Raw genomic sequence first — 142914 nt, 5'->3', positions numbered from 1 at the left:
CTCCCTGTGTAATGCCAGCTTGAATTTTCTATGTTAATAGTTCCCATAAGGGAAAATAGGACTTCTGAATGTCTGCTTATAGGATCAAGCGTTTATTATTTGTACTGTATGGGTTTATCTATGGTTTCTGCTAATGAGATATCCTATACTCCTGGTGTTTCCAATGTTTTTACAGAATGCCAATTTCTCAGGAAATCGTTAAGGAAATAATTAGGGGCCTGCATCCATTTCCCATCCTTCCTTGCATTTTAGATTCTCAGACCCAACTGTGTTATTTTCAGGACTTGTTGTGAAGACTAAGCACTGGGTTTTGACATCCTGGTCCTTCTTCACAGCCTTTGAGGCTTATTCCATCTCATCTACTCTCTGAAATGCTTCTTTTCTCAATAATACCACATGATGAACCAGATAATAGGATTATCAGACCCCAGTCATACGCTTTAAAATATCTTGTTGAGTCAAAATTTCATTACTTTAATATTCCATTGACCATGATATGAACTTTCCTTTCACTGTGGCTTTTCCACAAAATGACATTATGTACCAGTGGCTTGTATGAAATCTTTTTTAATGTCCTTGATTAGTTAATAGGTTTACAATGCAAGCTTTGGTTCTAAAAGTCCTTATCCATGTAGTAAACTTTATTTCTTGGCACTTGTCTGTTCATGTTGCGGTGCCATTTACCTTTGCTTTTTACTGAATGTTAAACTCAGGTTAATCACCATTCAGCTTTAATCTGCCACCATTCAGCTTTAAATCTGTGTAGATACATTTTATAGAACTTCCACCTATTTGCCTAGTTTGGATTCACAGCAGCCTCCTAATGCAGGATGGCTGTAGCAGTCTGACCACCACCTGAGAGCTTCCAGTTCCAGTTCATGAGATGCCAATCCACAGCATCATTTTTGTTGCTCTGAAATGGGCAATCTTTGTAAAAACAAACTTTTGAAGCAGACAGGACAGAACTGGGGAATTATTTGAACACGGAGGACAAACGCTGCTTTCAGAGATTGTTTCAGTTTTAAAAGCCTTGTAAGATTATAGGATTTTTTCCAAGTGTCCTGCAGTGAAATGAACGTTCATGGGGAAGCAGCCTTGCATGAAATCACGAAGGCTCTGTGCCATCAGTGCCCGTGTTTGGTTCTGTTTTCAGCACACTGTGAGTGAAGTTGTCCTAGTATATGACTGAACAGTTCTTTGTAATGAAGTACAGCACGAATCACAGTAGATAAATGGCATGTTTTAACTGAGCTGAGTCCTTGGAGAATTAATCTGGTGATTATAGGAAGGCTGCAGCTGAGTGTCTTTTAAAATCAAGTAATTTGAAATTAACTCTTATTTTCTTTACCTGGTTAGTACAGTCCATTGTTCTGAGCTTAAGCCTCAGGTTGCTATCTGATGTCTCAACTGCAGCATTTCCCAGAGTGTTTCCTGAACATTTTAATGTGATTTGAGACCCTTTCATTCTTGAGTACTGCAATTGCAATGAAATTAGAAAGCACAGTGGTTAAAATGAGTTTCCATTGCTAAAATAAATTATATTGGTAGACAATTCAGGATAAGATCTCAAAAAATTAAAAGGCTAGAGAATAATTCATACTGAGAGCAAATGTGGACTCCAGCATCTTCAGGCTGCAGTTTTCTTCTCTTTCTGATAATGTGCCAGGTGTAACATGAATGTCTCCCAGATCAAGTGTTGCTTGATTAAAATGGGTTAGAGAAAAGAGAATCAGTCGGAGCTTGCCACATTTTCTCTGCAAGACTCACCTTGCTTGCCAGGAAAACAGGCAGCAGAGCTATTATCATTCAAATAGCAATGAGATGTGTGATTTAGGTTTTTCAGGTCTCTGCCTTTCATACTCTCATAATAGAAATCATTAGGGATCTGCTGGAAAATTCCATTTATCACAGTAAATTTAGATGACTGGTGACATTAAGTGCTGTTATGGGGCTGGGTCATGATTACTACCAAGCTGAGTCCTGTTCTGGCTGGCTGGGCGTGCACTAACTCACGTAGCTGGATTATTGTCCATCATGGCTGATGATAAGGCCCAGTTTTTCTAGAGAAGTCTCTGCCTCTTGCATCTGAAGGTGAATTCAGGATCAAGTTTTCATAATTTCAGTTGGGTAAATCAAAAGTCTTTGAGCTTTCCAAATTATAATTCTCTGCTTCTGCATGCTAACTGAGGCCAACTCCTATGTGTGCACTGCAGGAGTGTTACTGCCTACATGCCTGAGAAGAGGAAGGGAACAGCCAAGGTTTTCTAGACTGTGATGAGGTTACAAGCCAATTAATGCTGCCAACCCCAAACAAACAGAATTATCACACACCATTAAGTGGTTTTCTCTTCTCTCACACAGTTTGTGTGTAATCTGTAGCAGCCATCTTGCTTTGGACTTTGGGTAAATCTCAGTCTTTGAATTCCATTCTCTCCAGACAGGTTTTTAGCTTGACAGCCTAAAATTGTCAGTTTACAACATAGTTCAGTTCCAAACACTGCCTTTACAAATTGCACTTTCATTATGTAAAATAAAGCAATTTATATCCATTGTCAGTAGATACAGTGCTTCAGTGAGCACTGTTGAGCTTGATCTGTTTGAGAGCTTGGAATTAGCTGCCTTCCAAACGTACAAATGCTTGTGCTGCTGCATGGTCCTTGTGTCTGTAAGCAATAGCTCGCTCATCTTCTAGGATGGTGTACATCCAGTTTAAATTCTGACTTTAGCTACTTTAACCTGGGTAGAATGGGACATTTTTTTCTAATTAAGAAAGCAGGTGGTGGCTAATAGAGAAGTCAAGTGACTGTTATAGACAAAAATGAGATATCATCTCATCTTTAAATAAACAATGTGAAAGCACGGATAAAAGAAGATAATTTGTTTTCTCTTGCTAGTAAACCTCAGGGCTCTATTATTTCAAGACAGAAATATTAATGCATGCTCTTCTTTTCCTTTGAAATTCTGGCAAGTTTTAATTATATTATGACTTATTTTACAACCTCGAGACTTACAGCTTTTACTCAGGCAAAATTAGAAGCAAAGAAAGGTAATCAGTCATTCACAAATCTAATTCCTTCTTTATCCATTTTGTAAACTGAGTATAGAATAACTGTTGTTAGGATTGCTAACAAATACAGAGTTAAGAATAAAATTCAGGTTTCCTGATTTCTGCTACCTGGTTTGTGATTTCTAGTGAACTCTATTTATGCATCTCACCCTCAGTAAGAATCCTAACTGGTAATGAAGTCTTTATAACACTGTAGATACAAGGCATTAGTGGAAGTCGTAATGATTTGGGAGCACTGGACATGGGATTCTCCAGCTTTCCCATTTTCTTCCACAGAGATGAGACCCACTGATGGGATTTCTGTTGCCAGGCAGATCTGCTCTGAAAGCTGCCAGCTGTGTAAGATTGATCTTGGCAATAGGAATGTGTTTCTCTTTGCCCATGGTGTTGTCCCCTCCCACCTGCTATGCTAGGCCTTTTGGATGGATTGCTGTCCTTCTTTGTTTTTCATGATTCCAACCAGTCCCTACAGCTTTGAATGTAATCAGAAAACCTACATCCTAGAATAATAATAAAATATGATGGAATCTGTGTCAACAAGAAATGACTATTTAATGAAAACACAAGCAAGGTGTGTGACCGCACCTGAATCGCAGAATGAGGCCAGCTATTGAGATGTGAATCATCACTGCTTGTGTATTTAAAAGCTTCTTACGGTTCATTGTGTGCCAGATATAAACAAAGGACACCATTGTGTTGTCATTGTCATCCCTTAGGAATGAACTGCAGAGAGGTAAATTCATAGAGTTCATTTAAGAAATCATTACCTAAATATGGAACTGTTAGAGGTTGGCTCTATTTATTTATTCAGTGGATGTGTGCTGGCTGAAATTAGAATTATGCATGTAAAGTTTTGAGCAGATCTTCTGCCATCTGATTTTGGGCCTGTTAGGAAAGTTATTTTCCAGTGGAGAAAGTAAAACAAAACAAATTTCTGCCATTGTACTGAGGCTACATGAGCTGTTTCTGCTCCAAAATGGCTGTTGGCAAACAATAATGCCTTCTAAATTCTTCCTTACAGCTTGTTTCAGCTGACCTGCACAGAATGCTCATCCGTTACTCTTTTACAGATGCTATTCTGGCATGTATCATTGCAACAGTGTCCATCAAAAATGTCAGTCAAGACAAACATTTGCCAGATCTGCCTGCCAGCATGAACTAAATCATCTCAGTGTGGGTTGGATGTAGTTTATCCTTGCCTCTCTCTCTAAGAAAATCATTAAGGAGCCATAGAGGAGCTGATGACTAGCAGTGAATGACACACAGCAGATGCTAAGTATTCTAACACTGATAACAATTAATTTTTTACTGTGAGATCTGAAACTCTAGAAATTTTATTTGTTGTTAGGAGTCCTTATTCTAATTTTAAGGGATTGGAGATAGAGCAACCTGTGGGAGCAGAACAAGATGGTGAGTATATAATTTGACTAATAAACACCCCCTGCAAACCATTAGCCCAGAGTATCATAAGTTTCAGGTCAGTGATAATAGCACATGGGCAGCCATAGGGAACCTCATGGAACTACAGGTGGGCACGAGGCCATCTGATCTTGTTGAGGTGGATGATTTGCATACTTCATTTCTGTTAAGAAGTCTGAACATTTTTCTCCTGCAGTTTACCAGTACCTGTGTGTTGCCAAACCCACACTGAGTTTCAGTCTGAAGCTATAGACAGTGATGTACTGTGAGGTTGACAAGAAATACTAAATTCTTTCAGGAAATCAGAGTTGGTCCTTACACTTTCCTGCATAGCACAGCTGAAGGGAACTTTGCCAAACCAAGGCCTCAATTCTACAGCTGACAGTTCCTTAACAGATCACTGCATCCCTGGCAGAACTTTCCTGAGAACAGAAAGTGCCCACTGTCAGCTGCTGGGTCAGACCTTGCCATGGGAAAGATCTGACCTGTGGGCAGATGAGCAGGAACTTCTTGGGTGACCTTTCCAGCTGTGCCACTGCCATGCCTGTGGTCCCAAGGAAAGGCATGTCCATGTACGTCATGGTTGAGGTAGCTAATTTTAGCACCTGCAGCTGTTTGATTGGGACTCAGCAGAACATGACAGCAGAGGGAGCCTGGAGGAAGGTGAGAGATCACTCGGTATGAATTCCATATGTTTCAAAGTTCAACTGTCCTGGGATAAATCCTCCCAGGAGCTGTGAGCTTTGTGCTGCTGCCATTGCTGACCACTGTCCTGCACTTGGCTGGGAGGTTTCTCCAGCGCTGTAGGGTATTCAGTAGAAGTATACAAGAAGTCTACTTAATATCTGACACTTAATATATGATTAATATATGATTCTGTGAGCAACACTAGCCCTTCTTGATTCCTAATGACACTGGATGTTTTGCTCCTCTGAAAGAGGTGGAGGAGTAAGTACTACAGTTGAGGAAAGCTTTTTGTCTTCCCAAAATCAGCTTTTGGAACCTGCAAGCTGTAAAGTCTTTTTCCTGAAAAAGAAGCAAAGGATTTTGTCCTACTTTTCTAGAGATTAGCTTTTGTTTAATCTTCCAATCTTCTAGCATACTGAATCACTGACTACTCTAATAACAACATACTAGTTAATCCTTATGAAACATGTAGGGATAATTCAGCCTAAGAAACAATTCATGTTTTACTGGCTGTCAGTTCATGTCATAATTTCTGCTGTTAAACAACAGAAAAAAAAAAAAGAAATGTGTGTTTTTGCCCTCAATTTATTTGTTTTCAGTGAACTCTATGTTGGCAGTCTTCTCAGCTATTTTGGGCATCTGCATCATAGATGGCTTTTTTTTTTTTTTTTTTTCCATTTTCATTTTATGTTCCCTTAGAGCAGACCAGAGGCAGGAAAATAAAGCCTACCAACTTGTGACCGTGGTCACTTTTTTGTTGTGCATGCCACACAAAATGAAGACTTGACTGCAGTTCGCAGACAAGTCAGCAGTACAGGGAAAATCAAAGAGAGCTGCTGATGAGCTGTAGGACAACCATTAAAGCCATGTTTCACAATGTGCTTTTATGGCAGTGAGACAATTCTCCTACCTTAGTACATCTTTCGGGCCAGTTCCCTGTGCAAGGATTTGCCTTCTGAACCTTGTCCTGCGTGCCTCTATCTTTCTCTTTTTGATTTGTCTCCTTCAGATCTTCCCCCTGACTCACTTATCCCACATCCTTCTGAGATTTTAAAAATAGATGTCTGAAAATAAGAACATTACATAAAAGCGTGGAATCACTGAGACACACGGAAAATGGTCGTAATAAATCATCCTTCCTCCTTTGCCCTTTGCATCATCTGTGAACTCCTTCAAACGGATAATTTAATTTTCTCTACAAGTAATACACTCAGTAAACAGCATCGCTGGATCTACAGATAGCAAGTAGTAACTCTGAGTCAGGATTATTTCAGGCATTTGGGTGGCTTTATGTGGGGAAAATGTCTATCAGCCAGATTGGATGAACTAAACTGTGTCTTTCATAGGGTCACAGTTGTTGGTGCTTTATTAATGTAGCATCGTACAACAATGACCACTGTATTCAAGAATAGTTATTGTAAAAATCACATGCTGTACTTTGACTACCATTGGATATCACTACTTGGTGTAAAAGCAAGCCATTTTCAAATATATACCAGTTATATACCAGTATATGATACATTAAAAAAAGAAGCACTGCATTTTACCAGGAGCTTGCAGATAGCTCTCGAGACATGCATTGGACTTTCCATTCTCAAAAGGCACACATCACTAACCATGACTGTGTACTTGTTTCAGCATGAATTCCCTGGGAAGAAGGGCTGATCCTGAGATGGGTCTGTGGTTGATGCCTCTCAACTGTGCAAGGAATTATAAGGGCCTTGGACAAAACTGCCTGCCTTTTTATAGTAAGAGCAAACAAAGCTGCCTGTGAATTTCACAGAGTCATAGAGTGGTTTAGGTTGGAAGGGGTCTTAATGATCATCCAGTTCTACCCCTGCTGCGGGCAGGTCAACCACCAACCACCTCAGGCTGCCCTCGGCCCCATCCAACCAGGCTTTGATCACCTCCAGGGATGGATGGGGCACTCACAGCTTCTTTAGGCAGCTGTGCCCAGCTGTGGATTGAAGAGCTCAACATCCTTTTGCTACACTGTGTCCTGGGAAACACCATGTCATCTTCCTCTCTAGGAATACTATATTCTACATAAAGATGTAGGCTTACAGGAGAGCCAGCTAAAGCTCTTCATTTTGATTGCTTGTGGGATTTTTAAAGGAGAGTGGAGCCAGCACAAGCACAGAAAAATTTCTGTGTTAATGAACCAGGGTGGGAGATGAAAGCCAGCTGGGGATTGTTACAGGTTGCCATGAAGAGCAGTGGTTTGGACCTCTTGGAAAGTTCAGGTACCTGGGTCTGGGACAGGAGGCCAGCATGGTGGCAGACAGAAGGAAAGGTATCTCCTTGTCTGCAAAGAATTTGAGCCAGAGGAAGTGAGTGTGGTGTTCTCTGTCAGTCCTCAGAGTTGGAACTGGTTGTTTCTGCATTATTTATCAGCGCTGAGGTTTCATACGTCTCTTCTGAATACTGGAAGAAAACATTGCATGCGAGATCTCTACAGAGTATTTCTGTGGAGACAAGGCTGAAGGATTTAATTGAGAAAGGGCTTGAATGTATTGGAAGCAGAACAAAATGAAAACTGAAGTTCAGGAGGCTGACAGCTGCTGCTGTCCTCATCTTTGTAGCTGACCAGAACTCAGGTTTCCAGAAATGCAGTTTGCAGCATTTCTTTCTAGCAGGATCTCTGGGCTCAGTAATTCACCTGATACCCCTCAGGTGGGATGAGGAGGAGTAGTTTGACTGTCTGCTTATCTTGGGACCAAGTTGTGCTTTTCACAATGAAAATTTCCCTTGAACCATGTCAGTTTTTCTTTCATCTCTTGTGTACTGCTGAGGTAAAACAGCGGAGGCAGTTGATTTCCCTTTGCACTTCTTTTAATATATGAAGTAACACTATCTGACTCTGAAAACTCACACTGACTCTTCATTTTCTTTTTTTTTTTTAGCCTTTCTTTCTTCCCTTAACACTGGAGTACATTCTTGCCCTCTAGGTAAACCTGAATCAAACTTAATTTGCAATCTTCTTGCCTTCATGCTAAGCTAGCCAAGATACTTTACTGCTAATTTCACAGTTCTCAATACCTCAGGGCAGTGCAGCTTCTGTAATGTTTCAAGCCCAGTGAATGATGTCTGTAGTTAGAAATGAGTGCAGTGGTCTTGCAAGCTTGGAAATGTGCCCATAGATCTGAGCTGCACCTTTACCTTGCATGGCAGAGCGGGTGCCACTAGGTGGCTGTCGGGCAAAAGGAGTGGGTGCCTCTGGGTGATGCAGGGCAGATCAAGGGTCAAGGAAGGTCCTCTGTGGAGTGGTTTTGTGGCAGGGTCTTAACTCTCAAGAAGTTTAGGAGGTGGAGTGAGATTTAATCATGATGAATTGTGTTTCTATGACTTGAAACATCGTTGCTCATTAAAAGAACATCTTGATGTGAATGAACCTCAGTGTGTGTGAAGTCTGATTTAGTAATTAATATGTTGAAGAGGGAGGATTCCCAAAGGCAAAATGGGCTGCATCACTGGATTATCTTGCTTTTTTTTCAACTCACTTTTATAATTTGTTTTACACCATTAGAAGTGCATCTTAAAACTGCTTTGCAATGATATAATGCCTTCATCTTGGAAGTCAGTAACAAAATAGGTAAGATGCTGAACAAGAAGGGGTCCAGCACGGTGACCCAACACAGTGGGCAGTGGGTTCCTGCTTGGCCTTTGGCTCAGACCTGGATGGAACAGAGCTGGAACACAGTCCTTAAAGACTGAGCACATCATCTGTCCGTTTGTGCATCTCTTCCTCGATAGACTGGAAGAGTTGGAGAAGATCCTGAATGCTGATATCTGAATATTGGCTCCACACCAAAGCAGTGTCCCTGCAGATTCAATTACTCTCATCTGGACTTTTGGCACGTACTTTGATGTTTCTTCAGTAATTTTCTTCAGTCAGTAAAAGTGCACACAGTGACTGTATTGGGAGGGAGACCAATGCAGTGTTACAAAGATGCTCTTAAATCCTCAGCTGTGAAACTGCAGGCTGTAACTGGGGAGGTGTTAGCTTAAAAACTATCTGTAACAGCACAGCCTATTTACTGATCCTCCTAAAGCCTATGAATAAAACGTGGATTGCAGCTGGGCAGCACAAAAGGCATGAAAAGGAAGAGGAAACTAGACCTGTGGCAGCCAATGAGTTGTCGGAACTGGAGTAATTTCCTACAGGTACATCCCCCAAGTTTCCTGAGGAAAAACTCTCCATTAATACTTGTTCTTCTAGATGTGTTTTGCTTCTGTCTCATGAGACCAAGTCAGACAAATGCAGGCCACTGGGACAATTCCCAGGCAGAACTTCTGACAGGGTTAAACTCTGTGCATTGTTCAGCTTAGAAGCCACTTGACTTTACCTGCCACTTTAGAGAAAAGGAAAACCTCCAAAACTAATAAGCTCAGTTATTCAATGGAAAAGCAGTTGGAAGAAATGAGTGCTATTGCTGCTTTGTTATGTGGTGCTCCAAGACTTGTTGGCTGGTTGCTCTTACTCTAAACAAAATGAGAAGATCGTGTAAACATTGGCAGTCCTGAGTGCTGCTTTTTAGCCAAAGATGAGCAAGCAAACAGCTGTGGTTATTCCAGCTCTTCTCAAATAAGCGTGCCCTTATGAGGAGCAGGTTCAGCACCTCCCTGTGGTTCTATTTAGTGTATTCTCTCCCAGGTACAGGAACGCAATGATCATCTAGTAGTGATTTGCAGGTTGGAATATTCCCTCCTCCTAGAGAGCATTTAATAGCCCCTCTTCTTTCTGTTGGAGATTGGATGGATCCAGACTTTCTGGTTTCCCTCCCGGAATCTGGAAATCTGGCATTGGCTTTGAAGGTCTTAAGGAGCTTCCTTTTGGAAGGGTGGGCGGTTGGGTGGAGTTGGTGTGGCAGTTTTGGACTGCATAGGCTGTCTGCATCTATCTGAAATGACAACATGCAGCAGTATATAGATAAAACTGGAAATACAGAGGTTTATCTTTGTGTCTGATATTGCAGTTCTTGTCAACAGGGAAGTTGCAGGTCTCACAGTGCAGCTGAACTTCTAAAAGCTGAAGTGTTGGTCATGGTTAGTGGTAAAAAGATGGTTAATCTTTCTCTTCAGCTTTCTGATAGTCTCTTCTGCATTTCAGAACCTCTTCATGAAGCAGGATGATGGAAGTGAACATGTTACTGCAGCAGTGCAGAAGTCTTTACTGCCCTGTTCTCAACTGTGGTAAGTTGGCTGAAGTCTATGAATTTTAGGAGTGACAGTGATTCACAGCACATCTAGGCTACCTTCCTTTATTTTTTTCCCTTTGGAAAGCAATACTTAAGCAGGCAATGAAAAAACTGGAAATTTGGGAGATAATTTGAAACTGATTTATCTTTTGTTCTGGGCAGTGTGCCCTCCAAAAATCTTTCTCTTGAAATGCAATATTTTTTAGAAGTGCTACTCAAAGGAAAGTTCTGTTGGTCACAAATTACGTAGAACTGCAAAATTCTGTAGGAAAATGCAATTTTAGATTTAATCTCTTAGAACATTTCATAGTCTGTGAATCACTGATGAAACAAATCTGTTTGACCTTTAATTTCCCTGAGGTGTCTTTGTGTTGGTGTGAAATCAGCTTCATTTGCTCTTGCATGCATACTTACACCTGAATGAACTGACAGCATCATCTTTATCGACTCTGTAAATGATTGTTCTGAAAACACCCACTTAGTGTTACGTGCAGGCACCATCCCAGTTAGGATCTTCTGTATCAGTGCTGGAATTACAAATAAAGCTGTGTTAATAGTAGAAGTGGAACCAGAAATTTACTGGCACTGGGAAAGGCAGAGAAAGATTCCAAGTGAACTGTGTTACACCTTATTGGTATTGATCTCCCTGGCAAGGCTGGATGGGGTTGGCTTTGGTTATAATGGAAGAAGTACACATTTGTGATTTGAGATGGAGTAACAGAGCAGTAACAGAGTAGATTTCTTGCTATTATCCATGTTCAGAGAGATTCTGTGATCTGACACAGACTTCCCCAGACTTAGAATTGTGTGAAACCTTTCCTCCTCAGACTGTGATCAGAACATCAGCCTTTCTGGTTTTACCCTCTGTTTCCCAAAAGTATCTTGAAAAACCCATAGCAATTGTGCTGTACAAGTCTATTCCTGTGTCTTTGCTGAACTGTGAATTTTCCTTTAATCATCCATAGCTTTTCTCTTTGAAGCTTTGAAGTTTCCAGGAGTTTGTGTCTGAGCTCAGGTGACTTATGGAATTCTCATCTAGAAGTCTCTCAGAGGTAGAACAGCTGTAATTTGGTATGGAACTGCAGAGTTAGAAAAGTTCCAGGATGTGTAGCTAAAATATCTGACTAATGAATGTTTTGTGATTTGGAGGAAAAATAGATCAGCAAGGCAAAAAGGTTTATTGTTGTCACCTGCTTTGTTGTTCTGCTGTAGGTATTTCAAGAAAATGATTTCCATGTTAAATTTTAATTAGAAAACGTTGACTGATTATTCTTAAAAGGCAGCATATGTGTCTGGCACCTACAGGATGATACAAGATCTGTTGGTTGAAGGAAATAAAAGCACTTCAGATTTGTTTTAAAAGCATTCTCTGCTTGTGAATGTAATTCAATTATCTTTAGAATTTTCTACACTGTAGCTGTAAGGTTATAAACTCTAATAGCAAAATTCTTTCATGAGATGCCATTGGTGTAACAAACGAACAGTTTGTGATGTGGGGTTCAAACAGTGAGCAGGCAAAAAGGAAAAAAAAGCTGTGGAATGAGGAGAGTATTCAGTCAGAGCCCTGTCTATGTAGAGAGTGAAGTGAGCCATGATGCAGAGTTAAAGGCAAGTGGTGGAACACTGGCAAATGGTCGTGCAACTTGACTGAAATTAACTGAAAAAAGTCATTGCATGCTCACAAAAGCATTGCAAGAGCTTCACTGCTGTGCAAGGTCAATGTAAACCACACCTCATCTACTTTGACTTCAGGTAGGAGAATTCTGCATCACCCCATTTGCTCTTAGTGAGAATAGTCACAGTTTCCTGAAAGGTGATTAAAAAGGAATTATTTGGAAGAGGTGGAGATGAAACCTGTTGACTCGTGCTTAGAGTCCAGCTGACGAATACTTGGCTGAGCACTGGAACTGGCAAGCACTTGAGAAGTTATTATGGCTCTGCCATCTGCAAGCACGGTGCTGTGCTGACACGTTAAATACTAAAGGAATTTTTTAAAAACAAAATTGCCAGGTGTGAAGCAGTAAAAGTTTTCATTTACGATTTAAAATGTTAAATGCTATTAGCTGTAGTATCTGGAAGATTGCATTTTATTACTGGTTATGGTACTTCTTACTCATGTCATTACAAACTGTAGCTTTCAGCAGAGAAATACCCAAAGGGTTTTCTACATCCCGTCTCCTTCAGATGCATTCTTCATTTGTACAACCAGACAGGAATCCAGTATGATGAAATCTGTATGAATTTTTACCGTTCCCTCTTGCTGAACCTACTTTAATGGTCTGTTGAGGTGCTCCTTGAGCTCTCCTAATTGTGCTGTTGGTCCAAGCCTGCAGTCTGTACTTAAATGATTTCCTTGGTCCTTGCTAGGATGTGTCTCTCTTGTAATGGAGTAACTTTGGGATACATTTGTTCCCTGTCGTGGAGACCCGATCCTGGCACGAGGGAACTACTGGGCACTGAAACTTTGGAGGCAAGATTTTTGAGACTTAGTTTCTATTGCAAGTAAGATGATAAAGACAGAGACAAGCAAAACACCTCAGTTCTTCCTCTTTTCCTTGACATTACAATTTTAGTTATCCAGGAAAGAAGCAGAGAACCCTGGAGTGTTAGGATTCCGTGTAACATTGTAAACTAAGAACTGAAAGTTCTTACTGAGGTTTCACTTTACCATGAGACTGACAATTCATCATTCACAGGAATGAAAACTTTCTGATGTTCTTGCAGGGAATGTGCTGTGCATTTCATTGACCTTCTAGATTTTCACTGTTATTTATAGATAACAAAAGTCCTAGGGGGGATGGGAGAAAGGCTACAATCTTTGATTTGGAATAAAACCAGAGGGAATATAGTCAATATAATTTTTATTGACAGATATGCTTAATGGTTTATAACTACCAAAGAAATTAAGTAATTAGCTGTACTGTTTGGGTATGTTTGAAATCAAGAATATATATATATTGACAAAAAACCCACCCACCTTAGCTCAGCTCTAATTTATGCATAGGATATGCAGTGTAGGAGTAAATTATAGAATAATTCACTTAAATAATGTATTATTCTCTCCAATTAATTTGTGACTTAAATAATAAACCTGATATCTGAAATATGTATGAATACTAGTGACTGGCTGCAAACTGCACATTGCTCAGGACAGTTAGAAATCAGCCTGCAGCAGACCCAAGAGTAGGCCGAGAAATACTGAACCTATGAAAGTAATGGGACTTCCCTGCCAAAATAACATTTCCATTTTTGTATAATCCCTTGCTACCAGAGAAACTGATGAAAGTCAAACCCAGCTGGAAAGTAGCTGGGAGGTAGAAATGCCGCAGTGAACGTTTGGAACAATTTGCAGAATCCCTTAAGGCAGAGCGAGGTCAAAGCAGAGGTCTTATTCCCTCAGTACTGCTTCAACATCATAGAACACTTGCAATTATTTTGTGATCAAACCCCATTGATTGTGTTTTGGTCTCAAGCCAGACTGCAAATTGGAAGGGTCCTGTACTGCATTTTCATGTGATCCTGTCCCTCTGCTTGCTGATTTGCAGAAGAGGATATCTACTGATTTCCCCAAAGAAAACCTTATCACTGGGAGTTTTGTGGGTCCTTCACTGCACAGCAGAGATGTTGATGTATCAGAGTACCAACGAGAATGTTAACGAGGGCTGTAATGCATTGGGGAGAACTGAAGAATGTGGCTCACATTGGATAACAAGTGCTGGTCCTCTGCATCTGCTGGGATTTGGATTCGGGGAAGAGGCTCTGAACTAAGAGAGGCTGGATGCCAGGCACCTAAACTGCTCTTTTAATTAAGTCTAGTTATGAAATGATATGTACTTGGCAACAACAATATCTGCTAATTGTAACTACTTGTTCTGAATTTGTTTCTCAGTTGAATTACACAGGAACTAAATGTTCCCCTCGACATATTTTTTCCCTCCCTAATAACACAATGAATCACGAAGGATATTTTCTATGAAAGCTGCTTCTGGCCTGGCCCAGCTATCAGGAGAAATTCAGTTACATGTGGGCATGTATGGCATGGTGCTGATTGTGGCAAAAATACCAGCACTTGCTTCACTGTTAAATATTGGTGATATTCTTCTCTTTTGTTTCTTTTCTTTGAAGGTTGGAGTGCTGTGGTCTTGGGGGCAGAATTCTGCCCATAAACACTCACAGAACCTGTTGGACATTTGGGTGGTAGGGCATTTGTGCAGTAAAAGCCCCTGTATTTTTCCAGCTATCTGTGTGCTAAGAGAAATGTGCCTGGGTTAACTCTCTGTGGGACCGTGTTGAACTGACTCCTGAACTAGCAAGAAAACTGTTAATTAAGAAAAGTAAATCAATTCTATTACCTAACTGCTTGTATTTCCGAAGAGCGGGTCGGTGCTTCAGGGGATAAATGTCTTTCAGGGCTGTTCTGCAGCAGGGTATGTAACTCTCACAGGAATCACTGAGCAGCAGCAAGCACTGCCTCAGACATGGGGTGTGATGGGCATTGTGGCAGTGTGCAGTGGCTGTTCATAAGGAGCTGGAATGGTGGTAAGGAAATACAGAGTCAAATGCAGGTGGCATTGCAGACCCTGGAGGTCTGGGTCGTGGTACACATCAGGGAGGAGTTGGTCTGATTTCCTGTCTGAGTAGTCCTGCTACAGAGAATTGCTGGCAAAATTAAAAGTTAAGCAAGAAAATAAAATGTAAAAATCAGGTGGATTTATGCATGAAACAGAGGGAATTCCCCGCTGTGTGGCAAATATAAATTCCTGCCATCTAGTATTAACTTGCTCCAGTTGTACTGGAACATCCCATCCATAATGCACTAGAGTTTCTCTGCTTTAGATCAGAGTCAATAGCAGGATAAACCCAGGAGATTAATGAGTCACATGATCCAAACTGTGCCAACAACTGTGTTTTTCTGCACTTAAGCTATAAAGCACATTGAGGGGAGCCTCTGAAAACTGAAGCTCCCTAATGCCTCCATGGAGTTGCATAACTGCTGCTGTCTGTGTGTGCGTCCGTGTGGGGCACTGCAGGATCCCCTGGGATGTGAGCTGCTCTGCCTGAGAATGGCACGGGCTGAGAATGGAGCCCAAGGGTCACTTCATGAAGCCTTGCTCCATGACAATGTCATGGCACTGTGGTAGGATTTAAGAAATGGAAAAATAAAAGCCGAAAATCAGATTGAAAAATTAATTTAGGCCTTGATTCATCTCGGTACTTAAATACGTGCCTGATGTCCAGTGAGTCAAGGCTCTGCACATCTGCTTACAAACCAAGGACTCGTGAGCTGATGTTTGTGCAGACTTGACCTTGTCTTGGTGGAAGTTTCCACTAACTGCATTCACAGCTTCTAAAAGGTTGAATAATAGAAGATCATCTGGAATATCCCATGAAGTAGTATTTTTGACTTCTGTATAGTCCTGCTGTTTTCTTCTGGCTAAACCTGGATCTGCCAAGAGGGACATCTCCCATTTACATTAGGAAATCACTCCCACTGCCTTTAGCAATCATTCCTCTCATTTTTTGCCATTTATACCTTTGAATACTTCTAAGCTCTTGTTATTTTCAACAACATTTTTTTCTGGGAAAGCCATCAGCATTCAACAACAACAAAACACCATCTCACATGTTCAATAAGTTTTTTTATTATTTTTTTTAAATAAGTATACGAAAAAAGTTCGAAAAGTTCTCCTGTCTAGTATGAAATGTTTACAGTTCTCAGACTGCAATTGCATTTCAAGCAAATTCTCTTGCAAACACGATGTATCTTACAACAGCAGTGCAATTTGTTGTTTAGAGACAGATCATCTGACTACAGGCAAACTTGGAAAGCTTTCACATGTAGAGCTTTTATTTTAGCTTATTAGTGGTCTTAGATAGAGAACTCTGATTTATTGAGGCTTCTAAAGTATGCCTGGATGATGAGCATTGTATAAATAACACGGGTGTGTAGCCCTGAAAAAATCCTTCCTAATGCTTGGCTCAAGGTGTTGCAAAGAACATCAGAAACTCAAAGGCAAATAAAATAACAAATGTCTTTGTGCCAACAGAAGCTGTTTAGTTTGCTCTGCATTCAATATTAGGTATTCAGCAAGATACGTAACTGGCAGAGACAAAGCTGAATCTTATCATTAGTCCTATTGAATGAATATTTGTTAATGAATAAGCTTTTGACTTTTGACATTCTCAAAACCTCCACCTCTGCCGTGATGTGCTGGAGCCAGCTGCATTGGCTTGTGCTGCGTTGTTATACATCTCCTGGCAGAGAAAAATAGCGGCGTAACGTATTTTGTTGCTTTGCTTTGTGTGTTATGTTGACATACACGTGTATCCTATTCTTGGGAAAGCTTTCGAGCTAGGCTTACTTCCCTGTGTAAATGTATTTGATGGGTGATACTGGCTCCTCCAGGATCAAGCTGTCTGTCTCATTGAAGGTGTCACTTTCACCAGAATGATTGGCATTTTTAACTCGGTTCATCCGAGACTGCAGGCGTTCATGTTCCTTCCTCAGCTCCGAGTAGGAATGGGAGAAAGTGTGGAATATTGATGTTGCAGGAAAGGACATGATGAGAATGCCACTGAGGATGCTGCTCAGAGCCACCATCTGACCTGGGACGCTCCGTGGCACCATGTCTCCGTACCCCACGGTGGTCATGGAGATGATGGCCCACCAGTAGGAGGCAGGTATGCTCGTGAATTCCAATACCTTGCCGGATTCGTTCTCGGCAAGATAAACCAAAGGAGAAAACAGAGTGACAGCCACGCATAGGAAGAGTAGGAGCAGGCCGAATTCTCGTGTGCACCTGCGAACGGTGAGGCCCAAGGTCTGCAGGCCCAAGGAGTGCCGGGCAAGGCGCATGACATACAAGATCCTCAAGGCACGTAAAACACGTAGCACCAACCCAACCTTCTCCAAATAAGTGTTGCTGCTTGGCCTGTCATCCGTTTCACTTGAGTCATCCTCTGCCAAGATGAGGGAAACATAATAGGGTGAAATAGCCAAGAAATCAATGATGTTTAGGGGCCCTTTGAAGAACTGACACTTGCTCCTTGCTTGAATGAATCGGAGGCAGAACTCCAGAGAAAACCAAGCCACGCAGATGGTCTCTATGACGAAGATGTAATAGCACTTCTGGGAACACTCACCCTGACACACACAAAGAAAGGAGAATTAAATAAAAGAACAGTTTGCAAACCAGCATATAAAACATTAGAGGAGCAGAAATGTTTATCAATTCAAGTCACCAGTATCAGAAATAACCAAATCCCAGCTAGCAGGTAGCTGTTTTTCAATGGCATTTGGGGGGTACTAAGCACATGAAATGTCCAGGTGAGCAGACGTACTGCGTGCTTGTTTTATTTGCTTCTTCGAAATGAATGAAGCTCTTCTGTGAGTCTGAGAAAGGCTCAACTTTCCCTAAAGTCTGCACACACAGCCGTAAGTTCCACATCAGTCCAACTTCCAGCTCTCAAAAAACGTATATTTGAACTTGACTGATTTATAAGTCTGCACAAAAATTAGTGTGTCTTCAAAAGAAAGATTAATGCTTGAATGTCTGCAAACTTCTGGTACTGTTTAATGCGTGGTGCTTTTGCAAATGTTATATACTCTGGTGCAATTAAAAGTGGCTCAGTTATTCATTAAGTCATCTGGATCCTTGGCTCAGTTACATCATATACAAATCATGTTTCTTTCTATATGAACAAATACTGTATAGCTCCAATCTGGAAGAAAATAAATACCCCTCCAGTAGGCAAAACGTGCCTTGAAGACTCCTCTCCCTGTATTAAGACCCCATGCTGTGAGCAGTGCTTTCCCTGGTTTTGTTATCAGAGGAATTGCTTTTTACTTCCTCGCAATCACTTTTTTTTGTTTTTAATTTTCCTGAGCTTAAAAAATGAAATTGCTTTTGGTTGGTTGCAGTGAAATGAGGAGGAAAATGTAAATTAATTCCTGATTATTTTGGTAAACAAGAGAATACAGGAGCAGTTCCTGAGACAGTATTATCCATTCTCAGCCACATTTCACAAGCAGTATTGATTACAAGCTCTGCGGGAAACACATACCCCTATTACTAATTAAACTTGTCCCAGTGTTCAGTTACACTCTGCATTACAATGTGATGTTTTTGGAGAGCATCCCTTTGCGTTGAATTACAGCTTGGGAGAGAGCAGCTCTCTTTGTTCAGGAATTGTTTATATCCTGTAGCTCTGGCATTCTCACATGTTACGATCATAGGCTGAGACTCCTCAAAGAAAACTGTGATGCACCCTGTATGTTATTGTTATTACTGTTGTTATTTTACCTGGCTTAGCCTTAGAACAGCGTAGCTCTGTAGCACTCCTTGGGGATTTCCATCTTTCTGCACAGTAGAATGTCAAAATCATAATTTTTCACTTAAAAATAATCTCAGAGACTCAGTCCTGCTACAGTTATGTGTGGGTGATGAGGTTTAGCCCTGTTTGAAGCCATTGCCCTGACAGAGCCCGGAGTGCTGAGCTGTTCGCGTTGTTGCTGACTTGGCTTGATAAGATTGCCTGTGATCAGCAGTTGTGCTATGAGGTGCTCACTTTGGCTCAGCTCTGAGTTGCTCGTACAGTGCAGCCTGCACTCTGCACACACCCACCTCTGGTCACACTACTGAATTATTCATCGTTACCATCAAGATTTATTGTACCTTTTGTTAACTGGGCTGAATTTCCACTACATCTGCTACTTATCCACCTTTACACATCTACAGAGACACTGCTTTCAGATCATTGTGTAGCTTTCCCTATTCCTTCCTTTGAAAATGCAAGAAAAAAATTGTTTGCTGGGAATTTTAACTGTTAAGATCTAGGACTAAATCTAGATCTGAACTAAACATGCACTGTCACAGTGCGGCATGGTAAGAGCTGGTTAGGAGCTTTATTCTCTCCATCCTCAGTTATTTATGTACAGAGAAGGCAATTTGTGCAATCAGCTTCCCAAAGGCATGTTTGTTTTTCAGCAGAACATCCTTCAAAGCAAATTTTTCATGAACATTGATGTGCATTTTATTTTCCTTTTGTGCACAGTTGTGGATGTAAAGGATGATGAGTTCTCCCCTGTTAGCATGCTTTGTCTTTTTTATATGCTTTGCAAAAGACACTTGAGAAGTATATATGTAGAAGTATATGATTCAAATCATCTGTTGGTCTCTTTTTCTGCTGAGGAAACCAGGAGTTACAGTACAGTATCACAGTCTCTGACACTAATGCTGTGAATTCTTGGCTTCGTGGTTTTTTGGTTGCTTTTTTGTGTGGTTTTTTTTTTGGAAGATGGAAGAAGAAACATATGTTTGCTTCAGAAATGCCTACATGGTATGAAGGCACGCTGCAAAACCAGCCCTGTTTATTTCAGAGGGAACTGATTTATCCATGCAGTACAGTAGTTCTATATGGAAGTAACTCATTCAAGCACTGTAAATAACACAGCTGGGCTATCATCTCCCACCAGCACTATTTCACTCCATTACACAATGTAGCCATACCATTAGTTAATCTCTATACAACATCTGACACAAACGTTTCATACCTCGGCCTCTCTATTGTCAAAGTCTGGAAAGAGAGTGGAAGACCCAGGGTCTGTAGGATTTGATGAGAACAGGCTCACCGATGTCACACTGAGAGATAAATTTTATCCAGTATACTTGTATGAGAATACCTGCATTTATTACGTGTTACGTGTGAGATGGTTTATATGGAATATCCCTAACACGAGTCATTTTGAAGATTCTTGATCCTTTTGAATATCCCATTCAGAAGTAGCAAATATTGGGACAGTAAGACGGGGAGATATACTAAATACCAAGGCCAATTTCTGTTTCTCTGGTATTTTGGATAATTTCAGACCTCAGAGTGCTCTATGTTCCATTTTATTGTCCAAAAAGCTGGTGGAATAACACAGTGATTTCAGCTACCATATTCTTTCCAAAATACTTGTACTTGTGTGTCAGTGGTAGATCTCACGTTTGCAGTTGTTGCCAGCTTCCCTTCGGATGTCAACTCCTTCCAGTGAACTGTCAACTTGCAGGCCGAATATTCTGATCCATGAGGGGTGTTTTGCATAAATGGCCAATAAGGGAGTTTCTGTGGCACAACAGTTTCTATATCTCACCTCCCACTGAACAAAGCAAACGTATTTGGGAAATTCTCGTATCAGTGACTGCAAAGCAGAACAAGAACATTCCTCTGTTTCTCTAAGCATTAACCAGAGCAGAATTGTGGGCTATTATTTTCATATCAAATTTATCACCGACTTCTTTCTTCTTCTGTATCATGGTGTAGTAGAACTTACAAAAGCTCCAGACTAATGCAGCGCTGACCATGAGTGTGAGGGAAAGATGAGCTTTTATTTATAACTGGACACAAATTGTTTTGGGGTAGGATTTTTCAACACAACCTGAGATGCTTTGCACTATTGTAGCATCAGCCAGCACTGACTGTCACGGACTCTGATGGGAGATCAGTTAGAACAAAGCTAGCAGTCTGAGTATCCAACGCTTTATACATCCTGCAGATTTACTTCTGAACAATGCAAGAATTTATCAGGATTTATGGAACATGTCTCCAGCTGAAATTCTACAACGTATGGCATAAATGTAATAAAAAGAGTGCCTGGTATTGATCATTCGTATGAAAAGAACATTAGGTTCAGCAATGAAGGACACAATGATTTGTATGTAACAAGCTATATATCGAGCCTGATGGCTGAAATATTGAATGATTTCTTAGATTTATAAACCACCTCAAAGAGGTAAAGTGGCCATTTCAAAGTTCTTTAGCACCCAAGATAATAAGCAATTCATGGTTCCTTTTCATTATTGCTTTCTGCTGTATAAGGTAATGGTTCATTTTTTTTGGGCTCTATTATGTACTGGGATGTTTATAATAATACAGTGAAAATGCTCATTTTAGGATGCTTTTACTAAAGCCTCTTTAGATATGAAAGAAAAAAAAAGGCTGATAATAAAAAGTAAGAATAGTTGTGCTGAGTCTCATCAGCCCAGTGCCCATCCTGACAGCCTGAGAAACAAAAGCTTAAGCAAAATGGATCTTTGTAGAAACAGTGAGAGAAAGTACTATTACTAACGGTGGAGAACATCGGGGTTCCAGAAAGCTTTACTGCAGCCTTCATGCAGTGCCTTCTTTTGATAGGATCAGAGGTTCAGGAATTCAGCACCCTCTGATGCCAGGGTGGTGCGTGGCATTTAAATCTCAATTGCACAGGTGACTTTACAGGAGTGAAATTTATTCCCCAACTGTGAATTCAAGTTAAATAAGCTTGAGATATGTGCCACTCACTAGATAAGATAAATAATATAAATTTCCAGCCAATTGCCCTCTTAGTTGACCAGGAAACATTAGTTACAGCATAATGACATCTAGGACAGTAAATAAAACCAGATCTCAAAATTATGCAGCACTATCATATTTTACAACAGACATAAATCTCGTCTTGTGAAAATAATGTCTGTACATGCACCAATAATGGTAGCAGTGCCCAGACAGAGTGGCATTGCTCCCTTGTGGAATAAATGCCTCGTCCATCCACCTTGGTTTTCAGATGCATTGTACTTGGTTGCACTTTATAGACAAGAAAAAAGAGTTATTACTATAAACTCATTTATATATAACTAGATGAGAGCTGTTCTCATGCCCTCAGGACCTGCTCTGCACTGGCCATTTGTGACCCACTTGGTTGCAATCTGAAGCATCTTATAATTAAAATATGCTAGGGAAAACCTGTTCTGAATCATGACCTGATCACCAATTAATTTCCTACCACTGAAGATATACCTCAGTACCTTCTGAAGTGGATGTTTACCCTTTAATCCACTGCAAGGTATTTTTAAATAAATGCTGAAGCAAATACAAAGCAGTGAGAATGTATATTGTGGACACTGCACCTCACCAGTATTGGTTGGAACAGATCCATTCTTTGTAGTCCTCTGTAGAGCACCATGGAAATGAATGGCGTGATGTAGATTGTGAGGTAATGGCTGCCAGCTTACCAGCAAGCAGTATTTGGTAGGTTTCTGAACAGCAGTGTTGTGCACCCAACTGCTTATGTTGTGGCCGTGGTACCAACTTTCTGCCCTTCCCGTGGATGACTCCCAGTGGAAGTCCATTGGCAACATTCTGAACCTGTTTTCCATAGTGTGTAATTTGGGATTTTCCACAGCATATAAAAGAGTGCTGCCTGAGATAAAGAAAAGGCAAACCTGCAGCATTGCTCGTGATCTCCCTTCTATGCTTGCCAGTTAATGCAGTTAATGATGATGTTAGTGATTTTATGTGTTTCTTGTCTCACACTGTCCATTTCCTAGTTAAGTGCCCCAAGTTGCACCAGTGCTTGTAGAGCACTTGGCCAATAAGCACTGCTAGGTCAATATATGGATTATTTCAGAATCACATCATCCCTGCAGAGAGTAATGCTTTCAAACTTCATATAGGAAATCAACGTCTACATCAGCAATGTGTGCATGTGTTGGTTATCCAGCATACTTCTGAGAAAGGCAAGTAACATTACTTATGAAGCTGGGCTGATAAAAGTCCTTGAGCTGAATTAGGAGTCATGGTTGAATCACTGTGTGCAAATGTTGTTCTTTGTGGGATGCCTTTATGGAAAGCAGCTGGCTTACCATCATAAAGCAAATAAGCAATGGACAGAAAGGGTCTGAACCTCTTCCCAGTTGGATCTACCCTAATGTAGTGATTGCTTCAGAGTGAAGGCAGTTTTGGTGTTCAGTCACCCAGAAAACATTAAACAGTCACTCAAAATGGAGCAGGGAAGGAGCTCAGTAAAGCAATATACATGACTCTTCTAATTCAGACTTCTAGTGGAGCCTGAAAGGAGTGTCCTTAAATACTGGTTGGCAGGACCTGGTCCTGCTTAGCACTCTGCATTTGCAGGACAAGCTGCCAGAACGTCATCTTTCACACCAGGAATGCCTGGCAGCATTACTGATGCAAGGTCACAATCCACATCTGCTGAACTTAGCCTGGTGTGTCCAAATGTTATTTCCCACATTCAGATAAGCCAGTTACCACTCAGATCTTTCTGTCTGATCCACACGCCGTATGGCAGACAGTGGCCAGTGTCCATTGAAATGGCAGCAGATGGATCCAGGCTACCAGCCTGCCTTCTGCTGACGTGTGCAGCTGACAGCTACCCAGTGCTTAGCAGGGAGGCTGATCCCAGCCAGACTGCTCCTGGGGCTGCCCACACAGCCCATGCAGAGCAAAACACAGCCCTGGATGTGGAGGATTTAGAAGTAAAACTTGCAGGAACTTTCCTCTCTAAGCCCAAGGTTGACTTATTTCCTGGGCACGGTGCTGTCTTCCAGCCTTCTGCACTTCTCAAGGTTACAGATGGGCACTGCATCCTGATCTGGATCTTGTCCCCAGAGAATGCCCTCTGCATGAAAAAAATGCAAGCTAATGTGATAGTGAAAAAGCAAGCTTCAGTTCTTGCTATTGCCTGCCCACGGACTCAGGAGTGAGTCTACAAGTCTGGAGAGTGGTTAAGGTGGAGCAAAACACCTTTGTGTAGCTCTTTGTGCAGCTGAGACACTGAACCATCTCCCAGGTGTTCTTATCCCTCTCTGCAGCATTTTTACCATTTCTTTTGGCAGTAAAGTGATAATTCAGTCAGGAAGTCTTGTACCAGTCTGTGTTCCCTGCCTACCTGGAGCCGTGGGATCCAGCTGCAGTGCTGCAGGTACTGCTGAATCACTGCGACCGCATTGCTGCTATTATTTGAATAATTAAACTCCGTGCTGCTGAATCAAATGATGGTCAGGGAAAACTTGAAAAGCCCGTGTGATGGATCGCTCCAGTACTGGGATTTATAGTTAGAGACAGATGCAATAAAATCAAAAGGTTTACTGCCTGCTGAGAGAGAGACTGTAACCTGATTTACAGGATGATAAGCTGGTTAAAGGAGTGCTGTGTATTCTGATCACAGAACAATTTTCCACTTACTTTGCTTTATGAGTAAGAAACTTGGACTTATGAAAACAATTACTAAACCTGGTACATTTGAGGAAACTAAACTAATAGTGGGATTATATGAATGTGGACATTACAAGAACGTAGGGAAGGGGAAATCATCTCTATACCCAGCACAGGTTATCTCATCTGGGGAGTAAATGTAACTAAAATAAAATATTTCAATTAACTTTTATGCTTGGGTTCTTTATTCTGCAAACATTGTAAGAATCAATCTGAAGCATTTCAATCTGATTGGTGAGCCCAGACCATTTTATTAGGAGGGAGATGTGGAGGCATTATCTTTTATTTTTTTTCTCTAGTAGAAAATTTAGCAGACTTCGTTTTGTAACTGTGAGGAACAGTACAGTCAGAATGACAAGGTGTCTATATGGGACTTAGGAGAAAGACTCAATTTCCAGTTTTACTTCTGATGATAGCTTTAGCCCTATTACTATTCCTTCTCACTTCTTCCCTCGCTGCATTGCAAGTTCTTTGCAGCAGTCTGTCTGTCTCTGTACCTGTGTACAGGCATTGAACTTGTTATAAATACTCATGCTAACAGGAGGAGCTGACACTGCAGGAATAAGTACAACATATGCAGTTCACAGCTCTGGTGCTGTGAAATTAATGATTAGATCTGCTCAAACATCTCCAGAACTAAAATACCCGATTCTAATTTGACTGCAGCAGTAAGAGAAACTTCTAAAGAATGTGCAAATTTGGGTGGTTGTTTGTTTTTAATATTTGCTGCGTTACTCCTATGAACTTGGAGGATGCATTGATTTCAGATAGCATGTTCCAATGGCAGAGGTCCTTGGCTGCAGAAGGAAATATCCAGTTCCCCAAAGAAGGCATTTATTAAATAGTCATCTGTGCTGAACCTCCCGAGATGACTTTAGTGGAGAAAGCAAACAGGTTTTTTCCCATTGTAGCTATCGCAAACTTGAAAGCAGGAAAAGGAATTGTGATCCCCAGTGAGAAGCACATGTGCTGTCCCACATTGCATTTGGGTGACAGCCCACTGCAGAGCAGCTGGAGCTGCTGGGTGTCCCCCCAGGATAGCGTGCAAGCTGGGAGTCCCATGGCTGTTGAGATACAGCCAAAGCTGGACGAAATTAAGGCGAACTAATAATGTCAGATTGTGCCTTCCAAACATTGGACCTTGAACTGGCAGAGCCAGCTTTTAAAAACCACTCACTGAAATGGAGTGTCCAGAGTTTCCAAAGAAAATCATTCTGTGTGGCAGTGATGGTATACTGACACAGGTGTTCAGTAGCATCCACCCCACAGGTGCCCATTGGTTGTGTAGAGCAGGGCTTCAGCAAGGTAAACTTCACTAATGGGGGACGTATTAGATTTAATGCTCTATTTTGTCCCAGGTGATACCGAGTCATTTCCATATACTGATAAATTTACAGATAGACATGGACATGTACTTTTCTGATTTTACACTTTTAAATGAGTATTTTAAGTGTTTCTGAAAGCCAGAACTTTATTAATTTTTTGGCTACAGAGCAAGTCATTCCGGGCCATGCTTTGTGTGATTTATGCCTTGCATTAGAAGATGCATTTGACCATAGAGTTACTGACAAATACCCTTCTTTGCACATATTCTCTGAATAGTGCCCAGCTTTATTAATAGTACTCTGAACTGCTACTCATTGAAAAAGATATTACTCAGCAAAAATCCTTTTACCCTGGCTAATCAGCTAGAAAATTCTTTTTTGATCAATGCTTAGCCCCTGTTATTTAAAAGCTATGCAATTGGTAGCCAGGGGTATCTGTCAAAACGCAGCTGTCTCATCCAATTTACCACAGGTGATTGTTTTTACCAGTTGGCCAAATTACACTTTGACAGAGAGTCTTGTCTCTGCAGACTGTGAGCAGTAGGACTGGGTTTGTACACCTCTATGTGACATTCTCCATAAGGATTATTATCTTCTCCAGTCACTCCCAAGTCCTTCAAGTTTTCCTTTAATAAATGCACTGAGGAGATTTAATTTTATTTGCAGGTTATGGGCAGGGCTGGAGCATTTTGCTCTAATGTCTTCACAGTGGATTTAATAGCTTGAACACTGAGGCTCTGTCTCATACGTGTCTATCTTCACACTGAGCATATCTTCACACTGACAGAAATTTGCATGCTTTAACCAGTTAACTAAAGTTTGTGTTTAACCAAACTCAGTGTGATTTTTTATAATTACCCCATTTAGCCCAGGTGATAGTAACCCTCATGAAGCAAATATCTTGTCTGGTTTCCTTTGTCTCCCCGGGAAGTCCTTGCCTTTTCTCCTATAAAGTTCTGAAACTCTACTTTTACAGAAAATGTGTTTCTCAACAGTTTCCTCTGGGGTCTGAGCCAGGTAGGTACAGTGATACAGACAGCGATGTCAGACACTGAAAAACATACAACGGGGCCTCCAGAAACATGGCACAGAATGAAGAACAAATAATAAAATATGGTTCCATTTATTATATAGCTGCTCTTTGTTGCTTGCCTGTTCCCCCCCCCCCCTTTTTTTTTTTTCATGTTTTCTGGATTCTCAGTGTAATCAGTGACTAAAAGCATGTCGTTTAAAATGAATTAGAGTTCTACATAATCAAATGATCGCAGGAACTGGAACTTCAGAAAATGAATATACTTAGGTCCAAGATAAAATCATGAGGTCTGACGATGCTGGTTGCATCGCATGTCGGTTCTGTTTCATTAGGTTATCTGTGCAGTACAGAAAGCACTTACAAGCTTCTCAAGATCAGTTATGGGCAAACACAAAAATTAGTAGTAATGATGTCTGACCCCTCATTTATCACTGGAGAACAGAGGATAGATGTTTTCTTCTCTCTCAGCTGGGGCCATAGGACATCACGTCAGTGTGACCCATTGGGAGCTTCTGCACCAGGAGAAAAGCTGTGGTTGTACCGTGCTGAGGTACAGCTAATGGGAATGTCTGGGGGTTCTTCTTTCCTTTCTTTCACTGACCCTAATTTGCTTATCTTTCCTGAGGAAAAGACCTTGCTGCACCTTTTCTGCTGAGTCATTTCTCCAGAGAAAGCTGATTTCTGCGACTCATTAAAAGAAATCTCCTCCAAAAGAAAATCCCAAGGGTGCTTCAAAGCACAGTCCTGTCTGAGCCCTTCTGTGCTGGTTTTGTTCCATATTTCACAGGTGTAATGATGTTTTTTTTCCCTTTGGATTATCTGTGCTGAGCAATGCCTACTTCATTTGCACCTCCTGGATCCTGGCTGTACCTCTTGCATGGGACTGACTTTTGGGGAGACTTTAGCCGTGACTCTGATGAGCTCATCTTAATTCCTTCATTGGAAGAGAATTTCAGCTCTCATCCTAAATACAGTCTGTGATTCAGCTCAGTGCTTCTCTCATGCTGCCAGCAATACCTGTTTGGATCAATAACAGTGACAGTTCCTCACTCCCAAGTATGATTTCTTGTCTACCCCCACACTCACATCTGCCTTGATTACTACATTTTGGTGATGCCGTATTTGCTTCCTTACTGAAGACAGTTTGCTTTCCCTTAAGAATGGACACAAATACATAGATAAAGCTGTGTGGCATCCGTTTCATGGTCAGACTCAGACCTGAGATAGAGCCTCACAGATTTACCCTTGGACTTTTCCCAAACTTTTGGCCTCCTTCGCTTGGGGCCGTTCCCTCTGGGCTGGGATTCACATCGGGCACTCACACGATACGGAACTGTTTGCTCTTCTATCTGCTTTTTCTTCCTGTTCCTAATGCCGTTTGAATATTCTGGCAGATGTGCACGGTGTCAGTTCCAGTGCCTCGTTCTTTATTTGACTTTGGGCTGCGCTCTGATCTGTCAGCCAGCCCCCGCCCTGCGCTCCCCATGCGGATGGCTCCATCCCTCCCTCTGGTTGCCAGGGTGATGGGCTTCCCCGGTGCAGATGCTCCTGCCTTGGCTCCTTGCCATCCCTCTCCCAGAGACCGGAGTTCTCACTTTCCCTCGGATGGTGAGGATTCCTGTTTGCTCTCCTGCCTGCCGAGGCAGCTTTTCTTCCTTCTGAACAAGCCCTGGCTTTGCACCTGCTAAAAGAACGAGTGATTTCATGTGCCTGCGTCAGCCTCTGAGTGAAATGGAAGTCACCTTGTATTATTTTTTCCTTTTCTTTTTCTTTTTTTTTTCATTTGAATCTGATCCTCCTTGTGCTGGAACCCAGGCAGTTCTCATCCTCTTAGTGTGACAACTGTGATGATTGGAAAAAGGAACCCCGAGTGGTACAAACGCACCAGAGGTAAAGCCTTTCTTGCTTGTATTTCAGAATGGATACATTCCATTTCCAGTGTTGGTGACATTGGAATACAGATCCTTACAATACCTCTAAGCACCTTTATGCATAGAGCTTTAGTCAAACTTCAGCTCAGAAATGAATAAACCTCAGAATGGGACATCTTTAGATTCAGGGGTGAAATTACACGTTGTTCAGAAACTTTTTTGGAGGAGTTTGACTGTTTCTGTTGCTAGGCAAAAGGGAATCATGGGATTTTTAAATTCAGCCCACAGAACCAAAATTTGAGGTGTTGCATGCCTGCCCCAGGTTGCTGGTGCACGTCCTCATGCTGGAGTCGCTTTCAGAGGTCGGTCAGTGACCAGGTTTAAGTAACAAACCTCCATGCAGATGTGCAGTTTCCCTGGGAGTCACAACTGGGAAGTGGGCTTTTTCATCAGTTAAGCTCTGCGAGTGGTTTGCATTCCTGTTGCTAAAATGCTGTTCTGAAATCCCAGTAGGAAAATGCAGGCTAAGAATTTGGAGATAGAAAATATTTGGTAGTTCATATTCTGCTTTTCCACAGGGTGTGAGCAGTATGTCTCACATACTCCCCTGTGCTTCCTCTGGCATAATTTTAAATGGTTCAAATAACCAGGCTTTCAATACTGTGCTCTGTGCTTCTGCGGCTCCACAAAGAGGTGCACTGTTCTAATGCCTTCAGTGTAAACTGTGAGATGTTTGCAACTATTGGGATAAATCTATGCCTTGGACCAAGCTCAGCCTTTGTGCTCTGCCCTGCACTTCAAGCACTCTCACTTTACAGCTTGTTTCAGTCCAGTCTGTTTGTTTTTAAAGTAGTGATACGGATGCAGGTCTCTGGGAAGTAAAGTTATCTGTGCTTTATAGAGGGTCCATGGAAAGCAGCAATACTTCAGTGACCAGATACCCTTACAAACCTGAAAATCCTTCCCTTTCTAAAACACAGAGAATTAGCTTTAAAAGCACACAACTTGTTACTTGGTGCTGAGATCTGAAATAACATGTGCTTCTTTTTCATGGCAAGTATTCACAAAAGCTTTTTCTGCAGCGGTTGGAAAACGACAACAAAATCCATCAGGCAACTTCCATTAACAAAGTTAGCACAAAGCACTTCCCAGAGCAGGGCTTGTAATGTTTTTACATCTAACTCTAAGAAGGATGTGCTCTCTTTAAAGTGTTTCCTTGGAAGAAGCACTGGAGCAGGGTATCAGTTTTCTCTGCCAAGAGTAATAGCTGTGGAGAGCTGCGAGAGCACCAGACTTACTGCTGAAAGTTAGTAGTCTTCTTATGCAAATACAGGTTAATCAGTCCTCAGTTTCATTGAAAGACATCACATATCATAACATATCCTTGCTGTGGCTGTGCTGCCTTGAATTACTGCTTGAGCAATAAAGTAGGCACATATTTTTGCGTGGTGCATACCGTAATGTGCTATAAATGTGAAAATGTCTTTATTCATCAGTGCAGAATACTTTTGGGATGTCTTATCTTGCTGGGCAGGGAGTTTATTTTCTCACCACTTTCAGAAGGACAGTTTGCTAATGAAGTGAAGGATTAATTAAACGGATTAGTCAAAGCTATCTGATAAATTTGGGCGTTACTGCATCTGAAATAACTTTAGATTTTACTTTCCTCCATGTTATAATTGGAATAACAGATCTTTGCAGTGCTGAAATACAACAGTATTATAGAAAAGATCCTTCATGTATGATACAGGCTTGGACAGTTTGCCCTGAATTACTGCAGCTGACCCTTCTAAAAGGGTCTGTATGTGGTTAGAAGTTCAGCTGGTATTTGATATTAGTGCTGCATGTTATAGAAAGTATTTCTTTTGCTGTTGTGGACTGATTGCTTATAACCAAAGAGTAAAGTGTGCTGAAAACTCCTCAGTGTGAGCCGGAGAGTCTCAGTGTAACAAGTTTATGACTTATGCTAGCAACTGCTTTTTGAGAAGGGAACCCAATGCTATGTGAGAGTTCTGTCCAGAAATACGTTCTTGTAGTTTAGCTCACAGTTAGTAAATTATTTTGTTGAAATTATTGTTAATTGAACATCCTTTTGAAACTGACAGAAGTACTTTCAGCTATTACTGCACTTTCTGTTGTAGAAAATTCCATTTCAGAGCAGTTTCAGACCTCATCACTATGGATTTTCTGTATCTGTTTTGTCTTTTTAAGGATGCATACCTAGCAAAGCAGACACACTTTAAATTCTACATTCAGATCAGTTAAAGAGGACTTACTTACCCTGTCTTCTTCAGCTCTTAAATCCGGCATTGTGCTAACGCAAAGGCTTACAGCTGTGGTGGCCACAAAGAGGATGGACAGACAAGCAAAGACTTTGCCTGGGAGTCCCGACTGAGGATTTTCTACCATATCTCTGAGTCTGTTCATAAACTGCCCAAATTTGGTCTTCTCATCCAGGACACATGCAGCTTCTTTGCTCCTCCGGAGCTCCTCTTCTTTCCGTACCTCAGCCAGCTCCTGCAGTTTCTGAAATAATTTTCGAAAGCAGCAGTTCTCCAGGTTGGATTCCTCAATCCCCCAGTATCTCAGCTCCTCCTGGAAAGACAAGGCACACATGTCTCTTAAGAGCATCAGCTTCCCTGCTGCTAGAAAGCTGACAATCATCCCAAAAGCATTGGGGTTCCTGTCAAAGAAGAACTCACGGGTGTCTTCATCGTAATCATCACACAGCTGAATAATTTCTTCGTAGCTGCTGCAAAACTTAAGTTTGCTCAGTCTGGTCAGGGGAAATTCATCTAAAGTGCTCCAGGGTAGCAGGTATTTGATGCCTCCAACATTTATCATAATTTCTGTCTTTAGATCGACTGCAGAGGCTTGATCAGGGCGGTAAATCCTCCTGGCTCTTTGGTAATGGACCCCTTTGACAGAAGGAGTTTCAACGGAGACAGGAAAGAAATGGCTCAAGGAATTACAAGAAGCGTAGCTAATGTTACTATAGTCTTGGTCGCTGCCTCCAGAGAGAATAGGCATCTCTAAGAGTTCTCACTGGGACATCCGAAATGGCATCAGACCGGGGTTATCTGCCAGCCAAAAGATGCGTGAGGAAGGAGAAAACATAGTAGAGGTTACTGCAAGAGAAAGGGTGCTTTGGGTACTTCCCTAAACCACCAATTTAATGAGTGTTTGTAAGTAAAAGTCACCCCTGTGCCTCCTCCTGAAATCTGCAGCCTGTGAATGCAATTTGCTTTGCAGCCTCATTGGTTGTCTGGCAACACACAGGCACAGAGGAGAGCTAAAGCCTCGTTCATAATTATCACAAAGGGTCGGACGCCTGCAAATCCAAGCCAGAGCAGATCAGCCTCTGCTCTAAAATATCTCAGTCGTTGCTGGATTGTTCATTTTCCAGCAGCTGCCTCATGGCTCTCTAATTTCTGTAAACCCTTGAATACACACTAACTTAACTAAGCTGCTTAATAGTTACTAGAGTGGTCAATTACCTGCCATCAGCTGGATGCAAAGTTCTTAATTGCTTTAACTCGAATGCTCAGATTCTAATTCCTGTTTTCTTCACTGCTCGCCTGTTTTGCCTGCCTTGCAGAGCCATGGCAAGGATTAACTAGTACATGTTTGTTCAATGCTCTACGAGTAAACTGCTTTCTAAATGACAAGTATTCTTATCAGCTCGGTCTCACGTCACTGCAAATTACTGAGAAAATACAGGGAGCATTCACCCATCCTGTAGAAAACTTTGTTACAAGGACAGAAAGAAAACTACCAGCTCAGAGAGAAAAGCAATTGAAAGACACCCCCCTTCCCTTCCTTCTCTCAGGAACAAATCCCTGTTTTTGTTCATATTCTCCAAAGATTCACAGGAATTCATTACTCCAAGGCAGCAAACTACAAAAATCGCAAGGAAACTTCCCCCAAGTTACTTACCACCGTGCCTCGGGCTGCAGCCCGCTGCCTGGCTTCCCCGCAGGTGAAGTATGCATGCTGCAAACTGGTCAGCTGAGTTACGATCCAGCAGAAAGACCTGGGGATGTTTAATGGTATTGATTACCAAAAAAAAAAAAAATAGAATTGCTGTAGCACTCTGGAGATCCAAGTCTCTTTCCTCTTTTATGTCCTCTAGAAGGGGAAAATATTCATACGTGTTCATATATTGTATGTTGTACTGATAGATCCTTTGCTCAAGAGTCAGTGTCCTGAGTGGCAGCTCCTCTTCCTGGGCTCATGGGGCTTTCTGGTGAAATGTGCTGAGCGAGAGCTGCAGGATCCTACCCCCTCTGTCTCTCCTGTTTCCCTTGGGACTGTCAGTGTGGTCCTGGAAGAGGAGGGGAGAGGGAAGGGGGAAGGGCTTAGCAATAATCTCTCCAGCATCCCTCTGTCTGTTCAGCAGGCAGCAGGCAGCAGCTGAGTAGGAACATGGAGACAGTCTCCGACTAATCAGGTTTGCTAATAAGTAAATTCTGATGAACCTACTTAATAAAACAATTTTAATCCCTATTAACTTCTGCCATTGTTGTGGTCATCTTGGCAACACCAGCCAAATTCCTCAGGAGCAGTTTCAATGTGCTATATTCCTCTTGAGACTGGGATTTGCTCTTAAACATTATTAGAGGGAATTGTTATGCCCATAGATGCTGGGCCTCTGCACGTCACTGGCTGCCAGGAAAGTGCTTTCCTCCTATAAAGGAAAGGTTCTCTGTCTTGCAGAGAGCAGGTGCTGAGCACTCTGCAAATCTTCATTGCTTTTCCAACAACCAGGAACTTTCTTCTCTCTCCTGTATAGATGAAAGGGAACAGCACATAACATGTTTCTCACCTTCTCATACGTGGCTGTGGGGGCTGAGCTTGCTGTAAGGCTTTTGGGTTCTGTGTTGCCAGTAGGTCTTGGGCTGCCTCTGTCTAAAGTTGAGATGACATGAGTTTGACCCGTATTCTGCTTGCTTAGCTTCAGTCAGAGGGTTCAAGTGGTCTGTGATCAGATCTTAATGACAAGTACCCTTGATGAAGTTCCTAAATTCAGTAAGAAATGCCAGTTTATACCCAGTGTGGCTGCAGCTCCTGGACTTGAATCCTATTGCCCCTGGATTGGGTCTATGGGATTTACGTGCCCACTGGGCATATGAATGCTCCATGGAAAGGCCTTTAGGAGTTTGTACCCCAGAGCTGTGTTTGCCCTGCTTGCAGCTGGTAGTACAAGGTGCAGCTGGAGCCCTTTGCTTGCCCTGGGCTACTTCCCATTGCGCTGCTGAGGTAAGGCACCTCAGAAGCAGATCCTGCAGCTGTTTATCCGTGCTGAGAAATGCTATGGCACAGTCTGGAACAGGAAGCCTTTGCTAATTGGACCTGTTGGCACATCTCTTTTGGCCCACGTGGTGCCCGAAAGATTAACTTCTTATCAGCTGGCACCACTGGGGTTTACACTCAGGTCCTAATTATGCCATCCACTGAGAAAGGCCAGATAGATGCCTGAAGGCAACTGAGTTCTGGGAGCATAGCTCAAAATCACTTAAATCCTACCACCTTTGTGCGAGATGCAGTTTGCTCTGCCTATCAGCTTTTCTTATGGATTATTTCTTTTTGAAGAAAAAGCAAACCTATTCTAATTAAGTTTGGATGGATTGTTTCACTAAAGGATAAAACCAATTAGCATTTCCTTCTCACCTTGAGAAGCCCTTTAGCAACCGATAAAGGTTGCATTTCTGAAACCAGCTGACAAAAAGGTGAATAAATCCAAATCAGTGAGTAAATATTATACATAATTCAGTAATTTGAGTCTTATTCTTATTTAGTAGGAAATGCATGTTTTTGAAGTTTACAATTTCACATTCAGTACTGGGCACCCTGATATTTGTTTTACGGGGACTTGGAGCTCTGGCTGTGGATACATCATGGCCTCATTGCCAAAGTATCTGTGCAGAAGATCCAGTACAGATCCTCCTTAATAGTTCAGCATCTAAAGCTGTTAATGCTGAGACCACAAAACTGAAGTCTCCCTCCAGGTGGGAAAGACTTATTTCTGCATCAGTTCAAACCTCTGCTGACTTGCTTTTGTATATCTTTTTTTTCTTTTCTGTAATTACAGCTGTAGTTTTCCTGTTAATTTCCCTTTGAATTTGCCCTATTCAGAATTAACATCAAAATCTTTGTTTTTTTTTTCCATTCTCTAGTTCCCCTTTGCTTTCTGGAACTGCTCTCTCCTTGCTCCTTAGCCATCTGGTCAGATCAGCTTCTTTTACATGCCCTTCATGCAGTTTCCATATGCTTTATTTATTTGTTGATGTGAACAACTTTCCTGTCTCCTCCCTGTTGTTTCCCCCCTTTTATTATTTTTGCCACTCTATTACAATGTCTTAGACCTGCCTCTCATCCCCTTTTACAACGAGGCCGACATACTGCAGCTGAGAAGCAAGCTGAGCAGAGGTGGTTGTTCTCTAGAGAGCTCCAGGGACAAGGCAATTGCATGCTGTTGTGTAACTCTCTCAGATAGGTTAAGCCTAGCCCTGCATAAATCAGGGGTAAAGCCTCAATCTTGGCTATATATTATTTGACAGAATCCAAATTTAAGTACTCACAGCAGAGATCTACTAGGATGGAACTTTGTGTGTATGATGGTGCAGCTATTGCTATGTCCCTTTGAAATGCAGAGAAGAATCTGCTAAAAGGCATCCATCACAGTGAACAGGTTTTTCCCAGGTAGTTGGATAATGAGGTCATTTAGGGCATTAGTATTTAGGTGTTGTAATGGTTAATTGCTATAGAAAATGGGAAGTCCAGCAAAAATCACTGGCTGTAATACCTTGCTGAGTGCTGTATCAAGCAGTAGATGTATACAAATTATGTATATATATAGTGGGTTTTTTTTCACCAACCACACAATAAAACTCTGGAACTCATTGTGGTGAGCAGGATTTGGAAAAGGCCTCAGCAAGTTCATGTGGATCCAACCTCTGACACAGAAAATCGGTAGCCTAAGTTAGGTATTGTGGTGGAAGTACTGCAGTGGGCACAGATGCCCTTTTCTGCTCTTTCCAAGGTTTCTGGTGTTGCACTGGGGGGCAGCACAGACACTGGCTGGACCCTATGGAGGTGCCTTTATGCTGAGAAACCAGAGGAGGTTGGCCTGGACTCTGCTAGGTTGGCTGTGCTTTTCTGAATCGATCGTGCACTCATTGTTTGACAGTATTTTTCCATTAGAACAGCAAAAAACTGCTGGAGACAAAACTGTGTGTATATGTATGTATATCCCAGACTATATATATTCCAGAGTAATTATGTCTGCTTATAACACGCAACCTTAGCAAGAGGTAGAATGTATGCTTGGAAATTGTATATACTTCCAAGTCTTCCAATCATTCTGCAGGTAGCAGGTATGTAATTTAATAAAGAGAGTGTTGTTAATCTTCTCTTTTTGCTTCCCAACTGGGCTTTTTGTAATACTTAAATATAGTACGAAGATAATTACTTTCCTTGGCACTTGTAACTGATGATGAATTTCAGGCTTTTAAAGTCAGAAAACAAAGGTGTACATCAAAATGATTATTTAAGGAAATACGAATGCACTGAAAAAAATAAGCATATAAAGGGGAAAAAAAGAAAGAATGGAATAAATTCACTTAAAAAACCTATACTGTTTTCATTCTTTGGCTTAGAAATTAGCCCAGCACTGAATGTTCAGTTGGTGCAATTTCATCACTAAATGGTTGCATGCTTTTTTTTCTGTCAGTTGAGGCCTTTTGTGCTCATGTGGGGATTTGTTCTCTAGCACTCAGCCTTTGTGTACACCTGTCCTTTCCCAGATTCTTTTTGTTTGTGCCTTATGAATTCTTCTGTTCAATAAAATACGTATTTTTTTCATTTATTTGCAAAATAGTCGGCGTGAAATTGAAAGGAGCATTTTAAAATTCATTACTCAGTGGTTAGCATGTGTGGCTGTAATTGGATTTAGATAGCCTCGTTACATGGAAATTCAACATCTTTTCATATCCTCATGTTATTCAGTGGACGTAAAGAAGAGCTTAGCCTTCTTTTCTTAGTTCAATTATCGCATCACGTATTGCAAGGTAAACTTTCAGGATTTACGCCAATATTTTACTCAGTCCAGCAATGTTAGCCTCATGTTCCTGTTTATTCCTTCATAATTTGTCTTTATGGAGCAATAGAAATGGCCTTTCTTGCCAAATGCCTAGTTTGTATGGATAATTAAACTGACAGTAAAGGGCTAGATTCACCTCTTCGTTATTCAAGCCTTAGCGACTTGCAGTGTTATTGATTCCAGTGGAATAATGATAGCGTTCGCACAGGAGCGTGTGGTAAATCAGGCTGTGATACCCTTGATTTGTTAAGCACTTGTGTAACATATTGCTTGCTCATCCCAGCATTCATAAACGCCAGTTATGATCCAAGCTCCTGATGCACCACAAACTGTCTCGGAAGACTGAGTCACACATACTGGGGCAGCGCTTTCTCCTTTCTCTCCATCACTGTCTTTATAAGTTGGTTTTCCTTTGCCGAGTTTGATGAAAGCCAGAAAGTGCCAAAAGAGCCAAAAAGAGCAAAATACTACTAAAGCCAAAGAAATATTCAGAGCTTGTATCAGATATATAAAAGTATAGTGAGGTTAATGATATAGAACGCACAAATTTCCATGTCGTTTCACTTGTCTCCTTGCACAAAGGCTGCACCTAGAAATTAACTTCAGTTTTATTACCCTAAGTTTTCTATGCTCATCTCCTCTGGACTCCAGAAAATCATACCTGTTATGTATGGTACACAAGGAAACTGATTTCAAATGGATGATCCTTCCTATGTCAATCCATGTTGTATTAAGGCTGAATCACCTAGGTTTAAAGGATTGGAGTGTGATGTGGCATGGGCAGAGGAAACAAAATTAAAATGCCATGGCTTAGAGCTGAGTGCTGTTATCTGTTCACATAGCAAGAGATGCTGAGTCGCACCCAGGTAATCAGAGAGCTTGAGGGAGAGACAATCTGAAGCCTTTCATAACCTGATCTTGAGAATAATTCCCTCCTGCTGTCAGTTTTGGTGCTCATTCTCACCCTGAGCGCCACGCACAAGTAGCACATTTCAGAAAGAAGCATTTCCACCATCTCTGAGCACCAGTCCATTAGGAGGTGCCAAAATGTTTTATGGGAAACGTGTGCAACCTTCCCTTGCTTGAGTTCAAGCGAAAGGGCACATCTGTCTGGCTGCATGCACATCAAGGAAAAGACTGATGGGCTGCATGTTTTTCCTCCCTGAGAGCCTGGAAGCTGGAGGAATTAAAAAAAGTCCCTGGTGATAATAATCAGCACGAGTTTGCTGCTAATAAATAGGAGGTTGCTTCATTTTCCCTCTAACTGCAGGTAGATTTACATTGTGTGTGTTGATGCATCTGTAAAATAGAGAACATTCAACATCGTAAAACCTTTGGTAAAATTAAAATTGGAAATCATATAAACATTTCTTTTTTCACCTAGTACTTACCATTTCAAAATCCCAAAGCATTTATGAATCACACCATTTTCATGACTGGTATTAAAACAGTCATTGCAATGATCAACCTGAGGATCTTCGAAATACCACAAATGCCCAAAAGAGCATACAGATTTTGAGATGCCTCCTGCTACAGCCAAAGAACCTCCACAAGCCTGATATTTGACTGCCATTGGAGTACCTGGACGGTTATCTTTATCATTTTCATGCATTTCTATAGTCAGTAAGAAGAGATGTGACTAAGATAACCTTTGTTTCATTATCTACACAGGGGGAGGTTCAAAAGAATAGCATTTGTGCCGCCGTATGACTTAGGGAAAAATAACACCTGTTGAAGGATTAAAAGAGGAAAATGGGCAAAATAAGGTGTTGCAGATCTGCTCTGAAGAAACCTAACGAGATGTTTCAAATGTCTTGAACACCGTTCTCTGCTTACAGGAGGGCTCACTTGGCAGTGTATGTATGTCTGTGAGTACCACTGATATTGGAGATCACAGGGTCATGGGTGTTTTTCTGTGTCCAAAACACAAACCTGACTTAGTGTGTACAATAAGATGTCTGCCATCAGGCGATGCAGTACTGAAAGAGAAAAGGCAGCACTGTGGTTACAAAACAGAAGTTCTCTCCTTCTTACCTTTGTTAAAATCATCGTATGTCATCCCAGACACATCACTGAATGCCTCTAAGCCTTCATTTCCTAGTCATAAATCAAATGCATATAACCCCTGTGGTCGTGTAAGGAGAGCTCTGTTATTGAGACAGAACAGCAAGCTCCAATTACGGGGGAAGGACAGGAGCTATTAAAAAGTTGGTCTTCAACTAACTATGCTCAAGAGGACCGTTTTTAATAGGTAGATTAGTTACTGGTAACAGTGATCATCTGTAGGTACGCAGCTCAAGAATCAGGTACAGCAGTGCTTTTTGTTTTCAGTCAGAAAACAGAAACATTAACTGCTGTGATGAGCTGCCAGATTAAAACGTGAATCACTAAGCAGGTGAGGTGGGTTTGAATACTGAATATCACCTGTTTTCTTCCCTTCTTCTGTTAGGATTTATATCTCAAATCATTTAAAAGTTGCAAAGGAAAGTCTGAAAATATGTTTATAGTTGTTACTGGTGATTGATTACTTCATCTACTCTTTTTCTAATATCATACTGTTCAAATGAATTACCATACAAATCCAGTTCTGCATTTATGATGCATTAAATGTAAAAAAAAAAAAAAAATCATTTTAATCATGGTTTCTCCCAAGGCTTGAGACCTTGCATTAAAACACAATATACATAAAAGGCACTGCTGTGCATACTGTACCACCCAGTTGTTGAAAGTGCCCTTAAGCTCTTTTTAATAATTTAGCCAGTTCCTTATTGATATCTGTATCTGTTTTCACCAATGAAATGTTAGCTTCATTCAGGCTAAATACAAAGATATTATGATTTGATCATATGAATATAAAACTGATAGAAAAAGATTTTGTGCTTGCATTTTGGTCTCTGTAAACCCATGAGATCTCCATCCAGTGGGCTCTGAGTAGCTGTTTAACTTTTCTGTGCTGGTTTTGGGTTTTCTTTCACTTGCTTTGCTGAGAACATTGTTAGTGAACCGCTCACCATTGGGTGCGAGCCCAAGCCCTTCCCTCCAGCCTCCTTTTCAGACCCATCTTTCAATCGGTCTGAAAACTGCCACCCAAGGACGCAACTCTCTCAGCCTGCAGGACTACAGGGTTTCGGTAGTAAAAAGATTCAGTAGTGCATAACCTGTATCATGGCTGCTGTCAGTAGATGGGAGCTTTGTCAGCCCTTCCTGAAGAGGAACTTTTGAATTACTGTAAGGTACGTGAGCGAGTTGCCTTAGCATGCGAGGATTGTGCGAGGATTGGGAAGGTTCAGGTGCCCCCTGTGAGCTTCCCCAGCCATTGCTGACATCCTGGCCATTCTGTTTTGCTTACTGGTCTCTCTGTTCTCAAATCTGTATTCCCTACCTCCTGCAGTCTTCCAAAGTCACAAGGATTTGCTATCTGCAAGTGCTGAAACACTGAGGGGAAAAATAATCAGAAAGTATTTCATTTGTTGTAATCTTAAAATTATCAACACGGTGATTTGGAAAAGGTCTGACTGCCAGCGACTGGGCAACGAATGGTGTGTGAGTCACATCTCTAAACGAGATTCTGTTGTAAACCTTACAAATATGCGTTAATTAATGATAAAATCAAAGGAAATGTCTGGAAGGATAGATAGAGAGACAGTGATGGAGCTCGAGAGATTAGAGAAAATGGTAAGCATTAATAAAATTAGACTGAACATGGGGGAAAACAGACTAATATGTCCAGTTTGGGGGATAATCTAAAGGAAAAAAGAAATAAAGTAGGAAGAAAGGTTAATGCAGTGCTTTCCAGACACTTCCCAAGCAAGTGTCTGGAGAGCAGAAATGCAGCTTGGTTGTATAATATGATGGGATAGCATAAAGCAAACATCATTCCATTCATGTAGTCTATCCAACTGGTCAAAAGATGCTTGCAGAGTTATTTAACAAGATGATGACGGATCATGGATTAAATTGAAGTAGTGTTTTCAGTTTCTGTGGCTTTGAATTTTACTGTTTGAAAAGGACACGTAGAATGGGAAAGGGAGAGTGTTTGCAGAGCTAAATCATACATGAAATTCTGGTCTTTTGGGCAAAAGAATGGCACACACCAAACAAAGAGAAAGAACATAAGACATTATCAGTAACATGGTAACCACCTGTAGTTGTTGAAAGGGTGTTAACATGAAGTGAAATGAATGGTTAAAATAAAGACACAAAATGTCAGTCTTGATGTTTTGGCTGGACAAGAGAAAATGCCCTAAGGTTACTTAGGCTCCTGAAGAGAGGGGGACTTCTCTGAGGAAATCTCTCTGATACATCCTGGTGGCCCTTCTGCAGAGCTTAAATGACAGCTGCTCCTGTTTCTGCAATGCTTTCCTCCTAGTCCCTTTCAATAATTCATATTCATCTACACCTCGGTCCTGTTCTCCTTTTCATTGCTCCTTTGATAATAAAACAATGGGACAGGAAAGGTATGTGAGATGCTGAAATATTCCTGTGACTCAAAATACATCTGACATTCAAGTGAGGTAACTTAATTACCAGGTGGGTTCTTATTGCCTGCCTGGGAAATAACTGGGCAGTTGTGTTATGTATAACTGTATGGCAGCAAGCAAGAGGGAAAAGGGAATTTGAAGGCTCATTGCAGCAGAGATATTTCTTCATGTACTCAAGTCAGAATTGCTGTAGTTCATTTTAACCAATTTCACATAGAACAAATGCAATATACATGGCTCTGTGCATCCCTTTTCTTGGAGGAAGCAAATATTATCATCAGATTTAGTTGAAATGTTTTTAGCCTTGGTAAAAAAATTTTGGTTCAGACATGGGCTGCAGAAACTTTCTTTCCCTGCTCATTCTACATCAGAGCAGACAGTTTATTTACAGACTGTGCACTGATGAATTCTGTCTCCAAGATGTTGCTATTTAGAGCTTTTCTTTCTAAAAATGTTATAGAAAGACTTAAATATAGGGTATTACTTCATAAAGATCTGCCTCAGTTAACAGGGGAGGCTGATTTGAAAAGTAGTCAGTCCATCAGTCCAACCTATTTATTTAGATAGAGGAAAACATTTTGGTTAGAATAAAATGCCCCAAATTGCCGTAAGGTCATAGGCAGCTCATCGGCAGCAGAAATATCAGTAAAGTTGCTCAACTACCATTTCTGATGGCCTGCTTCAACTCCCTGGTTCCTAATCACACACCTAATGAGTTTTTGTAGCCCTCCACCCCTCTGATTGTTGCTGTTGTTTGTTGGTGCTGCCATTTTGCACTACTTTTGCAGTTTCCTTTTCACAAGAACTTCCACCAGCCTGTTTTCCTGCCAGGCCTCACCTGGGTGTATCAGTCCATGCTGATGAATCTATGCATTACAACACAACTTTTCATTCGTTAGCTGACAGGATGGTGCATTATTGTTTGTGTTCTCCTCTGAGCTCTGCATCACACGCTACTGCAAAAGCTTGAAAAATCAATGCAGGTGCTAACTTCCCTTATCTGTAAATGCATCAGAAGATAAAAACAGGGAGAATACTTGAGATGCTGCAATCTCAATGAAAGATTAGCAGAGGGCATCAATTGAAAGCAGTCTACTCTGAACAGTGACTAAGGTAAAAATTGTGCCACTTTACCCAGCACCTCTGATTCCTCACATGAACTCAGAACTGCTGCTGTTACTGACAGTGCTGCTCTCCCTCAGCTTTGCAGAAGCAATCCTGCAAGGAGAAAAGCAGCTCAATCATCTTCCTTTTTGTGCATCGTCAACAGAATTGGTCACACAGTTCAGGCAGAGCTCTGCGATGAGCTAAAAAGGACCCAAGGACGTGGAGGGCACAGCTTGGACTGCAAGTCCTTCATTATTCGTGGCATGAGAAGGAAGGAACTAAACGTGATTGGGAAAAGGAAAAGTGGTATAATATCTTCCTCATTTTAGAATGGGTTCTTAATTTTATGAAATAGCTTTGTGAAGCTTCATAGCCCAGCATACCTTGACAGCAGGACTTTGGAAGGACTCTGTTTCCAGGTCCACATTTGGGTCAGGCAGGTAATTATTTTACTGTTACAGAAGTGTTATCTCTTAATGCATGTATCATTCATGTATCTCATAATCTAAATTCCAACTCAAAGGACGAAATATTTCAGGGTGCTGGAATACAACCACCTCCGCAACACGTCTATCTTACCATCTTCTTCCTCTGATGTTTTTGCTCTATTATGGTTCAGCAATTTCCAGCAAAAACCAATATTTTGTTACACAAGTATCGTCTAGAAATCAATGCTGTCTCTCTTGCCAGCAAAGACAAGATTGTTTTTGCTATTATGTGGTCATTAGTGGTGTTGCAGCGGAGATTAAGAATCCAAGGAATAGACTTGGACACCCTCTTGTCTGGTAAAAACATGGGACAAACAGATGGTGCTGTGTCAGAAAGCTCACCCTTGAAATAGATGCAAGAGACTATGCCAGGAGCTGCGGTTTGTTTGGCCTTTGGTACTGTTTGAAAACATTTTCTCTTTTCAAGGCAAAATTGGGTCTCTGGTTTCGCTGAGAGACTCCCATTGAATTCCCATATCATTAGTTGGCCAATTTGCCAATATATACATACAATATAAGGAGTAAGCATGCTCACCTCTGTCCCTGGATTACTCTGTTCATTCAGTCGTACAAGATGCTGTCCTGTTAACTGTTAGAAACTGTTACAGGGGCAGGACAAGCAAAGTGTGTCAGCTCTTGTTTCAGAAAGAGACCTTATCTTTTCAGGCCAAGGCCAAAGCTGAATGTTTTACACTACAGTAAAGTAATACTGAGCTTTAGATTGTGTGCAGAAAGGTCTGTAGGGAGGGAATGTTAATATCATTCATATCTTCAACTTTAAATTCACTGCAGGCAGTAAAAGACTCTGGCTGATTTTAGCATATCTTAAGCTGATGAGTCCTTTGAATTGTGGGCCCTTCCAGAATCTATTTACTATGGACTTAATTTGCTAATGGTTTTACATTTTAACTTCATCCTTTAATAATAAATTTCACTGACAATTCTTTGCTGTTCTAAAGCTTTGTCCTATCAAATTCACAACATGGCTCCCTCCTAGGGTGTCCTCACAGTTCAAGCAGCTGTAGCTATGCAGTCAGAAGCTACTCTCCTTAATAGCAGATTCCAAAGTTTTCAGAATATTTTATTAACATTTTCATTTCATGAGATTTCTAATTCTAATGATAAGTTATGCACAAAATTGGTTGTATGAGTGTTTTGATTTCATATGCCTGATATGTGGAAGTTGGAGTGGATTTGCTGTAAAAGGAGAACTTCCAGCTGAAGATGCATTATGGAGATAGGGATATTCCCATATCCCCGTATTCCCATTACATTCAGGTTCTTAAAAATCAATTTTTAATTATTGATCCCAGGCATGCGCACAATACAGACTGCTGGTTTACTAATGGCTGGTTTAGAGTTATTTTCAGCATAGTGAAGCAACTGTGACCATCTCACCCAACCTCAGCACTCTGCCTGCTGCTGTATTCAAGGCTGTCCTTCGCCATGCCCTTCACAAGGCAAGGCCCTGGGGGACATGTTACAATGCCAGCAGATGTTTTCCTTCTTTTCTCCAGGTGCTCTTGGCTGCACTGTAGTTTGTTTAGTCTGTCTTGAAGACAAAAATAGAATCTATTCATCATTCTTATTTTATTAAGAGTTGTATTATTATGAATGAGGACTCTGAAAGTACTAGCTCATTACTGTCTCATTTAAGATACTGTATTCATGGAAAAAACCTCAACATTCCAACTGTCTTATTATTTTCAAGACATTAGTCATTAAAAATCCCAAAGTAGGTTACTGTTATTATTATGTTTCATTCTTTGTATATGTATAGAGCTGCATGACAGATGGACAGTTTTGTGTTGGCAAGTCTTGGTTTTGCTTGCTTACTGGAATGGTTTTCCTTTGACACTAAATGCAGGAAAACCTCTCTCTTCCCAAAGGCTGTTTTTCCTCCTTTTAGTATACAGTCCTGCTCGTGTCACATGTCTTATTAATGGTGTAATCAAACAGCAGTGGTTTGATTGAGCTAATTTCTCTCATAAGCAGTGAAAGTTCATCATTAAAACTAGTGACTAAGTCAAGGAGATAACTATTACAGGAGAAGGAGGTTACGGCTGTCATCAGAGAGCCCATCTCTTCTTTGGTATCATGTTTGGTTTGAAATCAGCCTGTTAGGTGTGGTTTGCCAACAGCTACCTTGCCATCCTGCCTTGGATCCCTGCTGCCCGTCCTTGCCTGCTAAGAACACCGAAACCCGAGGCTGGGCTTCCTTACGCCTTGTCAGCACCACATCAAAAGGTGTCGGTCACGTCCATTTGGTTTGCAGGACAGTAGCACTGGTTTTTGGTTGCAGTCACAAAATATATCCAAAGAAAACACGTGAAGAAGCAATTAGTTAAGAAGAAAAGTGTTTTTCCTGAATTGGCAAGGACACACCTTCAATGAAGCGCTTGAAGTTCCGTACAAAATTATACCTGAACTTGACTAATTTAAACACACCATGGCTTGCTGTGCTAATATTAATTTCTCATTCAGTAATTATCTTATGAAACAGGCAGATTAAGCAGTCATATGGCCACACAGATGCTGAGCACTGTCGTGTGGGTGACATTGGCAGATTGTGCTCATATTAAACATTTTGTCTTAGGGGAGGTGAGGAAAGAGAGTGGTGTAATAAGGTTTCTCACCCCATATGTTTTCCTGTGTTAAGTATCTGCAGGGCAAAGTATAGAAAGGTTTTGGAAACTGTTTAGAAAGCTCTGGTGGCTGAACTGGCTGTGTAAAAGCAGATTATCTCTGATAGCAAAGGAAGGAAAGATAGGTTGCTGTCTAGGAATGATATTTTTCCAACCTCAAGTGCTTGGTCATGGGTTCAAGACCAGAATTACAGTCCTAAAAACCCACACTGAGTTTCCATCCCCATTTGGAAGTAGCTGCTTTCTGTGATTGCTTGAACTCTTAAAGCTTCTGGGGAGTCCAGTGAGTCTCTGCACATTTTATATCTTTCGTAATGTTGTACAAATTTTTACACCAAACATTTCATAAAATACATGATTAAAAAAAAAAGTAAATATTTATATTTAAAAGCTTGACATGAAAATTTGAAGAACTTCAAATTCTGAAAATGAAATTGTCTGAAGTTTCACAGCTTGGGGCATTTTACTCCCTCTGACTTCCAGTTCTGAGAATATTTCAAAATGATTCTAGAAAATGTTGAACTCTTGACTCTTCCCTAAGAACTCTGCATTCCTGATGCTGATCACTGTGTAATGCATAATAATACATTTTGGTACTGCAGTAAAGTGAGTTGTTGCAGCTGTTCCAACGTGAACAAAACCCTGAAGATCTAAAGAACTAGAAGTACCTCACGTGTGCCAGGATTACAGAATAAAAAGTAGGAGAAAGAACTAGAGAACAAAATATTATAATCAAAGGCCGAGTGTTGGAGCAAGGCCTTTCAAACTATGTAGTAATTCAGCATCATTCACACATATGGAAATGAAAGAAATGCTTCATTCAGGCTGCCAAGGTTAAACTTGTTTGGCTTTTTTGTTGGCTTCTGTCTTTGTGTTTTTAGAGTTGGATAAATGGAATTAGTCTCACTTTAGTCATATATCTGGAAGGTGTTTCCTCGTGGGTTTTTTTCATACTTAACATGCTTATGTCAACTTTTTTTCATTGATTTGTGAGCTATTCTGTTTTTTTGGAAATCATAAAGGCTACCCAGTAAAAATCATGTGTGAGAGGAGATCCGGGTGCCTCAGTTAGTGAGTATCTAACGAGAGGAGATCATTTGGGTCTCAATCAAGATTCCAAAAGAACCTCCCCAGGCCTGGTGGGAGAGGAGCAGCTCCTTTTGCAGAGCTTCTCACCGGTTGGAACCCTGCAAGTACTATGAAGCCTGCTCTGCAGCCTGCTATGGGGACACGCCAGCTACAAGTGCTTGGCTTGAAAACTGCCATCATGGAGAGCTTACTATAGCTGGGTTCTCCAGTATTATCTGCTTTTGCCTTATACTTCTGTCTCCCATTTCTACTTTCCATGAATAAGATGTTTAAAGAAAAGGGAAAGTGGTCTGACTTGAGGATCTGTGGCTTTATATTTCCATTATATCTGCCCTGCAGTAACACTGAAATGTGACTGTGAGTTTTACTAATGCCTTCCACCCCCAGCTTGGTTATTCCAAGAAGGAAAAGCATGTGCTGCTGATAAAGTGTGGCAGCCCTGTGGCAAATGGCTTTGAAGCATGAAGAGCTCTAGAATCAAACTGGGTCTAGAATTTATATCTAACCCTCAAGGTCTGTAAAATGAGCTGACCCTGACCTGCAGTTCTCTGTGAGCCACTTCACAGTGAGAAAGTCATTTATCATTGCCATGCCTTTGTAATATATTCATCTCTATTTCGTATGGAATGTTTTATCACCATTGTTATTCCTTGAAAACTCACCCTTGTTTTCTGAATGCACAGGTTTTTTTGTTTAGCTTTTTACATACGTTACAACTCTTTTTTTGTCCTTTTTTTTTTTTTTGGTGAATGTGGAAGTATCCAGGCCAGCAGGGTGGAAAAATTTAAATATTTAGTATCATGAATATTTATTATCTTCAGGATTATATTTGAGTCTGAAAAGAATGAGAAGGAACATGTTCTTCTGCCCATCTCTCAGGCTGTCATGAGCCTGAGTCCAACAGCTACAGCAAAATGATCACAATATTTTAGTGATTTTATTATTAGGTGGTATTTGCAGGGAATTCTAGCCAGTGTCTAACTTTATGTGACAGTGTACAAGTCCCATAGGTCAGATTGTTAAGAAAATGTTATTTTTAAAGCATAATCTCAGTAAAGCCAATGAGAAACTTTGACTGCAGGACCTCTTAGAAACTGCAGAGGACAAGAAAAACATTGAGTGCACCAGCAGGTCCCTACAGCTGCTCTGGCACAGCCGGTCTCTGCAGGGCACTAAGCTGTATTCAGGTTACTTGCTCAAGTGACCCACGCTGGTTGTGGAGCTGATCTCTGGATTGGGTTTCTGGATACCTGGCACTGGCAGCATAGTGCTCATTAAGTAAAAAGAACCTAATACTTGCCTTTCAGTGTGTCTGATGTTCTTCTCCCAGTTCTCTGCCATAATTAAATATAAAAGCATTTGTTTCAGTGACCAGGAATAATAAAGGTGCTGGGCATTCATTTGCCATTCAATATTTTAACAGGCAGTGCTTTTCCTGCACTGCATACTCATGTGAGTATGGCTTTCTCTAAGAAGCCTAATTGCATCTGATACACGATGACTCCACTCTTGGCTACCCGAGGCACGCAGTCCTTTCAGTGTGGGTTTGCTCAGTGGTCAGCTTTCCCACCACAACAATTCTCCCACTGCAACCTGTTCTATCTATTAATGCACTAAGAGTAAATAATGACATTGTAAATAAAAAAGAAGCAGGTAGATCAAGAGTACATGATGTGCTCTAGTGATGGGCTCCAAATTAATATGTATAAAAGGTTTCATTTTTTAAATCCCTTTTTGGATATCCTTGTAAAATACGTAACACAATAGAGCAAAATGAAATGTCTGGATTATAATTTCAGCATAATGTGAGCAGCTCAGAGAGAACAAGGGGATACATTCTGAAACACCAGCAGTCTGACAAGTACCCACTTCCAGCTCCATGCTGGTAAAATGCACACCTGCTGCACAAAAATGTGCACGTACATCGTTTCAGGAATCGTCCAGCTGTACTTAACACAGAGCAATAACATACAGGGTGGGAAAGAACTTCTAGGGATCACATAATCCTGATCCCCAAGCAGGCATAATGACTTCTGTGCCATTTCTAACAGGTATCTTCCTAAGCCGATCTCCTGGACATCCACCCCTCTCCTTTGCCACAGTGGCAAACTCAGACCTTCCCTGCTGATCCACTCCAATGCAATAGGGCAGTTGTTGGCTTTTTTCTTATTTTCAAACTCCCTCTGCATTTCAAGCCCATTCTTTCTTGTCTATCACCAGTGGATATGCAAAGAGGAAAGCAGTCAGCAAAATCATCTCCTGTAGTTTAAGGCTGCTATAACTTCTTTCAGTGTCTGGACTACACATTCCCAGATCCTGTCTTTCCTTGTAAGTGATGTTTTCCAGACCTTCTGACAGCTTTATTGCCCTCCTCTTATGTCAGGAGATAGGCCATAATATTCTTCACAGCCCCAGGCTACAGCGTTTGTGTTTTTGTTTTTCAAAGGTAGCAGAATATCTCAGGCTGTAAAGATGGGAACCTGTGCTGTTGTGTGGGCCGTAACCAGCAGAGCTGAGCTTTATCCTGCACTTCTGGAAAAAGATAGAAATTTTGTTACCAGCTTAGGAAAGGATCGAACCCTTGAGGATGTTTGCATAGTGTTTGCAGTGATTCATACAACACAGCAACATGCTGTCTGCAAAGCAGAGGCTGGCTTGCATCATGCATTACTGCAGATAGCAAAAGTTGAAATGATTTTTTGACTTGGAATTCTGGCAGGAAAACACTTGGACTATGTATGATCTCTATAACAATAACAAGTCTTGTAATGAATGTATCTGGTAGCACTCAAAGGGAAACTCTTACTTCTCACTTTCCCGACCTTGGATGCATTAACCTGCATAATGTTGTCCAGCATAACATACAGAAGGCAGCATAAAGCACCATTCATTCATTTCATATGTCACCACAACATCAGTGTGGGCAGTGGAGCGAGATTTAGAGTCAAACTTTCTGGAAATATGGCAGAGAAACCTAACTTCTAACTAAAGCTTTTGGTTTGACGTGTACATTTAAGTGAATATGGATTAAAACCAGCAGAAGACTTCAGAAATTCAAAACCAGATTTCATGTAAATAATTGTGCATCAGTGCACTTTAACACACATTTTAGTCCTGTCGGATTGTTAAAGGAAGTTGACCTAACAGCAAACTACATTCACTGCATTTTGTTGCTTCTTTTGTAGCACTTCCTTGTACTGGGAAAACGGAGCAGAATATGTCCACTCACTCGTGTTGTTAAGAATGCCCTTCAATATTAAGTTAAAAATATGTGTCTGTTTTATAATCTATCTAGACTTTCATCCTTCTGTTGTCTGCTGCGTCGTGACAGTTTTCACTTCTTGCTGAGATTTCATCTCCAATTTAGGTATGAGCATACGTGGAAACCAGAAATAGCCCAAATGTCTTCCAGCAAATTGTCAGTCACCTGATAAAGCTAATAAAAAGCCCCAAACCTCCCTTCTCCCGTGTTGCAGTTTCCATCTCAAACGTCAGAAGAATGTACATCCAAGGCAGCAGGATTGGCCATCTGTTCTGCTTCACGGTGCTAGTACTTGGGAGTACTGAATTACTCAGATGCTCTAATTATTAGAGACATCTGGGGCTGGTGGTCATCTATTCAACAAAAAATGCAAATGAACTGAAAAAAATAAAAAAGAAGCTGTGCTGACTGCCCTTGTCATGGGATTGTGAGGAACTGTGGGAGCAGTGTTTGCTGTTATCGTCTGCCTGCCTGCTGATGCGATAAACGGAGCAGCCACTGTGTTATTCTTTGGTATAAAGAATGATGTCTCCTTTGTTACAAAGGAGAACAAATGCAGTTCAGTAGATCAGTTTTGGCCTTTAGTCTGTTTCAAGGCGCCTTCTGATCATTTCAAAAAATTAAACATGAAATTTGATTTTAGGGCAGAGAAGCAGGGGACGACATTGAGATGAGCAGGTCTTACTTGTTTGTTTTCTTAACAAGGCCACGAAGCACACAGTGAAGCAGCAGAAGGCCATCAAAAGACATATGAGTGCACAAAGTTAGTGAAATCAAACTGGATGTTCTAAGTCCTACGCAGGGAAATGGGTCACATTGTCAAGGCCTTCATAATGAGAATACTGTAAGTATATCTTAGCATTGTAGAATTTGAGATGATGTTCTGGCACTGGACAACACTTGATTTTGAAAGTAGAACAAACATTACCAATGTAAGGAACAAGTACATTTCTTCAGTATTGAAACCATTGAAAGTTGTTGCCAGTTCCCTCTTCAGTGCTTGAAACAGTGATCAAAATCATATGCAGTTAATTTTCCTTTTAGTGCAGAACTTCTTTCACTGTGATTATAGGCAAGTAGAAAGGGAATTCTGCTGGAGAAATTTGGAGATCTTAAAATTCAATCTTGCTGGGGAATATCCCTCTGACAGCTCTGGTATAGGAGTGTGGTTGTTCATGTGCTGCAATTTAAGTCAGCTATTCAAACCAATCAGCCAGATTTCATATGATTGGAGCAGCTACTTTGCACAGCATTGCCATCAAATCACAAATTAAGCCTCCTAAATTATCACTGCTTCACAAAAAAAAAAAAAAAAAAGAAGAAGAAATTTAACTTGTACCTCCTGTTTGGTTCTGGAAGGCATACTTAGGCTACTCTTAAAATCTTTCCATTGCAACCACGAAGTTTTCATGTTGATTTTTTATTTTTCTTTTTAATTTCAATATAATCTAAAGCTCTTGGAACCACCAGCTTCCTGGACATGGAACTTCATGATAGACAGGAAAGCACCAAAAAGTATAAAATGAAGTTGCAGAGACTCATTTGATCATTGAGTTGGTGCTGTGAAACCTTGAAGCATAGATTCTGTACAGTGCTGTTGCAGTGAAAATGCTGCTTGCAGTTCACACCCATGGAGCTGTCGATTTTTGGCTTCTTTATATAGCAGCAATGGCTTTAGCTGAAACGTTTTCCCACAAAGCTGCCTCGTGTGGAAAGAATTTGAACACCTAGGCAGTAACCTGGAAGTCCTCAAGATGTTGGATTTTATGTTTCTTCAATTATATTTCTGCTTACACTGCAACTTGTGAACCTGAGACACATGACATCAGCCTTTATGAGAAGCATGGCTGGTGGAGTCGGCTGAAATAATTCGCACCCAATCTTTTTTCTGAATATTATTGCTCCAGGTTTAAATATTAAATTCTGTCAAGTAATATGGGCTGTCTGTATCTGCAGGAGAAATACTGCTTTTATTCCTAATAGTGCACTCTTGAAGTGACTCATCACTTGCTTTATTTAACGTCTGTGCTTGTTCCTATATATACTAAACATTCAGTAGTGTTTTCTGGGCTTATTGAAGCAAAGTTGTTAAATATGGGCTTCCTGTTCACTGTGTGAGTTGTTCCTTGGGCTTCATATGTACTGCATGTCCTTAATATCATCACTTGCTCCCACACTTTGCTGGATGCAGGCTGAGGCTGTCTGTGCCTCTGTGGATGGAACCCTGAGTGAGCAAGCCTCAGATGGCAATTTGTGCCAAAATACATGGGTTTATTATTCAACATCTCAGCTGGCTACTTAATTTGTAACCACTTTTGGCTGGAAAACTCACTGTTAATGCAATCAGCCGCCTGCTTTCTGTCAGGCCTGAGGCATTTATTTTCATTACTGGGTTGACTCAAACAAACGAGAGGACAGGTGTTGGAATTGACATCCTTGAAGATCTGTATGTCCATTTGGTGTGTCAGCTGGAATAAATCATTTCTCCTTTGTGGAAATGGAGCTTGATACCTTCTTCAGGAGGTGTATGAGCAGGATACTCAATAGGTGCAAATTGCTGGTCCAAAGACCACCAGACACAAGTTGAAAAGATCTAAAGGAGCAAGGAGTGTGGGTGACACTGAAATTAATTGGAAGTATACAGACCATATAGAGGGCAGAAAATGAAAGGAATCTGAGGAAGTAAGTGCAAGAGGAGGAGAAAATGACACATGTAAGAGAAAAACGAAAGTAAAGAACAATTAACATTAAATATATCAGAGCAAAGCAGCAACCTTTCTGCTACATCTCCATAGGAAGAACATCATCTCCATTCTATCAAGTAAGGTAGTGCTGATCAAGAAATGGAAAACAAGACAAGGAGACGGAACCTGGTAAAATACTTGTGATTTCTTGGTTGAAAAAAAGCAATTCTGAGCCAATATGCTAAATAACCCAATTTAAAATCATTTTAAAAATTAGCTTGGATAGAAACAAGGCAGAATTTTGAAACATATAAATCATTGTTGTCTTGCTTTCTATGTTAGTAAGACAAAGTAGAGTGGAGCAGAACAGCAGAGTCCTGTCCTCATGGCTTCCTCAGCACAAAGGGAGACGAGGTTTGGTACCAGGGTGCTGGCCTTGCCTATCCTATGGATGTGCTAATTCACGTGCTGTAACATATGTAATCAGACCTTGTTTTAGAAGAATCAGCCTCCAAAAAAAAACTAGCAAGAAAAATGCCCTCCTTCCTCAACTGATCCCATTTAGCTACCAAAGAAATATGTTAGGAGAGAGAAAACACAGATGAAACACTTCTCTGTTGCACACAAAATCTTTCTGCAAGACCAGTGCCAATGCTGCATTTCCTTTTTCTCTCACCACAAATATTGAAGAAGAAGATTAGACCCAAGTTGGACAAGGCAGGCATTGTATAAGTACAGGGATCAAGCCATTCTGTGCCACAGTTCACTGCATTATTGCTATTTGTTGACATGTTCTGTGTAATTTAAGAAGCCAACGTGGTTTTTCTGGCAGTAAAGTCAAGCGGGTGTCTGGGATTTTCTGTCCTGCACTTGATTATTTCTTCTCTCTCCTCACTAAGAGTCCAATCTGCCACTGGGTTATGTAAATTTTGTTAGCAGAGAGATTTTAAGACTGGAACAGCCATGTGCACTGACTGAGAAGTGTCTGCTGATAATATGTTCTGCACAACACAGCCAACTCGCTCATTCCTTTCTCTCTTTCCCAATTACACTTTTTTTTTGTTGTTAAGGTGTATTGATAAAACCTTCTTAGTAGACAATTTGCCAAGCAGTCTTTTCGGTTTTCATTGTTTTTTTATAGGCTAATAACTACAGTTACTGTCTGAGGTCTCTCACTGGCAGAAGTTCTTGGGCAGTGGGAATGCTGGGATCCAGAACCGAATATCGGGGGTTGGACTTGGTTGGCTGGGGCAGAGGCTGTTTTATAAGCCCACAAGTGACCTGCAGTGCTGCTTGCTGCTCTCACCCATGAGTTTCACTGGGGTTGGAGGACAACTGGGGGAGTTGGGAAATATTGTTTATTCTCTGAATCCACAATATTTATAAAAGCACAGCTGGAAGCAACCAGGAAAGCTGCTGATGAATCTCCTGTAGTTTATTTTGTTTCACAGTAGAAAAAAAATCGGAGATGACATGAATGTACCCATATGTGCAATCACTGGGCTTGCTTTTACTTTTGTTTCATAGTATACATTCACAGTCAGACTTCTCTCCCCCTCTCAGCTTCCCCCAGATGCCAGCCATATAGCCATGATGTCTGGAGGAGGGGGTGAGCAAACAGCACATTTGCTTGTGGGATGACTCCACAGCCAGAGCTTCTCCAAGCACACTCGTGTATTTGTGTGGGGCGCATGGGTGCTTTGATCTACCTTTGGTGTGACATCTTCCTCTGAGCTCTGACCTCAGTCACGCTCTGCTCCTGTGTCATTCTAAAGGTTTTGTTCTTGGAGGTTGTTAGTAAAGGCTGGATGGAAGGGATGGGGACTTCAGCAACGTGGTGCTTCTCCAATGCAATACACCCAGAAGTTTAGCAAAGCCAACCATGAAGCAACAGATGTGTATGGCTATTTCTCCTTTTAAATCAGATTACAATGATGTAGTGTTTGAATCCATTAGGGATGGAGAGACAACCAAGAACAAAGCACACAGAGCAGTCTGACTGCATTCAGCTGCGTAACTGATTTGTGGAACTGGTACAAACCTGCCATGATTTGAAGTGCTCTGTAATCACTGAAACATAATAATGACAAATCTGAACTTCCAGCTAGGACAACAGATGGTACGAAAAATGTCTCAGTTATCTATGGAAGGGATGAAGCACTGGTCTCAAAGATCAGAGATGGAAGGTCAGTTTCCAGTTCTGCCAGTAACCTCTGTTGTATCTCTGCACAAATCCTATAGTTCTATAGTCCTATATATAATATATATATTATAGTCCTATATATAAAAAACTATAGGAGTTTTTTACTACTCAGAGTCAAAATGAAAAATAAAATAAAATTAATTGGAACCAAATGAAATATGGAAGAGGTATTTGAATCACTTAATGAAGTATTGCCGTGAAGAGATGTTACATTTAGAGGATTTTCAGGTTTCCTAGGAAACATATATTTGCAATCACCCATCCTGCCCATGTCCCCCCGTGGGCTGACTGAGCCCCTGCCTGAGCTGCTCACATTGCACTGCAGCTCTGGCTGGGAAGGGCACACATCAAACATCTCTGCAGGCTGTGTTAGGGGCTGCCATCAGAAACGTGCAGGTCACGACAGAAACACTCGATAGGACAGAATGGGAGGGAAGGAAGGTGTGAGGGAAAGGTGCTGTGTTCAAGAAATCACACATTTTTGTTTTCTGTTACAAACATTCAACCCAGATCCGTGCATTTCAGGAAGGCTTTCGCTTGCAAAACCCTCTGATTTCTGGACATTTGGCTGTCTAGTGAATGGGTGTTTGAAATAAATATTTCCTTTCATATAAGCAGTAAAGAAAAGCCCTCCTCCCCCCCTTTATTTTTTTAAGATTGAGATTATAGGGGGAAAAAAAAGAAAATCCAAAGTACAGTCAAAGTGGGGACAGTTTTTGTAAGTTTTCACAAATTAAAATACCATCACATTATTTTCCTTGATTAATCAATGAGGAAATATTTAATATTTGTAAGATTTCTGGGCAGAAATGTGTGTGCACTCCATCAAATGGGTAACATGACCATCTGCCCCCACTGCTCACACATGGCCATGGCATGGGGTCCTCCCTGCTTTGTGCTTGAGGGGATTGTTTTAATTGGAGCACCATAAGACATTCAGGTAACTGAGCCCTACAGAATCATTCATTCTGAAAGGACTGGTAACTCTGACTAAGAAATCTGATTTCTCTTCCCTGCAGATTTCCCAAGGGTGGTTGGATTGTCCTGGCACACAACAGGAAACCTTTCCAAAATCTCACAGTTCTTCAGACAACAGGAAACATCTTCCCACCCACTTCTTGTCACAACGGAGGTATTTCATGTGGCACTTGAAAAACATTGACAGATTTCTTCCCCCAGTTGAAGGAAAGCAGTGTGAGTTCCTATAAATCAAAGAAAACTGATATTCTGGCAGGTGACATTAATCTCCATGTGTGTGTATCTTTCAAAATGCAGCTGTCATCGGATGCAATGCACTACACGTCGTAACCCTAAGAGTTACAGAGGGTGTAGGCTGGGATTATTTTTAGGGCTTTTCTTTTTTTCAAAGAAAAATTGATTCTAGTGGTAAGTGAGACGTGTTACTATTTGAGATTTAATTGCAACAATTACTGAAGCACAGAAGGCTTTAAATGAGAAGCCTAGTTATCTGAGTCCAGCATGTTTGCTGTGTGCATAAATGGATAAACATCAGTGTACAGCTCTTCTGGCCTGAATTTAGAAAACACTCGATTGTGGTGATAAATCAGAAAGGTCCCCTTGGTTATGTAAGAGCAAGAGGGAAGCATCTCACTGAATAATCCTGACGGATTATACGGTCCCAGTGAAAGTCCAGTATTAGCCAGCAGCCAATAGCTTCACATCTGGAGTCAGGAGCTGAAAGTCAGACAGTGGGTGGTACTCATTAAAAAATAGATCTGCTGAACAGTTAAGACGATTATTGGTCCTGATTTGCAGGATTAGACACAGGGAGCAGTCTGTCAGGCTGTTTCTTCACTTGGCTGCACAAAAGGCTTCTCTGGGGCTCGGGCAGCAAACGATTCTCTGAGCAGATTGCTCCCTAAGGATGCAAGGGGAGATGCCTTCCCTCTGCTCGTCTGCCTTTGTGCTGCCTCGTGCCGTTTGAAGCGAGCGCTGAGCACATAATCGCTCCTGCAGAGATTTACGGGGCTTAAACACTGTAGATGTAACTTATTAACGTGATCTCCCTGCCTGATGCTGTGAAATCTTCGCAGCTGGGATTTCTAATGGGTTTATTGGAACTGCAGGTGTGACAGGAGATTTGCAGGTTTGATTCTTTGGCTGCGAGGGTAACCAAGTGAGAGAACAGTCTGTGCACATGGCACGGCCGAGAGTAGTCAGCAGGAGAACCCAAAGTAGTGGCTAAAATGCCACAGTCTGGGTGGGGATCTCTTGTTTACATGATCCTGTTCCTTCTTTCCACACAGTTGCACAAGTGCTCGATTTTACAAGAAGATGCTTGGCAAATGTTGTTAGGGGAAGAATCTGTTTCCACTCAGGAACAGAAAATTACGCAAATGATGCATTTTATGTGTCTAAATATACAGGTTGAATAACCACAGGTGTTTATCTCTTGACAGTCTATCTTCATTTGTTAGAACAAATGATTTACCATAATAAGCACATTCAGAAAAACTACAGCGTACGTTCTCTACACCATTCATCCAAGAAGTTATTTCAGGTCGCTTGTCCAGATCTTCCTCACCTCAAGTAGGAAGAAGGAAATACCTGACTCCTGCTGTACGTGTTAATTGAAAGCAAACAAATTAATATGCCATTGACTCAACCTGAAGCCTTTACAGGCAGCAGCCCTTCCTAAGCCTAATGGCTGCATTTGGAGACCGTCTCACTCTGTGCTTCCCTTGTAAATAAGAAGATACAATGGATCTGTGGGAATTAAGTTCTTAGGAGGCAGTGATGTCATCTTTGCAGATTCAGGGCACTATTCTCTTGCTTTCTGGAAACATTTTATAGTTATGTAATATTCCTCAATCCACATTCTGGATCAGCTTTGTTCCATCAGGCTTTTCCCATTACTCTAATAACTTCTGTCTGCAGCTTCACAAGTTTATTTGAAATATGCACATGGATTTAAAAAAAAAAAAAAAAAAAGCCAGGCAAGTGGAATCTTCTAAACCATGATCATTGCTCACATGGATATAAATAATAGGGTCTGTTTAACTGAGGGCAGCTTATTTCTTATCTGCAGAAATGCTAATGCCCTGCCTGTTATCTAATTCAACATAATGTAAGGGGATTTAGTGGAGATTAAGAGAGAAAGTGGAAGAAGGTTTTCTATTCTTCTGGGCCATGTTTGTGCTCCCAGGAGTTTTGCCATGAGAGGTGAGAGGTCCCAAAATGTCCCATTGCTATCTAGAAATTCCAGGTATTTGAGGAAGCTTGTGTACCATAATGCCCATTTCTAGTTAGAGCATGAAATTCTGGTGCAGCAATTGCTCAGCTGCTCATCAGAACACAAAGCCTCACCTTGTTTTCTGAAAGTTGCATATTTCCAGGAGCATTTTGGAGGAGTGAAGCGAGTCCCTTCATTGCAAAATTGATAGGTACTTCCCAGGCAGAGGAAGGGTTATGCAAGGGTAACAGCTCTTCTGTGGTTTTAATCAGATTTCAGGTGATGCCAATAACAGGCTCATGTAAATTGTATGGGAGCCTGATTGCATTAAATAGCCTACACAGCAATCGAAGTTCCTTCAGCATTGCTGACAGTATCTCACGTTGCATGGATAATGTAAGATCTATTTTTTTTCCAGTGGATGTGACATTGGTAGTTATGCACAAGTTGTACCTTGACAAGGATGAAATTATGATGCCTCCAGGGCAGAATGAGGGCCTACGCTTTGCACTGGGCTACTGATAACACCTGATCTTACAGTTACGCTGAGTATCGTCGCTCCTTTTGTTGTTAAGTGACCAAGAGCAGGTTAGAAACTCGATATTTCTTCTGAGCTGCATAATGAAACAATGCCACCTTTCCACACTCCCACAGAAGCAGCAAAGGCCATTCGAAGAGCAGTCTGTTCATATCCCTGTTCACTGCAGGTGAGTTGGACTAGATGACCTTTAATGGTCCTTTCCAACTCTAAGGATTCTATGATTCAGGTGTGGGTTGCATCCAAGGAAGGCCCTTCTGTGTCCTTTGGATGTGTGTCTGTCCTTCCCATGGCTGCAGCACACTTCTGGCCATAGTCTCCTGTCTCTATGATTTGTGCCCTGGGACAGCAAACATTTGCTGCTGGGAAACAGGTTGTGGCTAAAGCCATGCAGATCACCAGATTTTACAGCCCACTTTTTAATTGCTTATTATTCTGAGTGAATGAAGTAATCCTCGGGGAAGGGAGATAAAAAATGGCTGTGGATAACTACCCTGTGCATTCGTTTGCATCCATAAATGGAAACTATTGTATTTTGTGAAAGTGAAGGTTGAAACCATTCTCTGGTCAGCTTAATCCAGACAGTGATCCCATAATCCATGTTAAATTTACTGGCTTCCCCTTCTAATCAGGTTGGAGTCGGCGTGATTTCTTCCAAAAGGTAATGAAAGCCACTGAGCCTTTATTCAGGAAAGCAAATGGAAATGAAATCCACATTTCCAGCCACTATTGCAGCTAGTGCCTGACTTTGGTTTATGTTGCAGAATTATGCTGAGCTCAGCTTCCAGTCTTTAGTTTCATTCTGACCTGGAATGTTGAAGGAACAAGAACAAGTAAATGCTTGCTTAGGAAATCAAACAAAAAGCTTCCTATGGAATGCCAAAATATAAAACCTCCTGTTTTGCTTTCAAGAAATATGAAATTACATTCCTGATTTCTTCCTCTGGTCAGCAGCCCGTTTTCCCTACTCTCTGAACAAGGGCAACTTTCTTCTTGTGCATCTTCCATCATCATCTTTGGTACCAGCAGTGTCACCCTGTTGTAGTGTATTCCTCCCCATGTGTGGACGTCACTGCATGGATTGCAAAGCCATTGGGTGGATTCTTCCCAGAACCCATTTTCTGGAACAAGCACTGCTGGTCGCTCCGATACAACATCCAGTTCTGGGTGTTTGTACATTCTTACTGCTGCTCAGTGTCATAAAATAAATGAAATGCTCTCCTCTATTCAGTTCCTAATTCCTGGATGTTTTCAGGGAGAGATCTGTCAGACTCAGTCATTCGGATGGGAATTAAATGTTGTAGTAGTTGAATGTAGAGCTTAACCAGGCTCACTATTAGGCATGATCAGGACTAAGGCAGCAAGGCATCACGGTGGGGCATGGCATCGCAGGGCTTGTGTCACCATGTGGGCTTCTGCAGATCCTGCAGCAGAACCAAAGCCCCTTCACTTCTGGCATGCTGTAGGGTGCTCATTTCCCAGGAGCACAGCCTTGAGCTGAGGACACTGGCAAGAAAAATGCCTGTGTTTATTAACCTGATGGAGGAAAAAGGGTGTTTACTCTTTTCCTCTAATTGCCTCTTCACTTTCTTTTCCATCTGAAGGCATCTTCTGGCATGACTTGTTGTTAATATGTAATTTGTAAAGCACCATAAGTAAAGTAATCAGAATTTCATCAAAACTGAAAGGAGAACCCTCAGTCGGGCCTCCACCTCCGCAGTCTGCAGCAGGTTTCTGCAGCACCCCCATCCTTTGGTCATTCCTGACTGGATTATGCATGGAGACGCTGAGTTTAATTGTGTTATTCCTGGCAAAGAAGGGGAAAAAAAGCAGAGGAAAACTAGTTCTAACAATCCAATTTGTGAATTATAACTGTACACTCTAATCACGGTTCTCTTTCACCAGATGTGGAGGATTTTAAAAGTACCTCATTACTGACCTCTAATTAAATCTAATGTGAAAGAAATGTTGGATGAAAAGCTGCCAGCATTGAGCTTACTGGCAAAACTCCCACTGACTTCAGTGGAACTCTGATTTTGCCTTTGGGGTTTGGGACTCTTCGGGGTACAATCAATATAATTATTTATTATCTGATAGCTCTGGGGATCTGCGGTTATTTGTACGTGGTGCTGACACTGCGGGCTGAGCCCCTTGGGATGAAACAGCCAGGTGAGGTGAAGAAGCAGGGAGTAGGAGCAGAGCTGGGGACTGACGGAGTGAGTCACAGTAGGGAGTAGTTAATTAGAAAACACAACACAGTGCTTTCCTTTGCCTGTGGGCAGTTGGGTTGTTCCTGGGGAGAGCCTGCCCTCTTTGAAGACAGAGTTTTTTAGGAATATGTGCTTGTGTTTAGTGAGAAGAAGGGATGTGTTGCAACCTCTGTTGCTTAGGGGAGGGAAAAGCTGATGGGACAAAGTCCCTTCACAGGGAGATGGGGAGACCCAAGTTTTAGAGGATTTCTTTCTCAGGTCTCAATGCATGTTGTAAGGGCTTTACACCACATGAGCTGGCTGCCTTGGACGTGGCTTCCCAGGCCTTGCACTGGAGTTGTCTATGTAGGTGTTATCTGTGTGTGCAGATGCAACACCAGGAGTGAGGGCTCACACAAGAGTGATCTGCAGTGACATCCTTAACATACAGGAAAGGAGTAAAGGATGTGGAGCCAGGTTTGGGGCCATGCCTGTATGAATTGATGCAGGCAATATATGCCAAAATCTATGATCAGTGATATCTACAACGGTATCCTGACTTGACTGCAACTTTACTAATCTCTTCCTATGACTCATTTAAATTCTTCACCTTATTGTTTTCCTCTTCCTGCAGCACTCCTTGATCTATGTAGTTCAATTAGAAGGCAGCATGAGGGCAGTATCTGCAAGAAGTTGTTTATTTCCACACTCCATTGCGGAGCTCTCTGAACACTCAGCATATGAAAAAGCTCATCTTTTTCTTCTTTTTATTTCTCTCTCCGCTAAGCTGCTAAAACTTCTCTTCAAAAGTGCACTGTGGATCAAAGATGTGTGCCTCAATAAATGCCTGCCTGCTACAAAAGTAGTTTTCCGCGAGTGATGTGTCAGGCTAACATGGCAGATACAGGTGTTGGATTTGGTTTGTTTCTTTTCCACTTTGCTCATTGTAGCTCTGCAGCAATGGAGATTTTTCTAGCTGTGTTTTGCCTTTCTCTCCATCAGCACTTCTGGACTAGACTTCTTGTTTTGTCTGTGAGGTTAATTGAAGATGAACAAAGGTTATAATCAGGTGCTTTTCGTAGCACCGCAGTATGATTGGCGTTTGTGTTTGTTTGTTTTGGTTTGGTTTGGTTTTTATGTGTTGCTTTTATTTTTTGTATAAAGGTTTGAATATATCCCTACCAGCTGTTCCCACGTTGTGTTTGGAGGACAGGTCTCCTAGCTAGCTGTGTAGGGCAGTGAGGGAGCCTGGGGAAACCAAAGAGGAGGTGTCTGCAAAGCAGATTTGCTGGGCTAGGATGAACTTTAAGAATATTCTTGGGAAGCCCCCACCATTTCCAGCAAGCTTGTAAGAGGGTATTTCGTTGGTGATGGTGGAGGTCTCACGTAGTAGGTCTGCCTGAGACTCAGCAAATATTTTGTTCCATATGAGATTTGCTGAAATGCTTGCCCTGTGCTTAGTGTACTTTTTTTCTTTGAAGTCATGATTTTAATATAGCTGAGTGCTTTTTCACATCATCATGTAAGGGGATATGTGTGCCCTTATCCTGTAGAGCTTCGTATGGCTAATGACAAACATGTTCAGTAACTTTCTTCCATTTTTGCCTACTGTTTTCATCTAGGAAGAAAGATTGCCTTACATGACAGTGTCTGAAGTGCTCAACTATGGAACATCTCTGCATGAACATCACAGGAACAGTTCCCTCATTTCAGCTGCAGTCTGACAGCTTTGACGACAGGTAATGGCTGCTGTAGAAATTTATCCTAAGAACTTTTTCATGATATTGTGTTAATGCAGTAGCAGCATCTGCTACAGCTGTACTGTTTCTAGCTGTCAATGAAACATGGATAGAGTTTCTTTTAAGGTAGGAGAGGCCATGCAAGTTTCTGGGAGAAAGTCCTTCATCTTAAGCAGTTCAGCCAATGTTAAGAGGCCTTTTAGTATCTGTGTAGTGTCTTCTATTCTCAGATGGATATTTAGTGGAGAAAAAAGGCAGTACATCAGTGTCAGGTTATCCATGTAGAAGAATAAATATGGGATAAAGATTTTAAAATCCCACAGCCTTTATTCTATGCCATTGTCTTGTGTAGAACATGAGGTTTATGCCTCTGGGGACAAATCTGAATCAGAAATTGTCAATGGAATGTGAAAGTGAGTGGAAAGTCTTTAGCTGACATTAATCAGTGCTGTAGAAGGTAGAAAAATAGGTGGTATCCCAGGCAACTCATGATACCAACACTAGCAAGTAGTATAGCAAACCAGGAACCAGCTAGACACCCAGATGCTGCTGAGGTCCCAGCCTCCATTTCGTGGGAGTTCTGTATCAATCATCACTTGCCCTCCTGAACCTCAGCCTGCATATGCAGATGTTTTCATGAATCATTACATGGGCAACAAAGACTAGGCATCTTCTTCCTGCTGTTAAGAAAGCATTATATGCATGAACACTGCAGTGTCTTCATTTTAGAAAAAGAAAACAACTCTTCTTTTTTTTAAAACTGAACAATTGGATTCTTAAGAAATTATTAAAACATTCTTAATTATGTAGCCCAAAGCATCTCCCAGTGATACTGTAACATAGCTCCAAATCCCCAGGCTAATCTCAGTTTGCTGCACCAAGCCATGCTTTTAAAAGGTGGAGGATCCTTGTATTCTAGAGCAAGGCTGTTTCTATTGTGACATCTTCTGTGCAATAAAAGCACTCATCCTTTCAAGTTAGATCAACAGTTGTAGCAAAATGGCTAAAAGAATTGCAGTCAGATTCTCAATTGGCTTTTAAAGAAGAGAAAATGGTATGACATTTGAAGATGACAATAGCAGCATCACTAAAATAAATTAAATGAATCTTATCTATTTTTCTGAGTGGCTTTTAGAGTTTTTAGAATGCTTTTTGGATTGTTACTGCGGAGTACTGTTAACAAAGTATTTCTGTGTAACTCTTCTTTCACAATATTTGATATGACTAAAGTAATGGAAGAATCAATTGTATCTGGAAATGGAAGAAATGAAGCATCAGAAAAGGAAAGATGCTATCAAATAGGAAAGTAAACATCTTCCTGAAATTAGAAAATGTGTGTCTGCAGTTTTCAATATCAAACAAGCAGTAATGCTGTTTGGGTTTACAGCAGGTTTATCCGTAGCTGCTAAGCTGCAAAGAGCTTATGCAAATAGATTTAATTTCCAAACACAATCAGACCTCACTCAGAAATAGTGCTTGTCTCTATATTCATCCCAAGTGGCAGATATCTCCAGAAAGTTTCAGCTCTGACTTCTCAATCGCCACTGCAGAAGTTTCCACACAACGTGCCATGCAGAGTTAAAGACCTGCAAGCCAGGGGCAGTGCAGAAGCAGCTGGCTGTTCTGGGGCAGAGCCTGGCCCCACTCTGATGCTGCCATCCAACGCAGTGTGTCTCACCATGTAGTAAAGTGCGTGGATCTGTCACTTGGGAAGCCTGGAGCAGTAATCAGTAATGTAAGAGAAACATCTAAATATTTAAATCCTGATGTCTTCTAAGATTAAGATGCCATGGGCCTGGCTGGAGGCTTGCTTCAAATGGCTGCCACTAGAAGAAAAAGGCATGAAACTAAAACATTGTCCATTTGAAAGATATAGTAAGTTTGTATTCCTCCCCCCCCCTCCCCCCCCTTCCTTATATCTTGCTAAGTAATTGCAAAACCTGTCAGCACAGATGATGTTTACAGAGCAGCTAGAAGCAGAGACTGTGGCCAGCTGTACATACTTGCACTAGCATAGGGGTGAATTAAGTGTCCCAGAAAAGCACATCTATGAGAACTGTCCTACAAACCTACATCACAGTGTTTGTGGCATGAGGTCACCTCCCTCCGTTTTCCCTGAATGAAGTCCTGCTGAAGGACAAATTCCAGCCCTTATGGCCAAGGCACAAGAGCCCCAAAGAGAGCCTGTCTGTGGAATGGCTGCATTTCCCTGAGCTCAGTTTGATCCCTCCGTGAGGAATTACAGGACCTTATTTGCTGCATCTGTCAAAATAATTACACCTCTCAGTGATTTTTATCTCTTTATTCCCTGTTCTAAGTACATTCATTAATTAAATGGCTATGTTTATTTCAACATGGCCCTGAGCTGATATGAGCAGTACATCATACTTGTTGTCCTCTGACCATATTGCTCTGAACTCACACAAATTAAAAGGCTTTCTGTGTGCTCGTCCTCTATCCTTGTGCCTTCTTTATTTCTTTCCTTGTTATGGAGAAAATCTGTCCGAAAGGTCAGATGTTGCCTGTTGAGCTGTAGGTGACAGGAAAGCAGATGCACACCAGAGATCCAGGTTTTGCATGGCTTCAGTTTCCCTTTTTAATCCAAGGGGCTCTGATTCCTGTTCCTTCTCTTCTTGGCTAGTACTGACCACAGGTGAGGCACCAAAAGCAGTGGTAGGATTGGTTAGTGGATGGGTCAGCAATGATTTGGGTGGCATGCCAGTTTCCAGTTTTCCTTCCCAAACTGTGGTGGTGGAACCACGAAACCAGGAGCCCTGTTGATCTGGTCAGTGCTTTGCTTGCACTGTGTGCATGCACACCCTGCCTATGGGAATAGGCAGATTAATAAAACTGAAATCATGTGCGAAGAAGCACTAATTGAAGGATATTTCAGTGCAGTGGTTTTAATGGTTTCCCATTTCCTGCTTGGGAAATGTGTAACTAATTAAGTCTGTTACGTTCATTTAACTCAAACAATAAAAAGTGCTTCATGTCATCAGAGCTATTTACTAAACACATGTTTTCCTGGTAGAGGGAGTGGAGAGTCTGTAAAGGAAACATCCACAATGTCTTAAATGAGGGTTCAAGACAAAATTACAGCAACAAAACCTCTGCAAATCTCAGCATAAGCCATCTCAGTTGGTACTCTGAAAATTACAGCGGATTTGAGGATGAAATGGGGATTGTCCTATTAAACACTCGGAGCAGAAAGGTCTTACACCTTACTCTGTAAAGCAGCCTTGGCTGTGGGTGCATCACCCCTCCCTGAGATAAGCACTGCTTTGAAGCCCTTCTGCGGTCAGAACAGATCTCAGAATAAATCTTAGCTGTGTCAGGGAGCATCCAAGTCTTAGATCTCATTTTGTTTTGGACAAACAAATGCTTCTGTGCCCCTTGTTGCCTTTTAGTACCACAGATAATGCCAGTATCTCACTGCCATGAGGAAACTGTTGTGACTTCGCAGAAAGAGGCAGCTGTTTTCCTTGGAGTCAGCGGAAAGCCAGCATTTGCCCTTAAGACAGCCCCTGCCTTTGTACTACACTGAGGAATTTGCCTGTTGTCTCCTCGCATTGCACTGCAAGTGTGCCAAGGGCTTGACACCTGCATTGCTCTGCTGGCCCACATCACATACCTCCCAGCAAATCTTGTCATAGCTAGTCATGCAAAGCAGGGCGACCCGAGCACGGGCTGTGCTCAGCCTGCCCATTCAGCTTCGGTGCTGATTTCTGTCTGGTTTCCCAGCACAATCTGTTGTGTCTAATTGGAGATTATTCCAAGTGTCACAACAGAGACCAAATCTGACAGTTCAGCTGAGCACCGAAGTAATGAGTTAAATAATGCACCTTGGAAAAGTTAATCCTTAGCAGTAGATTAGACATCTCTTGTTTTCCAGGTCAAAGCAGAGCTACATGTAAACTTTTAGAGGTTTTCAAGAATTTGGGGGGTAGGGACAGGCAGCGGACAGAGCAGTTATTTGTTGAAGTGATGCAACCTCGTGGCTTATGATAGATTTGCTCCTACTGTGGAAGATGCAACAAAAATTGGATTTTATTTCCCTTCTCCCAGGTCTTGTCCCAGTAGATGACAGCCAGACAGAGAAATAAAACAAAGTACCGTATTGAGGGGATATTAAATCCTGCTGCCAACAGTTCACTTCATTTTTCTCGTTATTGATTGCTGTCAGGGACCTGTCTGGGGAAGAATACAGATTCCTGGTTTATGACAGCTCACAAAAATACCAAATCCTCAGATTCTTGCTCTGAGCACATTTCTGTCCTGCCACTTACATTCTCCCGCAGACGCTATTACTTTATTTCCCAGACCCAGCAATCCAGGCAGGCACAAGGCTATCTCCTGTCTCCTCTGGGACAAGAGGGCAGGCTGATGGAAGGGTCTGGCTGATTGGGCTGTGCTGTCCCAGTTTACACTACTGAGAGGACACCTCTGGGACTCCTTCATGCAAGGGGCCATGCAGTATGCCACATGCCTACATGCAGAGATAATCCAAACAAACCACAAGCTTCAAAGCCAGCTCTTTTCCTTACTCTTTGATTTCAGCAGTGACCTCAGAAAGCTATACAACTTGTCACCTAGTTCCCTAAGCGAATGCCATATGTGCCATACAGATGATATGAAGACAAAAGCCACCCTCTTCCATCTGGAATCACTTCTTCATAACCACTTCTCCCAGGAGGCTGAAGGAATCCATTTTTCCAAGGAGATTAAAGAAGTAGGCAGCAAATGCTCATGGCAGGAGTTACAGCAGCTCTCTGTGGGCCGTGTGAGGCAATCACAAGACAGCAACAAAATTCCTGCACTCCCCACTCCTTGCTGCTAGCCAGCAGCCAAGCCTTTCTACAAAATGTAGGCAGTCTTATGGAGATTGAGATCCCAATCCTTGTTTTGTTGCATTTGTTCCATTTTTCTCCTGTTTCACATGTGGAAGTACACGCTAGCCCAGTGTATATAACTCTTTCTTTGATCTGTGCACCAGAAAATCTGTATCAAGTCAGCCGCACATTTCTAAGGAGATTAAATTGGCCCTTGTGTTCATCTGAAGCCTGGCAGATTTCCTTTCTGTGTTATGTGGTCCAGGATCTCAAACCAGGAGCACCTTACAGTCCTGTAATTTTAAGCACATGGGCAGTTTTTAGTGGCAGCCCTCTTTCCGTGAGATTTACCCACTTGAGGTTAAGTGTGTGCCTGAAGCCTTCTGCAAACACTGCTCTGCTTTTACACATGTAAGCAAACGTCACCTGAAGATTGCTGAAACACTCAGTGCACATAGTTTGATTTTTTCCTTTGGGCTGCTCTCAAAATGTGGGAAATATGTGTAGCATTTCGCAGGAACAGGTGGTGGCCCTGTGGTGTTTGTGTGTGATGGAGATGCAAGGACCTAAGACAGGACATTGGTTCAAAAGGCAAAGAAAGAACAGAGCTAAGAGGTCTTGAGAATGTTGTAACACTTACTTTGTGGCAAATACTCTTGCCCGTGTAGCAAGGAAAAGGACTGCTGAGACCACATCACATTATTGTCCAGTGGTCAACACGTAAGAATGTGATAGTTAGTCCAAAGTTTTTCATGACTGCAAAACAAATCTGTCACGCCAGGTTAAACTGATGCCTTGATAGTTTTGTAAAAACTCTGGGTTGCTATATTTAGGCAAATATGTGCTGCAAACCCTGCTCAAGTGTCATTCACAGCTGGTGTCAGTAGCCAGACACAGAAGGGAAGAAAGGTATTCTTCTGGATTGTGCCTGTCCTCTCTCATTGGTGGAAATGTACCCATTTGGGTGCAGATGGTAAATGTCAAGGTAGGATAGGAGAATGGAGTAGACAGAATTATGAAAGGAATGGGAACAAGAGGAACCTGTCATCTTTTCCCCTCCTTTTAGTCTGCTTTATGGCTTTTAGGGGACATGAAACTTGTTTTCAATATGTATTTCTGTCAATAGCTTGTGTAGTTATTTATGGTTTCTGATGAGAATCTAAGTCACTGATAGCTTTGATTTGCATATGTATTAATTTTTTGAAGGAAAAAAAGAGAGTAAGTTCTTGTGTGAATCTGAAATCTATTGCAAATGCCCCAGTTCTGGAGTCGGAGGTGTTTGGTGGAAGATTTTATCTGAAAATATGAATTATTCCTTCTAGTGTTTTTAACCTGGCAGAAAGGGGAGGGGAAGGGGCAAAATGAAATGAAAAGCAACAACTGTCTGGATTCGAATAGGACTGAGGAAAATCAGAACTGATGGGGAAGAGTGGCTGATTGGTGTCTGGGGGATCTGCAGCCTGGGAAATCAGAGGGTGAACCTGAAGGGGGCATCTTCAATTGTGTCCCAAGACTGAGGGGATATAGGAATCTCTTTACTAACATAAAGTGAGGAATGAGCAGGAATTTTATATCATTTTGATGATACTGAGAAAGCCATTTTGACTTCTTGCACCAGTGGCTTTAATTGCTAAATTCAGCCCAGAGGGCCTAAATAGTCCAGTGCCTTCAGCATCGATCTCCAAAACCCAGGTCTCACCTCCCCTTCATCTCCTGTGTCTGCCCTTCCGTATTTATTCACTGCATAGAAGCAAACAGCACTGTGGAGCTGAGGAATTCAGGAGATTTGTGCTTGCTGCCGTCAAGACTGCCTTTGGTATTTAATCTTCAGCCCATAAAAGTTGCAAACTATGCTGCTAAAATATGCTCACAGAAGCTGAACTGATTGAGCCATTGCTGCTGTGCCGAGCTGGGAAGGAAGAGAGGCAAGTTACCATGGCTTGTCAGCCCTTCCTCACCACCAGCCTTTGCTTTGATGTTTCAGATGGCCTTACCATAGATCAACAGTTACAGCCCTCAGTCGTTTATTCAGTGAGCTGATGTTTGTAAATAAAGAGGAGATTTTAATCCACCCTAGCAAAAGGCCAGTTTGAAAAGAAGGAATTGATTTACACTTGATCCTGCCTCTGTTCTTGCACATTTGGGCAGCTCTTGGGCTGCCCTGCTCAGCAAATCGGCGTTCTGACTTTGCTGTCCAAGAGGAACGACGCCAGTGCTGGCTGCTGAGCCCATATTAAAAAAATAACCATCATTTTAAGCAGTGGTTATTCCATTACTGCAGTAAAAGAGATTGTGGCCACTTAAAGGCCCATGATAGAGTCTGTAATATAACTAGATGATCCTGAAAAAGCACTTCTGGAATTCAATCACTCGGAGCAATGCACACGCGCTTCCTGAAGGCAATCCATCCCTGTGTCATGGGAAGCCCATTGTTCTCCAGCCCCCAGGGTCTCTTCTCCTGCAGCCTACAAAGGGCTCCGTTGTCAGGACCAACAAATCCATTTCCCTGGTTTAGCTGAAGATACAAAAACAATGCCTGGGCTGTCCAAACAATTTGTCCTTTCTGATGCGCTTTGCTTTTCTCTTTCTAGGTTTTCTTGTTTCCCTATTTTGGAGGTGGCTGACATACAGCTGATAGCATTTTGTGGTTAGGCTCTACTGGCCTTTAACCCGTGTAAAGCTGTAGGTCAGGCGCAGTTGTTGTGTGCTGGGAAAGGGGAACTGAAGGGCAGTGCTCAGATCCTTTGCTCCATGTCTCATATAGCATTGATAAAAAGCTTTAAAAACATGTCAGCCAGCATCCAAGACCTGCCTTCGGTGGCCCTAATGTAGAATTTGGCACTTTGTTGCCCTGTGTGTTACAGAATACTGTACACATATGTATGCCATGAGATTTAGTTTGTAAACACTGGTCCAGGAGTCAGCACTCATTCCTTATTTCTACCAAGGATGTCCTGTTTTGTAACCAGAAAATTGAATTACCACCTCTGCTTAGCTTTAGTACTTTCCACCTTCTGGCTGGGAAATTTAATTATCCAGATTGGTTTTCTTTTTCTACTGTGTGATAATACACAAGTAATCTGTGTTAAAATATAGATGCTGTCTTTCCACCACATAAAATTCCACCTGATTCTTGCCTGTCTGACCCTATGGAGTTACCAAAAGTGACCTGAAGCCAATATCTGTCTTCAGGGGAAAGGCTCCAGGGCTCAGACAACCTGAGGGAAGCAAAATGAAGCATCTGACTCAAAGAAGCTGCTGTTACCTAATGATTCTCAAGTGCTTCGATGCACTCTTTCTGAAGGAAAAGCTTTCGTTGAGAATTGCACCTCCCTGCAGCAGTGCAGACCCCAGCAGGTGCCCTCCACCAACATGCATGGCCGCAGCGGTCAGGAGAGATTAACAGCATTTCCCCACAGCTGCCCAGTGGAATCAATGCTTGCTAATCTTTAGAAAATTACACTAACAAGCTCCAGGCCTGAGCTGCAGGAGCTCGGCGCACCAGTCTCTGAAATCACACACAGGCCATTAATGCATCAAGGCTTTAATGAACCAGAAAATCTCTCCTAAGCAGAGGCCAGAAGGATGTTTTAAGGTTCCTGCCTCTCCTGAGCCGGCTTTAGGACACAAGGTCAAATAAAAAGGCAAAAATGGTACTCCTGGGACTGATCTCGTCTGGGAAGCAGCCCCTGGTCCTGAGGTGTTTCAGCTTTGACGTGTTCAAGGAGATGCTCAGCAGCTCTTCAGAAGTGCTGAACTAGAAACCCTCATTTGGTGCTCAGGGGCGGCTGCTGATGGCTGTGCAGTGGGCGCTGGGTGTAAATCTCTGTTCTTTCAAACCACCAGGCAAAACTAGAATCACAGAATCATAGAATGGCCTGGGTGGAAAGGACCTCAAAGATCATCTAGTTTCAACTCCCCTGCCATGGGCAGGGTCGGCAACCACCAGACCAGGCTGCCCAGAGCCACGTCCAGCCTTGAAGGTGTAGCTGGCCAGAAAAAAAATACTGGAGGCTAGAAGTTTTGAAAATAAATAAAATCCAGGTATAGTCTACGATTAATTAAAAAACAAAAAACAAAAAACAAAAAAAAAGAACAAAACTTTATATATTTTGTTCCTAAAAGTCATAAAATCTACTTATTTCCTGAGCAATGTTCTAATGTGCTTTATGCTAGATATGCTAAGATACATTGCCTGTTTTCCTATTAGGCAGTCTGCAAGATTCCCTAATCTCTAAAAGGAACAAATATCTGTTTCTTATGTGGTCTATGTCTGATTTAAGGTAATTATATCCCTATTACACTCCTACACAACTTATCTGAGAGAAAATAACACCGATTTCTTTTTTTCTCGGAAGATATTTTAACTTGTATCCAAGAGGAATGCACACTGGCTCTTTCTTTAAATGGAACAGCCTGTGAATGCCTGTCCCCGACCTGGAGAAGAGCTGGAGGAGCTCTTTGCAGCAGACCAGGTGCCAACATCTCTGCAGGATCAGCACCAAGGGGCTCCTGCCTTTGGAGCTCCATCCATCTGCACCTGCCAGCAATCAGAGCAGCGCAGGGCTGTGAAGGTAGAAGTAAGGAAGCTGTTTTCTCTAGGGAGAGGAGAGAAGAAGGCAGAGACACAGTCTTGAATATAATGGCATCACCCTTTAGAGGCAGGGGAGGTGTTTGCTCTCACTCCCACATGTTTCCAAACACTTTTTTTCCAGTCCTCAGCATCTGTTGGCACTGACACTGAGTGTCCTGTCAGATTTTTGCAGAGCATCAGTAGGCAGATTACTGTGTTTCCTCATCGAGAAAGCCACGAGAATCTGCGTCTTTATTTGTCGTCCTTACATCTGCAATGATTTGAAATAATAGTATCAGATCTCCCAGTTTGGTTGCTGTTGTTGTTGTTGTTTGAGTGACATATTTGACTTTGGGATCCCGAGGGAGCAGCTCCTCCCACCAAAAGACAGGCAGAATCTCCACTGCCCAGGGAGGGAATCTCAGTTCTCTTTCTCTTCTCAGATGTAGGGCTTTTCTTCATATCTGTCAGCAGCCATTGTTTCCATTCTGTGAACCCCATCACTAAAAGGGCTCAAACAAACAACTTTCCAAATCAGACATGAACCAGACGTGCATCCTCAGGATTCCTGTTTTCCAGAGCTTCTTAACCTCTGACCTCACCTCTCTGAATTTAATAAGGAACCCTTTGCCATTTTTATTTCATATTGCTGGTACTGACATGAGGAAAGAGTAAGTCTTAACTGAAATCTGCTGCAGAACCAGCATTTTTTTTTAATGAAGCCTTTGAGCTATTGGAATGTTTCCTTGCATAAAAACCTCAATGAAGACTGTGTCTGAAGCCAATATTTGCTCCCCTGCAGAGTGTGAAACCCACAGATTTCAGCACAGATGCTGGAAACTCCAAGCCATGAAAATCAATAGCAGTTTCATTTGTGGTGGGAACAAAATACGTCCTAAAATACAGTGGTACCAGAGCAGTTTGCCCAGCTGAGGATCTGCCACTAATTGGGAAAATTAAATCAGAAAGGACATAACTTGAAACCTTGACACTTGAAAAAATGAATTAAAAACATTTTTAGATTTTTCTCTCATTGTTGTCAATTTTCTAACTTCACTCTCCCCCATTCCTATTTTACACGGCTGGGGTTTCTCTCCTATTTGCTGTTTTCTGTAGCATGTATCCAAACAGCAGGGAAAGTTGATCATAAATGAGAATCAATCCCAAAATATTCCCCGTGCACAAAGTTGAAGGCCAAGTAGAGAGAGCTGAATGTGGAACCCTCAGATAATCTTTGGAGTCTGTGAACTAGAATTTGATTCCTATTGCACTGGAAACCCTTACTCCTATCCTGGGTGGGAAGGGAGTGGGATTGTATTACGTTTCAGTGCCCTGAACCAAAGAAGCCCTAAGAGTCTGTAAACAAAACCTTTGCTCATCCCTACATCTTGGAAACACTCATCTGCTGTCAACACTGGTCTCCTGTCAACCATCACTGCTCCTCTAGGCTTCCAGTGTTTCCTTTCTACCAGCCTTTCTTCCCAAAGGGGGTCAAAACTTACAGCCTGGGGAACAGAGATTCCAAGATTAATTCCAAGCTTTTGGGTGGGGACCATCCTTGTGCTGATTCAATACAGTAGCTGGAGGAAAAAAGCCTTGCTCTGCAGTGAGACCTCCCAGTATTACCCTCCTACTTGCAATGTCAGCGGATGAAACTTTCTCAAACAAACAAGTTTTGGGGTGCACCTTGGCACTGCCATCCAGCAGTTCTCCAGGGACAGGCTGACTATAACTCAAAGACCATCTGCTTTGGTTTGAACTGCTTACATGGGTGTTTTTCTTTGCCTCTTTCTGGACCTAGTCATAAAACCCTCTCAGTTTCTCTCCTTTCCTTAAATAGGAGTTCTGTCCCTTGCAAGGAATTGCTGCAGACTCCAGGGTTTGCCCTCATCTCCTGACCTTGGGCTCCTTCTGAGTCCCTGCATAGTGGGAGGGAGGCAGTGAGCACCATAGAAGGGCAAACAACAGCAACCCTGGGGCCAATCTCTCCCCACTTCACCCATGGAGAGGCTCCAGCTGGCTCCAGTGGGAGCTGGATCCATCCCATAGCGGGCAGGGTAACGGTCTAGCCATTTAGCCTGGCATTTGTTAGACCAGAGTAACGGCAGAAGTGCAGACATTACTCATGCCCCAAGATATGCAGGGCTATGGCCAAGATTTCTTATGGATCTGCAGCTCGGTGAGGCTTGCTGGAACCCTTTCCTTGTCTCATTGGTTTTGCCAGTAACCCCTCAGCTTCAGGGCTCTGCCTCGGGTCTGAGCAGCAAGTCCTGCTTTGCAGGGTGGCCACAGGCAGCTAGTTTTCAGAGCCATGATTCAAAAATACACTGCTCATGTTTCAAAGAATCCAGAATTTATTTTATACTTCTTTCTATACTACTTTATACTCTCCACTGAGCATGGAAATTTAAACTACTTGAGGCTAGTATTTAACAAAGAGAAGGTGAAACTGTCTCTTGAAACTGGTCAGCAAACTCAACCTCTCAATGGCAGTAGGGCTGGAATTCAATAATCTTTATGGTCCTTTCCAACCTGAGCCATTCTATGATTCTGCAATTCTGTGATTATTTGAAATTCCCAGTCCAAGTGAAGAGAACTGGAGTTGACAGGATTCTTTTTATTATTTTTTTTTATTTTTCCTGAAAACTAGAAAACTGATGAAATATGTTGGCATTCAGGTCTGTGATGTGCAGAGTGAGGATTGCTATCTAAAGTACACATTTTCAGGTGGCCAATTTGTAAGGAGTGACAACTCTGTGATTCTGTGAACTTAAAACAATTACTTTCCTTTTTTGGAGTGGTAAAGCTATTATCTATTCCTGTGTTGAACATGCTTTCTCCACGTTTCCAGAGGCTGCTTTCTTTAATGAATCATTGCTCCAATGGATGCATTGTGCCTAATGTGTTTACTTACGCATTCCTGAGACTTTGCATTTGTCCCAGCAGCCAGCTTGGAAATTGCTGGCTGAGACTCTCACCAATCTTGCAAAAATTCACTTGAAGGAAGTCGTTTGTATTCCCAGTTAGTATCTGTTGTAATCTCTTAGGAGATAATCGCTTTCAGATCAATCAGGATAACAGCGTGTTACAAGTAACCATAAACCTATGTATAGAGGAAGGAGAGCAGCATGTTTTCTTCCAAACAGGGGAAGACTGCAGGAGCTTGGCTGCTGTGCCAGGTCATGTGTGACCTGTGTGGAAGTTAAGGCATTTCTGACCCAAATTCCAATGTTTTCTCATGAGTGTAATGGTGCCACTCTATAGCATAGACTGCAGGAGTGGATAATTAGTCTTCACTCTCTCTTAATTTGAATAACTTCCTTCTATTGATTCAAAGTTTCAATCTGTTTTCATTAACAGACCTTTGAAGACGGTGAGTGCTTTGTAATAATTCACAGTTATTGTATATGAGCTGATTATTGAGGTATTTAGGTTAATAACAGCAGTATAAAAAACTGCCTGTATGGGAATTCAAGACCACAGCTCCAAATGAGACCTATTCTCAAGCAACAAATCCTAGGCTGCTAGTTGGGAATATCCAGCTCGAGGCACATTTTAGAGTTTGCTTTGTCAGTGTTGATGCAGAGAATCATGACTGCAGAGAAGGGAAGATGATATTTAAGGTTCCTTCCAACCCAAACCATTATGTGATTCTGTGTTTTAGAGAGTCAGAGACCTTCTGTGGAGTTTGTAGGAGCAGGACTAACCACTCATCCAGCTGGTAACTATCCAATAAAGAGCCATGCAGAGGATGCAAATTGCTTCACAGAATAATAGAGTGTCCTAAATTGGAAGAGACCCATGAGGATCCTTGGGTCCATCCCATGGACTCCACCCTTGGAGCCTTATGTTCAAATGCTTCAATTTGCAAAGGCTGCTTTGGACTCTGACCCCAGCCAGGAAAAGAGCTAAAGGAATGAGAACCTAGATGAAGCTAGACAGGATTTCTACAAAGCTAATTTGGTAACTGCAATTTCATCCCTCGAGACAAAGAGAGGAGGCTTCAAATTTGAGGGAGACGTATCCGGAGATGAGGAGACACAACCAACACTTCCGCTATTACATTTCAATAAAGAGTCTGGAAAAGTTCAACTGTAAATGCCATCACTTTTCAGTCACAGTCTGAAACAGCTGGTTAAGTCTGCACAGAACAGTAAATCTGCCCTGCTGCAAACAGCATGTCCTGGCTTTCTTTGGCAGAAGCACTGAGTTAATTGAGACAGAAAGTTTGTAATAACTGTAGGTTCTGCTGAACTGAGGCCCCAGATGAAACACACTGTACAGCATTTATCTCCATTACCTGTCATGAGAAGGATCTTTGCTCTACATACACATGCATACACATGAAACTTGAATATGGGGCTTGCAAGATTCATTGCTCCCCAAAATCTCTGGGCAACTCATTGCTCCAGCACTGACTTTTGACAGTGCTGTGCATCCTCCTTGCAAAGTATCTATAGCTGCTCCTGGAGCTATGGGAGGTGGCCTTCAGCCATCAGCTGAAGACTGAAGGACTTTGTGGGATAAGGAAAGCTTTAAATTTTCTTCTCCAAGCTACTGAGTCTTCACCTACTCTCAATGCATAAACTTCAGTTTGCATCACTCCTTTGACATAAAGAGGAAAAAACAGTACGGTGGAAGCGGCTTTCACTCTAGGTAGGAAAGACGAAGTTCAGAGCACCAGAATGTATGTGGACAATAAAGGAGTTGGGATTTAACCACGCTAGAAGTGATGATTAAATTAATCCGGCATTCTCCTTTTCTCAGCTCTTTAAGGGATTTATATCAGGAAAGTAACAAAGGAATGCCACAGTCTGCCAATAATGTAATTAAGGAGGCAAGTCTCATCTGAGCTTTCTCATGCCAAAGAACTTGTTGGATGTATGTTGGGAAAAAAGTTCAAGTCTTCAAAGAAAAGATAGGGATACTGTGAAAAAGTTATTGAATTTTTAACTGCTTGCTTCCTCCAATCTCCATAACACTCTCAGACCAAAGAAAATGCAAATGATAAAATAATGCAGCTTGTTTGAGAAGGCTGAGCAAAACAAAAAGTGATTTAATGGGGCTGGTTACGCTCAAGAACAGATTAATGGCTTTGGAAGACAGGTAGACTTGGAAGGGGATCTGGAGCTCATTTCCAGTCAACTGCAAATATTTGTCCCATGCTGTGGAAAGGTGCTACAAGAATGGTCCAGATAAACCAGATGTTCTTCTTTGGTTTGTGCCCTTCTGGAGTTGTCCTGATAATAATTTGGAGAGTCTTGTCTTTTCCTCTCTTTTGCCTGAGGTACAGCATTTTCCCTTGCTCCCTGTTTCAAGGCCTGACACTGGAAACTTCAGCTAAAAAGAGAGATCAGTGAGAAACCTTGACCTTTGTAATGCCTGAATGGTGCTGGGGCTCCAGTGACCCCAAGTGAAGACAAGTCTCACAGCCTAATGCAGGGGCAGCCCCTCACTTTGACACCTGTGTCACACCATTCAGTGTAGACTGGTAAAACATTTGTGATTCCACAGACAAAATCCACCAAAGTCACAAAGTCACCAAAGCACAAAGTCCACCAAAGCACTTCTGTGCTTAATGGTCTCTAAGATACCTTGAGCACATTCTTCTTCTCCTCCTAATTAGATACCTATTCACAGAGGGCTTAAGCTGCCATGTCTGGAGCTAGCCTGGATAAAAAATATGATGACTTGCTTGGTAGAAATTATTTCCATTGGAACACGTCCAGAACTGCTGCAGATTGGAAATCTCTGAAAAATGAACCCTAAGGAAGCCAAAACTGTGCCGAGGGGGAAAAACATGAGTTTAAATCTAAACTCAAACTCTGGCAAGCCGCGTACCTGCTTTGCAAATATGAAGTAGCCTGCAGCAGAAGGATCTATCATGTACCAAGAGACTGTAGATAAATAGATGTGATGATGTTGCTGCATTACTTTGGGGGAGTAGAGGAGAGCAGGCTGGGAGTTATGAGCAAACCAAAAACATGTTGGAGATGGAATTCTATTTTTAAATTTATGTATAATTCCATTATTATATAGCACATGCAATTATATAACATATAGCATCTAACTAGAACATTGAATGAAAACTGAACAAAACATTTCCAGCGTATTGAATTCATGTGGTGGATGGCTACAGCAGCTGTCTTATATAAGAGAGCTGGGAGTGAACTCTCATGGGAGTTAGAGATGTGGCCATCCTCACGCCTTCCAAGTAATGACAGAACCCAGGTCTCTACAGTCAGGTTGTTAGCACTGCTTCTATTCTCTGCCTGGTGCTAATTGGGTGTTTAGAGTTTTTTGCTTTGTGCTTAGCTAACAATTTCCAGATTGTTTTGCTACAGAAATAGAGACACCCATTGCCAAAGTATCCGTGCAATATTCAAAACATTGACTTTGTAAGCGAGATGTCACCATTTCTCATGCTTCTGCTCTCCTTAGTATAAACACCACTCATCCTTCTCTGCTCTCTGTCTGCCCTGCCCAAATAGTTTACTGCAGCTGCACTAGAGCAGAGCCTGGAAGCACAGTGAGAGCACGGCACCGGCTGACTGCAGCCGAGGCACAGTGTATCTGAAGTACCTTCATGTTCCCCCTTTATGTCAGGAATGGGAAACACCATAATAGGCAACATCTGTGGAAAATGCAAGTTGCTGTCATCCTAAAAATGAGCGGCTCACTGGAGGACAATGACTTTCTCATTAAAGAGATTCTGTTCAGATGAAAAGTTTTGTGCTGAGATAAAAGATGGAAAATCTTGTATCTCTCCCCATCTGCTGAGCGATTCGGAAGGAATTCAGCTGGAATACTAAACCTTTCTGTTCAGGTCCATCACTCAGAGACCTCACACAGAGACCAGAGGGGAAGAAGCCCCTTCTATTATACTTCTTCCCACACCTTCAAAAAATTAAACTATCTGACTGCTAAAAAAGTGCCTTGCTTTGCAAGGAAATGATATAAGCCAAGATGCAAGCTATGAGATACCTCCTGTTAATTAGAGGCACGTAGATCAAAACAAGGACACTCTCTGATGTTTCCTGGGTTTTTCCTGCCATACCAAAGCTTGTAGGAGCTTCCTGACTGCCCAGAAGGCTTTTGGAGAAGGCTGATCCCCAGGCATTTGAGGGCATGTGTGGGTGGCAGAGAGCAGTTCGTGGAACTTTCTCACAGGAAGGTTTTGCTTTGCAGAGCTAGTTTTTTGTCACTCGATTTCTGACTTTGGGATGGCACCTAATTTTATTCACAGCCCAAGCCAAGAGAGGATTCAAAATGTTGCCTAGGGAGAGCACAGGGATGGGATGCAGAGTCTGATCTCTGTCCAGGCATCAGGAGCTGGTAGTGAATGAGATCCAGCCCACTTAGCACAGCTGTTGGACAGGAGAAAGCCTGCAAGTGCCCTCAGACCAGGTGGATGATGGAAACATGTGTGCTGCATTCCAGGCAATCTGCTGAAGGACATGAAAGGGAATGCTCCCAGATAAGTTCAGTCTGCAGTGGTTCAAAACACAGTTGTTCATCTTCAGCCAGCTTTAGATAAGGCCTTTATCAGGAGGTCAAAGGCAAGTGGGATTTTCTATAACTTATTTAACCCTTCTCCTTGGAAGAGAAGATAAGAAAAACTGTCTGCCTTCTCATAGCAAACTCCTTAAGAGCAACGGAATAATACATCAAATGTGACTCTCAGACTCCCAAATCCTTGGATCTCATGTAAGAAATTTGAAAGCAACGTTACCAGCTTCAAGTCTTAGTGTCCCTGTATGGCTGTAGAGCTGCAGCAATGCTCCCTGAGCACAGAGGTTGTGGGGTGATGGAAGCACAGCCTGAGGTGCAGAATAGCATTAGCTATTCTGGAGAGATTTGGTGCACCCCCAGAGCTGACATAATGAGACAGAGTTTTTTCAGAGCTCTCAAGTCACTTGCATTGTGGTTGGTCATGGAAAATCATTTGCTGCCTTTGCCGAAATGCTCATTGCCTCTGAGCAGCCACAGTAGAGTACAAGGGAGTTCACCTATGATGGTGTGTGGGAAGCTGAGGTTAAGGATTTCCTCTGCAAGCACCACGATGATGTATAAATGACATCTGCCTGGTTCAGTGTTTGCAGGTGCCGCTGACAAGCACACTGTGTATTAAGTTGCTATTTCTGGATGTAGGCAGGGCACTTTTGTAATGGGAAACTATCTGTCTCAGGGTTACAGGCAGGCGAATTTCAGACTTGCAGAGATGCAGCCCCCAAACCAAACTGTCTGGCCTGAGCAAGCCATCAGGGGTCAGTGCAGGGAATCAGACACCTCCAGCCATCAAATAACCCCTGCTTCAGTGTCTCGTGTAAGATCCCTGTTTTCCCAATGGCGCATGTCTCTTAGCTGGGTTTATGTGTGCTCCCCACAATTGCATGGTCCCTGGCTCTGACTTATGCCTTACCGTGGTCCAAGCAAGATATCATGCCCCCATGGTCTTCCTGATTTGAATCCCTAGAGTGCAGATCTGATGTTTTAAGCAGCCAGGGTTCAGCCTTTCTGCTCCTGGGGACCCCAGCCTAGCTGCTACACAGAGCACAGCAGAGGGCTGTGAATTCGTTGTCAAATCCCTCCGAACCCACAGAGAGACATTAACGCTCCACATCTTTCATTTCAGGATGCAATCTGTCCTCCTGGAGCATTTTGCTGAGATTTCCAGTCCGTGACTCAGCTGCTGTGGACTAGAACTATGGTTCAGAGTTCTACCCAGAGGGAACTCTTCGGACTCAACAGAGCTTTCCCCTGGCACACAGCTTTCAGCACTCTGCACTGCAGAGGCTGGCAGCCTTCTCCCAGCAAGGTACCTTTCCCCTTCATAATGAATGCCATGTTTGGATTATATGTTTTAAGACTTCCTGCTAATTTAGTTAGTGGGACGTAGTATTCAGGAGAGTGCTTCTCTAATAACATTCATCTGCTTAATTTATATCTCATACGCAATAAAACTAGTTAAAAGCAGAAACACTTTTTATTGTTCCTTATAGGCCTTTCCAAATGGACTGAGGCCACATAACATTGACCTTTTTGTGAGGACTTTAGGCAAGATGCTCTTAAGGAGAATCACCTGCCTGTGTTCTGTATTGCTTTGATCTTGTATTTCATCCTGTGAATTCCTGTGGGACCTCACTGGTAGCACACATCTGGCACAGACACAATGGCCAGCTCTTCCTGCTCACAGAAGGAGCAAACCCACACTGAAAACCCAGATTTGGTGTTTTCCTGTAGAGCTGGCCCTAAAATAACCCTCTGGGTGAGGGGCAGCAGCATCTCCAGTGTTACCTCTCAGGGACATTATAATCTTCTCACAGCTATGCCCATCCAAACACTTGGGTGTGCACCTGCAGGGGTCTGCAATCTGGTTTTGAAGGGCATGGGGAGAGGCAGAGCATACTGAGCTTCCCTTTGCACAGGACCTGTTAATATCAACAGCCTCGAGCCTGATTAACCGCTAGGAGAGCATTGCCCTGTGCTTTTGGCAGCAGGACTGGTGCAAGGATGGTGAGGAAGCAGCAGGCCTGTAAAATCCACAGATAAAGAACTGCAGCAGCGCCTGGCATGAAGGTATGGTGATTGTGTCATGCTGAAATGAGTCACCCTGTGCTGCTGGAGCTGTGTGCTTTGAGGAAACTCTCTTTGACATAATTGTTCCTTAAAAGTCAGATCTTTCTTCTGGGAAAGGGGAAGTCTCGGCTTGGACTGACCTGCCTTGCTTTTTGGCTGGACAAAGGCATTTTTCCTGGCTGCACAAACACCCCGTGACTTTTCAGAACCTCCCAGAGAACATTTTTAAAAACCATTATTAATTCATTCCAATCAGGCAGCAGAAGTGATTCCAGAAGAGCCTTTATTCTCCCAGCTGGATAAAACACCAGCCCTTCAACACGCATTCATCTCCCTCAGCTCCTCCTTGCTGTAACATATGATGCTGAAGGTTTCTCAGGTCCTGGGGAGATGCTCAAGTCTCAGCCACGTTCCCACATCATCATCTGACTGCAGTTCATGTGATTGCAGAATCTTCCCCATTGAAGCCTTTTGTGGAATGGAGATTTGCACAGATCCGTACGTGGAAGATGACCCTTTTCTTAGTGATGAATGAGGCTATCTCATTTAACATCCTTGGAGACAGCGGGAATTCTGTGTGAGGAACTACACCACAAATCTTGAAGCAGAGATAACTTGGCAATATATATGTGTTCCCTGGACAGGTATAAGAATAAATGGTTTTATGATAAATAGCACAGCTGGGCACTCTGGAAACTTGCACTAGTACAAAATGTGCTTTCTGCTGGGCTCTCACCAAGTTTGCACCTTGTCAGTCAGGCTGGTTGGGAGCATAGATTTTCATTTTAACACCTTCACTGAGCTAATTGCTCAGCACTAATACACTACCAAAGCACTGATATACTACCCTATTCACCTTTATACTTATCTCCTTTATTCCAGCTGACAGGACTTGGGAAGAAAGCCTTGCCAGGGACCACCAAGGAGAAATATTTCCAAAAGCCAAGAAATATATTCTGTCCAACTTTTCCAGCTAAAGCAGTTTTTCTCAATGCTATAAAAAACTGAAATCCCTTGCCCATTTTCCAAGACAGGATTGGGGTAGAAATGTGTGAGGAGTGGAAATGGGTGGTGTGAAGAATTCTCTATCAGATGTGAGGGTTGAACATCGAAGCACAAGGCTTCAGCTCAGCCTGCACTGTTTGTAACCCTTGGGATTCTGGCCACAAAGATAGGAAGTTTATTTTCAGCCAATCCTTTACCTGTGCCTCAGTTTCCCCAGCTGGTAGTTGGAATAATCCAATCCAGGCATTGTGTGTGGTGCCTTGGGAGGTAAAGATGAAAAGTGTGATGTGTGGGAGACATACATACCACAACACTAGCTTTGATTTTATATGAAGATCATGACTATCTGCTGGAATATGTTCTTTCAAGGAGAATCCACACTTCTTCAGCATACATACAAACTGTAACTGATAGACAGTACTTTCTCCTGCCTAAATGGCAAAACTTCATATCAGCCAAAATTAGGGCCAGTAAATGTTGTCTGTAGTAGCTATTAATCTTTAGAATTAGTTGTTCCAAGTCCAGATTGCAAGTCTATGAAATGAACAACAATGAAATTAGGGAGATTTATTGTGAGCAGCTATTTCACACTGGTTTAGGTTTCAGCAAGAGATCAGACAAGTGAAATAGCACAAAGACTAAAATTAAGTAGCAATACTGTAAGAAAAAGCCTTGTTTATTCTTCTGACCTAGCTATGTCATTTGTCTCTTTACAACTCGGCAGTCAGAATGCTGGTGGGAGCTCCTGGTTGTGCTCGAAAGGTGCTTTGTCAAGCTGCAGATATTAACATTGCAGGGAACAAGGGAGATTTGTTTTTAAGAAGAATTGGTGGCATCCTGTTGCATGAGACAAAGCCCTCTGAGCGATAACAAATAAAGCCACGAATAGAAGACTGATGGTACCGATATATTCCTCTGTGGATATACTGAGCATGCCTTTCAGTAACTCAGCACAACTCCTGATTTCAGCTGACGTTTATGTATATGCTTCTATCTATGCACCAGGTACCCTGCTCTCCTGCTCTCTGGCACCTACCTTTGTCCCTGCCCCGTGCGTGATGCATTCAGCCTGATCCCTTAGGGTTGTCCCTTTGGACACCCAGGCACCTCAGTGTCCATATACGTGTCTCACACCACACAACCAGGCTGGCTGTCCCTCCCATGGTCAGGCATGGGCTGACTCATGGCCCCTTCCTCACTTTCCATGCGGTCATTTCTGAAGCACTTTCCTTCCCAGTTCCCCACCCGTGCACATGGATTTATTTTTACCCATTGACCGCATCTTCCTCTTCTTCAAAATCATTTGCAGAAAGCTAACGTCAACTTGGTTTAATTAAAGCCTCTGCATGTTTATCATGTCTTTAAGTCATTTCCTTCAAGCAGTCTTCATACGAAGTTCTCACTTTGTCAAAACACGATCCAAAACCACAGCTTGGGGCACAGTGGGAAGCGCACAAAGGGAGAGCTGAGTAGTGGGGAAGTTTGGGTGAGCTGTGTGCTGTGAGCCCACCCCTCCAAGACCTTTATTTCCCCCTGCGGCAGCTGTCATCTGATCCCACGCTTTGGCTTTGAATGGGACTCTCTGAGGATGCCAGATGTTGGGAACAAAGGTCTAAAAATAATCTTTCCAAGTAATCTTCCCATCTATCATTCAAGGAGAGCGTGTGCTTTGTGTGAACATGTGAGCCGAGAACCTGATCTAACTTTGTGGAAAGAAGTTCAACAGCAGCTCCTGGCTTCTGCTTGCAGGCTCCTTTTTTTTCTCCCCTTTCCCTTCCCAGAAGCCGTGCAGCACACAGCTCTCCAGCCAGCAGCCCTCACGCTCCCTCCCTCTCTCTCCCTCCCTCCTTGCCAGCACTGAATCGCCTGGATCCTGGGAAGCCGAGCTCCCTACTTGATCTCTCATTGGGAAAATGGATTCCAGGATGCTGTCAGCCCTGCATTTCTGCAAAAAGATCTTCGCTGTGGCTTTGTGTGTCTTAGTTCTGCTGGCAGACTCAGGCTGTGCAAGGAATCTCTGGAAACGAGCTCTGCATCTGAAAATGACAGAGAAATACGATGTGAGTAGGCTGCGGTGGGGCGGTTTGGGGGGCTGGGTGTGCTCACCATGAGATGGAATTTTGCTTTACATATGTGTTTTAGAATAAGGAGAGTTTGAATCCACACCCCAACTCTTTTATAAAAGGGCTGCATGAAGTTTCCCAAGCTGTACGAAACTTTTGCCAAGTAGCTGCTGTGATAGGAAACTTGTGCAGCGTGCCGAAAACACATCGGTGCTGCAGTCATTGCTGCTTTTCCTAGAAACATCATAGGGCAGCAAGGGAAGGAATGGGGAATGGAAAATCGATGTGTTTGGGAACAGATTTAGTGCAAAAAGGATAATATCATTATCTCCAGAAGGGTTCTGTGCCCTGTTCTTCCACTGCTTTTTGGGTTAACTTTGGGGAAATATCTTCAACTGGAGCACTTCAGTGACTGCCCAGTATGTCAGAGGAGAGCAAGAGCCCTGTGTTATTCACCAGTGGGGGACTGAGCACAACCACCTCTTCCAAATCTGCCATGGAGTGATAGCACTGGAATTGAAACTGGAGCAGCAACAAGTTACTGAGAATAGAGGAAAAAAGTGTGCTGAGTGTCACTGTGCTGTGACTGGGCCAAATGACTGCGAGAGATGGCCGTGGAGGAAAGGAGAAAAGAAATAAGATGACTTGCTATCTGACTTTCAGGACCTGTTGCTTAAAAAGAAAAAAAAAAGAAAAGAAAAAGTAATCTGAAAATCCAACTTACTCCCTTAAGAGCCAACGCTGACCCAAAGCTCCTGCTACTCGAATGGCATGGGGACATGTCTCAGGCTGTCTGTGTTCTCTCAGTTAATTGCATTTTACAGCCATTGCATGTGCATAAACGGCTCCTTGTGTCACGGGAGGTTCCTCCACCTGCCTTCTGCAGCCACGCACAGCAGCTTTGTGTTTTGAGTGGATGTTTTTTGGCCCATTTCATCTGGAGCGATATATCTGGGAATAAGCACCGTTAGTCTGTGTGACTGCTGCCTCAGAAGTGTGACGTACATCATCTGCCCACGTTGGGTGACATGAGATATGGCCCTTTCCTCAAAACTTTACAGGAAAATTGTGCTAATGTTTTAAAAGGTACCCCATTATTTTCCAGCCAGAACTTTGTTTCGCTGCAGCCTCCCTTGGGTTGGAGTGTCTGCTCTGCAGTTTATTCGGAAAATGATGAAGTGAAAAGCTATGTTTCATCCAAAATTGCTCATTGGAAAGCATATTTATTGTATGTTCCTGTCGTATTTCAACATGAAGCTCAAATTCAGTAGGATCACAATGTCAGTGACCCAGAGAAACAGGACAGGAGCAGAACACGTATTTACATGTTGATCTTCAGATAATGTGCTGTGCAGAGGCACACAGCCCGCTCCCCTGAGGATATATCCTCCTCTTTCAATCCGTGCTTCTTCAAAGGGCTGTTTTTTCTGGCAGCCATGAATCCAGGTGCTACTGATCTGGCAAGCTTGCTAGAATAGCTCATATTGACAAAAACGTTTTATCTAGGGAAAACAGCAAATGCCTTTCTGTTTCCTTCTCCTCTTTTGTAAGGAGGAAGGCTGTCCTCCCTCCATCCTTCTCTTTGCGAGAGCCTTTTTTGGCAGCCCCCGTGCATCAGAGAGAGGCTTTCTTTTCTACCAAATGCTCTCTGTTCCCTACAGTTAGGACAGCAGAGCCTGCGGGTGAAACAGCTGATAGTGAGTCAGTGTAGAGGGATAACAAATGGAGACAGCCAGAGGGAGATGGGCAAGGGCTGAAAGGGAGAAAGGGGGAGGTGAGAGGAAGTGGTGTTTGAATCCACATGGTTTAGAGGGCATGGTGGTGATGGGTTTGTAGTTGAGCTTGATGATCTTAGTTGTTTTTTCCAACCTTAATAATTCTGATTCCATGAAAACATCCAAGTCCACAGCAGAAGGAATGTGTTCACTGAACCAGTGCCTGCAGAACAACGAGCAGGTGTTGTGGTCAGGAACTGCCTTGGAGTTGTTTGTTATGGGCTCTGAGGAAAGGTTTACTTAGTGACAAGGAGATGGGTGGGAATGGAGACAGGGAAAAGAGAGGGAATGCAGTGAGAAGGAAAAATGGCAATCAGAGTGCGATGGAGGAGTTGGGCTTCCAGCTTTTAGCAAACTTGTCTATTTTACAGCCAGAGAGACCTCACTAAGCACAGTGATTTGCAGCTGGGGTTCTGCAACTCCCTGCACAGTCGGGGGAATGCTCCTGGAAGGCAGAGAAGGGAACTAGCTGGGAATGGGCTTTACTTTGTTATCAAGACACCCACATGTCTATTGGGAAAACCTGGGACAGTCTTGAATTTATTCCAGTGTCAGCTACATCAAACATTTTAGGAAAAAATCCCCCTTTACAAGCCGTCTTGTACAGATTTCCAGTAATGAAAGATTCCTTGCAGCTGCTGTAACGTTCCTCCAACAATTTACTTACCCTCCAGCTAGCCATCATACATCTGCATGGAGATAGGCTCTTTGTCTACCAGCTTAGCTTACTTATCATGTGCCTAGGAGTAATGTGTGAGCAGAGAACTTGGCTTTGACACAAGCCCAGCACCGAGTTTCAGGTGCACATAACAGAAGAGATGTGGGATTTTTTGGAGGCAGGCTGCATCTCACAGTCACTATTAAAAATACAGGTTGAAAGTGAGTGGTTGCATTCAGATTTTTCCTGATCATGTATGCTGACTTCCAGCATTCTTAGCTGAACCCTGAACTTTCCTCCTTACCTTCTGTCTGTACAGCTCTAATGCAGATCTTCCCATAAAAATGATTTAATGGGAAGCATTAATGGGGAACACCATAGGAAACAATTTGCCTCCTGAATGGAAAAATATTCCTTAAGGGAGAAATTTTGACAGTTGTCCCAATCTGTAAAAATGATAAATCCAAGCTGTGCTCCAAGCAAACCCAAGGTCTTAGGAGAGCTTTTAAAAGAGACCTTGCAGCCCCTACCTGGAGCCGTGTGCAGCCAGCTGTTTTGTGAATGAGGGAGTCCTGTTTCCCACTGAGAGTTCAGCAGGCATAAACTGATGGCAATAGTTTCATTAGACCAAGTCCACGAAAATAATTTATTGGCCATGAGTTTTAGAAAGAGAGGGATTAAGAGCAGTAGCACATCAGAGGAAATGGGCAACAAGGTCAGAAGTGCGGAGGAATTTGGCTGAAACTTTTGCATTGTTCCCCAATGGAAATCTCATTCATTAAGCTGACTATTCATTGTGATTTCGGCTTCTTGGTTTCTGAATCATTTGTAAAGCCACTGCCATAACGCTGAGTTTTTTCCTTCCATGTATCCATTATTTACCAGTTTTATTTCGATAGCTGCCTCTGAGCCTGCAGCTGACATTTCAGTAATAAAGTGGTAAGCTGTGACCTTTTGGGATGCATGCTGCCTGAGACAAGGAGATCTATGAAATGTTTGGAACTGCATAGATTTACTGTTAAATGCTATCTTAATATCCTTTGGGGGCAATTTCATGTTCACTGTGTGTAAGCAATGAAGGCAAAAACAGAAGGAAAAAAATGTATTGGCAATGGGAGCTGGCTGATAGTGGGCACGGGGCAGGAGGCTGTGGTTTATGGAAACATAAATAGCAGTTCTGTCTCTCACGTGCAGACTCGCACACATAACCAGGTATAGATGTAATCAGGATATGGATTTTCCTTCTGTACACCTTCTTCCATAAATTAAAACTTTTCTTTGTCCTGACTGCTCTGTACTCGTGCATTTCCTGACTCAGTCACTGCAAAGCAGGCAGCTGAGAAATGTGCTGCTCTCCATTTCTCCCTAGCTGTCACTCAAAGAAATGGGATCAGCTCTGATGGAAAAGCAACCACGTTAGTGATGCCATTATGTCCTGCATATGATATGTGGCAGAGCACGACAGTAAAACTTCTCCCACAGTTAGCAGAAATAATATGCGTTGTTATTTCTTTTGGTGCTCAGCTGGGCCAGCAGTCTGTCCCTGGGGCAGTGGCCCCCTTTAGAGATCCATCAGGGAATGCAGAAGTTTTGCAAGCAATCCTATGAGATGCAGTGACAGTCGATGTTTGTTCCTCCGAGCTCTACACCATACTGGATGTATTCAACCTACCAAGGGAGTGTTCAGCCTGTGGATGTGGGATGAGTGCAGGCTGCCTCCTGGGGCCTCTCCCAGGACATATTTTTGGGCAGTACATGTGGTGACATGCTGTTTTGCAGAGACACACATGCTCCACCGAAGCCGTGTGGAGCTTTCTGCAGTTGGAATGCAGAATAGCTAAAGGAAGATATTAGTCTCATCAGATGTATCCACAGCCTGGTGTTGAAATTTTCTGGAGACTCCCTCGAGGACAGTTGCACCACATTGTTTCTTGGAATAACAGCCCCAATGGTTTGTCACTGATTTTGAAACACAAGGATGGTGGGGCCCAGTACTTACAGAGCTCTTAACCCAGTGAGCAGGTGGCAGCTCTGTGTTCTTCCTTTTGCTAGACGTTGGTCTCTGTTAAAAGGGCAAATCCAGAACTTGTCTTTTGATTTGACTAGAGCTTGTTAATGTGTGTTAATAGATCTGATTTTTGCCCTTTATGAGCACTGTGTGATGCTCTGGAGAGCTAAGCTCAGGCTCAGCAGTTTAACCAAGGGTGAGAAAGGAGCAGGCTTGGCTGATTCAGCTCTGAAAGCGGAGCTGGCTTCTTGCTGAATGCCACCAGCACGGATAATATCTGAATGCTGCCTCTTACAAATGTTCCTGGTAAAATCCTGTGCCTGTTAATCCTCTTTACATCTCCCTGTCCTTGTGTGCAGTGAGCAGTGGGGCTCCTCTCTGCTGTAGCTCAGCACAGCCTCATTTGCTTTGTGATGAACTGCCATCGCACCCACAGATCTCACCCACATCACCTCTGGTTTTAAGAATGGTTTCCAATTTAACAACTCGAGACCCCACAGAGAACAGGCCTGAAAGGCTTTGAACCTCTCCCTTCCATGTTCTGGTCCGGAAGGATGGGATCAGGGGAAAAGGAGCCTATCTGGGAGACAGGCACTACCTGACCATTAGCTCCAGGTCACTCTGGGGATGTAATCTCATAACAAGGCATAACAATGTCATCATTTCAACTGCTTTACCAGAGGAGCATTTTGGGATGCTTGTCACGATGATGCCCACTTTTAAGGATTTTTACCTCCTCGTTGCCATTGCAGTCACCTTAATTACTAATGAACTCCACACAGCAGTCTGATGGCTTGGTGTTTCCAAAGAAATGTGCTAATGTGGTCACATATCTCTGTCTCCAGCACACTGAAGTCAGGGCTGGGGAAACAGAACAGTTACTTTTCCTGCCTAGAAAGTACCTGAGACCAACACTGAAAATCCTTCTGTTTCAACTGATGGGATGTTTGGTATCCGCCTTATGCCAAACCTTTGTTTCCTTTTCTTTTCTTTGCAAGGATTATGAGTACCCTCTTCATTCTCACAGTGCCCACTACCAGAAGAACGACCGCTGCCCACCTCCTCCCCAGACCTTGCCAGACAGAGCCTGCGAGGTGCCCAGCTGCCGCTCCGACTCTGAGTGCGAGAGGCACAAGCGCTGCTGCTACAACGGCTGCATCTACGCCTGCCTGGAGTCTGTGCAGCCCCCACCAGGTACTGCCAGTCAGGTGTGGTAGAGAGAAACGTGTACAAATTCTGGTGGGCATCCCCAAGCATCACAGGTTGCCAGTTTGAAGCATCCTTTGAGTGGGAGTCAAGGATATAACTTCGTTTCCGCACTTCTGATTCCTCGGAGGTGAATTTGGGGTGACTGTTGAATCCAGAATGAGCTAAGATCAACCAGCTGATGCTGCACAATGTCCACCAGTGCACATGAAGCCAGTTATTTTCCTGGGATTATATATTCAAAAATTTTTAGAAGTACAATCTCACTCTGAGTTAGTGCTCACAGGAGCCAGGCAACCAATTCGTCTGTTCCATGCAGTGGGGATGGAGGATCCATTCAGATCTGTCCTTCAGGATACCAGCAGCTTCATCACTGCCAGTTGTAGAATATCTGTGATTTTTTTTCCATAGCAGTGTGCCTGCCTCGACATTGTGGTTTCTTGTTTCTTTTACAGTTTTGGACTGGTTGGTTCAGCCCAAACCTCGCTGGCTGGGAGGAAACGGGTGGCTTTTGGATGGCCCAGAGGAAGTCTTACAAGGTATAGTACATTTCACTGTCTTCTCCATGAGATGAGTGATTATGCAAAAGGCAGTAAATAATATATTTGTCATACAGCTTGCCAGCGTTGTTGACATGCTGGAGCTGCTGGTGTTTGTCTAGGGTTTCTGTTCATATAACACTGTGTTGTGCAGGGAAATAGTTTCTTGTGTAGTAAATCAGTTGCTTTTTATGGGTTTGGCCGGAAATCCTGTGCTAGGAGAGCCTGATCAGATCTGCCCTTCCAAAACCAAGTGCAGCACACAGGGGAGACCTTGGAGGCAGCAGAGCACTAGGTGTACTCCTGGGAATGGGATTTTTATCCATTCTTGAAATAAGTAGAATTATATATATCCTTTTTTTTTAGAAAAAACTTTTTTGGTATACACAGTATTTTCCACCAGCTGCCTGATGAACTGTGGGCAGACATAGGTTAGGAGATGCCATAGCCTGCAGTGGCCTCCTCACACTGCTGCCCTGGGATGGGTGCTCAACCCCAGCTCTTGTGTCAAGGGAATGCATTAAATAAGAGCCTTGGCAAAGTGCTGCAGAGCTGAGTGAGGCTGACATTGCTGGGAGCATCAGTGCTTGGGGACTGCTAATGAGATTGGGCTTCTCAGTTAGTTCCATAGAGAAAGGACTTCTTTTAATTACGCTTTTCAAATATGAAACATATTTCAAAAGGAAGCAATGAGACAGTAGGGAGGCAGGAAATTTTCTTCTGTGAGGCATCTTGAAATGTATTGGATGCCTGAAGTTCTCAATTTCATGATGGAAAGTCTGTTCCAGCTTTTGATCAGCTTTAGTCAGACTCGGGTAGTGCCAGTAAATTACCCTCTTTGGTCCTACACAGATGCTATCAGACTCACTGAACCTTGATTCTCATCCATTATGGAAACACCCAGTTCTTCAAGAGAAAGTTCTGAATCCAGCTGGTTGGAGTTGCACTTCTAGAAATAAGATTAAATGGGTCCCTCCTCATCCATCCCTGTCACGCTTGCATTATTTATTCTTATTTTGTCACCTTATCTCAGCTCGAGGGAGTAATTGGTGAAGTAAGACCCATCAGTCATGGCATGGGAATTACAGCAGAGGTTCTTAAAATTAAAACTCTCGTCAAATGAAAGGGTGGAGTGTCCTGGCATAGCCTGTACACTTCATGTATGCAGATACAGCCTGTGAGACCTGCTTTACTTTCTTGTTCTGCTCCACACTTGCTGGATATCCAGAGTCAAGGTGCTGGAGGCCTCTGTAGGCAACAAGGGGTGGTGCTGCTGTGCTCTACAATGAGTCACATCTGAGGTTCAGATTCTTCAGTACCGTACTGGGTGTGGAGCAAAGAACAAAGCAGCAAACTGCCAGCTTCCTGCTCGTATTTCCCCAAATTCCTCACCCAGACCAAAACACTGGAACAGAGGTATGGCTGCTTGGAGGCAAGAGCAGCATGGTGAGATCACCCACGAGAGACCACCAATAGTGGTTTATTTCCACTGCTGTCCAGCACAGGGCCCACACAACAGGCTGTGCGTAGGGTGGTGTTACCAACAGTTGGGCTGGTCTGCACTCCCCATGTTGAGTTGGACACATCAAGTTTTGTGTAAGGTGTGAACTTGATCTTCCACTGTGCCAGATGTCTTTGGAGGTGTTAGCTCTGTGGTAGCCTTGCTTGGGAAGTGGTCTGAAGCAGTCTGGAGAAGCATCCTGTCTGGGAGGAGGCACAGAAGAAAGTGGCTGTGCTGTCCTGTTTTGTTTACCTGTGGGTGATAAAGCCACAGTTTATGACCTTCAGGCTTCTTTTGCAGCTGAGGCCTGCAGCACCACTGAGGATGGCGATGAGCCTCTGCATTGCCCCACGGGGTATGAGTGCCATATCATCAACCCTGGCAACACAGCTGAAGGAATCCCTAACAGGGGCCAATGCATCAAGCTCCGTGGAAATCCAGGTCAGTTGACTGGAAACCTTCCTTCCTTTCTTCTTCTGTCAAGCAGACACCAGTAAGATGTGGGGTTTGGGCTTTGGTTTTATTATTTCATATCTTTTCCTTTATTAACCTCCCTAATATAATATATAGCTGTGCGGTTCTTAAACATTGGCTACTTCTAGGAGATTAAATAACAATATAAATGGTAAACCAAAAAAGTCATCTGGAACTTGAACTTTGTAGATCACTAATAGCCAGTTTGAAATTTAAGCAGATTTTCTTTTATTTGTGGAAAGCTGTGATTCCTTGACTCATAGCTGCTGAAAAGGACAGAATGTCACAGTAGCCCACTCAGAGGATGAAGGCTGGCTGGTGTGTTGTCATTATGTACTTTCTTTTTCAGATGGACGCAACCTGAGGCATAAGTATTACAAGGAGTATTTTGGTAAGCAATTGGCATGAAAGCCTCATAGTTATTGCATTGTTTATGGTGAATTTGCTGCTTATGAAATGAAGGACTGCAAATAGCAAAAAGATATTCTTTAATCTCAAGGCTCCGTACCTTGGTCAAGAAGGTTTTGTTTTCAGATCTGCATTGCCTTGACTGTGGGACTCTTGGGAACCAGTATTGCCAGCTGTGACACGCTGTTGAATAATACAGCCTTCTGCTAGGGGTTCCCACCTAAGGGCTGAGAAACACCCAACCCTACAACCTTTTGTTATCTGAAAGTATATTTTTGGAGCTTTGGTCATGGCTCTGGATTCATTGCAGATAGATACAGAACTCAGTCAAAAACAGTCTTTTTTCCCAAGCAAGTTAGCTTTTTATTTTTAATCTTTATTTTTTTGCTGCAGACTAATCTGCAATCTGACCTTACAGAGTTTTGTTTTACAGGCAGCAATTCCAACAATGTGGTCGGCTATGTGAAAAACCAGCAGAAGCATTTGGGTTAATCAAAAGTATGCCTGGGTAAGTGTGTGTGAGAAAAGGGAGAGCTGGGTGGAAATCGTTGGTGCTTAGTAAGCACTTATTTAAAGAAAAAGTTGCCTGAGGCTGAAATTACCTTTCATCAAAACAACACTGTAAGGACAACACCTTCATCCTTTGCACAGATGCATACCTCAGGCTCTAAGAACAGAGCTCAAACACTTCTGCAGACAAACAGATGGTGCTGTAGAATTATCCCGAGAACCTGAGGCATTGTGGGGAGAGCTCTGCAAAATGTTCGTGGAGAAGTTGATGTCTTTCCCAACTTCTACTCTCCTCTCACTTTTTCTTCTAATTTCACAAGGTGAACCTGATTTTCTTGAGAACCCCTTGCTTTCAAGGCATTTAGAGGATGGGCTGATCTTCAGGGTGAAAAGTGCTGCAAAAATTTGTGAGGTTTAAGACTTCAAACTTTTTATTTAGAGGCTTCTTTTAACATAGGTATGAGTGATACTGCAAGTAAAAGCTTTATTCCAGGTGGATTGTAAGTAAGAGTAAGTCTTGCTTATGCAGGTGGATGACTTAAAGGAGTAACTTTATGTGCATGAACAGTTGTCCTCAACAGTGTGACCAGTTCAGGCAAATGAACTCGTGTCTGAACAGACCAAAGCCGGCTGAAAGTGCTCCATTGTGTTTTATCAGCCTTTGAATTGGGCAAGACTGAAAATATTTATTATAGCAAAGATTCTGTTCCAGGTTGGTATTCTTAACACTGTTAGCTTCACTTTAAAACTAAGTTAAGTTTAATGGCAGTTATGAAAACAAAGCAGCTAATTGTGTCTTTCTTGTACCTACGTCAGGATGACTATTAAGATTCCTTGGCTACGTAAGGACAAGTTCTATACAAACACCCTCATAAGGATAAATATTTTAATTCCTTTATTGTTGTTTGAATTTTCACCCAGCTGGACCACTCTATTAAGCAGCTTTCAAGGAATGATTTACTCAACAGTTACGTTTTGGAAGAATTCTAGTCCCAAATCTCCATGAGGCCATCTCCAGCATTACCCTGATCCCCACCCATCAACGATAAAGACTTTGAATTTTCAAGAAACAGGATGAGTCCAGATTTTAAGCCTGTCAGCATGGGGAGGAATGTGATCCCTGAAAGAAACCACACCGTTTATGAGCTGCCTTTCCACTGAAGAAATGTAAATACCACAGAGGGAACACCTGCAAACCACAGTGCCCTTGTCAGGCTGCTGGCACACAGCCTGCTCTCTATGTGTGTCTTAGGTGACCAATTCGGATTTCACTGTCAACACAACTGAATAGTATAAAAATATTAAGTAACATGACAAAGTCAAGATGAAGACTAAAGGAGCTCTCTACATCAGGTCCAATCCCTGCCTATCTCAGACAACTAACTACTTTACGTGAGTCTTCTCACAAGCATCAGGAAACCAGATTTCCTCTTAAATCTTAAGGATGTGGGGAGGCAGGAGAAAAACAGGTTTTTAAAATATTTTTTTAACTGACTTTCCTTAAGCTTCTCAGTCTGGTGAACTGTAGGCTGTGAGCTAATGAATAGACTTCTTTCTGCAATATCTAAGCTGTTAGAGACACGTGCCAACCTTTTAAAGTTGTTTTAGCCACCTGAGTTAATACTCCCAAATAATGTGTCTGTCCTTTTGTACCTGCAAAACCTCAGCAGTGGGGCTGAAGCCTGGATTATTTGTGCACATCTTAGAAAAGCAAAATCAGGATAAATACATGCATTCAGAAGGATTGTCTGGCAGATGGGCTGCTGCTCTCTGGATGTCCTGTACCTTTATGTCAAATCCATGAGTCCTTAGGGTCATGTTATTTGTGTTTTGGCCTTACAGCTTTTTATAGCTGTTTAGCACTGTGAAATGGAAAACACATTTTCTGTGAATGTTTTCCATTTCCACGGATGCTCCTAAAGGGATCATAGCATTTAATTCTGACAAATCAGTCAAAATTGCTAGGCAAAGGAAGGTATTTTGGCTCCCTTGCTTAGTACACGTCCCCATCTGCATGCATAAAATTAGCATTTGGGTATGCAGAATAGTAGCAGTGTTTATAAATACCCAATTCACAAATACAAAGTGCTTGCTTCCTCCCACAAACTGTGAGATTTTTTCCATTCACAGAATGGCTTAAGCTAAAGCTCAGATGCTCATAAAACACTTGGTACTCTGCATATAACATTTGCAGCTGGAGAGATGAAAGTTTCCAAACTGCTCTCCGTTTCCTTTTGTAAACAGACGTGTTCCTCAGTGCTTTATGGAGCAAAAGAACAGATGAAAGGCTCCACACTTTCCTAAATCTTTTCATTTGTTGAATTGCTTTCCACTCTCCATTCCTTTGCTCCAAGCTCTAGCTATTAAATGCAACACCACATTGAGACAGAACTACTTCTATAATTTTATCCAAAAATACACTTGATTTTAGTGGATGCATTCAGTGCAATGGCTGCTATTTTGTAGCAGGAGAAAGCGGATACCTGACAACTTTGCTGGATGAGCTGGTAAAGATATTTTTCCAATTGCAAAGTGTTCCTGATGAATTTCTGTTTACTGGATGTTATCAAAGACGTCTCCCTTCCTCGTGGTGCTATTGTGTTTGCTTCTCCAAGTTAATTCTTTTTAAGTTATCAGCTGTCAGACCTGGCAACAGAAGCTCCAGAAGCAGCTTGTATAAGTGCTGTGTTTTCGACAGCGCTGTCCATCGAGTTGGAAGGGAAGCACACACCAAATGATTGTCTTCATCTACTCTTCTCTCCAAAGACAAATGGCTTAGCAGCAGTTTCACGAAGCTCAGTAGGAAATAGCGAATGTAGGTTGTTTTCCTGTCCCCATGTACACCTTGAAGCTTGTTTGGTGCTATCATCAACTTCACAAGTATCACTGCAGGCAATGCCTGCAGTCCGTTGGATCCTCACGCATCACTGCTGCCATTGCTGGAGCTGCTCTGCCCCGTGGGAGCTGAGGACCAGCAGCAGAGCCGGGTGGGCCCTTCCCCATACATGCGTCCTATGCTTGATGGGTGCAGGTTCTGCCACTTTGGTGCTCAATAAAAACGTGACCAGGATATTTTCCAGCTCTGCCTAGTTTTGGTTGTGTGTTCTTGACAGGTGCTTTGCTTTAAATTCTGAAAAGAAAGAACAAAGTTTAAGGAAGCTGAGGAAACACAGGAAGACAGTTTTCTCCAAGGGAAGGGATGTGTCAGATCCAAAAATACATCCACCACCACCAGTGTCCTCTTCTGGAGGGACCACCTCTGTGGGGCAGAAGTTCCTAGAAACTTCTTCTGCTCAGGCTGGTGGAAAGTGCTATGAGGAGAGCAGGGCTGATGTGAAGAAGTCTACAAGGTTGAGACAACATACGCAAGAGTCTTTGGAGCCTTGGCACACATAGCAGGACTTGCTCATGGGGGTTGTTTGCTCTACCATCACACACTGTGTACTCAAGCTGGACTTTTCTCTGGAGGTGGTGTCAGGTGAGCATCGATTGCCTCTGGCAAACTGTGCAAGAACAAAAGAGGTCGCATACCCCTGCCTTTCATTTCCCTAATGGCAGAGAATCCTGACAATATGGTTGTGAAGCACTTTGTGTTTTAAAAGTTACTCCTTTTTTTTCTGATCACAGAGGAGAGCTCTTTGCTGGACTCACAGGGTACAGCAGGGAAAACCTAAAAGGACTTCAGCATTGTTTAAAGCCCGTTTAAAGACACCTTCTCTTGATGAGTCTACAGAGGTTAGCCCTATTTCTTCCCATCATTTTCTCCTTGTCGTTAGCTTGTGCAGACAGAGTATCAAGAACCTTATGGGAAAAGCTGTGCAGAAGGAACAAGGCCTTTTGGCATTTTCCGTGCTGGAGGCAGGAATGATGGGGCTCATTGCACCTGGCCAGGGCCACCCCACCAGACAGGTCTCCCAGCTTAAGCAGCAGAGGCTGTGCGAGCAGAAACCAAGAGATTTTAGAAAAATTCCCCTTTCCAGTGACAAAACGAGGGGCAGATCTTGAGTATTAATGAAGCCAGGTTATTATCTGCCCTGTGTCAACAGCATTGGAAAACATGGAAAGGAACCATTGCCTATATCTTAATTTCTTGCTGTTATAACAGGTTGCGAGCTTTCAAGTCAAAAACCCCTCTTCTCTGCCACCCCTCGCTGTGCACAATAGGCTGCACAACACACTGCTCTCTTTTTCTCATCAAAAGAGATTTTTCATTTGAAGGATGTGCCAAGAAGGACCCATGTGGGCAGGTCGTTGTTCCCACAGGCAGCAGTGGTTATTCTGCACAGGGGCATGGGAAAAACTCGACCTGAAAGCAGAATATTTGGACACCTGAGCAGCAGCAAACTCCATCATCCCATGCAGCAGAGTTTCTTTCCCTCAAGGTGGCAGAAGAGGAGCAAAAGTGTGACCAGCCCAGAATATGGAGAGGGAAGCAGGTGAAGGAGACTGAGCCACCCGCATGCTGCAGAGATCCTGCACCCATCCGTAGGGCCTCTGTGAAGGAAGCAGCCCTCTGTGGTACTTAGCCAGCTTTCTGCCTATGCTGCTTTGCTGACAAATCTTCCTCTGGATCAAGCCTCCATGCTGCCAGGCTGGGGTGGGATATTGATTTGTTCCCCACAGAGGGGCTCACAAGGGGACTGTGCTTGTCTCACACAAGCCAGAGCCCAAAATGCTCCGTTTTGGACAGAAAGCAGCACCCAGAGGTAACTTTTCAAGCTCGCACATAGAATCATAGAATCATAGAATGGCTTGGGTTGGAAGGGATCATCCAGTTTCCATGGGCAAAGGTTGCCATCAGGTTGTCCAGGGCCCCACCTCCAGGGATGGGGCATCCACAGCTTCTCTAGTAACCTGTGCCTGTGCCTCCCCACCCTCTGAGCGAAACATTTCCTCCTCACAGTAATAAGAAATAATAGGAAAATAGGAAATAATAGAAAAAAACTGTAATTGCTATGGTGTTTTTTTTTTTCTGTAGTGTGAAAAATGTGTTAGTCCAGAATGAAGAAAAACAGCTTATATCAGTGTTGCTTTCTTTACATTATAGCCTTGATTCAGTTTAGTCCTGGCCAGCAGTTGGACTCCATGATCCTTGGGGTCCCCTCCAGCATGGGATATTCTACAATCCTGTGTCACCTGTCTGCCTGACTTCGGTGCTTAGCACCCAGTGGGTGCCCTAGTGTTCACTGGGCTGAGGCATGTTGGCCTCTGTAACCTACATACACTCAGGATTTTGTTCTTCTCTGGGTTGTTTATTCAGTACGGAGCTACGTGTGTCTCCACAAGCAGCAGCTCTGTGCCAAGAGGAGGAAGTTATAGGAGGAAACCAGCAACAAGAGCCTGTTGCTCAATTAGCTGCGTTGTCAGCAGCGCTTGGCTTACAAAAGCCGCACTTGGGATTGTACAACCCACACACATTGCACAAAGCTGGCCTCAGGACGAGCTGAGGTTTTGCCTATTGGTTGCTCCTCTGCCATGTGCTGGCTGTATAGGTGGTGGGAGAGGTCTGGGGGTCAGAAAAGCAAGGACAAGCTCAGGCAAATCTTTCCTCCAAGCACAGACAGGGAGGAAATGTTTTTCACGTTTTTTCTATCAGGACATGAGGGATGATTCAACAGGACCCCAAAGCTGTGCCCGTGACAGACGTGCTCAGATGAGCAGAGGGATGCATTTTCTTGTGAAGTAGTGCCTTCTCTTTTTATCAGGACCATGGTAGAGCTGGATGCACTTCTGCTCTTTGCAAAAGCTACAGAAGGATAGAAAATAGTCAAATGCATGTGGAATGCTGGGATAATTTGCCACCTCATTCCTATAGATTGTGCTAAGTTTTGAACCTTCCCAGTGCCTCTGAGAGCCCTGGCTGCCTTCAAGCCCTGACTAAGACCCTGAAGACCTGGATGTGAACTGCCTGAAAACCAGTGCCCAGCATGATCCTGGCTGTTTTCCCGTGGGAAGGAACATTGTTGCAGTGATGCAGGAACTTCCTTCATCTGCCTGACGCATCCGCTTCGGGTCATTAAGAAAGCATTTCTCAATCGGGAGATGAGAGAAGTAGGAAGTCCCAGCCTTGTTTTACAAGAGACTGGCTGTTTGCAGTGTTTCCCAATCATTTTGCTCTTCCCTCAGCCTTTGGAAAGGAATCCTCAATCCAGGCTGCTGCAGTGGAGCATGGCGTGTTGGAAACAAGTGTTCCCTGCATCTTACAGCATCGTGTGGGGTGTCCCTAGGGCTCCTCCATTTTTGCTGGAGCTGGGATCTGGAAGATACAAGTAAGGCTGCACTGAAAGGCTCAGTGGTTGGAAGTTGGCCAGGCTTTGGGCACCACAGGCGGATTGGGGTGCTGGCAGAAAACAGTTCTTCTGCAGATAATGGCACCATTTCTTTTCCTTTAATTGGGAATGACATTTGTTCCCTAACCACAGCTTTCCCTGGAGAGGTAGGATTTAATCCCACAGTTTGCCTACCCCAGAGGGACAGTTTAAGCCTCATGAGCCCTGCAGTCACACTGCCTGGGGGAGTGTGTAGGTTTCCTGGTGCAGACCCAAGCATGATGCTCCCTGACAGGCAGCTGTAAATCTCCCAAAGTACGCAGCTGGTTAACCTCATCCATATGTTGAGATCCACCAAGAAAACACTCCCCTCTGGCAGATGAACGACCGCGCTATTTAATAAATCAGCATCGCAAACTCACAGTGGGTTCACCTGAGCAGGGTGGGGGCTCACCTTACACACACGCCATGCATCGGTGCCCAAGCAGAAGAAAATCCAAGCTGCTAAGCTCTCAGTATGATCTCCAGGTGCTGTGCACACACACACCACGCTCTCGTATCGCCACAACCTCTCTTAAACATAGACAGGCTTCCTCTGGCTTTGTGGGCGAAGGGTGTGCAGCCTCCCTCCGGCACCTGCAGCCGAAGGCGTGACTTGGCAGCAGGTGACACTGCCTCTCCCTGCCTGTAACCACAGCCCTGTGCTTGCAGGACAATCCAAGCAGTGCCCGTGGCACTGGGTGCTCCCACCGCCCCGGCAAAGATGGTGGAAGGAGTGCTCGCCAAACTCTTCCCCAAACGGCCATCTGCTCGCTTCGTGCAGAAATATCAGCCCCTTGGGAGCACCGAGCCAGAAGAGGAGGTGAGGATTTCCCAAAGCCCTTGCTGGGACCTGCCGAAATACTTTTTGTGCTTGGGGTTCAGTCTGTCGCCTCTGCCTGCAGATCTGCTCTGTGCCGTGGGAGTGTGTGATGTGGCTGTGGCTGTGAGCTAGGATGGGGGTAATGATGTCTGCCAGGCAGCAGGGTGAGGAGGGGGCTTGTTTCTGTGGGCTGCATGCAGTGCACACCGCTCAGGGTCTGCGGGTTGCTGGGCAGTGCACACACCGTGTGACCCTGTGCTGCTCCTGGGCATTGCTGCACTGAGCTGGGCTGCAGGGCTCAGCTTGAGGAGCCTGCTTCACAATGCTCGCTTTTCCTGAAAGATGCTGATGTACGAATGCTGGTTTTTACTGCCTCTTATCACTACTGCCTATGGGTCAAAGCACAGTGGTTCAGATATCACATTTGTTGCTACTGTTGGTTTTTCTCCACTAAAAGTTGCAGGCTGGGATTCTTTTGTTGCCACACTTGCTCAGCACAGGGATTTCCATTGCTCAAGACACACTTTTCTCCCACACATCAGAGCGATGCGGTGCTCTCCCACATGAACCCGATCCTCAGCATGCAGGGTTCGCCCTTAGTCCATTCTCAACAAAACCGTCCATACGTTTCCAGATCCTCAGGTTCTTTCCTGCAATCATCTGACTGAGGCCTGTTCTCAGATATCACTTCTGCTAATCCTCTGAGCCTTTCAGAGCCTTGTCTTTCCAGCAGAGGGGCTGATCAGCGTGACAGAGAGAAGAAAGCAAGGCATTGAGCTCTTCCTCATAGCAGCACGGTGTGTGGTGCTGCTCTGTGCTCCTCAAGCACAGCCCCAGACCCCAAGGAGAGGGCGATGCGGCTGAGGCTGCGAGTGTCTGCAGTCTTGTTTCGATGGGAGGCTGAGGTTTCTAACACTGTGCAGTCACAGTGCCTCCAGCAATTGGGCTGGCTTGTTCTGCTGCTGTGCCAAAATAAACAGTGATAGATATTTACTGTGAGATGTACGCCCTGCTTGAATTATAGCTCTGGTCCTGCAGAGTGTGGCACGCTCATAGCATGGTAGGATGACCAGTTTCTGCTGTGGGCATGGCAAGTAGGCAGAGATGTGAAAGCCCAGTGGCTTCAGGCAGGTCCTTGGTGGTGAACACAAGGCAGCTGCTGCAGCACAGCTGTGCAGGGGCTGGAGGATGTCAGGAGGGATCTCATTCCAGAGCCTTCATAGATGTTATTTAGGGGCACACCAGGAAAGCTTCTAATAATGCTGTCACAAATAGAAACCGCTTCAAGGTCTGTGGGGTCACTGCTGGTCTGTGGGGTGGAGTAATGAATAGCACAGTTATTACACCCTCAAAAAGAAAATTTCCAAGCTGTTCTATTTAAGTTCACCCAACAATTCTTTGTATTTTGTAAGCATCCCAGTAACCGCCATGGCTTGAACAACTTGGTGTATCAGGAGCATATTCCCAGGCTGTGATTTAGCCTGGTAAATGACTCACATTTCCCTGACACCCCATGCACATTGCATCTGCAGAACCCTTTCTGTCCTTTCCCTTGTGGCACTGAATCCAGCCGAGTCTCAGGAGCCAAAGCCTTGAGCACAGACACTACTCAGCCCTGTCCTCCATTCAAGGTTGAGGTGGGCTTATTTCATTCCATAAGCATGAAGAATACACAAGAAGGCTTCTGCTTAAGGCTTTAAAGGACCTCTTGTTAGACTAAACAACTTAGCCCACTTATGACCAGATTACAACATACAGACTGGTCCAGGAGCCCCATGCTTTTCCCCTTGCTGCATAACAATTGATGGCTTGTTTTGGGGTCAGGGATGGAGGTGACAGGGCAGGCAGCTGCACAGCTCTGCCACAGAGTTCTCCTGTCCCCCAGCATCCCCTGAGCTTGCAAAATAACGGGTAAATTCTGATTTTGGTTTTGTTGTGTCTTGTTGCCCAGCTGTATGATGTCACTCTGTTGTGCTTCAGTTACGTATAAGGGATAAAGGGCTGAAAATGTGAATTGTTAATATTGATAGCCCACATCTGGTTTAAAACATAGATAGAAAACGATGCCAAACATACTCCCAACTTGTACATCACTGGAGCTGTCCTGGAAGTAAAAGCCACACCATGCTGATAGGCAGTCATGGCCAGGCACAGGCTGATCAGTATGGATTAGCTCACAGCAGTAAAAGCACTCATTCACAGCAGCCATGGTGCTCAGACATCATGCATGTGCTTCCGTCATTCCTCTTCTCCACACCTTCCTGAAGGTAAATACCAGTGATAGAGCTGGCAGACCTGGCTGCTCCACCAGCAGTGTAAAACTGTAGGCACATTGCCTCGTGCCTGTGCCGCTTCCCATCCTCCATCACCTCTCATCAGTCCATAAGATCCGTAAGATGAGGCTGATTTCTCCCACTTGGAGGCGATGGAGGCAGGGTCTGCTTCCTCCTGTTGGGGCAGAGATCGTCCTAGCTCACCATTACCATTCTTTTTTCCCTCTGACAGGTTGGTTTTGTTTTTAATAAGGAGAACCAGGCTTTCCTTTCTCTGAGCACAGAACACAGAGGGAAACACTGGTAACTCTGGCATGTCAAAATGCTTATCTTGGGCGGGATCCCTGCAAACAACAGGGCCCCTCATGCTTTCCTACCCACAGCACTGCCACATTTGTCTTTTAGCAATTCAGCTCCTAATCGTGTTGCTTTCTGCCAGCCGATAACAACCCTAAAGAAGGTTCAGACAGCCTTTCAACCCAGGCAGCACCTCAGTCATTGTGAGAGTTTGATGGAAAACCACTCAGCTGGTCCCAGTCCCTGCCTGCCCCTCTCTGCCAAGCAGCTGGAGGGGATTGCAATGATGAGCTGACCATTGGATGTACGCAGGGGTGAGCAAATTTAGCCTAATAACCAAACAGAATTGAGTGTGATAATGTTGGTCATTCTGACAGCACAGCAAATGTCCTGCTCTCCCACCCCCACAGGAAGGATCTCCTGCCTGCAGGGACAGAACCAGCATTCCTAGCAACCTTGGGGTGAACACTGGGGCGGTAGAGCAATGGGGTGCACCTGACTTTGGGGCTGAGGATTAGTTAGGGAGTGTTATAAAGTGCTGCAGTGGGGATGTGGTTTTGTTACCTGTAGGACCACAGGGCTGACAGGATAAGAGAATGGAGTTGAGGAAGGAGTAGAGAAATGCTAAATGGTTTCTGCTGATGGGGCCCTCATCTAACAAGTGCTTTATCTCCTTTCTGCAGAGCCAGGAGTGTGAGCTGAAAGTCATTGAACAGGAGAAGGAAGTGACAGTTCTGCTACCAAAAGATGCTTGTAAATGCCATAAAGAAGACTTGGCTAAAGCCTTAAACGTAAGGGATTGTAGCTACATTCAGAAACATAACAGTAGCTGTGCAGCTATTGACCCAAATCACCAGCAGCTCCTTAAAAATCATCATGCGAGTGCACACAAAATATTTCAAACTTGCTTTTTAGAGCAAGTTTAATTTCAGAGACAAAATTCCTGGTTTTATCACCCTCAGCTGTCTTCACAGCCTGGCCTCGTGCTCCAGCTCTGCCCCATCCCCTGCTCACAGCATTGCTGCTGCTGAATGGGGTTGCTGGTCCCCAGCAGAGATGTTGACCCTGGCAGGGCTGGGTGCAATGCCTGGCATTGTGACTGCTGCTTATGGCCAGTGAGATGGATGGAGAGATACTGAGGCACAAGAGGGAGGTTCTCAGTCTCTCTTGCTTTGCTCCTGGGTGAAGTGAGAGTCTGATGTTTAGACTTGCTTTTGTAGTTTTCTGTGAGGGTGAGGATCCTACACCACGTAATGTTGTTTTACTTTGATGTCCTGCTAGGTTGATCTACAGACTGGGCTCTCTGAGTTTTCTGTGCTGCAGCGAAGGTTAAAACATGGCTGGAATGAATTTTCAGTAGATGCCACAGAGCCTATATGGAAGAAATACCTGGACCAGGTAAGTATTTTTGGCATGGATTCCTGGTTCCTGGTGACAGCCCCCTAACTTCAATAACTCTATATTGAAACATTCCATGAATTCAGCCCTGGGACAGGATGTGCCCCAGATCCAGAAACTGTTCCCACAGTAAAGCCATTGTGAGGTGCAGATGCGGCTTCATTTAACCTGGAGATAACATCTTAAAATAAAAATAAACCTTTTAATCTCCATGCAGCCCACAAATCAAAAGTTATAGCTCAGTGAACTGGTTTCTGAGCTCATCTGTTCTCTTTAAGGTAAGTGATAAAATCTGGGAAGGTTTGGAAAAGCCAGCTGTACCCAAGGAATCAGGCAGAAGGTGGATTTGCTGTCTTTGTTTTCCCCAGCCAGCTTATCTTGAATTTTCTTAAATACTCTCATATACATTGAAAGCATCTTTCACCTCTCCAAGGAATTTTTGTGAATTTTTGTTAATTTTTGTTCTCTGAAAGATCACTTCCTCTGCCCAGGGAGTGGTGGAGTCGCCATCCCTGGAGGTGGTCAAGAAAGGTTTAGGAGTGGTACTAAGGGACGTGGTGTAGTGGGGCAGTGTAGATGGATGTCGGGCTGGATGATCTTGGAGACCTTTTTCAACCTTGGTGATTCTGTGATTCTTTGAGGTTTTTAACCAAATAGGAAGAGTGGTTTTATTTACCTGTTTGTTTTCAGCTAGCAATTTGACTGTTTGGCTATTTTTTAATTTTTATTATTGTTACTTTGCTCCTTTTGGTGTTGTCTTAGCTGGGTAATGAAGATTCTCTTTGTTTTGGAAGGCTTGCTTTTTATTTCAAGGATTATCCTTTTTTTCCTGTGTGATCAATGCACTTTTACTGCTTTGATGTAAGCATCACTCAATCTCTTCAAGGATTCTTTTATTTTCAATAAAAAAATGAGATGCTGGGTTGTTTGGTTTGATTGTTTGGTTGGCTTTTGTTTTGTTTTGTTTTTTGACTCTTCCTTGGCTGCCTTAACAAATTATTTCTCCTGTGAGGAGATGAAACAAATTATTCAGTGCCATTTAGTTCTACCAGTTCCTATGCTAGCTAAATGGAGTGGTGATTTTTGCATGTGGGAGCAGGGCCCTTAAAATCCTTGCCACAAGTGAAGGAGAAAGTGACAGTACTCTCCCATCATGCGTGGCTTCCCCATTCTGCTGCTGATTTTGGTGATGTTTCCCATTTTGGGGGGGTGAGGGTTGCAACACCTGACAGTGCTGGCTCCTGTGACCAGGGCAGAGCTTGGCAGATTAATGAGGAGAAAAGGGGAGGGTGGGGGGAAAAAAGATAGGAGTTCTAGTATCAAATTCTAAAAGACAATAAAAGGCTTTGTCCGTGCCTGTCATGCCTCTAAGGAGATTTCAGTGCTAGCCCTGCCCTAGGTGTCTGAAAAGGCAAACCTTGCCTGTGTAGGGTGGGGGAAAGTGGGGACATCGGTGTGTGATGGTGTGAGCCTCAGTGCTGTCCTTGCGGACCCCAATCTGACTACAAACACTGCACCCACTCCATACAGGAAGGTTCTTGCAGCCAGACAGCATCTCCAGCCCTTTCTGAACAGCTCTGAGACCAACTCAGACCGTGTTTATGTTCTGATTCGTTTTGTTTCCTTTTCCAGTTTAAAAATCCCCTCATTCTCTTGTTGCTGGCTTCCGCTTTGGTAAGCGTCATCACTAAGGAGTACGAGGATGCTGCGAGCATCACCATGGTAGGTGCACATCTCCTGTTCCCCAGCCCTTTGCTTCCCAAAGCCAAAGTGCCTGTAACACCTCTCTGTCCTCAGGCTGTGCTCATCGTGGTCACTGTGGCCTTCATCCAGGTACGTGAAGCAGGGCTCAGCCCCACTGCCCCCAGCAGGCTGCTCACCTAACTTGGTTTCTTTTCCTTTCTGATTTAAAAGGAGTATCGTTCTGAAAAGTCTCTGGAAGAGCTGAACAAGTTGGTTCCTCCTGAGTGCAACTGGTGAGGCGCAGCTGGCTGGTAGGGTGTGAGTCCTATGGGTTATGGGGCAGGACTGGCTGGCAAGGAGTATGATTGCAGGTCGTTGCTGGTGTAATGAGAAAGCAGTGTCTGGAAGATGAAGATGGGCTGAGAGTGCTGGGGTTGTTCAGCCTGGAGAAGAGAAAGCTCTGGGGAGACAACACTGCAGCGTAACTAATTGGGACCTCATGTCATTTATTGGTGACATGTGAATGTTCTGTGATGCACCCTTCTGTTCACTAATTTAAACTGAGCAAGAGGGAAGGAACTCTCTCTTCTCACGGTCTAATGGGAGGTGTCCTTGCCCATACAGGGGGGTTGGAAAAAGATAATTTCTAAGGTCTCTTCCAACACAAAGCATTCTATGATTCTGTGTTTAGTGCAGATTTTGTTATTTACACTGCAAGATCCTTGGGGCAGAGCTCTTGCTTTCCTGCCTGTCATTCCTGAGCCTGCAGAAAGAATAATGAGCTCACAGCCTGGTTTCTTCTCTTCTTTTTCCATTTGTCTAATCTAGCCTGAGGGAAGGAAAACTGCAGCATCTTCTAGCAAGAGAGCTTGTGCCTGGAGATATCATATATCTTTCTGTTGGTGATAGGGTACCTGCAGACCTCAGGCTAATAGAGGTAAATGCAGCTCCGTGGAGAAGGGCCAGCTTTAAAAGGGTGTGTTACCAGTGCAAGAAATTGCATGTTTTTATTTAGGTTACAGATCTGCTGGTGGATGAATCCAGTTTTACAGGAGAAGCTGAGCCTTGCAACAAGACTGATGGTGTGTTACTAGAAGCTGGAGACATAACCACTCTGAGCAATGTTGTTTTCATGGGGACCCTGGTGCGATATGGGAAGGGAAAAGTGAGTCCTCTCACCCCCAGTCTTTTCCTTGATGTTGGTCACAGAATCTTATCTAAAAGATTTTTCATCTGTTTTTCTTTTTTCTTTTTTTTCCTCTTTTCAGGGTGTAGTTATCGGGACAGGTGAAAATTCACAGTTTGGAGAGGTGTTCAAAATGATGCAAGCTGAAGAGGTAAAGTCTCTGGGTCACTCTGGAAATGGATCATGAGGGGGAGCACTGCTGGGGGTTAATGCATTAGATCTGTCTCTGCTGTTGAATGCCTGCATGACTGAGAGATGCCTGAACCACGTGACTTCTTGGTTGGTTGGTTTTCTTTCTTTCTTTTCCTCCACTTCCTCTAGTATATCAATTTTTAGTTCTGCACATGCCATGCTTTCACTGGCTGCATCTCTGAACCAAACACAGATGAGGTGTTAGAAACTAATCAACTATTGATCTCAGGTTTGGAGTGGGTAAGCACTGGGCAACATGGGGCAGTTGTAAGGACTACAGTAATAATGAGTAGGTCTGTGTGGGGCTGTCATTCTGCCCCTACCTTCATCTTCTCATCTTTCATAATGCACAAAGAAAAACAGCTGTTCTCTCATGTTTCCAGACTCCCAAAACACCTCTCCAAAAAAGCATGGACAGACTGGGGAAGCAACTCACCCTTTTCTCCTTTGGCATAATTGGTGAGTTGAACACAATGCTCACAGTTGTGTGTGGAGCTGGGAGAGCCTTCTGTGATCCAGGGTTGCTGCTTTTAAAAGTACTTGGTGGGAATTACTGAGATTTTGGGAGGTGGAAGCAGAGATTTGGGGGCTTCACTGCATAATTCGTTCTTCAACAGCAGCTAAAGCAGATTGGAGAGGTATACTTTTCTCAGTGTTTTTAATTTGATGTTTTTCCCCCGCCAGGTTTAATAATGCTCATTGGCTGGTTACAAGGAAAGCATCTTCTCAGCATGTTCACCATTGGAGTTAGGTAAGGATTTGAAAGCTCCTTTTCTCTTTGATTTGTACTGAAATACATTCCAGGGAGTTTTCTGTTCAAAACAATGGGCACTTCACAGAAGAGAGCTTGCATAAGATCCTTCTGAAGTACATGCTGATCTTGCACCTGGTGTGATTAATGTTGGCTTTATAATTGAGTTTAACAGAAAAAGAAGCATGGATGTCTTTGGAAATCAATTACATTCAAATATATTCTTCCTTATTTTCTCTGAACCAAGTATTTTGAAAATCTTCACTGGCACTTCCCAGCTCATCTTGCCATGAGTGTCCTTTCCTGTCTGTACTATGAATTCAGTGGGAGTGTAACAGCAAATATTAACCTTTGCTGTACTTTCTAAATTTACACATAATGACAGGAATGTGTATTTTATGGACCTGAAATGCATGTGCAAGCTCTTAATCAAACATAATAAACCATGTGTTTCTAGTAGCGCCCATAAAATCTATTGTTTGATGTTGTCATGACTCTCAAATGAGTCCTTTAGAAAAGCTTTCCATGGAAATAAATAAATATAAACAATACTACAGATGGGGGGACAACAGAGCAACAGGGAATGAGGTGTGGTGGCAAAGAAAAGCAGTTAAGTCTGAATGTAGGGGAGCAGCCCGTGGCTGAAAGTCCTCCTTGGTTACACTTTGGAGACATGTGGAAGTGCTCAATTACCCAAGGAAATAAGTGAAGGAGGGATATGGCCAGCGTCTGAGTTTTCCTAGCATGCCAGCTGTTGTGGGCTTTAATGTTGGCCCCCTTCAGTGTGCACAGCATAGAGATATCTGGGCAGCTCATGCTCTCCTGATGTAGTTTGTACCCACATGTAGGAGATGTGGGGCTGTGTATGGATGGGAGTCAGTGGCTGTCAGATGAGTTGTGATGTCAGGGAGAGTTTACGTTCCATCCAAGTGAATGAAATCCAACCTCTAAATCCCTGCTGAACCAGAAGTTAATGCTCTTCAACCATGTGAAAAAGAAAAGTGAACGCTTTGTCAAAATTACCCAGGAAATGTTGAAGGGCTGGATAGGTATCTTGCTTTTTATTTTTTTTCTCAGCAGTCCCAGTGGTTAGCAGTGCCCACGTCCACTCAGATGTGCCCATGTGGGCAGGAAGACTCACCCCACAGAGATGTCCCTTTGCAATGGTTGGCCAGCACTTGCAGTCTGACCAATACATTGAAACCATTTTCTCTCTGTTGCCCCCAGCCTGGCAGTGGCTGCCATCCCAGAGGGCCTTCCCATCGTGGTCACTGTGACACTGGTGCTGGGTGTTCTTCGTATGGCCAAGAAAAGAGTGATTGTGAAGAAGCTGCCCATCGTAGAAACCTTAGGTGAGTTTGCAGAGGAGCGAGAGGTTTTGGTCATTCGTACAAACTCAACTGAGGTCAAGTGAGCCTCAGTTTGATTTTTATTCTATCATTTTATTACTTTATTTAATTGCTTTATTACTTATTTATTATTTTAATATGAAAATATGTGTATTCTATCTTGGAATATGCTTACTGGGCCTGAGCAACCCCCTCAAACTTAAATGCTACTTCATGTTCCTCACCTTTTTCCCTTACTTTAGTGACAGTAATGTGCTCAGGTGCTGTCATCTTTTAGGAGTGATGCAGAGAGAAATCAATTGTGACATCTTCCTCCTGCTGCAACCCATCCCACAGCAGTGGCCCATGGGGAGCAGTACTCCTCTGCAGCCTTGCCTGTTCTGTTTGAGTTGAAAGGCTGGGTTTCTCCTTTTCCCCCATTCCATGGGACCATCCTGCAGGTCCCTGCCATCCATTTCTCTGCTGTCTGGCTAAAAAGCCTTGCAGCCCCTCAAGCTGAGCCTGATGGCATAGACAAAACTATCTGGTTTCCTGTAGTCTGTGTAGCCATCTCCCTCGTGTTCAAAGAGCTGTGGAAAATGGGGATAAGAGAGGATGTTGAGAAGGCATCCAGCTCACTCTCGCAGCACGAGGCAGAATAAACTCTTTTGAAAGTATTCCTTATCTTCAAACTGGCCCTCATCCCCAGGTCACTGTATTCCAGGCTTTGCTATTCTGACCTTGGTCACTATGGCAATCATATGAAGGGGCAAACGTGTTGTGCATTTAGGACCACTCATAAAATGTGCACCAAGTGCCAAGGCTGGCCCAGGTAGTTCAAGATATCTGCTGTGCAGCTGGATCTTCAGCTAAGATTTGTCTGCCTTTGAAATGCTGCTATTGTTTGAACTGCCCTTGTTTGTTCTGCAGTTAAGGAATCTTATCACCCTGATTTTATTGTACCTGCCCTGACCCAGACATCTGAGACTGCCTTATCTCATTAAGAATTTTGTTCTGGAAGGGTTGCTCCCAAATAGACATACTGTAAGATGTCAGGTACTCTGCCAGGTGACCTAGAAGTGGAAAAAACTGTACTCTCCATACATAAATTGTACAGCGTCTGGTAAACTTCTCAAAGGGAGAAAAATTATCATAGAATCACCAAGGTTGGAAAAGACCTCCAAGATCATCCAGTCCAACCATCCACCTACCACCAATATTTCCATACTAGATCATGTCCCTCAATACGACATCTGAATGTTCCTTGAGCACCTCCAGTGGTGATTCCACCACTCCCTGGGCAGTCCATTCCAGTGCCTGACCACTCTTTCAGAGAATAAATTTTTCCTAGTGTCCAACCTGAATCTCCCCTAGTGCAACTTGAGGCCATGATCCTCCAGCTTTACTTGGTTTAGAGGTGATAGCACAGAAAAGCTAGTCAAGTCAAAACTGCAGTTAATTTACTCACAGCCCAATCTATTTTATTCTCTCCAGGCTCTTACCTACAAATCATCATGTTGGTGAGTCTTTGCTAAACTGTACAATCACCTCTGGAGCCAGGGAAGATATTCAGACTTCAAACAGAGCTGAAGTCTGATTCTCTTTTGTGCTAAAGTCATCTTTTTTCCCTTTCTGAGAATGGAAAATAGAATGGTGTTAACTATTCTCATTCCCTTGTTTGCTGTATTCTGCTGTAAATAGGCCCTGGCATAAACATGCTTTATTGTCACAAAGCAAAGCATGAGTGGGGCAGCTCCCACTCGTAGCTGGATTTGAAAGTGCTTTTTGCAGCAGTTTTCAACACTTCTAGCATCACAACCCTCTGGGAAGGTGGGAAAGTGCTGTTCCTGACTTGGAGATAGGGAAGCAAAGGTTAATTAAACGGCCCATTTGAGGAAGCATGTGGTGGAGTGAGCATTTGATACTTCTTCTTGGAACATAGTAATAATAGCCATTCTGTTGGCATGCAGTGCCTGGATATGCTGGTCACCTCCTGGAGATGATGGTCTTCTTTGGCTGCTCGTGACCTGATGCTCGGACAATGCAGACATCTTCAGATGTCTCCTACTGCATCTCACAACCAAATTACTTGCACAATACCATGAAGCATAATCAAATTCTTTTCCTGTCATCCTTTCCTTATAACTTAATGAGTTCTGATTTAAAAACTTCCTTGCATCAGGCTGCTGCAATGTCATCTGCTCAGACAAGACGGGCACTCTGACTGCCAATGAGATGACAGTGACTCGACTTGTGACCTCAGATGGCTTCCAGGCAGAGGTATGGAGGTGGTGATGTGATATGAGCTTTCCTATTCAAGCTCAGCGGGGCTGACTTGCTTTTAGTTCTGTGAAGCCCAAATACGGAGTGTTGAGTCAGTCCCAAAAAAGCATTTCATTGCTGGTTTGTCCAAAGAGAAGGGACTTCTGCAGTGCTGGAGAGGCCCAGCTCTGCCTGTACAAAAGCCACTCAGATAACATAAACAAATTGACTTCATCTGCTGTTCTCTGCAATTGTAAACACTGAAATCTGCTGTTGAGCCTTGTGGATCTATCAGTTATAGGAATATTTATTATGAGTGCGTTAATATTTGGCTCATTTACCTGCTTGCAGAGTTGATAAATGCAGGCATGATCAGGGCTTTAACAGTACCAGTGAACCCACTGCAACCGAAGAACAAGATCTCTTGATTGAGCTGCACAGCACTTCCACAGAACTTGAGCTCAGAAGACGAGCTGATTCTTTTTGTCCTTATGTTTTCTTAATATGCATTCGTTACCAGCAGCGTTGCCTTGAGCTAGAAAGAAAAATCCCTTCAAAATCAGAAATTTTCTGAAGTGTGTGGAGACGTGGTGTAGTGCTGTCTGGCACTGAGGAAGTTGTTCTCCCTCCCTCCTTTCCTCAGGTCAGTGGGGTGGGCTACAATGGAGAAGGAAATGTTTTTCTTCTGCCATCAAAGGAAATACTTAAAGAATTTTCCAACGTTTCGGTTGGGAAACTAGTGGAGGTGAGTATAAGTTATGAATCAGCTTGTCCTATTTGCATTCAGTTTTAATTAGCATAGATTGTTTTGGGTGAAGAGTGTGAAACTATCTCTTTTGTAACTTAAGCAAGCTGCCTGGTGAGTGCAGTCAGGGAGAAATTCTCCAAGTAGTCATGATGTGAAACATGAAGCTAATTGGTGAAAGGCAGCAATCAAGATGTGTAGGGAAAGGCCAGAGTCATCAAGCTGAGTGTCACTGATGTTTTGGAACAAACTAGGATTCTGGCAGAGGACAGGGCAATTAATATTACCATGTTCAGGTTTTTAATGTAGACAGACTCTAGACTTGAGCCAGCTGTGCAATCAATATGTAAATGCACTGCCACAGTCTCTGGATTTCATGTTGGCATTAAATATAATCTTGGGCATTTGAGTGTAGGCTGAGGTGGAGTGTTTGAACAGTGAAACGATCTGAGCTGGAGCCTCAAATGGAGGTTAGGCTTTACTGTACCCATACTGCACATTAGCAGCAATGGTAGGAAGGTCTGAGTTTTCATGACTTCTGAAGTTAGTTTGATATATATAAATATATATATAGCATTTTGCTTCAGGTTAATTTGTCCAAAATGTAAAATTTACCCAAAAATAAGGTACATTCTGCAGATTAAGCAGGTTTAGAAAGCACAAGAACATATCTCAGGAGGTGCAGTTATAGGGAGTAGTACATCTTTTGGGGATGTGGTTGCTTTCATTCTGCAATCTCTCTCTATTTCATTGAAAGAGATGGAAAAAGCTATTAATTTAGTGCTAGAAGAAATGAGCCATGTGAGTACTTCCCTTTTTCTAGGCTGGCTGCGTGGTCAATAATGCCATTATCAGGAAAAACAGTGTGATAGGACAGCCCACGGAAGGAGCTCTTCTTGCTCTCGCAATGAAGGTAAGATTGCTGAGATTAAAAATATTCCAGAATTTAAAAAATAATAATAAAAAAAGAAAAGCTGGACCTGTAAAGTCTGACAGCAGTGATCAGACTTCTTTAAAGCCTGCAGACTGCTTTTATCCTTTCTTTCCTTTTCTCTTCTCCCAGGGTTGTAGATGTACACCTCTCCCATGTAAGTCTCTTGTCATGGACAAACACCTCCCCCGAGCTTCTGTGCCAACAGCAGTAATTGTTTTGCTTGGTTAATTAGTGCAGCTATTCTGCATAGATTTCTTCTGAGCTCAAACCAAAATGTCTGTTTACATTTCCTCTGGATTCAAGTTAAGAGTTCAGGAGGAAGATGAGTGTGAAAAACAAGCAAGAACTGGCCGTGCCGGAAAGCATAGCATAGGGCCACCCTGGGTTTGGATCATTTGATAGCTGTTTACATTGTTCTGAACATGATTATGTAAAATAAGAATTTTGAATGAATATTGTACTCATACTCAGAGACAGAAGGCCATAAGCACCCCAAGGAATCATCAGATCAACCCTGCAGAACTTGTGGCCCTCTGAGCTCAGGTGGGCTGTAAGTTACAGCAGGTGGCTGATGAAGCAATGCAGACATCTGGTTTAGCTCCTCATGTTAAGCCTGTAACTCTAACAAAGTTGATCCAAAGTCCCACTGAGGGCCTGGACAGCAGTGTAGCTCCATGGTTAGTGCTCTCGCAGAGCCCAGTGCTTCTTGCAAAAGCTTCAAACTATGGGTTAGTTTATCCCATATCAGGCACCAAGGGGAAAGATCTTTTTGAAGTAGAGATTCTACTCTTCCCAATGCTTTCTCTTGTGCTCTATAAAATACAACTGCCTTTGAAGTACATGGTCAGTTCCTGACATATGCTGTGCCATAAAAAGTAAAGACAAGCTTTGGCATTGTTCAGCATTACAGTGCTCTTCTTATTTTACTGTACTTCAGATGGAATTAGCTGACATAAAAGATATTTATGCAAGAAAGAAGGAAATTCCATTTAGCTCCGAACAAAAGTGGATGGCTGTGAAATGCACGCTGAAAAATCAGGTAAAGCAAGCAGTCCTGTGGGCTGGTTTCATGTTTCTAATTGTGCACTTCAACAATGGGCATGAAATGGTATCTCTTCAGCAAACAGTGCTTTCAGAAGTTAAGTGTATCAGGAGGAGAAACTGAGCAAACCTCAGAATTCCTGACTTGGGTGTAATTTTAGTTGGTAGTGCTGTGCTCGAATAGGAGAATTCTTTTTGTGGAGTGGTTTGATCAGGAAAACAGAAGCTGTTGGTGAAAACTGGCAGGAGAAGGGAGATGTGATGTTTGGAAGAAAATGTTGGCCGTTCTTCCCTCCCTGCTTAATAAGGAGCTTGTTTTAGCTGATGATATTCTCTGGGTGAACAACTCATACCCTTTCATCAGGCTGTGTCTGCAGTGGCTGAGCATGAAAAATGGCCCAAGCAAAGCCATTGCATCCTATAAATAATACTTGCAGGTGGGCATGTTATGAAACAGGCAAAAGAGCAAGGAAAGGACTTTGTCTGTATCAGATGAAAAGCTTTATGCATTGCCAGTATTTTTTAATGTCCTCTTTCTTTTTTTTTTCCTTTGATAAAATACATTATCTTCTCCCTCTAAAGGATCAGGAAGATATTTACTTCATGAAAGGAGCATTTGAAGAAGTGATTCGACATTGCACTATGTATAACAGCAGTGGCATCTCATTAATGCTCACACCTCAGCAGAAAGCCTCCTACCAGCAGGAAGAGAAAAGAATGGGCTCCTCAGGTCTACGAGGTCAGTCCTTGCTGCCTGTGTCCCTTGTTGTGCCCCAGTACCTTCCTGCTCAGTTTTGGTTAGGATGGGCAGAGGCTTAACCCTTAGCATCACTTGCACGATCTCTCCACGGTACGTGTCAGAGTCTAGCAAGGGTTTTTGTGTGCTGGATGTTGGTTACCATTAATCTTTTTTTTCTCCCTATTTTTTTTTCCTTCCTGCTGGATTTAAGTTAGTGAGCTTGAAAGGAGCTGAAAATAAGCACTGGTACCAGTGAATGTTTCTCTTCCCTGAAGCGCTGTGATCATCTGAGTTACAGAGTGAAAGTTGCATTGAGAGCTTCACCTGATCCAGTCAGTGCTCTGCCAAGTTTTGCTTTGAAGAGCTGTTTTAAGAGCAACAAAAAGCAACTGTGAAGGGGGATCAGAGCATGGATTTGGGCCCTGACATTTTCATTTGATGTTTATTTCAATTCTTTATTAGGACCAAACGTAACGATTTCCTTTTGATCCTGACTTCATGTCAGTGCACAAAGTGGAGAATTTGTTACAAATGTGGCATTTCCTTCATTGCTGAAAGATCACATCAGAAACATCTTAGACTTTCACACAGTAACAGAGACATTTCATCTCCTTCACGTGTTCTCAGGATGTAAGTAAATGAGAACATGTCTTGGCAGCGAGGTCTGGAAGATGTAGTTAATGTATGTGTTCTCCAGTCCTGCATCTTCTGGTTAGTAACTGGTGTACGGAGCTTGCTTGGCAATATCTAAATCTGGCTTGTGAATGGCAAATCACCTTCCAAAAGGAAAGCAATTAGCTGAGGCAGCTGCTGTGAGCTTGTGATTCAGTCATCAGAGCAATGCTGCCCTGAACACCTGGCAGAATATCCCAGAGTTATTCAGGACCAATTGGACAATATGGGTTGGGCAGTGAGAACAGAAGCAGAGTGCTCAGAGCCTTGCTTCACATGATGAAAGTTTCACTAGTTCAACCAGATTTATTTCTCAAATCGTAGATTAAAATAAAACCTCAAACACTTCTGTTTTCACAGGGGCACTATTGTTTTACACAGCACTTAAATAGTGTCTGCTCTAATGTTGCACTGTCTCAATCTGCCTGCTTTTAGGGAAGACTCAGTAGGTATTTAAATTGGATAGGAATAAATTGTAAGGGAAATGTAGGAAACAGAAATGCTGTTCAAGCAGAGCAATTTTTTGAGCCTCTATATAAAAAGATCTGAATATGTGGCTTGAATGACTTTTTCAGTTGGAAAACTGAAAAGTTAAGATCTCCCCTAAGTGTTCATTTTAATGTACGGAAATGAATTATAAGTAATTTTGCTTTGTCTTTTTTTTCCCCTCCTCTGTTTCCAGTACTCGCTTTGGCTTCAGGTTCAGAACTTGGCAAACTGACCTTTTTGGGCCTGGTTGGAATAATTGATCCCCCCAGGGCTGGAGTGAAAGAAGCTGTGCAGGTCCTTGTTGAGTCTGGTGTCTCAGTAAAGATGATAACTGGAGATGCCCTGGAAACTGCTGTGGCTATAGGTAATGAACCTGGTTTCCTTCCTACTCTGTCAGATCAGTCCAGTGTTGTGTTACATTACCTATCAATGATTATCTGTATCATTCTTTGTGTAATAGAGGCTCTAAATATCACTGACTTCCTGCCTTTTCCACTGAAACTAATATTAAATGCAGTAATAAAACAGCTGTGCACTATGGGCCAAATTCCTGTAGATTTGTGCTATTTTAGAGCAAGAAATGGCAAAATCTCAGCCTTTATGTCCTTAAATGAGATAAATGGCCTTGCTGGGATTATGGACTCTGCTAATGTTCCAAGTGTGAGCATCTGTGCTTCCCATTTTTGCCTTCTGCCTTTAGAAGTATGCTGTGCAAGCAGCAGAGAGGAGAGGGCTGGACACAGTACCAGCTCCAGTCCTGAGTGTTGCATTGCTTCCACGCTGCCAGGGTGACTGCCTTCATCAGCTCTTAAATTGCTGCCCCTGCTCCTCAAGTCAGGAAATATTGCCTTTTTCCAGAGCTGATGAGCGGATCTTATTCTGGGTTTCTCTTTGCAGGGCAGAATATTGGCCTCTGCAATGGAAAACTGAAAGCCATGTCCGGGGAAGAGCTGGATCAAGTGGCAGAGTCAGAGCTCTCATCCACTGTCAAAAATGTAATGGTTTTGAACACAGTATCAAGGCCTTGTTCCATCTCCACTAGCATCCATCTCACACCATCATGTGTTTTTGTTTTTCAGATTTCCATCTTCTTTAGAACAAGTCCAAAGCACAAGCTAAAAATCATAAAGGTACTGAAAGTTTCTCAAATCCATTGTAAACCTGGCAAAAATAAGGCACAGGATGGGCCTCAGGAGTTGTGTCAATGACCTGGTCTCCCAGGACAAGATCAGCTCAAACTTAGATGACCAGAAAACCAAAGCTAAAGCATTGGCACTGCTTACAACAATATCGTTAGTGCTTCTGCTGCACACCTCTCCTGGGTCATTTGGGAGATGCAAGTAATGCTTGGTATTGACAAGCAGTCTGCATTCAAAACTGTACAGCAGTTCTGTTCAGTGCCCTGCGATTGCCAACAGGACTTCTCTTCTCCTGGCTTCAGAGTCCCTCCTCTCTTCTCCCCCACAGGCTCTGCAGAGAGCTGGTGCCGTTGTGTCAATGACAGGAGATGGTGTTAATGATGCTGTGGCTCTGAAATCTGCCGATATTGGGATTGCCATGGGGCAGGCGGGTACAGATGTCAGCAAAGAGGCTGCCAACATGATCCTTGTGGACGATGACTTCTCAACAGTAATGTAGGTTCAGAGACTTGCTTAGTATCTGACCCTTTCTTACTTCAGGCGCTTTCTGGCTATCCATTGCAATGAGGCTGTTATGTGACTAGCCCTGGGAAAATCACAAGAGGCAGGACGTGTAAGTGGAGATGAATTCCTCAGCGGGGCCTGGCTCACTTTCAGTTGCATGTACTGCAATAACTTTTTTGTTTCAGGTGGTGGTGACAAACCTAGCTTTTACTTGAAAGCCCTGGCTTCTTGTTGCTGTAGCTATAGAGATTCCTCAGTTACTGTAGCTACCTGGAGATTTATAAGTGCCTACAGGTCTGGGTAATCTTAACTTGTTCCCTCTGCCTTGTGCAAGAAGTTCAGAGGAAAGATGCATAATTTGCAACACTCCGTTGGTTTGTAACAACAGGCACAGAAGGTAGAGTAGAGTGAGGATATAATAGGTCACGTGTTTGCTTTATGAACCAAGACCTGGCCACGTGAACCACAGTTTTCAGATTGATTAGTCCTGATAAAATCATTCTGACTGAGAAGATACATTGTTCTCCTCTTTCTAAGCTGAGGCCTTTATTTCAGCTGAGATAAGAGCTGGAGAAGGTAACTTGTCTTCAAGTGTCATAGGAAGAGCTCTGTGTGAAACACTGTTAATGTTAGTTATTAAATGCATTCTCCCTCCCCTTCCAGGAACGCAATAGAAGAGGGAAAAGGAATATTTTACAACATAAAAAACTTTGTCCGGTTCCAGCTGAGCACGTAAGTTCTTGTTTGCTTTAACTGCAGTGGAAGCAAGGCCATGCAGACTAAACCTCCTTTTGTGCTTTGCAGGAGCATTTCAGCTTTGAGCTTAATTACTCTGTCAACAGTGCTCAACCTACCTAATCCACTCAATGCCATGCAGATCTTATGGATCAACATCATCATGGATGGGCCCCCAGCCCAAAGGTATAAAAGAGACAAATGAGCAACGTAACAGCTTTGTGTTGGCTTAGGAGCACAAGCTGTTATGATTTCTTATCGGTGTGCCAATCACTTGATGGCTAAATAAGACAAGCTGTCCTTGTATTCCCTTCTGGTCCCTCCTGAAGCTATTTACTTGCTTCTTACTTGAGGCTTGACATCTTCCTGTTTTGGGGTGGAACCAAAATCACAAGATACAAGAACCTCATTGAACTGCTAATTACAGCATCTTCATTATGGGAGGGATGTTGGCTGAAATCTTACCCCTAGCTTTCTCTCTATGATGATGTATGGGTACGATGCACTATGATAGCTTAATATTATGTCACTGTAGCAGTTTGCTTTGCAAAACAAAAAAGGGCCTTTATCTTGCTCTCACAGATAATACAGCCTTATGTAACACTGCCAGAACACTGGCATCTCTCATGCTTTATTTAAAAGAATTTAATCTTCCAGATCCATCTTCTCTTACCAGCAGTATCATCTCAGGACAACCTGTGTGAACTAAATGCAGCATTCCTCTTCTATTTGAGGCAGCTTGGGAGTTGAACCTGTTGATAAGGATACAATCAAACAGCCACCCCGATGTATTACGGACACTATACTCAGCAAATCACTGATCCTGAAAATCTTCATGTCAGCTCTAATTATCATTAGTGGAACCCTCTTTGTCTTCTGGAAGGAGGTGAGGAAAATCTGCAATCGTATCTTGTTTTCATCAGGGTGCAGAACGAAGTGAAGGGCAATTTCTGAAGGCAGTACACGTTGACTCCCTGAAATACCTCCAGTGGGAAAGGATTAGTAAGGGCAGAGTGTTAGGAAGCCAGAGTCCTTGCTCTGTTTCTGCCTTCCTGTTTTGTCTCTTATTTGACCCTTCCTATCTAGAATGAGAAAACTATGACTTGAAACGATTCCAACACTCCAAGGTAGCTTTTGCCTCTAGAGTTCTGTAGATGTAGAGAATATCAAGCATGTAAGTACTACACATTTTGGTTAGTTAAAATTATTAGTGCTGTAACGGTGTAGATAACGCAGTTTAGAATATGCTTCATTCAAAATCTGCATCAGTTAAAAATAGGGTTGATAAGATCATAAACCCAGCAATTAGCAGGGAGAAATCAATGCTGCCTGTACTAACTAGAAGTAGATTTATTCCTTTACTTGACTGTACTTTGAACTGCCTGGGACCGTTACAGGGAATATTTAGTTCACCTATTGCATGGACTTACTGTTGCAAGGCTTAACTAACCCCTGGAACTGTGTGTGTGCCTTCAGAATCCTAAAGGTGGCATAACCCCCCGGACCACAACCATGACTTTCACGTGTTTCGTGTTTTTTGACCTCTTCAATGCTCTGACGTGTCGTTCTCAGGTGAGATCGTCGTATCAGCAACAATTTCTGGTCTGAAGAAAACCCACTAGAATGCAAACGTTTTGCATGGGAAGGCTTTTTTTAACAGTCCTTCAGAGCAGTGTGATTTTTATCATCTTTTCTACCCATCGTTGTTCAACTGTGATGCTTTCAGCTGTCCAGCTCTTGCCTGAGTTAGCATTCATGTAACTTCAGTACTCCCAATAGTGGCAGAGTGTGCAAAGACACGGCCTGATGTTCAAATACCAACAGGAGATTGGGAAATGCTGTGTTTCCTTTTATTTTTTTTCCCTCTTTTCTAGACAAAGCTGATACTGGAAATAGGCTTTTTTCGAAACCGCATGTTCTTGTATTCTGTGCTCGGGTCATTTCTGGGACAGCTGGCTGTTATATACGTCCCTCCATTACAGAAGATCTTCCAGACAGAGAACTTAGGAGTGCTAGGTAAGTTACAAAGTACATATCTATCTTCTTCTCAGCTACTTCAGAAAGCAGGTGGAATTGCAGAGTTGCTACGTGACAGCTCCCGTGGGATTGCTGGTGGGAGCAATCAGGCAGTGGCACGTATACCTAAATACAGAGAAGCAGTTACACAAAAATGCTTGTAGTTAATGATATTCCAGGTTTTCAATTTTGATTTACTGTACATAAATGCAGGCAGATTGAGATTTTCCATGAGCTCTGTCTGATGATTTTTCATTAAATGAATCTATCCAGGATCATTATGCAGTGGCTTCATTTTGCAAAAAGCTCGGTAAATGTTGCTGAGTTGAAATGCAGTGCATATTTTACCATCTGAATCAGACTGAGCAAACTCTACCGTGTTAAATTATATCATATTTACATTAGGAACTTTGTAGGAAGTGGGGTTCAGTGATTCTAAATGATCAATGGTGTTCAGCCATCACGTAGGCTGTACCAGCTGTGACTGCGTGTCTACTGTGGCCAAGAATAGACAAGACAGTAGACAAGTCTATTCCAATTCAACAACTACCATGAGCATAGCTAGGCTGTACCTCTGTGCTGATGTACCAGAACAGGTATGTACTGAAGGATGACCCTCAGCCCAACACGAAATCCAGCTGCCCACTGTGTTTGCCCATGCTCTGTTTCCTCTCTACAGACTTGCTCTTTCTTACTGGACTGGCTTCCTCAGTTTTCATCGTGTCTGAGTTGGTCAAACTCTGTGAAAAACACTGCTGCCACCAGAAGCACACCAAGGAATGCAGTAACTGATGCCCAGAGATGCGCAGAGCAGAGCTGTGATGCTGGGGAACTCAATGCATTGGTCTAACAATAGCATCTTTTCTGAAGACACCCCAGTGAATCTGTACCAAACATTTCTTCCCACTCCAGTCTGTTCCTTTTGTGCACTGTACATAAGCTACGTGAGCTGTCTACAGACATCTCTGGAATGACTCCTGTTTTAAAGCAAGATCAGGTATATTTTTATAACATTGATCTTTGTGTTGAGAATGCTGGTAGCCCCCAAACAGAGTAACGCAGTTTCACACCTGTACAGAAAAATCTATTGTGCATAAATTGAAGTTTTATTTATTTAAATCACAGTGATTTTTATTAATAAAATTCTATGTTTCAAAATGATGCACAGAAGTATCTGAAGAAGATTCTTGATTTAGACCCATCTTTTATTTTAAATTAGCTGAAAAGAACTGCCTTTGTGAGCACTTCTATCACCAATCCATAGCGTTTCCAGATCCTGTGATCCCTAGCTTTGATCCAACAAGACTCCAAAGGAATCTGGGGTGAGTTTTCAAACAGAGAGTTGAAAGTTAAAGTGCAGCACTCCTGTCAGCCTCTGCTGAACACTGCAGTGGTTCTTTTGTCCCTGTGTAACTAGAAGGAGCAAAGTGGTTGGCTGAGCTGGTGAGCAGTGGTGGATGGGTTCAGTGTGGAAGAGGCTTATTCTCACAAGAGCACAGGATGTTGAGCTTTGAAGTTGGATCAACAACTGCATGGAAGTGAGAGATGTTTAGATCAAACCCGCTGCTGAGAACAAGCACATTTTCTGGATGTTTACTGATGTGTTAAACACAGATTGCTCAATCCAAAAAAAGAAAGTTGAGATTATTCCATGCCCATCTTGAACAATCCCAACTGCTTGGGTTGGGTAAGTAGTGTTTCACTGACATCTGCTGCAAGTGTCGTGGTATCAGTCTTCTCCACTTAATACTATAAAGTGAACATAAGAGTCTCAGGCTTAAACTTGTCATAAAACAGAATTTTGGAGCTCAAAATGCTATGCCAATCTCCACAAGCTGATACTTAACCAGGATTACACCTTCAATTCATAGCCTAGAAAGAACCAGCTCCACTGACACAGTTTAATTTGAAGAAAACTCAGCAATTGTAATAATTTTTGGTGAAGAACAGCTTTGTGCAACTCACCCTCCCTGCTTGCTGTTTTAAAAACATCCTTACAAGTGGTTTTTGTCTTCAAGAAAAAGTCTCTGCTTCACTATGGGGGGGGAAAGGTAAGTTGAGTGTTTACTTACTGTGTAACTGCAGAAATTCAGCTGTGTCTGCCTGCTCTCTGCTTCGGCAGTATTTAGTAAGTGCAGATGGGGCCTGAGCAAAGAATACTTCTGAGCTGTTTGGTGGGAGTTTGACAATAAAACAGAAGTCAGCACTGCCACGCTTACAGAAAGCATCGTGTAATGAGCTGCTGTCTGCACAGCATTTTCTATTGTGCACCACTTAAAAGTGGCACTGAATGCACAGCTGAATTGCAGGATATATGGCTGGAGTGATTTCTTGTGCTGTCCTCTCAAGGACAAATGCATATATACCTTAATTAAAAGAAGTGGGATCTACATTAAGACACAATTGCAGATTACCTTGAATTTCAAATCTGGTTCTCTATAAAAAGCATCAGAAGGAGGAAGAGACCACATAGAAGAGAACGAATGAATGCCCCACGATCAGAATCCCAACCTGCAAGTGACGTTTCATGCTTTTGTCATCTGTTTTGTGATACAGAAATGCTGATTACGTATGTGGAAATAAAATGTGTGGCAGTCTTCTTTACAGGAGTTAAAGGCATAAGCCTGACTTCCATGCATTTATTTATCTACAGCTATGTGCAGCTATTATTCACAATTACCTGTGGATGTTTCTTGCTTAATCCATTTCACAGTTCCATCTTTTACACCACTTGAGGCCACTGCAGAAGGCACCTTCCTCCCTAGGGAATTTCTGCTGAGGTATGTTTGTTCCAGGAGCCCAGGGTTTGCTCATTCTTAGGATAAATATGACTGACTGACTCATTGGCTTCATTTTACTATGTTTAAAAACAACAGGTTTCTGCAGAATCCTATTTAGTGAAATTCATCCAAGTATTACCATCAAACTGGATTCTGTATTCTTAAGAGTTCTGCCCCTCTAACAGCCCCTAGAGTCGCTTGATTTAACTGGAGCAAATTAATAACATTCTTCATATGGAATCATGAGACTTTTCTGTGCTTACCAACATAAGCTATAATAAAATTTGCACTAATTTGATTGCATACAAATAAATACATGTAGATGAGGTATAAGTGCCTTAATCGATGTCTTGTCTACGCTTTTTCATGTAACTACACATCAGTTCTTCCCCAAGTCAGTAAGCAGTACTGTCAGTAACTTTTGTTTTTAAATTCAGATCTACTAGGAATGCTCTTCATAGTCAGCTGGCACTTAATTATAGGTATCTCTGAAGTATGTAGTTAATTTTTTTGTCCTCCTCAGGTAAAACCCTTCAGGCAGAAATATTGCACTGAACCCTAAATGTGTAAGTGTGAGGCTTAAGGGTAGCTCTAGATATTTAAGGAAGTATAAGGGGGAAAAAAAGAGGAATATTAACATGGAGGAGCAAATCCTTTCAGTTATCATCATCTTCATCTTCGAGGGGTTCTCGTAAACCTTCGCTGTGCCGACTTTTCCCAGTCATTTCTAGTAAGGCCTGAGCCTCAGGGTCTACATCCAGGATACTCTTCTTACCTTTAGTCTGTAAAGCAAAATAAAATAAAGTCAGTTTACATTGTCACTGTGAGTTAATCAGCATTCAGCTACAGAAAGAAACACACTCAAAAGTCCACAAGAAATGTGGTTTGCAAGTTTGTCACAATGAAGCAAGCATTCTTTTCAAGTAAGGCATCTAAGATTCACTGGGATACATCAAATGACTAAATAGTAAGAACAAATAGACAAAATAGTAAGAACAAAATGTCTGATAGGACGTTGGACTGTTTCAGGTTCATTCAGGCTATGAGCCTGACCTCAATTTCCAGCACGGATGTGAATTCTTTTTTAAGGAATAGATTCAAGTACAATTCAACAGTTGTTGTAAACAATTTGTTCCGTTTCTATTCAGAAATTCTTTGTGTCCAGTGAGCAGACAGGATACATTAATTTAGTATGAAAAGAAATATAAAATTAAAACAAAAACAGCCATAAAAAAAAAAAAAACAAAACAAAAAAAACAAGCAACTGTGCAGAACAGACAGTTTAATAACAGAATGAACTGCAGGGACAGAGGAGACAGGAAAGAGGTCTCATACTAATTGCCAGGGATAAGCCAGGTGCAGAAAGACTGACATAAATCTAATCACAAACTATTTAAGCAACAAAGCTCTCTCTTTGTATCCCGGCTGAAAGCAGGTTTCCTAGGCACTTCAAATATCACTGCTCTATACAGAGTATCAGCTGTTTAAATGCAGCTCCTGCTGCTTTTTTATTAGTCTCTGTTAGATAAGGAAGTGCTGAGATTGGAGCTGCAAGGATTATAAATGGCTAATCTACTGCAAAACAACAGTAAGTTGCAACTCACTGATAAAGAAACGTTTTGCTTCTTTCAGTTCTCTTCCTGAGCTCTAGCTGAGACTTCTTTTTGCACTTCTAGGCCTTTGTTTCTGTTTTACAAACACTGGGTTTTACTCAACCCCTCCAAGGAGGTTCCTCCCTTGAAGCCATTCCTCACTATCAGAAAGGCCTCTAGAAATTCTGAATCAAGTATTGTTCTTCTATCACCTCACAGCTCCTGATCCTTTTTCTTACTAGAACTCCCACCCGTTTCACTGTTTTGCAATTTTCTTGGAACAGAATGTTGAGTTAAAGAAAACATTCTTCATTACAGTAGGGAGCCACTGTTAATGAGAAAACCGAAACTGCACATTTTTCATTCGCATCGCCTCCCATTCCAATTCGACACCATTTCACAGCTGTCAGCCCTGTTCACCAACCTCTGCACTTTCAGGCATGTCTCCCACTGCCCAGACTTCCAAGGCATCCAGTGTGAAATCCTCTTTAGCTGACAGCTGAGGACTGTTGTAGGTGGTGCATCGAGGTTTTGCTTTACTGTGTCCCTTCCCATAATCACTGTCCACCCAGAGTCCAAAGTAACCGTGCTGCCCTCCCATGCCCTGTAAACCAAAGCAGCACGTTGAGCATTTTGCTACACGTGTAAAACAGAGCAGACAAGTTATGAAAGCAAGACTTTGGTACACTGCCAAGTTCTGTATTTATGCCATGCTCAGTGGGTAGCTGGAAACATATTCTAAACGAACCTGATCTGTGCACGGATCCAGCATTCCTGAAGACAAATAAGAACTCACCCGCGTGATGCTGCCCTCCCTGTGTGCTTTACAGAATATCAGGATTTACAAGGACTTCAGCTCTGCCTTGTGCCAGAAATGCAGCTCACTGGCTTTTGTTTATTGATTGACAGCTCCATTTTAAACAGATTGGAAGCGTTGGGTTTAGCTGCATCTCTTCCATCCAGAAAAGTAACTACAGAAATGAGTAACACAATTTGATGCTGTTTGTTTTCTGTGTTGCAAATTTATCTCGGTCTCCTGCAATTCCCAAAGTTAGGGCACATAACACAACGGATCTGTAAAACACTGTTCCAAATAGAAATCATTCTGTGGTTCTGCAGAAACTCCTCTGCATCTGAGGAGCTCATTCATGGATTTGAGGAAAGGGAGTTTCTGCCGCTGGACCCACACAGCAGGAGCAACCTACAGAAAACTCTTGTGCTCTAATTCCATCACTTAAAAAACAATCACTGTGGCAATGAGAACAGCCATACAAAGCTCTTCCGTTCCACAGCTCAGCCAGCTCCTGCTTTTTCAATAATGTGGACAGATGCTGCCAGTTCTCCCAAAAAACTTGGGGAAAAAAAAACCCAACACACATCGTTGCCATAATCTCCAGAACCCAAACCTGCACCAAGCCCACCTGCTTGGGCCAGACACGAACAAAGCCTATCCTAGTTATGTGGTACTTCAGTATACATGCCAAGTATAAAGAAAAGTAAGAACTCTATTAGTATTGCAGACAGTTCTTCACTGGTATCCACAGTTCATGCCTTATGCTGATGATTTCAGGCAGCAAATAATAATAGTCCTCCTAGTAACTGTGAGACAAATAGCATAGAAAAGAATGGAAACATCCTCAGAGAAAAAAGAAGTGAAACAAATCAGCTCAAAGTAACAGAAGCAAAAAACAAAACACTTCCAAAACTCAGCCAGGAATCCAACTTCTGAACTGTTATTTCTCAGTACTTACGAGTCCATTTGGCATTGTCTGTTGGCCGTGGTTCAAATACATGTAGTGGTCATTGTATCCTGTGTATGTATACACAGCAAGAGAGGGAAAAACAGAAAACAGAAAGCATCTATTGTCACCTGCAAAGAGAAAAACATCTGAGGTCAGACCGCCGGCTCAGCAGCTCTGAAATGAAAGACTGCCATCTGCTGGACGCGTTGTTTAAACGCTGCTTCAACATTTATGCTGCGTTGCTTCCCCTCTCACCTATGGAGCTACAGGAGTTGACAGATTTCACTGACAAGGAGAGCATGATCAATACGTCCTGCAGCGTTAAAAGTCTTATCAAATGACAGACAAACGATAAGCATTCATCAGCAATATGCCTGGCCAGGCACAAGAGCAAGAACTTGGTATGTAGTTTAACACACTTCCAAAATGAATGTTATTTTTGACACGGGAAAATACACTTGAGCTATTAGAAATGCTATCTGTTATGAAAATAAAATGACAATATCCATTAAGCAGACTGGATCCTTGTACCTGTGCAGAATAAGCAATGTTTTCCTGAACTGTGAGATATTAACAGGGAGAAAAAAAAAAAGTGAGTTTTACCTTGAAACTGTGGTTTCACCTCCCAGGAGTGAGATGCAAAGCCACCAAAGATAAAGCCATCTACATCCTTTAGGATCAAAATGCAGGGACCTTTGTTCACTATGTGTGCACACAGCTGGGAGAAGCTCTCTCCATGCAGTTTAGAAGAAAATAACAGCCTCCACTTATGCTGCAGCTCTGCAGGCAAATGGGAGTTGATGTACATGACAGATGGGATGTCAAAGAGGCTGACAATTCTTCCTTTGATGCCTTTGCAGCCTGGAACCAAGTTGACTATGTCTTTGGTTTGGTCTGGGAGAGAATGCAGGACATGGAGGCCCTGCCTGATAACAACGCTGAGGAAAGCTGAGATTTGTGGAACTCGGTACACCCAGTCCTCAATGACACTTCTGTCAAAGTTCATCTCCATCAGCTGAGGACTCACAGCTTTTGTCCCATCTAAATAATAAGACACGGAAACAGTAGTAAGCTGCACTGTACTTTCCTTTAGAAAAAACAATCAGTTCATTTTTAAGTGTAAAAAAGATATTCGTTTATTTAGACATAAAATCATGTACAAAAAGGCAGAGACTCGTGTAGCTGTCAACTACATCGAGCAGATGCATGCACAGAAGTGAGAAACATCAGCCTGTGACGTTGGTTGGGTTGTAATAATTAAAATACGTGGGCTCACAGTATAACAACAAATGAGATGTTCTTTGGAAAACAGCAAAATCTATTACTACAACAGTGCAAAGGTAAGTCTGGGCTTTGCAAAATGACATACAATCAGAAAACATCTGCAGATGCATCAAAATGTCACCTGCAGGTCAGATACTTGTAAAACAGGTTTGCATGTCTGCTTAAACTGTGACTTCAATCCTGAATTTTTGGAGAAAGCTAGAATAATCAAAGGTTCCCAAGTTATTCTCAAAGCACTAGGTTTAGAAAAACAGGTCTCATCATTTGAATTATGGCACAGAGGGCAAATTTCTTTTGAGATTAGAGATTATGCAAGCTCTGTGATGTTTTGGGATGTACTACATCAGTGTTGCTTACCTGCAAGTTTCAATTCTGATAGAAGCTGAGAAGACAGAGCCTTTATTCCACCTGCAGAATCCCTGGTATTCTCCAAATTCCAACCTTTCAGCTCCTTCCTGTAGCTCAGTACATGGACTACAGACTTGATCAGATCCTCTGTGAACTTAAAAGGTTAAAACATCACCATGCCATCATTTCTTAAATAACGTTGCACAGCGCTCCAAAGACTTTCTAAGGGCAAAGCCAAGCAGTACTGATGCTGTAATCCCAATGACAGAAGCATCTCCTCTCATGAAGTCAGAAATAACCTACCCAAGGGACCTGCTTTGGCAGGGGGGTTGGACTTGATGATCCCCAGAGGTCCTTTCCAACCTCTATAATTCTGTGATTCTGTAATTACTTTATCAGTGTCATAAGGCTTGAAAAGTGTGTTTTTAAATATCACCTCCCAAATTGTCCCTGTAAAATAGAATGCAAAAGATGGGTATGGGTTGAAGGTTTGCAGGGTAGAAGCCACTGATGAATTCTACTTTGCAAAAGATATTTACTTGATGTACCCTGTGGCTAATGCTACATTTAGCTCAGTCCCCAGAAGCACCAACCACACCTCGCTCTTTGCTGACTCCAGCCAACGCCGTCTATCCAATATCAGCAGGTCAGCAGCAGAGTGAAAAACAGCCATGAATCTGTTCTGAATCATCTTGCGTCCTAAGGGTTACCTTCAAATTACCTACCAAAGTCTGTGCTCTCTTACTGCCCCCCAAAACATGCATTTCACTTTTGGTGTACCTCTTGGATTTCCTTGCCCTTCACAGGTCCTTCCGTGGTGGAGATCATTTTCATTATTATGGTAATCTTCTCATCTGCATTTCCTTTTAAGAGGTTGGACATGAAAATTACAAACTGCTCCTTAGCAATGTGGTCACTGGGTGCAGACGATTTTCCAGTCAGGTCAATACTTCTCATTCCATTGTACAGCCTAACAGTCATTTGCTCTGGCAGTGGTTCCCTCATATATGCCTACAAGGAGAAAAACAGCAAAGAATATATATTTTTAAACGAATAACACATACTTTTGAAATGAAGAACACAGCTAACGTGCACTGAGATACACTGCTATGAGCAAAGGTTTTTTTACTAACAGATGAGTAGAAATCACAAGCAGAAGAAAGGTTTTTTTTATGCATCTTCAGACTGGGTCTCATGACAATGCAGGCAGTGGGCAATGTTTTTCACTCAATGCATGTGGAACAGAACGGAGGTCATCTGAGTTTCATAAGGCATCCTTAATGCTAAGACAGTTGAACTCAGGGATTGGTCACCTAAGTTGTGTGACTGGCCCACTGAATTCAGTTAGATTTCAATTCGTGTGCACACATTACAACACCACAAAGAGATCTGAATCCGTGTTCAAGAAGTATTCACAGTGTTCCAGTTAATGACAGGGCTTAAAAATAAGTCATCTAAAACACATCTCTATGCTAGGATATTATTACAGTGTCTTCATTGTGTGAGGCACAGTGCAGAACATGCTGAATACATGACCTGAGGCATGGCCCAGTGGGGACTACACTAAAATCAGCAGAGCCCCACCTCCATAAAAGCACTCCTGATCAATTCAGCAGAGCTGCTATTACCCATCTATTGCTGGCTCAATACCACCCCTATCAAAGCCACCAGGGATGTTCCTATTTGATGTTAATGGCTGTTGCTGTGCCTATAGGGTGAGATGTAACGTGCTGAGCTCTACCCTCCTTCTGCTGACGTCAGTGGTACAACTCCCATTGATTTCAGCAGAAGCAGAATTAGTAAAGCCACAGTCACACACAATAGAAAGCTTCCTGTAGAGGGAGGGACAGTCACAGGGGGTACAGCTGCCTTCAAGAGGCTTTCTAGCAGCACTGCATGAGCCTGAAGTAACACAGGCAGCAGGAAACAACATTAAAAACATGACACTGGACACACTGCAGTATTACCCTCCCACTCCATATCCTTTCCACCCACCACTTAGCTGCACTATGTTGTTATGCTTACAGTTATTCCAAGAGCAGCCTCAAGGGGAACAGGGCAGGTGAAGAAAAGTAGAACAGTAGAAAGGGAAGCTTTAGAAGACATCTAACAAACACACATCTCTGACACCTTAGAATTCCTGTTGTAAAGGGCTTCAAGTAATTATCTAGAGATACCTACGTTTTCTGCTTTCCAACTGTGCAGTGCAGCCTGCTCTGGCCCAGAAGCCACGCAGCTTCTTTGTACTAAAGCTGAATTCACCAGAGTTTGTAAGTGGGGCCCAGCCAATGTCATCAGACTTGCTAGATCAAATATGCCGTGTATCAGTCAATCTCAGGAGCCTACAATGCAGGCACACCACTGCAATCACCCCTGTAATGAGGAAGTAGGCACCTCCACGCAGTCTGTCCAAAGATTTAAGTTGGCAAGCAAAAGGGAAAGCAAAGGGAATAGGCAAAGGTTCATCAAACATCCCATTGAGAGAAGGGCAAAGCTAGAAAAAGAACTTCCTCCAGGTCACCAAGGACCAGATTCATGGAAGGAGGTATTAGAACTGAAAGACTGGGCAGCAGCAACACTGCTTCAAACTGGTGAGACCTGACAAACAGCCAGGCTGGAAGGAAGTTGAAGCTGGTCTGTATGCAGATGCATTGTTAAATACCTTAAAATATCCTGTCTCTCTGACGTGGTTCTAATTTGAGTCCATTAATTGGGTAGCATACGTACCAATGCACTTTAATACTACATTCATTTGGCCACTTGATTCCTATCTAACTGAAGTTATGAAATATTACGATGAATCATTTTCTACTTCTTTCTTGATTAGAAAATGAATGCGAAGGTAATCAGCGAGCATAACATATACTAATTAGATAAAATAGGGAGCTACAGCTTAATCAAGCAAAATTGAATTCTCTCCTGATGCAAGTGAGAACATTAGACAGCGATGCAACTGAGGGAGAAAGATACAGTCAAAAACAGAGATGTGACAGCTTGAGAAAATCCATAAATAAATTACACGTACAGACTCCTGGGGGAAAAGCATTCCTCCCACTTTTCTAGATTCTGTAAAAGTATTTTCATACCTCCCAGCATATCTCAGGATCAGGAAAGCTGGAAATTGATGCAACAGGAAGACTCAGGAGAGAAATACCAACTCAGAAGTCATTTCTCAGCTTAAACTGTAATAAAATATTAACTATGTGTCCTACCCCAAAATATTATTAAATTAAGACTTAAAAATAATTATTGCCATGTCTTTAATTCTTTTCTAGAACTGCATTCAATACACTGTTCCAGATGTATCAAGAATAATTTATTTTCTTGCCTTCAGTGCTTCCAGAGTGACAGTTTTCTTCATAGCTTTTCCATTTTTGGCTGCTGCTGAGCTGCTTGATCCCACTAAGGTATCAAATACGCCATCAACATCAGACTGCTCCTCAGGAAGAAACCTGGAAAGGTGGTTCCGATAGGCATTGCTTTCTGCATTTCCCATCTTTTCAACCTGAAGCAAAGGGAAAGGAAAATAAACGCAAACACAGAACGGTATCACAACAGTCCCAAGAGACACACAGAGCAGCCTGACATACCAGTGCAAGTTCTACAAGACGAGCAAATGAATGAGTTTGATGAGAAACTACTGTTAACTGTGTAGCAGTAACTGTGACAAAAAAGGACAGTCAGCTCTCTGCTTAGACCACCCTGTCTACCAACTCAAACGTCATCGAGGCCTTGTCAAATGGAAAAACTAGTATGATTTAATGATTAAATCAGCTCGCACAAAGTGACCGTGAGTCTGTCAGCTGGAATACATCAGTAAGGCGAAGGTAACAGCCTACTTATGGATTGTTTATGCCAGATGATGCTGCATCTTCCTGCTGCATTAACAGACTGAAGCTGCGCCTGCCAATACTACACAGCACTGCAGCACCATCACTCTGAAGATCGCATGAGGAGTTTTTCTTCATGAGTTGACTCAGAAATGCGTGAGGAAACAAGGGGGATGAACAGTTAGGGTACAACTGGAGACACGCCACCACCACATGGCTTCACATGACTGCGGGACCAGTTGGCAGCTGCCACCCACAGCATCAAGGCGCTGGGTTCCTTCGTGTGTTTTGTTTAAACGTCTGACGCTACGCTTATAACCTCTCTCAGTGTCTCAGGCTTCACCCGCATTACAGCGACTAACTGAACGGCTGGGGGTTTGCCTGGGCCACACGCACGAGGTTTCAGAGCAGCACACACCCAGCAGCGTGCCCGGAATCCCGAGCTGCACTACGGCAGCACAGCCTTCCACGTCCCCGTCTTATGGGCACAGCCGCACACGGAAGACAAACTGCACCATCCGCCCTTTTTTGCGGTTTGCTTTCCACTTCCACACCACTTCCGGCACTTCGCTTTCGGTTCAGGGCTGCTACTTCCACCCTGATCTTGTTTAATAGCGAAAAAAGCATTACGCCGAGTCTGTCCTCCTACCCAACCCACAGCAGCCCCGCAGCGTCCCCTCACACCCTGCTCGCCGCCCGCCGCGCCCCGCACCTTTGCGCACAGCCCCGCTCAGCGACGGGCGCCCGCCCAGCAACGCGTTGCGGCGGCGCGCGGGAATGGCGCCGAGCGGGGCCGCCCCTCAGCACGCGGCTCCGCCCCTGCGGCCACAGCAGGTGCCGCCTCGCAGCCGCGCGGTGGCGGTGTGCGTTAAAGCTACCTGCAGCTCGCTCCGAGCCCTTCAGCGCGGCCGAGGATGCGTCCTCGCGATGATTGACTGCACGTATGTAGAAACAAAAGCTCTGGTCGTAAATTATTTCAATCTCTTTGCCCGTCCTCCTCGCTCGCGGTGCGTCTCTCGAGCTGGGCCTGCTGTGGTGCTCCGGTTCGTATCAGCGTTAATGAGTTGATGCCTAAAGAGACGGTATTTCTGTGAACAGTCTCAGATGCGATTGCGTTGTCTCTTGTTCTTCAGGTTGCACTCCATACCGTAGCTCTATGTGGCATTGCCTCGCTCTAGAAATACAGGGTTAGAGATTCTGCTTCTGCTGACCTTGCACCAGTTCAGCAGAAGCACCGTGTTGTCTGCACAAACACGGTGATTTCACGGCCTCTCTAGTTTAACTATTGTGGCTCCTAAAGGACGTCCGGCCTTCCTCACTCCAAGCAGCTGCTTTTTACAACCACATTTTGCCCTTTTTATTCAGGCCTTGCCCATGTGTAACAGAGGTGACTCGGTTTATTTGCCCTGTCAGTCAGCAAAGATCTTCCTGCAGCTGCTAGATGGCGTTTGGTCACTTGCCTGGTAATACTGGGCTCCTCCACAGTGCACATGTATTCTTACAGCCACAAGACACTAGCAGTAAATCACACGCATTGTGCTCCTATAGTGGGAGAGCTGGCAGGTCACAGATTGACACCTTTTCACAACCTTTTTGCACCAAGAGTGTATGAAATCAAGCTAGAAACCTGGTTTATGAGTGCAATCGTTTGCAATGCTCTGTGAATGACTAATCACTTCCTCAAGTGTGTTTTTAGATGCTGAACTCTTACAAGTCACTTTGTTTCCACCAGTAAGAAAGAGAGAATACACCATAAGGCCTTTTAAGGACATTCAGGAATTTACTGCTGTGTTGAAAAGTGGAGGAAAGGGGACAAAACAGAGCTCTGTAAATCTCTGCGGCCAGTTTGTGAACTAGCAACTGGTGTGAGTTTGGTTATAGAATGCAAAAAGCACACTCTCAAGGTCCCAAACTCTTATATTTAATAATTTCTAACCGTTTTTATTTTAGACTGGTACGAAATTGAGTTGTTTTGGTTTTACTTGATTGCCAAGATTGTGGCAAACCTAGATAGCTTTAATTCCCAGCAATTCTAATAATCCCACTTCTTGTTTAGGGAAAGCACTACAAGATCACAACCTGAAATGTAGACAAATATTGACTGTATTTCCCAAAAAAACACTGGGTTTCAAAACTGTTTTCCAGTCCCCCTACTCTAATTTCTAACTGCTTTTTAAGTAGCATGAAAGAAACGCGTTCCATTCATTGAACTTTCCAATTATTCCTCAGCATTTTAAGCACCGTATATTGCAGAACCTTACATTGCTTTTGGCACTGAACTGAAAAAACAGTGAAGTTAGGTTGCAAAAACCTTGTTCGTGTTTTAGGTCTACTGAACACAAACATAGTTGTACTTCTTGTTGACTCTATTAGACCCTGTGTAGGCTGTTTCAATAGCAAACTTGCTTTTTATTTTTTATTTTTTGCAAACGACGCACAGTAACTGTATGTGAAATCCTGCAGAAGTGTTAACACTTGATCAAACTGGCTGTAGGCTTAGCCCACTTCATCCTATAGCACAAAACTGACTGCAAAAGGTATCATCTTAAACCTACACGCCGCTGCCCTTTTACACATATATTATTCAGCTCTACATTTAATTGGCTCCTGTCACACCCCTTGCCTTACAGTTGCTTACCTGGTTTGCCTTCTGTTTTTAGTGAGATTGCCATATATGGCTAAAAGAAAGAGCCTGACTAGTCAGAACTGCACCCTTAGGCAGTCACAAAGGAAGTTCTGTGTTTTGCAAGTCTCCCTACTTCCCTTTACAAAACCTCTGCCTGAAGTCACCAACTGCCTTCTATAAAAGGCAAAAAAAAATCAACAGAATGATGTAGTGAAGAGTTTGATCTGATCATGAGTAAAGATAATGATATGCAGCGTCCTAAAAAATGTACTTTCAGGTGGGATAAAAGCTTTCTGCACAGCTCATTAACTAACGTCACCAAGAAACAGCCTCTGTGTCTACAGGAAGACTGCAGCGCTCCAGCCTACTTCTGTTGTGTGCTGAGTTCAGCCAGTCTCTGTTGCTCAGCGTCATGTTATCCTTTTGCTGCTGCTGTGAGAAGGAAATGCTTATTACAAACAATTTTTCATTTTAATTTTTTACCTGTTGTTGAAGATTTAAGTAAGGGGGGAAAAATGAGGAAAAATGATGAGTGCTGGCTGTGCAGAGAAGCTCCCTTTGAACCCTGTTTCCATTATACTGACCATGGATGCTTTTCTATTTCAGGATAGAATCTTATAGTTGTTTTTGTTCTTTTATTTATGTGAGGCATTTGAAGTTTCCATCACAGTTGTATCATATGAGATAGACTGTTCTTCATTATCCTGGGGTATATCTAACTTGTATCAGTGGACAACACTTCCTGTGTCTTGTAGTAATTAGATATAATGTAAAAAGTAAATAGCAGTAGAGGTGATTGCATGTAGCTTCCTTTGCCTTAAACACAAAAGCAAGTGCCTTCACATTTCCTGGGTCCATCTCCAGTGACAAAACAAGCTGTCCTGAACTCTGCCACTTTCTAGTATTGGAATGCTAACACTGGCCATTTTAACTGCTTTTAACATAGTTTGCTATGTGGTACTTAGAACTTTTTTCATAGCAGGCCTTATGGCCCCAGTTAGATGAGATCTTTTTCTCTAAGAAGCCATCTGCTGTAATCTTCATACGAATTCATATAGTTTAACAAGGCAAATCCCTTTGACAAGGGAACCTTCTCCAAGAAATATGCAATCTGTGCGTTTGTTCACAGGGTTTGTTCTAATAAGGAAGCTTTTCGGAAATTTGGCTGTTTCTGTACTGCAGGATGAAAAGCAGAGGATCTCGGGTCTCAGCTCCTCGGAGCACAGTCTGCATGTCATCTGTTGCATTTGGAATGTGGGCAGTGTTTTTCATACTAGTAACACCGTGGCCCAGATTTTTGGAGCCGTGTATGAGTTTAGATGGTCTCACAGCATGCTGTCACCATTGTGATCCTGTGGTCAGACTGTTTGGTCTGCTGAACCAAAAGCCTGGAAGCGTTAACACCACCAGGGACAATAAGGTGGAAATGAAGTGAAGAAATCAAACAAATGTAGAGCATTGTATTTGGGAAACAAGTGTTTGAGTAGGAGCTGGGAAAATCTCTGTAACATTCCTGAACCCATTCTCACCCTTGTTCACCTCTGTTAAGACACACAGACTCTTTTTCTCCAAGCAGTGGGAGAAAAATCCTTACAAACATCTTAGTTTTGTAGTTACTGGTGAAGGAAGTCTTTTTCAGCAGGACAGCTGTGTTTCTTGGCACTGTGCAGTATTTACACCCACCATGCAACCAGAAACCAGTGTTTTGTCATCTGCTGCATGGTGAACTCTGAGGTTTTGAAAAGAAGTGATGCAGACATGATCAGGGCTCGTGTGATTTTGAAAGCTATGAACTAATCTAATAAACTTGCAGCTTTAGGGTGTTTGTGCAGCTAGTATTTCACTGCTCTAGTTGTTACATGTTGCTTCTTTTCCCACGTCACTAGCTTCATCCCTACCAGATGGGCTGAATTTAACCTATTATTTTTCTTTTTGTGCAGTATAGTTTACTTTTTGATGTAGAGGAATTTTTTGATTGCTTTCCATATTTCTGTCCAGGTTATGTGAGTGTGGCTGGCAGTTCCAAGTCCTTGGCTTACTCTGCCCTGAGCAAAGAAATACCATTGATCGTATGGATGATTGTTGCCCACTGCAATCCTTGCCAAGGCAGGTCTTGCTGGATCAGTTTCCTATGTAGTCCAGCTGTCCCGGCTACCAGTGCCACAGGGAGGGATGTAGGGCAATAAGTTGCTTCATCTTCTGTCTTTATTCCCTGTGTGGTTAGTCCAGTAATCCCACAAAATGTGTGTGGCTGATCTGTCTCTCACAGATGCTTTCCAGAACTTACCAGCTGTTTCTACGTTCCGTTTTCCAGTTGTACTGCCCTGCTCTATTAGGGTGAAACTGTCATTAACAACAAATGGACTTAAACCATAAATCCTGCCATTCTCCACAGTACAGTGAGCAGTCTTGAAGATCAGATGGGCTTTTCACAGCTTGGGCCCTATTATGCATTACACACTCGAGAGCATAACATGCACTTATACTGAGTAAGGTACCATATCAAGAGATCAAGATCATAACAGAGAGCTGTGATAGCTTTGAAGGCTGCTGTGTAAGTCACCTGCCTGCTGGAACTGGCTGGCAGTGTGTGTGTCCCCTGATGGGGCTCAAGTTGCAGTTTAAAGCAGTGATTCCCAGCACTTAACAAGAGGTTTGTCACAGATCAGAGCACAAACCAACAAGCTTTGCCAGAGATGCTGGCATCTGACGTGGGCAAGAGGAGATTCAGGAGGATGGGGGTAGGGAAGAAGGTGAGCCACTGGATGTGTTTGGGAGCAGCTAATGGATGGCCACCGCAGCCACCTGGCTGGCAATTGTGAGGGCATCACCAGAACCAAGTTACACAGCACCTTATGCCACCTAGGAAGAGTAAACTGCTTCTATTGCTACTGCTGTCTCCGCCTCTCTGTCAAACATGGGTACCACTGGTCCTAAAGCCATTGTGTTCATTTAAAGAAAGTAATCACTCACTTCTTTACGCTGTAGCTTTTGTTGAGTTTGTTGTTGGCCTGACTTGCTGTAATTAAAGACATTTCCCACTGAAGGTATTGTTATAAATGGGTGGGATTTTTTTCATCTCTGATTTATAAATGCATCCAGTTTGGCCTCTCAAATCCTTGTTCTGGTTTCCATGGCAACAAGGCTGATTTTTGAGGCTATTTCTTTCCCTTCCTTCATCTTGGGTGGGAAAGAGTTGCTGTCCCTTTCCAGTAACAATGTGATGGGCAAGCAAAATGGGGGTCTTGAAGGCAAATCTACAAAGAAGAAGCACACAGATACCTCCAGCTCTGGGCAGTGGGTGGTAGACACCTCCAAGTGTGCAGATGAAATGTTTGTCTTTTGCTTACAATACAGTTCCTAATGTATGCTGGTGTTGGAGAATGAAAGATGCTGTGAATCAGTATAGAAAAGCATCATTGTGTTATGGCATAACAATATCAGATTAAGCTGGCAGCAGCGTGAGAGACCACCAAGCTGTTCCTTTAACTAGTGCAGGGATGCTCCAAGTGTTCAATCTGACAGCTGGAGTTTCCAGCTCATCTTTCTGAGTGGAAAATCAAAATGTAGGTTAACTGTTCTCCATGAAGACAGAATGCAGGAATACCTCCGGTAAGCACGCTTCATCTGTACTGTCCTAAAGAGATCTATCTGTTAGAGGCTAATCTTTGAATCCTAAAATAAGCACACAATCCTAAATAAAGCACTCTTAGGGCCTGACTATGAAATGCTTCGTGTGCCTCATGGTAGGATGAGAGTGCCATAAGCATTATTGAAAGCCAAGCGCTGTTAATAGCAAATCAATATCATGCCACAATACTAAAAGTGGTTGAGTGATTGCCTTAAGTAGCCACACACAGGTTTTCCCTTTTGTCATGACTAAAACATGATGATCAGCCTGCTGTAACAGCAAGTCCCTTGGTGAGGATGAAGTCACAGCAGTACGATTTCTAGCTGCACAGCCAACCAGAAGCAATATAAACGCACGTGTTTTCTGTGCCCTACGCACAGGGGATTAAAAAAGTGAGTCATTTGCTGAAAAATGTACTGATTGTGTGGCACTTGGATGACTCCTAAGAAAGCTCTTGCAGGCTGTAAAGGCTGACTTGGAGAATGGGGAACAAGTCATTTTTGCTTTGACTGAAGTAGGGACACAGAAAGCAGACACAACTGGAAAAAAAGCAAAAAAGTACACAATTTATCTTTCCAAACACCAACTTTTCCTTCTCTGATTTGCTTATCACACAATGGGCACTTCCATGCTTTTCACATCCCCGGGCACGTTATTCTTTATTCTTTATTTACAGAAGACACGACTGTTGCATGTTTGGGTTTGTCTTTGTTTCTTGTGGTACAGCTGCACGTGACATGGGGTGGCTGCACAGAAATTGTTCAATCTCTGGATTTTGTTTGTGGCACTGCATGAAGCTTCCCCCAGATGGTCACTGATTCTGCTCTTCACGTAGCCCAGGGTGAGTTTAGAGGAAATACATGTAACACGAGCTAGTCCTCCCTAAATAATCTTTAAGCACAGAGTCTACATTAACAGGAGGCTGCTAACAAGCTCTGCAGTGCTATCTCTGGGAAAGCTTTTCTCATGACTTGGAAGAAAATTATGAGCTGTAGTGTATTTTTTTTTATTTGCTTTTTCTGAGTGGAAGAATTTGCTGTCTGATTGCTCAAGAATCAATTATTCGTTTACAATTGCATACAACTCTCTTAGGCTCGCACATATAGAAGCAAACATAATCTGAAACACGACAAAAATTAATAAGATAGCAGCTCTGGCATCACAGCTGTGATAGGTGTGTTTTTGTGAGTGTACTACAGAGCAATTCTTTTGCTAGAAAAAGAGGAATGGAAGCAAAGAACGGGGTGAAAAAGAAGCAGCAGATTTGCTCTAACCCTGTAATTTTTTAATTCCTGCAGGCGTCTGCTGTCAGACCATCTGCAGCTGTTGTTGGTCAACCAGTGATCTGACCTCTGAGAGGCAGAAAGCCATGCTATTCCCTAGTTGATCATTCAAGGCTTTTTATTCTAGCATTTAAATTGGATTTTATTCAATTTTGTTTAAATCCATTGTATCAACACTTAATGAACACAAGCCCTCCCACTCTGCTCTGTGGCTCTGTGGTTTCCCATTGTGTACCAGCATCTCATTCTTTTTTATGCCCTATACATATTCATTTCCTTTAATCTTTCATTCTATTTCTCTTTCCCATTCTGTTTCTCTTCCTGATTATTATTAAATGCCTGAATGGTACTTAAATGTCAAGAAACTCCTGAGAAATGTCACACACTGAAGGAAAGTGTGCTATTTTATGTGTAAGAAGCCCTGAGCGTGGCAATATCTGCTTTTTAGGCTGAGGGGCAGTTCTGGCCACCTCTCAGAACAAACTGATCTCTTGAGATAAATAGATTTACGTTGCTGATGGTGTTTTGCTTTTGAACTTCAGTACTGAAATTGGAGGTTCAGAAATGAATCCTCTCTTCTCTCTGGCTCATCTCTGCCCTCACAGGAGAATAGGTCACTTGGAACCATCAGCTGGTTTCATTAATTATTAATGCTAACACATGGCAAAAGCAATTTGGAGATCAGTGAGTACATGTGGGTCTGTTGATGGAAGCTTAAGGAGGGGGTGGGGAGCAGGATATGGCTCTCCATCTGAAACTAAATGAGTGGCAAGCTCTGAAGGGAGGGAAGTCAGCAGAAGGTTGAGGTGTAGCTGTGAGAATAAGATGCTTTACTTTTTAGTCAGATGCACATCTTAAATTGCATTAAACTGAAAATTGTTAAAGTGGAGCATGCAGTTCACATGAGTATTAGGTTACTGAGCTAAGCTGTGGTCTGTCCAAATATGCATTTATAAGCTTTTACAAGAATTCTGATACTTGCTGAGTGTGCGGAAAAAGCAGAAAGCTATTCATTGTTAGGGAACTGTATACCTAGGCCAACAGCAAGAATGCAACTCTTGTCTTTGTGTTCTAGTAGCCTGCTTGTGTATTTACAGAGAGTGGAGAAGATGGAAGTCTTGAGAACGTAGTATATAGCAGGTATATGACACGTGCTATTTGAAAGTGATCTGCTATCTACCCCAACCTAGGTGGTCTGAGGAACAACAATACTTACCCCTACAGTAGAAAGAGAACCATGTAAACTTGTTTGTGAACAAAAACATTGTATTTGAATGTCTTACAGAACAGTTCCTGAGAGCAGCGTGCCAAATACCCCTGCTCCAGTTGGCCATGTGCTGCCAAGGGCTGTTGGCTGGGTTCAGCATCCAGGAGAGCTTCCCTCCCATCGGAGCACAGCCACCTGTAATGCAGCTCCAGGTATGTCAGCCCAGCTTTAATCTAACCTCAGCAGCACTGGAGGGGAATGCTGCATACGTTAACATCATCCCCTGCTCCCGAATTGCTAAGGAGTGTTGGCACAGGGGGAATAAAGCACAAAGCTGCCTTCCTGTTCTTAGGCTGCAGCAGCTCATGCAGTGCCACAGATTAATGAAATTCCAGATTGTCTGATGGAGTTTTTCCCAGAGAGCAAAATATTAACTGAGTCAATTGATTGCATTTTCATTTCTTGAGGGAGCGTTCAGCCCACATGTCCTATTGTGTGTCTGATCACAAAGGAACATGTGCTGTAGCAATATTGTGTTATCTCGCTGGTGCTTTGTGGTACATCTTGAGTTGTTGTCTCTGATGTCAAAAGGAAATGGAAATTCTTGCACAGAAGATGAACTTGAGAAAGAAACGTATTCCTGTAAGTGCAGTGTCTGAGATGTAGGAAATGGCAGTAGCTGCTGGTGAAAAATACTGTGATAAATCCCCATCCATCTGGAACGTTCCCATAATCCACTACAGATTGGCAATTAATTGCACACTTAGTTCTATGTTATAAGGCCAGATAATAGGCTGTATTAGCTTAAGTCCCCCAGAGGCAGCAGAAATACATCACAATATTCTGAAATAGCACATTTTTATTAAAGCAATGCCTACAAGCTCCTGTCTGGTACTAGAAGGCTAGAAACTGCGCCTGTAATGAAAGGGCAGATCTACAGCACATGCTCCTATTTAGTGAAGCACTTAATTGCTTACTTTGAGTACCATTTTAAATAAATTGATCTCATCTATTTTCTAATTAAACACAGGAAACATTTTTTATCATGTGGCTGGTTGGGACACATAGTGTTTAAATACCCTTCTCCTGCAGCAGGAACTGTAAATGTCCTAGGCCATTTAGATTAAAATGAGAAATATACCTTTGAACAGCAGTGTGTGAAATACTGAGGATTCTGGATGCACGTTTAAATAAGTTTTTGCTAATTTATGGAGAACATTTTGTGGCCAGCTTGAATTTAGACTAAAATTGCTAGTCATTAAACCAGTTATGTATTGGGAAGATAAGAAACACATATGTGTTAAAAAACACATATGTTTGGGTTTTGTTTTTAATTATTCAAGTTTTTCTAGTTCTGCTGAATATAACATAATTGATGGCATGGGAAAATCAGCGGTGTAGCAGCAGAGAGAGCTGCATTGGTGCAGAGAATTGAGTTTAACTTGGAATGCTTTGGTAGGCTTCCCCTGGCACGGCTCTGCTCTGGTAACATGTCCAGAACACAAGCTGGTTTCTGATTTCCAAGCATGTAGCTCCTGTGTTTAAGTGAGAAGTCTGGCGCTCCCTAGAAGAACCAATTCTCCTTGCTGTTTCCT

At 42.8% G+C, this 142914-nt stretch overlaps 4 protein-coding genes across 7 annotated transcripts; 2 read left to right on the top strand and 2 right to left on the bottom strand.

Moving 5' to 3' along the window:
* Positions 1 to 16578: 16578 nt before the first annotated feature.
* KCNG4 (potassium voltage-gated channel modifier subfamily G member 4) lies at positions 16579 to 31664 on the bottom strand. Of its 2 annotated transcripts, none has more exons than XM_042877199.1 (2): positions 30915 to 31664; positions 16579 to 17515 (listed from the first exon to the last, which is right to left on the bottom strand). In XM_042877199.1, the coding sequence occupies exons 1-2, from the start codon at positions 31662 to 31664 to the stop codon at positions 16730 to 16732; spliced, it is 1536 nt and encodes a 511-aa protein (XP_042733133.1). In that variant the 3' UTR covers positions 16579 to 16729. The 2 variants fall into 2 exon arrangements, 1 of the variants encoding a protein (XP_042733133.1); XR_006180226.1 differs by lacking the exon at positions 16579 to 17515 and adding an exon at positions 28411 to 28447 and having other exon boundaries at positions 30915 to 30977.
* A 52116-nt stretch (positions 31665 to 83780) lies between these two features.
* Positions 83781 to 96560, top strand: WFDC1 (WAP four-disulfide core domain 1). Its single transcript, XM_042877259.1, has 7 exons — positions 83781 to 84399; positions 89842 to 90037; positions 90505 to 90588; positions 92390 to 92530; positions 92913 to 92954; positions 93405 to 93479; positions 94403 to 96560. Exons 1-6 carry the CDS (start codon positions 84253 to 84255, stop codon positions 93461 to 93463), a joined length of 669 nt encoding a protein of 222 aa, XP_042733193.1. The 5' UTR covers positions 83781 to 84252; the 3' UTR covers positions 93464 to 93479; positions 94403 to 96560.
* An 87-nt stretch (positions 96561 to 96647) lies between these two features.
* ATP2C2 (ATPase secretory pathway Ca2+ transporting 2) lies at positions 96648 to 122157 on the top strand. 3 transcript variants are annotated; one of them, XM_042877254.1, is made up of 27 exons: positions 96648 to 100612; positions 103866 to 103973; positions 104464 to 104580; positions 106213 to 106302; positions 106378 to 106413; positions 106495 to 106556; positions 107092 to 107200; positions 107279 to 107428; positions 107532 to 107600; positions 108025 to 108100; positions 108326 to 108392; positions 109620 to 109744; positions 111903 to 112000; positions 112626 to 112727; positions 113551 to 113640; positions 114599 to 114700; positions 115285 to 115441; positions 116796 to 116966; positions 117500 to 117597; positions 117682 to 117732; positions 118070 to 118236; positions 118909 to 118977; positions 119050 to 119166; positions 119719 to 119866; positions 120457 to 120552; positions 120855 to 120996; positions 121676 to 122157. In XM_042877254.1, exons 1-27 carry the CDS (start codon positions 100514 to 100516, stop codon positions 121786 to 121788), a joined length of 2829 nt encoding a protein of 942 aa, XP_042733188.1. In that variant the 5' UTR covers positions 96648 to 100513; the 3' UTR covers positions 121789 to 122157. The 3 variants fall into 3 exon arrangements, with proteins under 3 accessions (XP_042733188.1, XP_042733190.1, XP_042733189.1); XM_042877255.1 differs by lacking the exon at positions 96648 to 100612 and adding an exon at positions 103381 to 103496; XM_042877256.1 differs by lacking the exon at positions 119050 to 119166.
* MEAK7 (MTOR associated protein, eak-7 homolog) lies at positions 122107 to 133347 on the bottom strand. Its single transcript, XM_042877258.1, has 8 exons — positions 133285 to 133347; positions 132071 to 132247; positions 129523 to 129753; positions 128752 to 128896; positions 127714 to 128151; positions 127120 to 127238; positions 125793 to 125972; positions 122107 to 124558 (listed from the first exon to the last, which is right to left on the bottom strand). Exons 2-8 carry the CDS (start codon positions 132236 to 132238, stop codon positions 124433 to 124435), a joined length of 1407 nt encoding a protein of 468 aa, XP_042733192.1. The 5' UTR covers positions 132239 to 132247; positions 133285 to 133347; the 3' UTR covers positions 122107 to 124432.
* Between the last annotated feature and the right edge of the window lie 9567 nt (positions 133348 to 142914).

Source organism: Lagopus leucura, unplaced genomic scaffold, assembly GCF_019238085.1.
Source record: "Lagopus leucura isolate 7727_CA_CO unplaced genomic scaffold, USGS_WTPT01 Super-Scaffold_100017, whole genome shotgun sequence".
Taxonomy (NCBI): Eukaryota; Metazoa; Chordata; class Aves; order Galliformes; family Phasianidae; genus Lagopus; species Lagopus leucura.
This window is presented reverse-complemented; position numbering and strand designations above follow the sequence as displayed.

Excerpts from the sequence above, each read along its gene's own strand:
- KCNG4 (XM_042877199.1), bottom strand. The coding sequence starts at position 31,664 with ATGCCTATTCTCTCTGGAGGCAGCGACCAAGACTATAGTAACATTAGC. Across the intron at positions 17,516-30,914 it reads TAAGAGCTGAAGAAGACAGG|GGTGAGTGTTCCCAGAAGTG; the intron begins GTAAGTAAGTCC and ends TGTGTGTGTCAG.
- WFDC1 (XM_042877259.1), top strand. The coding sequence starts at position 84,253 with ATGGATTCCAGGATGCTGTCAGCCCTGCATTTCTGCAAAAAGATCTTC. Across the intron at positions 90,038-90,504 it reads GTCTGTGCAGCCCCCACCAG|TTTTGGACTGGTTGGTTCAG; the intron begins GTACTGCCAGTC and ends TTTCTTTTACAG. Across the intron at positions 90,589-92,389 it reads CCCAGAGGAAGTCTTACAAG|CTGAGGCCTGCAGCACCACT; the intron begins GTATAGTACATT and ends CTTCTTTTGCAG.
- ATP2C2 (XM_042877254.1), top strand. The coding sequence starts at position 100,514 with ATGGTGGAAGGAGTGCTCGCCAAACTCTTCCCCAAACGGCCATCTGCT. Across the intron at positions 106,557-107,091 it reads GTTCCTCCTGAGTGCAACTG|CCTGAGGGAAGGAAAACTGC; the intron begins GTGAGGCGCAGC and ends TGTCTAATCTAG. Across the intron at positions 107,201-107,278 it reads CAGACCTCAGGCTAATAGAG|GTTACAGATCTGCTGGTGGA; the intron begins GTAAATGCAGCT and ends GTTTTTATTTAG.
- MEAK7 (XM_042877258.1), bottom strand. The coding sequence starts at position 132,238 with ATGGGAAATGCAGAAAGCAATGCCTATCGGAACCACCTTTCCAGGTTT. Across the intron at positions 128,897-129,522 it reads AGGGCAAGGAAATCCAAGAG|TTCACAGAGGATCTGATCAA; the intron begins GTACACCAAAAG and ends TAACCTTTTAAG. Across the intron at positions 127,239-127,713 it reads GGTGAAACCACAGTTTCAAG|GTGACAATAGATGCTTTCTG; the intron begins GTAAAACTCACT and ends TTCTCTTTGCAG.